Below are 106,071 nucleotides of genomic sequence, written 5' to 3'. Positions count from 1 at the left end.
TTGGTTCAGCTTGCAGAGTGATAAGGACAGTTGAAAACAGCTCTGCCGAGCTCTTGATGGGACTCTGCCTGCATCATGATGTTGGAGTTTGGCCTTGTAGTGTAAAGCAGTTTTAGAATATATTTCTACTCCCATTCCTGCCAAATCTGGTTCTGCAAGTTGGTGCTGTGGGAACCGTGATACCTTGTGTAAAGCAGTTAGCGCACTGGGAACAAAAAGGTTAACCTCTTCAAATTTTAGAATGACTCAAAAAATGACCAGCCTCCCTTCTAACATTTGAGGACCAAAGATCCCAAGAGAAATGCTGACACTGTGATGATTAGCAGGGAGTAAAAGGTCAACAACATGGTTTGCTTTGCGCTGAGGCCAACTTTTTTGTAGTTTCTGCGACCGGACTGAGGTCTCACAGGGACTGGCTGGCCTCATCTTTGTACATGGACCGTTGGATTTACTTCCTAACATTGCAAACTCAGTGTTATATTTTTATATACAAATCTATAACATAGAAATAATTGGTATCAGTAATGCTGGAATGTTACATACTACTAAGCTGGAAAAAAAGACAGGGAGCAGCAGAAAGCCTCCTTTTGCTGTAACTTTCATATTCTGTTGCTGCTATTCCGTCTATGTTGTACATGAAAGGTGGTTCACCCCCCAGCCGACATTCCTGGAAAGGTAATGCTATCCTCAGCTTCGTAGCTGAGTAAAACTCAGTTTCCTCCTCTGTACATGACTCAGAACCGGTGCTGACCAGGGCAGTGCATTCACCAGTGAAAAGGGATCAAAATAAAGCAGCTTCAGTTCAAGTTGAATCTTATCGTTTCAAGCAGGACAATGTGGAGGCAGAAAGCTGAAAAAGTGAGCCCTGCCATGTCCTCTCTCCCCTGAGAGGAGGGATGTCTGCCCTGGTCCAGACATCCCACGCTGCAGCAATGTCAGCATACTCTCAGTGTAAACAGGGAGTCAGGTCCACCGACACCGACCAGCCGGCGATTTTAGGCTTCTGCAACTTTGGCTCTAGCTGGAGAGGGGTGGAAACGCAGGCAGAGTCAGGCCCGATACATTTGCCCTGGCTGGAGGCAGAAAGCAGGCCTTCAGCATTTCGTTCAAGCTCCACAGTAAAATCCTTCAGCGCAGCCTATTCCGAATGCGTGACACGCGCTGCAGAAAAGAGACTGGGCATGTCTGCCGGGAGCCTTGAGGCGGACGCTCTCTCCCGTTTACCAAGGCACTGCATCATCATCTCCTCGGCTGAACCACGTTGTTGCCAGTATGTACAGATTCACTGAGATGCGTCAAAGCCCCCCCGGCAGAGACACTGAACTGCACAGCCCGCCGCCAAGAGAGTCCCTGTCTCTTCGGCGTATCGGGGGGGACAGGCAGCGTACACAGACGCACGCGCGTGCGCGTGCACAGCCCAAGGGAGGTAAGTCCAGCCCCCAACAGCGGGGCCATCCTTCTGCTGCTGGATTTTTCCAGCCGGAGCATCTTGCCGGCTCTGCTGTAATTTATGGAAATTGGTTTCTGACGTGGGGCTTTTTCTGTTACGACAGGGACCCACCGACTGGAGGAGGCAGAGCTGCAGTCAGGGCAGGAGAAGAGAGGGAGAGGAAGAAGTGGGGAACAGAGGGACACGGGGGGAGTGGGGAGGACAGAGGGAGAAAAAGGCACAGAGACACTTCAGAGATGGGTGAGTTATAACTAAGAGAGCCAGAAGAAAGGCAGAGAAAGGGAGCGAAGGAGAGCTGTGGGGAAGGGAAAGGAGCTCAGAGACTGAGTCAGCCTCGAGAGGGCAAACACCGGGAGAGGAGTGCAGGGAACACCCCAGCATACCAAGAAGGACCTGTTCTGTCTGAATCTTCACCATGAGCACAAGGAAGAGCTGCTCCCTGCCACTGGGGCAAGGAGACGGGGAGGAAAAGCAGAGTGAGGGTACTCCTGACCTGGAGCCACAGGAGCGTGAGGTGGAGCTGAGGAACAAAGCTATTCTGCAACAGAAGAGACGCCTTAAACAGGCCACCCAGTTTGTGCACAAGGACTCTGCTGACCTGCTGCCCCTGGACGGCTTGACAAGGCTTGGCACCTCCAAGGATCTGGTGAGTCCAGTGGGACCCTGTTTGGGTGGGGGTTCCTCCTAACAGCCTTCATCCCAGCTGGGAACTGCTGCCAGGCTTTGTGAAAGGTCCATGGGTTCAGCAAAGGTGAAACTCCCCTTCAGCATAATCCAGGAGCCGGTCAGGGTGAGGGGAGAGAATGAATTGCCCATTTTTTTTTGCATCCATCTTCCCATGCCTGCCCGTAGGGACCAAACTCCTCGCAGAGGCAGGCAGATATGGACTGGAAGGACTCCCCGGGATTCAACTTTCCACTCACCCGGTACATAAATATGTTCATCTGACATGTATGTTTCCATGTGGGATGTCTCTGCAAGCCCCCATGTATTCCTGCATGATCCGGCTCAAAAGCAGACTCCTTCCTGGACTCAGCAGGGAGAGAAGCACCATTCAAGGCACTCCGAGAGGCCTATGTTTGACCTTGTCACCTTTTTGCATTATTCTCTTTCCCCCTGCTCTTTAGATTCCCGGAGGGGCAAGCACAGGGCAGGACCGCTAGCCGGGCACGCAGGCAGCTGCAGCGGCCAGCACCCGTGGGTTACACCTCTGGGGAGGAGGCACACGGGAGCGAGGCCTGTGGGTGTCTCCTGGTGGAGACGTGGAGCAGGAGGCATGAGGGAGGGGATCTGTGCCAGAAGCCTGGGCAGTCTATGGTCTGGAGGGACTTCCCCAAGGCAGGGAGCAGTTTCCCACGGGATCTCTTTGCTGGCATAACTGCACGCATCTCCCCCTTGCTCTGGCAGTTTTGCTGTCTAACTTCTCTCCGCTGTGGAGTTTAACGACTCAAGGATGCGGAGGTCTAAACCATTTTCCCAAAAGAGGGCTTGGGTCTGGCCAGTGATCTGGACACAACTGCTTATTCCAGCTGTGCCTGTGGGTGTCATGAAAGATCTTGCCCCCCCCTGCAGCCTGTGCTTCCCTCTGTGTCCTCAGACCATTGCAGCAACACCACAGATGCTCGTGCCTGTGTATCTCCTCCGGTCGTTTCCCGGCTCCCACGGCAGGTCCCATGGCTGCCGGCAGCGAGGCACTGCTGCGCACAGGGGCGCAGGCGTGCGGGACGGGCAGGGTCCCAGGCACTGGGCTGGAATGGAAGCTATCCCCCTTGCTGAAACCTTTGGGTGCAGCGGCTCGGCCGCACGCAGACGAGGGGTCAGTGCCACGTTCCCATGCCGGTGCACCCTCCTGCTCCCGCCACCCTTCCCGCAGCCGCCTCGGCTGCTGCTGAGAGTCGCTGGCTCGGCAGGGTCAAGGGTGGCTCCTCAAAGTCACCCTGAGCTGTCGCCTCATGCTCTGCCAGCCCTTCACAGCCGCACACAGGGCTTTCAGCAGGGACTGGTCTAGAAGTGTCCCTCTGGCCCTGGACACGGTCGCTGTCTGAAGTACAAGCTGGGAGTCACTTAAGTGTTGTGTTAGCAAGGACCAGGGCCTCTCCTCCCCGTGGGGAAGGAGGTCCGGCCACACGAGAGCCGGGAGGGCCCCGTTCAGGTTCAGGCTGGCAGCACGGGCAGGCTGGCACCGGCCCTTCACGCCCTGCAGCATTGCAGCTGAGACATCGCCTCAGGAGGGCACAGCCAGACACAGCCCTGGGCTCTTCCTTGCACAGCTTTTGGCAGGGAACGGGGAGGAGCCACTTCCGAGTCTTTCAGTGCGGGTTTGCTGAGCCCAGCCGCGAAGGCCGAGTGAAACGTGCCTACCTGCTTCGCTTTGGCATTGACTCCTCTCACACCACACCCCAAAACGACAACCCCGGTGCCAGCCAGAGGCCTCTGTCAGCATCCCGCACAGTACCGGTGGGTCTCAGCCTCCAGAGGCTGGCACCCCGAAGCCCCAAATGCTTGCTCTAGCGAGACAGGCCGTGTCCGAATCGCTTGCCATGAGCAGCTCTCCTGGTCAAATTAACCATCCTAGGCAAGAGACTTCCTCTCATGCAGACAGCGTTTGGTCACTCAAAACCACCGCACAGTTTGTGTTTGGTCCATAACAGGATGGCTGAAACGCTTTTACCACAAAGTGAATAAAGCACAGCATCTTTTCCGCCACGGAAATTTTGCACTGGTGTTAGAAGGCACAAACTAGTGTGGCACCCGTGCAAATTTTGCACACAGTGCCATACCTGGGATCAACACGGTAGCTGCACTACCTCCGTTTCTGGTTTACCTTGGAGCAAGAGACGAACCAGACCTTAGATTTCCGAGGGCAATTCAGCAGTCTCTGCAACTTGATGGGCCACTGTGATATCGCTGTGATGTTTTGGGGGCTGCAAATTAGAGTCCAAAATACACTTTCAGACACTCCTCCAGCCCCATACAAATCTCCATCCATGTCTCCTAAATTGATCTGGCTCCCTCCTGGAGGACAGGAATGCAGGGCTGAAAACAAAGCAGCAGCAGGAAGCGCTGGAGAGGTTGATCTTGGAGAGACTGCAAAAGACCGCAGAGTCCTATAGCACTTACACTGGGAGGAGGGTTTAATTAATTCCCCAAAACATGTCCCCACTGACAGTGCCAGAGACTCCAGCTGTGGCAGCCCCGCATGTCCTAAAATTAGAGCAAGGCCCCATGTCGTTTAAAAAACCTACATGTTTCTTATCCAGTCAAAGTCAGGCTGTTCCTTTTTGCCACTCTTTTCTGTGTATTCTGGGTGTGCATTCATCTAACACAATGCATCCAGCAGTGTCTGTGATCTGATGCGCCCATCACATCTCCAACAATAAGTAATTATACATCTCAGTGGAGTCCTCACATTTCCAGCTTTATACCAGCTACAAGCATGACACTTTTTTTTTTTAAAATGAAAAAAAAAAAAAAAGTAGTTGCGTGAGCTAAAATATTCTGAAAGTACCGAGAAGGTCTGAAGATCTGGCTTCTCCCCTCCCAAAAACCAAGATCCCCAGCTCATACCACTTCACTAGTCATAGCAAGGCCTTGAGATTTCACACTGGAGAGCCTGAACCTGATGAGTTGCACTGGGAAGCCACTCTGACCCTTCTAAGAGTCCTGAGAGGGCCTCCCTTCCAGCTGCTGGCCACAGGTCCTCCCTCACCATCCCCTTCATCTCATTTCTTTCCAGCCCAAGAATCACACAGAATCACAGAATCACTAAGGTTGGAAAAGACCTGTAAGATCATCAAGTCCAACCATCAACTCAACACCACCGTGCCCACTAAACCACATCCCGCAGTGCCACATCCACACGTTCCTTGAACACCTCCAGGGATGGTGACTCCACCACCTCCCTGGGCAGCCTCTTCCAGTGTCTCACCACTCTCCCAGTAAAGACATTTTTCCTAATATCCAGCCTAAACCTCCCCTGGTGCAACTTGAGGCCATTTCCTCTTGTCCTATCACTTGGGAGAAGAGACCAACACCCACCTCCCCACAACCCCCTTTCAGGGAGCTGTAGAGAGCGATGAGGTCTCCCCTCAGCCTCCTCTTCTCCATACTGGAGAGACAACGGTCTCCACTTCTCCGTCTCACTGGCGAGACGGAAGACAGGGAGGGTGCGGGAGTCTGCTCTTGAATCAGATGCCTCCAGAGTCCCAAAGCTCAGCTATTGCCCATCAGTGCTTGGCCTCTTCCCAGCCCGAGCGACAATAAGGAGACAGAGGTGGCAGCTGCAAAGGGCCTGCTCTTTCTGTGGGAAAGGTTGCGGGGAGAGGGAAAGGTCCTTTGCATGCCAGATTGTGAGGGGAGACGGGAGGGAGGATGGGAATTTGGAGACCTGCTGTCGGTTCCCTGCCCTTTTCCCATGGCCCAGATGTTAGCTGGCAGCCGAACTGGCACTGTGCTCGGAGTATTTAGGGAGTGGAGCACAACAGCCAGCTGTGCTGTGGGGCTGCACAGCAGGCTGGGAAAAGACCAGGAACAGAGGGATATTTTTTCCTCACTTTTTCAACTACTGCAGTGTCTCTCATGCAGCACGTGAATGATCTGACTCTCGCCCCTTGAGTGACAGGGAGAGAGGCACGAGGGACTCGGCACCTTGCGAAGAGCAATGCTGAGTGCAACCAAAGAGCCAGTAACAGCTCTCCCGCTCCAATCATTGGGCAAAACTGACAAGTCAGTGTGCTTCGAGTCGCCATTTACACGCGTTCCCGGCCTCAGCCCTCTGACCAAGCTAGTCGGAAACACACCCACCCTGCAGGGTTAATACAGCCCAACTCATCGGCAGGTGTTCAAGGAACGTGTGGACGTGGCACTGTGGGACATGGTTTAGTGGGCATGGTGGGGTTGGGTTGGTGGCTGGACTTGGTGATCTTACAGGTCTTTTCCAACCTTAATGATTCTGTGATTCTGTGATTCTGTGGTCTAATTGAGATGTTTGGCCCGCACACTGATAAGATCCTACATCAAACTGCTGCACCATCTGGAAGTTGCTTTCATAATTTTTTTTTTTGAGAAAGATAAAAGCAACGGTTTATGCTGTAGCACATTAGCCCCTTTAGATTCATTGCCTTTCTTCACAGAGGCAGTTGTTACTGAGAACGCTATTGTCAGCTCTGAGCAGCTGCTCTCCTGGCGAAGGGCCACGGGGCCGAGTACCTGGAGAAAGGACAAAGCCGACAGGCCTGCTTCAACGATGCTGCCCGTTGTTGATTCAGTAGCTGTGCAGGGACTGGAGGCACTGGATCAACACCGGGCTAAAACCAGAGCATCAACCCAATGACAAAGAGAGCTTTCTTTCCAAAGCAACACTCTCCTCTGTGTGTATGCAATGTTGGGACAAGAAGGTTTTCACAATTTTTCTTCCCTTTTGGTGCACCTCCCCTTCTCCCACCCAGAAGAAAGGAGATAAGAATGAGATAGGAATACGCGACACATGAGATATGAATGAGATACATGAGATGATAGTTCCTTCAGCTGTTGATCTGGTTGATGGCACTCCGTTCTAGCTGTGAACAGCATAGGGCTTCACAGACGCTCCCCCAACTAGGAAGGGAGTCAAAATAGTATAACTTCTGATGGAGGGGAGCAGAGACAGACTCCAAAGAACAATAGGAGCTAGTTTTAGTTTCCTATGCAGGGAAAGCTTCCCGCTTCACTACAAATAATTGCTTGTGCACCTAAAATTTCTGGAGTCCTGCCTTCTTACCCACACGTACATCACGCGCATGCTGCTTTCCCATCCCCTCTCATGTTAGAAGGTGTGAGTGTGCCTGCTCGGATGTCAGCACACACGCACCAGGTAGTGTATTGCAGTACAAAACAGGCATGAGACTGCCGAGTGTATGTTTAGCTGAAGGAACAGGTATGTGTGGGGAGAGCATGCATCAGGCATGTTCTCCTCCAACAGTTGCATCCTGGAGACCTGCCTGTCACAGACAGCCCAACACTTTAACATCACCTTAGTGGCTATAGAAAAAATCTTGGGATTTAAAGAAAGTTTTTTGGGATAAGCCTGTCTTTCATCAGGATGATCAGTTGGGTCAAGCGTTTGCAATCTGCTTCCCTGGGCGAGCAAATGTCCTTGTCCTTAGCTCCATACTTAGCTGGGATTTCTCTTTCTTTGTGATGGAGACAGCAGCCACATAGCGTGGTCCAGCGGCGCCTCTTGGAAGGCAATCTGAACAAGCTGCGGGGAGAGACCAGGGTTCAGTCTGCATGGGTTCAATCTCCGCTGGCAAAAGACCAGGATGAAAAGATGGAAAAGGGAGAGGACAGGAGAAAAGAAACTTCACCCCTGCTAATACAGTGCCAGGTAAGGCAACAACGTGGTGGTGCTGATTTCACAGTAATGGCAAATGCTCAATAAGTTCCAGCTGCCCCACTCCCAAGGGCCACGCTGAGTTATTAATTGCAAAGCCAGCTGCAGCCAGAGAGAGCAGATTTCCCCCACGGCTTCTCCTAGAGTTTGGATTCAGTTCTTCCAACAGACAGAGGAAAGCCTTTTTGCCACGTGCATTCTAGTTGTCCATATTTGAAGATAAATTACCTTAATCACATCTCCTTCCTCTGGAGGCCAGCTTTCCCATGATATGAGGTGTTTCATAACTGCGTAGAGAATCAAGGAATGTCTCCTTATCACTTTAAGACAGGTGCCCCTCATTGATTTACACTTGCTGCATCCAGTCTGGTCTGATTCTCTCAGGTGTCAAAGGACCTCCTAAGAAAGTAGCTAACTGTGCTGTTGCATTTCTTGATGGAAGCAGTATTTTTAGCTCCCTTTTCTTCTTACAACCTCCTATACAGCAGAACACACTCCTCCCTGGCCCCTGTAGGTAAGAAAGCACATCCAAAAGCTGTGCCCCATGAAAGAGGTCTGCACGGTTAGAGCTGTTCAGTAATATGCAGATACGAGACTCACCAAGATATAGACCTGCTATACAAAATCCATTTTAAAGCTGTGTTTATTTCAGCTATCTGTCCTAAAGAATATCTCACATGTTAGAGTATAAAGTCTACACTTCCAGGAAAAACATATACACCTTTGAAAGCTCAGTTGGCACAATTATCATATGAACACAGCCTGGTAGCAAGTTTCTGAAATGTTCAGATCAGGTGTCTCAGGGCTACGCAAAGCCACTGTCTGGTTTGTTTTCCAGCCTTTTCTGCTGCAGTTAGGCATTGCTTACCCTGGATTTTAGGCTCTGATGCAACTAGGTTAATGTAACCATACTTGGGAAAACAGAGCAGTAGGCTGAATGGCTCTCAGTGTAATTTCTCCAAATAGGAGTCTTTTTTCGAGCACATGAAGGTGTTTCTTTTTTTTTAATCACCACTCTGTATTGTTCTGTAAGAGGAAACACAATGATAAAGGGGTTTTTTTTGGCCAGGCACATAGAAACAAGGACAGGCATAGGTATCACATCCCAGGCGCAGTAGCTAACTCGGCATCAGAGTCCACTACTCGTTCCCCTTTTGTGTTTCTAATGGACTGTACCCCAGCTGTCACACACATTACCTTTTCCTTCAGGGAGGAAGGTTAATGAACATCACAGTCAAGGAAATAGGTCTAATGCTGCATTTAACTCTCCCTGAACTCAGTACCTTCTGCACAGGCATTTCTCTCTTTTTCTGCCCTTCTTAAGAGCCAGTCACTCTTTGTCACGCTTAATCTTCTTACGTTGAAGGAGGGGAAGCTCTCCTCCCCTTCTTTTTAGTCTCGCTGCTTTTCACGTTCACATTTGTGAACTTCAGAAAGCCTCCCCTGTAAGTCACAGATCTACGACAAGAATTAGCACTGCCAGTTCATTTTAACCAGAGGGGTGAGCTGGTACCTTTTGGAGAACTGTTTGACTACGGGGTAGTTTTTATTAGAAATGGAACACAACCCCAGTGAAGTCTCTTCTCTCTCAGAGCAGCTCCCAAGAAAAGATCATCTACCAGCATGAAGTTTCCATTTACACTCAGGGGAGCGTGCTGAAAATTTCACAGTGGTAACAAATGCATCACCTGACTAGTAACTGAACTTGAGTAGGAAATAAAGCTGAATATATGTAGAGTTCCGTGACACAGGGAGATTCAGGCAGTAAGCGTTTTCCCTCCAACAGGTTATAGTTGCCCTGTGCTTAAGGCCTTTTTAAGTTTCAGAGATCAGAGACAGACCCAGTCTATAATAGTACTGCAGAGTCACTCGCACTCTGATTTACTTGGGTGGGCTGCTCACATGGTACTTCAGCAGAATTGCCCCTTTTTGTGGCAGTTTTTGCAAAGCACTTCAGAAAGCTTGCCATGATGGGCACCTGCGTCATAAAAGCACGCTGTTATTTTTTGTAGTGGGGCTTGTCTCTCATTGACTTGGAAATAGATGCTGAAAGATTCCACTCCTGTCCAAGGCTGCATTTCCTCTGTGCCAAAGCAACCTGGGATTAATCAGCCTTGGTTGGTTAAAGCAGCTTCTTGACTTTGGAACGGACATTATTTCAGAAAACAAAGCTCTTTATAAACGGTGATCCTTGCTGATTCCCCTCCCCTCTTTCTCTTTCTTGGAAATGCCCATAATTGACCTTTAGATAAAGACTAATGGTGGCTGGTAGCAACAGACTGAAAATTCTGAGGCAGAGATGAGAGTAATGTAATTGAAAGCCCTCTTAGGCCAAGAAGGCTTGCAGCGCTCATCAGCTGCCCGTGTACCCCTTACCTAATCTTCACTGTATTTGTGGTATGCTGGACCAAGGACTCTCCCCAGGCTCCTGCTGAGTTCTCTGGGCAAACAGTAATATAATTGGAAGGTGGACAGCTTTTCTGAGGCTGCTGGAGCTGATAGCTGTGCAGGGCTTTTTACCACTGAATGAGATTAAATGTTGTTTTCTACAGAATAACTACTGTCCTGTTATATCCCAGCAAGTTTCTAACTTGCAACTTTCCCAGCCTGCTCTGAAACAAAACTCTGAGAGTCTGCCTAGTGATACAGTTTAGTTTTATTATCACAACAATGCTAACAGCTCATGCATCTCAGGTCTGCCTGCTCCCAAAGTGATTCCTTAGCAATTGCTATCCATACTCCAGATCTTGCATTTCTGAAGAGCGGATACGGTGCCTTTTCTGTAGCTGGGCAATGACCAGTTGGCCTCTGCGAGCCACAGGGCTGGTTAACTCTTTCCCAGTAGAATCCATGTCTGTTAATGGGGAAGAGCTGGTTCAGCTGGACAGATGTGGTAGCATACCTGACCTGACACTCATGGCTAATACACCCGCTTAGGTAGTGAGGAGGCACAGGGAAGCCTCTTCTATGAAGCACAGTACAGAGGGTGAGGAGGGAGTTGCTTAGCACATATCTGCACTTTGTGCTTTATTTTGCCTCTTGCCTTGTGGCCTTGCTTATCTTGGCCACAACCCTTCCAGGCAGGGCTGATGTGTCAATGGGGACCAGACAGCGCAGACATTAAAAAGCTCTAAAAGCAGAAAGGGAGGCATTTTGTCATAGAATCATAGAATAGTTTGGGTTGGAAGGGATCTTAAAGATCACCTAGTTCCAATCCCCCTGCCATGAGCAGGGGTAAGGGACTGTCCTCTGGGTCCAGTCCATTTCCAGGCTGTTTTCTCTCTAGAAGCCTGGACTTTGTAATACCAGATTTTGCCACAAGCCGCTGTTGTCATGAGGTAAGGCAGGATCTCTCCAGCTGGCCTTGGGGACGTCTATGGGTAGGCACTACTCCTAGTCCTGAAAGTTTAAATTTGACACGCCAGGCAGCCTGGAGCTATGGCGGTGATGTTTTTTCTTGAACAAGCAGAAGTATTGCCAAAGTTAGGAGCTTCTAAACGGAGAGCTTCTCAGCTCTTCCCCTTCTGTGAGGCTCTAGCATGCTCCCCCACTTGCTTAAAGCAGATCTGTGCCAAGAGGCAGGAGACATGCAGGAACGAAGGGCAAAAGAATGGGTGTGCATTCTGGGAACAGGCAGCAGCCCAGCTGGGTCTCCTACCAGCTTTGTCATGTGTGATCTGTATTACCACGGGACGGCAGTTCAAGCTGCTCCACAGTAAAACGGGACTGCTCATTTGTGAAGGAGCTGGGGGAATGTTCCAGTATGAATGTGCAAAGAACTTCAGAGAGAGCCTCTGGGGGCTGGTTTCTCTGTGCTCTGACTCTGTTTCATGAATCTTCCAGCTGGTACCAGGTCGGTTAAGTATTGTGGTCTCCCAACCTGTGACTTTGTAGCTCTGTGGCAATTTCCATACCATGTGCTGAAGAGCAGCCTTGTTTTGAATGTAGATGCCAGTGTGGCTGAGCCTGGGAGAAGCACGTGGTGTAATGGGGAAGGCACAGTGCTGGCAGCTAGAAGTTTGTGAGATCTGTCTTTGCTTTGGCTTCCCTAAAGTATTCAGCATTATATGCCTCTCTTGGGTGTTGTAAGAAGTCACAAGTGTTTGCAGTCACGTGGGACTGTTAATTGACTGGACACAATTCTTTATGAATAAAACATGCTTTTTTACATTAAAGAAGAAAAATTATAATACCAAATCAGGAGCTGTTGAAAATACGTATCTGTGCATATTTTCTGTGTAGATACTGTGTGAGCACTGCTCTCCTTGTTCCTGGATGAGGCCACACATGGTGAATACTCATCCTTCTAAAACCACTGATGTTATTTAAATATACATCATATATACATATATGACTTTTACATGATTCTTGGTGAACTCTGTAAAACAGAATAGGTTGAGATCTCTAGCTCCAGTGGTCTTGCAGTTCTTGAGAATTTCTCAACCAAATGGCCATGCTAGAAATGTGGTGTATCAAAATGTTCAGAATGATGAAATGTTCTACACTCGTGTACTGCAGATGCAGTTTAGACCAGAGGAAGAGCTCCAAGACAACAGACTTGAAGTTTCCAGCATACGCTCTCTGAGGTTGCCTTGAGTGCAATTAGCACTCAAGCTACTATTGGTGTTGTGTCTGTTTGCAACATTCCAGTATTTCTCACAGGAGGTGTTTTCTTCTTTCTCTTTATAATAACTCACAAATAGCACATTTTTGAAAATGAAATCTTGGAAATACTGGATGTAGCTTTCTGTGATGTCTAACCCATGTAATAATCATAAACAGATGTAGTTAAGAAATCAGGAAATGGAGACATTTTCCTGACCCTACTGGTGCTGCACTGAGTCCCTGATGGTCCTGCCGATCTGCTTAAGGTGTTCAAAGCATTTAAGCCCATCAGGACCAAGCATAAGGGTAGAGGAGCTGTGGGAGGTCTGTTGCTGCTTCTGAGTGGCTTATGGCACCAAGTGCCATAGTGGATGGAAGAGAAGGAATCACAGGAAAAGTACGAATGATAGGAGGAGGAAAATGAGCCTCCCAGAAGGGAAACTTTGTGGTTGGGGTTTTTTTTGGGTGTTGGTGCAAGACAGAGCCTTGAAGAACTAGACCGTCAAGAATGGATATGGTTAGGCACTATAGGTAGGTGCAAGCCATATTTTGTAGATGGCAGTTACTCCATCTTTTCCAGTTCCTTTACTAAGTCCTGTTCCTCCTTTTTTTTCTGAACATAACTCTTACTGATGTCCTTGACAACCCTATTTTTTCAGACCTCTACCATATATGAGACCTGCTGTTACTTCAGCACCTCTGGCCTGCCATTAAGGACCTCTGTGCAGAGGGGACAGAAAACAGATGGCAACCACATCTCCTCTTCCCTTTCAAATGCAAAGGGGTGAAGAAATGAAGTGGGCGAGGCACTGGGGAATGTTCCAGTAAGATGATGCAGCGGTGACTTGGGTGCAGGACATCCAGTCTCTTCCTTTGCTAGTTGACACCAGCCATGAATATTGTAGTTGTAGTGTTCATGTCATATTTCCTTAAAGAGCTGTCTAGGAACATACTGTAAGCCCCACACAAAATAGACGCCTCTTGATTAAGTTGTTTCTTGGATTCACGAGTCACTTGGATGTGTCAGTTATCTGGGGAACTGCCTTAAATTCAAGCTTTTCTCAGGGATGCTTGTTCCGGGTGCTCCTCCTTCTCCCACAGACTTCTGCCTCTGGAAGCTGTTCAACTGAGAGCAGACGTCTAGCCCTGGAACATTGTTCCCTGTGACACCAGAAGAAATGGAGAGAGGGAACCTACAAAGGCTGTAGCACATGTTTATATTCCTTTAGAAGCTTTTGTCATATCAATTATTGCTCTGCTAATAAAGTCCATGTGGGTTTTCTGAACAAATTCACTAGTTATGTATCTTTTGACTGCAATACTGCTAAGTTGAAGCTGCTAATAACAGATAAGTGTCTGGGCAATCAAATACAAATAAAAAAAGAGAAATTCAAAGAGAAGCCTTTGGCAGAGGTTTGCAGAGCACTGGGGAGACCACCATTGTCTTGGATGAGTCTCCTGCCTTCTGACTACTGCCTAAAACACCACGTATTTGGCTGCATTGCTAAGGAAGGTCTAAGGGATTGTCACACTGTTGGAGGAGTGGGTATGCCAATTTTGAGCCCACAGTAATTATCTGTTGTTGTTTTTTCTAGTGCCAAGGTCAGGTATTGAAAGCGACTGTTAACACTGGGTGTCTACCAAATCTCATCTCCAAGAGCTGTTTAAACCAGCTGGGGTAAGTCTTTGCACAGTAGAGAAGGAGGGGTGGCTGAAAGAAAACCTATGACAAGAACGTAGGCACTCTTGATTCCCAGCGCCAGTGATAATTACTAGCAGCTTTGCATGTGAACATGGATGCTTAGGAGAAGATGCAGAGGGTGGGCTACAGGGCAAAGGCATCAGGAGCACTGGCAAAGTTGTGTGCAGACCCCAGACTAGGAGGCAGAGCTGTTTCATTCTGTCTGTGTGTACTGCAGGGCAAAGCTGCCCAGCTGATGGTTAGCCTCAGCGGTGAGGAACCCAAATGGACAGCACCTTATGGTTTTGCTTGTGGAATCTGCCTCCAGACATGCTGTATGAAAGAGATTCCTCCTCTTGTGGGCCTGTTCCCAATGAGACCAAGAAGTACTGCCGTCAGTGAGAAGTCCTTTTTTTCCTCCTCTTCCTCCACTTGAGGCAATAACACCTCTTGTGTCCCACAGGCTGGAAGAAGTGTCTGCCATGGACTGTGGAGACCTCTCTCTTCCCATCCCCAGCGTTGTTGGCCGAGTAGAACATATGGAGTTGCAATTTGGCCAGGAGAGAGTGCTGTGTTCAGCACTGGTTGTAGGTGAGAGTGCCAGCCCCTCCTCTCCCCCAGTTTTCCTGTGTCCCTCTTGCCCTGTCAAGGGCATTTAAAAGGATTTCTGGGAAAAGTGTAATGCGGTAGGAGGTTGGTGATGTGGTCACCTCCACTGCTGGCCAAGATCATTATGCGCTGTGAATACCTTCAATGTAACCAAAGGCAAAGGGCATAGGAAGAGTACAGAGAAGACAGAAGATGTTGAAAGTGGGGACAAATGAGATGATTTTTGGTCTTAACACAGGAAGTGGAAAATTCTCATTTCCTTCTAAAATGGACCTTTCGTAAAATTATCCAGATTGCTCGATTAGTCCTCTGGTGCCCTATGTTCTCCTATTGAATGGGCACTTGTGTCTTTGGCTGGATGGAAGTCATCAGAGAAACTGTCAGAGGGTACAGCTTACTCCCCAGAGTGTTTCTCTGTGTACTCATCTGCCTCGGCCGCAGGGAGCACCCTGGAAGAACCTGGTAGCCCCAGAGCGCTGAGTCTCCCTCAGTGTCCTGAGGCAGGACCCTTTGAAGGAAGGAGCCACAGGAGACGAGGTGAAGTCAACAGGCACTGGAGCACGCCCAGAAAAGAGCAGAGAGGCTGCATGTGCTGCATTTACATCAAGCTGTGCATATGCTGAAAAGAACTTAGTCATCTTTTCCCCCCCTGTTCTTTCTCCCTATTAGTCTTCCATCTTTACCCTCTTGCCTTTATCTGTCTCCTCACCTTTGATGATTGCTATTCATCTTCCAAGGCCTCCCTTGCTCCCTTTTTTCATGTCCATTCTTCTCACTTTCCTAGTCATCTAGAAAGAGCTTCCTCCTCTTCCATACTCTCCAGCTCACTCTTCTTCCCTGGTTTCCCCTCTACTTGTTCTTGCCCTTCATGGGGAGACTGTATTAGCACCAGCACAGGTGGATTTAGCCCAGTAGCACGTATCCATTTTGCTGGGATGTAGAAATGGCTGCCTGGAAGGAGCAGAATTGCTACATCTGTGCCTTACATCTCCCTATGCGCACATTGCTCTTGCTTATGTGGTTATAAATAAGTTATAAAATACAGCCACTGGTTACAGGGCAAGCAGGCATCCAGGAGACATGGGAAGTGCTAATGATGTTACTGGTGGCTGCTGAATCCTGCAGACTCCAGGACCTGGGAATTCCTCCTCTCTGCCATTGAAGTCCAGATGATGACTCTAAGACCCAGGAGGTTGCTCTCGCCCAGTCCCATGCGTGTTCTTAGTGACAGGTTCAGACAGTAGCAAGGCTGAACGTACATTCAAGAGAGGCACATAGAGAGAGGACACAGGCAAGGCCAGCCACACAGATTACCACACATAGAGCAGTGCCTTTACCAGCACTCACACAAACACCAGCACAGATAGCCCAGTCCTGCTCCTCTTCTCTGGCCGATCGGGATTGAAGTTCAGTAGCAGAAGCTCATACATCCTCAGTCTCTAGATTCACAAACACGCTTGTATTCACAGAGTCTTCAAATAACAGCACAGCTTCTAGGTCTGCCTTATACCCATGCCTGGACCCTGGGCCCTTTACCTAGCCACTGACCCAGACCTTGAGTCTTTCCAGATGCAGGTTTCCTCCTACTCACTGACTAGACCAGATTGAAGTTTGCTAGCAAATTATGTAACAAAACCACAAGCATATAGGATGAAATTCACTGGGGAGATATAAACACACCCAAGTCTTTCTAGTTAGTGGCATTTAGACCTCTTGCATGTATGCCCTGTCCTCTCCAGTTGCTGGCTTATAAACCTAAGGCCCCTGTGACCTCGGTCAGGGCTGGTACCCAGAGCTCTCTTGCATGCTGATCTCTCCAGTTGCTGGCACCTTGACCTACGAGCTCTGTGACCCGTAGTCCTTCTCCAGTTACTGGAACTTAGACCTTGCAGCACACATTGCAGTCCCTGCAGTTGCTGGCACCCAGGTGTATGAGCCCTATGGCCTGTGCTCCTTCCCCAGTTACTGGCACCCAGACTTCTCTTGCACACTGGTCTCTCTAGTTGCTGGCACCTGTGAGCTACGTCCCCTTCTCCAGTTGCTGACACAGATCTATGAGCCTGTGGTCCCTTCAGTTACTGGCACCTCTCTTGCATGCCAGTGCCTCCGGTTGCTGACATCTCAAGCCATTTGCCCTTTAACCCGTGGCATCTTCTACACTTGTTGACACTTAAGACTTGCAGCAGTCACATGTAGGATAGAGAGGTTACACAGAAAAAAATTACTTAATAAAATTATTTAATGAGAAGATCAGATAGATTGTAGCCACCAGGCACAGGGTTCAGTCAGGCAAGTGAACTGACCAACAGCCTGCTTGCATGTGACGGGCCCCCTTATCCTCCCTCCTCTCCATTTTTCCATGCTGGTTCTTCCCTGATCCACCCTGCTGCTTGCCTTCTCCTGCCTTTGGCCCTTCCCCTACACTGCCCATAGTAAGTTTTACATGATCCCACAAGCCCCTTCTTCTGAAATTTCATAGTAAGTTTCAAACAATCCCACAAACCCCCTCAAATATCTCATAATACTCATGATAATCATGGTTCCCTCCTCTTATCAGCTACAAAGTTCATTTGGACCCTCTTCAGGGACGTGCCTAAGTATGGCTCATCAGTCAATGGCAGAAGAGTGATGGTCTTTGTTATTATCACTGTTACCACCTGCTTGTTAACATTTGTGTGTTTAATTCATCACTTACCTTGTTATCTGTTATTTACTTTATACTGAATAGACCATAACCATATAACTTTATGAACCAGATGCTCTCATATTGCATATCCTCTTACAGGAGAGACACGCTTTCTTTAGAGGAGCAGTATATATACTCTTGAGCCTGATCAGTCTCTTCTCTATTCTCAGATGATGAAATGCTGGAGTTTTGCATTGGTCTCCAGACTCTGTTGTCTCTCAAGGTAAGGAACAGCTTCTTGCTTATTGCAGGGCTCCTCTCAGGTTCTCTGAGATTTGGTTGCTGCATCAGAAATACTTGCAGCTGGGTATTCCAGAGTGCCACTTACGATGCTTGCTGTACAGCTGCCTGACTGGCTGCAGTATGCTCTGAGTCACTGGTTCCTTTCCAGTCCTCCTTAAAGGTTTTAGGAAAGGAATCACCCAATAGGATACTATCACATCTCCCATTCTTTGTGTTCCTGACCATACAAGTTGCAAACAGGAAGAGGAAACGGAAGAGGAGACTAGAAAAGGCAAGGCACACCATGTCACGACTTCTACCTGTGTTGCCTTTTGAAGGCAGATGTGAACACGCTCTGCCCTTGCTTTGAGCCAAATGAAACTGTATGATCCCATTCAGCGCCCAACACTAGCTGGACATGGGTGGAAAGGGTCCTCTCCCGTTGTCAGCTCAGCTGGGGGTTAGTGCTCTGCTGAGCCTGGCTCCTGGGTGGCTCAGAATGTGGCTGCAGCAAGCTTGCTCCTGCCTATCGGAATATTTGTAGCCACATGTCAGACTCATAAAACAGGAAAAGCATTGGGCTGAACGGCTGAGCGATGTGAGGACATCACCTCAGAGGGAGTCACAGGGAGAAGGGAGGGGAATGGCCCTGGGAAGGGTTTCAAGAGGAATCTAGTGAAGGGAATAGGAGCAAGGAGGCAGCATGGGGGGACAGGGAGGGGAACTGTAAACTCTCTACAAACCCAAAGTGGGGTTGTCTGATGGTTTTACCGGTTTTCCCCAGTCACAGACACCATGAAATTTGCTATCTGAAATGTCCAGCAAGTAACTGGCTCTCTCCTTCTTTAGTGTTGCATTGACTTGGAGGAAGGAGTCCTGAGATTTAAAGCACTGAGTCAAGAGCTGCCTTTTCTACATGCCTCTGAAGAGCCTGGTCAGTGACTGGCTGCATTGCCCGTGTCTGGGGCTGAGGAGACTTGCTGCCGTGAGAGAGAGATGAGGGTGAGGCTCACATGCCCCTAACCTTGCTGAGTTCTAGGCTGAGGCATTCACTGGGGAGTGAGAAAAAGGCAAATGGGTGCTGGAAGCTGTTGTTGCTGGGAGTGCCTCATCTTGAGAGACATCCCTCCTTTCAGTGGACCCTCTTGCTTGTCCCCACGTGCCGAGTGGGCATTTTGTTCTTGTTTTTCTAGCTATCTGTCCCGAGTCACTCCAGTTTCTGCTTCTGTACTAAATTCTCTCTACCCTTTTAATGACTTATTTTTACAATACCCTCTGTTCATGAGACAAGAGAGTCTCTGTGAACAATCTCCAGTTGTTCTGAGGACAGGAGGACAGCACTTTTCTCCAAAAGCCTCCAAAGATTGCCATGAACTTTTCCCTTCTCTTTGCCTTGATGTGAGCGGACTCCACTCCCCTTTCTTTGTGGGAATGGCTCTGTGGCCAGTCCCCTCACCTGTGCTCTGGGAAGCTGGATTTTGTTACTTTTTGCTGGCTCAGAGCAGAACAGAAGCATTTTCTTGGAAAAACCTTGCAGCAAGAACACTTTCAGAGTTCTTAACTCTAAGAAACATTTGCAGAAATGCTGAGCGTAGATGCCTATAGCAGAGTGGACACTCACAGGGGCTTGGGCTTTGCCACGGCATCCTTGGCCACTAAGCTATGTTGTATGAATGGCAATGCTTATCATCTCTTGGTGTTATATGTAGTAACAGACTTGCACACCCTGTTCTTCTGACCAGGCCTCTCCTCTCTGCACTCCAGCTGCTAGAGCTACATTCCTATCACCTCTGCTGCATCATCAGAGATCCTGCCACTCAGTTTAAATGCTGCGATGAATTATAGCACCCAGAGTCTTCTGCTCTGTCAGCTCCTCTCTTTCAACTTGAAATCTAGTGATTGGACACAGATACATTACCAGCCTTGAGTCCTGGCGTCTCACAGCCCATCAACTTTGCTACTCCTGCATGAAACAAGAACTAGACTTCCTTGCAGTATCAGCTCAGGTCAGAGAACTGTGAACTCATCTGGGAAGACCAGGATGATTATTAAGTCACTTACTTAATTGTTGGGGGTTTTAATTTTTTAAATTTTTTAACAGAGCATAGCTGTATGATAAATACATAGTCTATTCTTTACTAGCTCTAGGAAAGATGCACCAGATCAGGGCTTGTTCCATGCCTCATGACTACTGATTCATTATCCAAACTCTGCACAATGTCCCTTTGACCACCCTTAGAATGTCATGACATCCCCATTTTGCCCGTCTTCCTGGATTAAACACTGCTGGCTCCCTTCCTTTTTTATCAAACCGCTCATTGTTTCTGTTGTGCTTCTCAAAGAACTTATGTATGCATTTTTGCCTTTTTTTCTGTTTGTTCTTTCCCAAATCAGATGCTGTATTCTGTAGTTTAACACATGCTAAGGACAGCAGAGTTACAGCCTGGCTGATACGATTTGTGATGCACTTACCAGTGTTAGTTGGTGTGACTGGCATCTGCTCCTCCTACAAGCCACATCAGGCTAGTGACTTTTATTGTTAGTCATCATATCTTGCAGCTTCTGATCTGTTCCTTTGCTTCTTTGCCATTCTTCTACTCGTGCATCTGATTATTTGTGGCTGCATGAACTGCTTTCCATGAATCTCCTGAATGCCACCAACAGTTCTCTCATTTATGTCAGGACCCATGTCTACTCCATGAGCCTGTCTTCCAAAGTACCAGTAATTCCTCCTGGATTTGTATCACCTGCATGCCTGATTGGGTTCTCAAACCCAGGGGTCCTTAATGACGGTTCAGACTTGTACTAAACCATCCTGTGTGTCAGGGAGGTGGTGGAGTCACCATCCCTGGAGGTGTTCAAGGAACGTGTGGACGTGGCACTGCGGGACATGGTTTAATGGGCATGGTGGTGTTGGGTTGATGGTTGGACTTGATGAACTTACAGGTCTTTTCCAACCTTAGTGATTCTGTGATTCAGCTGGAATCTACGTTGTACCTGGGTCAACTCTGCTGAAAAAATCTTGTGATCGATGAAACACCTGTTCCTATGTGCAGCAATCCACCTAGCTTCCAAATCTCGTTGCCCCCTAAAAATGGCATGTGGAACAATGGCAGATAATCTGCTAGAGCTGACAGATACCATCTCCATTACATCTCTTATTATTCATTAACTTTTATGATCAATTTTAAAAAAAACCCAAACCCTAAGTCCTAACCCTAAATATTAATTCTAACTCTAGCCCTAACCCAAACCCTAACCCCAAACCTGACCCTAAATCTAACCCCTAAAAGTAACCCTAACCCTAAATCCTAATCCTAAACTTAACCCCCCAAAAACGCCCTAACCTCTAAACCTAACCCTAACCCTTAATGCTATCCCTAACCCTAAACCCTAACCCTAAACCCTAACCCCCTAAATTTACCCCTCAACCCCCTAACTCAAACACCAAACTGTAAACCTAATCCTAAACATAACACTAACTATAAACCCTAAGCCCAAAACCTAACCCTAATCTCCAACCCTAACCTCTAACCCCTTACCCAAACCCTAAATCTGCCCCTAACCCTAAACTTTAACATGAAACCTAACCCCTAACCCTGACCTAGTCCTAACGCCTAGCCCCTAACCCTGAAAGTTAACCATCAACCAAACCACCTAAATCTAACCCCCTATCCCCCAAACTCTAACCTCGTAACCCTAACTGTAATCCCAAATCCTAAATCGAATGATACCTCTAGATCCTAACCCTAAACCCTAACCACCTAACCCTAATGCTAACCCTATCACTAACCCTAACCCCAAACCTAAAATAAACATCTAACCCTACCCCTAAGACAAACCTATAAAGCCTAAACCCAGCCCTAAATCCTAACACTACCCTGACCCTAACTCTACCCCCTAACCCAAACCATAACCCTTAAACCTAACCCTAACCCAAAGACCCGAATCCTAACCCACACCCCCAACCATAACCCTATCTCAAACCCTTAAACCTAACCTTATCCCTAACCCCTACCATATCCCTCACCTCTAACCCTTAACATAACCCCTAAGCCTAACTGCTAACCCCAACCCTAAGCTAAACCTAACCCTAAACCTTAACATAAAAAATAACCACAGAACCCACCCTAACACTAAACATTAGTGCTAATCCTAAGCCCTAACCCTGACCCTAACTCCCTAACCCTAACCCCGACCCTAACTCCCTGTCGTGGTTTAAGCCCAGCTGGCAGCTAAGCACCACACAGCCGCTCACTCCCCCCCAGGTGGGATTGGGGAGAGAATCAGAAGAGTGAAAGTGAGAAAACTCGTGGGCTGAGATAAAGACAGTTTAATAGGTAGAGCAAAAACCGCGTGGAGAAGCAAAGCAAAAGAAGGAATTCATTCACCACTTCCCGTCGGCAGGCAGGTGTTCAGCTATCTGCAGGGAAGCAGGGCTCTATCACGTGTAGCGGTTGCTCGGGAAGACAAACGCCATTACTCCAAATGTCCCCCCCTTCCTTCTTCCTCCCCCGGCTTTATATACTGAGCATGATGTCATATGGTATGGAATATCCCTTTGGTGAGTTGGGGTCAGCTGTCCCGGCTGTGTCCCCTCCCAACTTCCCGTGCACCCCCAGCCCACTCGCTGGTGGGGTGGTGTGAGAAGCAGAAAAGGCCTTGACTGTGTGTAAGCACTGCTCAGCAATAACTAAAACTTCCCTGTATTATCAACACTGTTTTCAGCACAAATCCAAAACACAGCCCCATACAAGCTAGTATGATGAAAATTAACTTTATCCTAGCCAAAACCAGCACACTCCCTAACACTCATCACCTAACTGTAACCCACTTATTCTAACCCCCTAAACCTAATTCCAAAACCTAACCCCAATCCTAAACCTAACGTTAACTGTAACTCCTGATACTAAACCCTAACCATATCCCCAACCCTAAACCTCACTAACCCCTAACCCTAAACAGTAACCCTAACCTTTACCCTATCCCTAACACTAACCCCTAACTCAAACCTTAACCCCTAATCCTAATCCCTAGCCCCTAAACCTAAACCCTAACCCTAAACTGCTAACTCTAACCCCCAGCCCCAAAACCTAACCCTAAAACTAATACCTAACATCTAATCCTGACCCTATCCCTAACTCTTACCATAACTCCTAACGCCCTAATCCTAACCGTAACCTCCAACTCCTTACCCTAATGGCGCTAACCCAACCCTAACCCCTAAACCTAACCCCTAACCCTTACCCTATCCCATACCCCTAACCGTATCTCTTACCCTAACACTAACCCTAACATTCCAGAGTATCTGATGGCTTTTGCCAGTGCCCACAAGGGGCCCTGCTTCCCTCCAGAGCACCCCAAAGCTTTAGCCAGGCTTTGCGGAAGCTGGGAAGGGACCCTGCTTCCCTCCAGAGCACCCCAAAGCTTTAGCCAGGCTTTGCGGAAGCCGAGAAGGGACCTTGCTTCCCTCCAGAGCGCCCCAAAACTTTAGCCAGGCTTTGCGGAAGCCGGGAAGGGACCTTGCTTCCCTCCAGAGCGCCCCAAAGCTTTAGCCAGGCTTTGCGGAAGCCGGGAAGGGACCCTGCTTCCCTCCAGAGCGCCCCAAAACTTTAGCCAGGCTTTGCGGAAGCCGGGAAGGGACCTTGCTTCCCTCCAGAGCGCCCCAAAGCTTTAGCCAGGCTTTGCGGAAGCCGGGAAGGGACCCTGCTTCCCTCCAGAGCAGCCCAGGGCTTTTGCCAGGCAGGTCTCTGCTGCCTTCCGGAGTGTCCGACAGCTTTTGCCAGGCTTTGCTGGTGCCCACAAGTGGCTGCCAAGGGAACATGAGGGCCACTTCTGTGTGGGAGCAGAATTGGGTGCACATTTTGGAGCTGGGCTCTGCTCTTCCACCTAATCCTCACCAAACGCAGAGCCCCAGTGTTGGTGGGGCTGCGAAGGGACTGCCAAGGGAAGGGGAGGGCCACCAACATTTTTCAGTCCTGGCCACTTCCGCGTGAGAGCCATGACTGGTGGGTGTCTGTTTTTGGAGCTGGGCTCTGGCTATGGTGAGGGTGTAGGTGAGTAGGAGTCTTCCCGAAATCAGACTGAAGCCAACAGGACTCTTTCCAATGATTTAAAGGGTGCTGGACGGGATCCTACAGAAAATTGGCATGACTTTGAGTTGACAATTCTATTTTGACTAGTGCCTGTCACTTACAGCCCCGCAAATACTTGCACAGTAGCTGCTCTTGGAATTCACCAGGTGCTGTTCTTACGTGTCAGTCTTGGGATAACTCTGCTTTTGCTCACCTTCAGAACATCCTCCAGCCCTTCTGAAGACTTTCTGTGGTTCACATGCCTCATTTCTCAAATCACCAATAGTTCAGGTTCCTCTGAGAATTAATGTGCTACAGTAGGTGAAAATCAGCAGTCCCATCTGCCCCTCTCTTCTCTGCATCATGAACCCTTCTTTGCATGCTCCTTACCTTCCCCCAAGCAAATCATTCATTATTCCACACTGGTAAGTGACAAATTTGCATCTTCCTAAAGGAATTCTTGCCTTCTTAGATAATCCTTTTAACACTTTCCTGTACTCTGCTTGCTAATACTCTCTCACATTGTGCCACTATCTTGCCAGCCTTTCCTCTTTGTTCTTAACAATCGCTTGTATAAATGTAGACTGTGACACTTGTCAGTCACAGAGAGGATGTTCCCAAGCAAGCGCTAAATTAGTGTGAGCGCTCTTCTTTTCAGCTGTGAAATCAGCTCCAGAGCAGAAGACATGCTTTTCACTTTCCTCCTGTCCATGTCAGCTGAACATGCAGGTCCACACAGTAAAGGTCCCTTCCACTCAACCATTAAGGAAGCTGTTGCCAACAGTTATCCCGGAACCTCCCCATCAAGCTTTCTTGCAGGCAGAGCTTACAGAAAAAAACCCATTTATATGACTAAATGAGAACTACAGGTCATAACACCATGGCTGACACCTCACTTCAACTCATTCCCTAAATCACAGTCAAATCCTACAGTGTCAGTACCTGGTTTCCTCATCATCAAACAGAACTCCTGGTGGGTTTCCACCTCCCAAAGTTCCTCGGCATTAAATGACACGTTGTTACTGACCTTAACGCATGTATTCTGAATTCTTGCCCAAACTCGTGTGTTCTCCAAAGACCAGTGTTTTTGTGTCATTACATGGGAATCCCAGCTTCCATTGTGAAAGACAGAAATCTTAGCTTTAAAAGATGCGATTACAAAACAGGACTTACAACATCTCAAAGAAGCAAACTTAACCCCATCTACAAAGACGGTAATTTTTAAAAGCCTTCCTACATTAGGGAGCCCAGTAAGTAATTTTTACGTGGGTTGGCAAGGCTGAAGACTGTCTCAATTGCTGTTTCTTTTGGAAAAGCCTGTTGTACAAACTTCCCTACTCCCAATTCCAGTCATCTCTATTGCTTTCGGGGGACAAGGGGAAGGAAGGAGCTATCTAAAGGTCCTTTTCACTGGAGATCAAAAAATGCTTTCATATGGAAAGTAGAAATTTGGTACAAACTGCCACCTCAGAGCAGGACATTGCCACATCCTGCATGTCCAACACTGGCTTCCTCACGCTGAGGCCCATCCCTTCAATACAGACAACGGAACGTTATTATTTTAGGGATAATCTTGAACCGCCTTGGTGGTCAGCTCCTACTAAGGCTACTTTCCAGCAGAGTCGACACGGCCGTTGTGAAACAGCCTGCAGGGAAGTGTCTGTCACAGCAAGTCTTTGGAACACAGAAGCAAGTGTGACATGGCAGATGTGAGACATATATGGCTGAACCTGCCCGGTGATGGGGAGATGGACTCCTGAGGCCCCTTCCAAGGCCTATCTGCAAGAGGTAAACTTATCCTGAGAACATGCACTTTACCAAAGCCATAATCAGGACCGTTTCAAGGAGCTTGGGGTCACTTGGTTTTGAACAGAACAGGAGCTCCAGCCATCCATATTCCCAGAGGCCTCTTCCTTCTTTCCCTACTAGCGGGTGAGTTATGGAACTGAAGACCACTGAGCCACCTACACATTTGCAGTCAGTCCTCCTTTCAAAAGACTCCACTGGCAAACGCCAGGATGTACCTGAAGAGTTACAGAAATAACTGCATTCAGCAAAGAGATCATAAAAATGGAGCAGGGAGAGCCAACGGGTTTATTATGACTCAGGAAAATAAAGCAACCCCTTCCCTTTATTTTCTTGCTAGTAAATTGAGTGTCACAACCAAAGCCATGAATCATTTATCTGCAAACGCCCCCAGCGTCTGACAATGCTGTTGGACTCCTCACTTGCTGTGTGCTGGCACTGGGACATACAAATGTGTCTTGAAAATCCTGCCCCATGGAAAAGCTTCCTAGCACCAGTGGGTATGCCGATCTGCTACTGAGTAGGATGCAGCAAACACCATTTTCTGCTGCATGGGAAGGAACAACTCTGTGGTTTGTGTTGGGTGGCAAGGACAAACAGGCAATGAGTTACAATGAAAGTATAACGTAGGCTCCATCTCTGGCTTGATGGAGTTACGTGGCTCCTTCTCTGTGTACTTCACAGAAAATAGTTGCCAGTGGAAGTGGCCTGAAGCATTGACTTCAGGAAGTACTGACTGCAGCCAGTCTACTAATTGGCACTTTGGAGTTCAGGGCATGAAAAAAGAAGGAAAGTCATCTTTGGCCAAGGAACAGTACAGAAGTTCCAATTAATTCTTCCACAGACAACTTTCATTTTCCTTTGTGCAGAAGGGGCACAGGAGCAAAATGCATCTGCAAGTTATTATGTGTTGTAAGCCATATAAAACTGTCAGGGGAAACCCTCAAACATTAGTATTTTTCCTCTCAAATGGTTTTAAGAGCTGAAGAGTTTTGGGGAATGAATGATCTGTAGTGTCTGTATTTTCTCACCTCTGCTTTCCACAATGCAGCATGCCTGGGCTCGCACAGCACACAGCAACGTTATCCTCAGGCCAACAACAGAAGAGGGCTTGGTTGCACCGGTTGCCTTGTCCAACATTTACATTGGTTTTGCTCCATTTTCTTTTAAAGATGGTTCTTAGGAAGATGTCACCTCTTCCCCATTAACCCTTTCCTGTTTCTTCTCAACAATTAACAGCCCAACAATGGAACAATTTGACCTTCCTTCCTCGGAAATCATTTGACCTGTACGGCAAAGTTTGTTTTGCATAAACCAGTTTCAGACATACAACCATTTGTATCCCCCCCGCGCTCGTGTTGCTAATAAAGGTTTATATTTGGCATGGACAGACAGCATTGAGTTATTCTCTGTTATAAGTGTAGACACTCGTTTTCCTGTCAGGCCTCAAGAAGGAATTACAATATAGCAGCACTGCAATAGCCTCTAACCCAGCTACCAGATCAGCTCAGCCTGGCCCAACTCTCGGGCAACTAAAACACTCCAGGGAATTGCTGCAGGAACCCCTGGGGTTCCAGCAGTGGATCAAGAGAGAGAGCACCTCTGTGGAGAACACCTGCCCCACCCAAGCCAAACAAGAGTGAGAGGGGCCATGGCAGGCACGAGTTGTGGTAGGACTCCATCTGTTTTTGTCAAAGCACACACAGCACAAGAGCCCATCACCTGTGCAGCAGTACACACGCCAGGTTGTGCGAGCCATGACTGAGAACTTAAGCATCACTATTTACGGTTGCTTGTAACCATGCTGTTTCGGTCTCCGGTGGGGGAGACAGAAGCCACAGAATTGGGGAGGGATGGGGAGCAGGACACAACCTTAAGTAGAAGAAGAACCGCAGCCTGTGTTCAGGATGGAAGAACATCGTATGCCAAGACACAGGCCTGTTCAGGGACATTGCTACAACGTCATTTCTGTTGTAAGCTTCTGGAAACTGCTCTGCAGAGTCCTGCTCCACTGTGGTCCCTCTTTGTGTCAGTTCCACTAATTTTGAAGTCCAAGATTAAAATCAGGTAGCAACAGGGTTAGGTGGAAAGTATTTCAGAACACAGTGAAACCAAACTGTTCACCCAAGCTGTGGGGACATCTGCTTCTCCTGGGCTCCAAGGGGAGGAGATAAGAGCAGCAACTGCTACTACTTCACCTGAAGGGAGAGAAGGGAGAATCCTTACTTGTTCTCATGACCGGAAAGAGCAGCTTTAGATTTTGAGAAACAGAAGCCTGGACGTAGCAAGAACCAATATACTATGATCTAGTTAATAGCCCCAACAAGACTCATCCTCATTAGGAAAGGACTACGAGACTGACGAGAGCCCAAGGGGTCACGCTGACTAATTTGCCAGAAGCAGCGATTGCCCACTGGAATGGGTGGCTGTACATCCCGGCATCATGAGAGCTGACAATTCTTTGAGGTTACAGTCCAGAGCTGACGAGCTTCAAGACAACGCCTTACTTTAGCCCATCAGTAGATGGTCCCTACCCTATCAGCTCTCCATAACTGACACACTCAAGCCCTGCTGCTCTGAACACCACTATTACTAAAGCACTACTATGATTTGAGAGCTCCTGTCTGAAGGGTCCAGTTGTACACAAGCACTTAGTATGACAGGGGAACACGTAAAAATGCTTCTCAGTGAGATCACTGAAATGGAGAGAAACTTCCACTGCAGTTACAGAGTCAGAAGACAGAGTGGTCCGAGAAGGAAGCTAGCTGGTACAGAGCAGGTCATACCATTTCACTGCTGCACGCTTTGACTTTCACAGCTATCAAACGCAGAGGACAGAAGCTGTCCTCTATAAAGCTTATATAAATCTACGGATGGAAATCGCGAAGAAAAGCTAGGGCTTATTATGTAAAGATCCTGCCCTTCTACCACATAGGGCTACTTCAACAAGAGTCCTTTTGACCCAAGGGCAAGACGCTCCTTTCCTCTATCCAAAGTTCTTTCTCCCATTTAGGGCTGCCCTCGGATGTTTTACAGAGTATAGAACAGCAGGTTTTCAACAGCCTGCAGGACCTTTAAATGTTACCATTTGCTAAAGAGAGATCACTGAGTTATATTTGCTCTGACTCATGCTGCCGTAAGGACAAAGGGACAGCTCCGCTCATTATGCATGCCCAATAAAGCATCACACAAGTGAGAGAAGATAATAGATGCAAAACAGCAGGTGAGCCTGCTGCTCCTCTCCTAAAAAGCTGAGCTAGGCAAGGGGCAAGCTGAGATGGGGAAAAGCAGAACACGAGCAGCATGTGGAAAGGTTCCTGCCTCTGTATTTGCATATGAGCAGCCTGGGTGAGCAATGGCCTCTTCCAGACTCCGCACACCAGCAAGTGAAACATCACCTCCAGTCTAGCTCTTTCAGTTGTACAGGACTCCAAATAGCATGGCACCCTCTGCAACAAGAGGGAAGTGTGGCATTTCCACTGCTTATTATGGAATGGCCCAGCTCTCACAGCACCACAGATCCATGGTTACAACAGATTCCTCTTACTGCCCAGTTCACAGCTGCTTTGCTATGTCACAGCCATCTCTGGGATCACCCTGCCCAAGAAGATGGAGACAAGCAATGCCTCTCGAGTACTGTTGGGGTTCGCTAGAGCTATTACCTCTCAACACCTCATTAGTGCAACTTATGGTTCTTCTCACGCACATCTCCAGCTCCTCAGAACAGGAGATGGTTTGTGAGAAACTGCTTGGTAGAAGAGCAGCAGCAGAGCAAAGGCAAACAATTCTTGGGTCTACTTTAAAAACACACCTAAATGGGAAAGAAGGCTCTTGCTTGCTCCCTAACTCAATTCTTCCATATGCAGCTCCCCCACTGTGGTCCTGCTAAGAACTCAGAAGTAATCACTAAAGCAGCTGTAAGAATAGGCCAAAACAGAAAATGAGCTCAGCTATTCTCTCCATCTGTGTCCTCGGTGCTCCTTCACAGTCACCCATGAAGTGCTTTAGCTAGCACAGAACATGGAAACTGGCAATGGAAGGCCAATGAGCAGGACCCTGGACTCTTGCTGTTCTGGTAGCTTCCTCAGCTAAAAGCAAATCCACCCACCACCTTCACTCAAGCCTACAGCCAAGCACATCCCTCCACAGAATCCAGCCTGTACACCCTTTGCTATCTGGAAGCTTTGACAAAGGCAGGAAAAGAACAGTCTCATCTTCATTAGATGCCCGATTCCAGTCGGAGAAGAGTTAATGCTGATATTAAAGATGTCAACCTCCACGGGACTTGTTATAAAGTATCCTGGATGACAGTGTAGTGGGCAGAGGAGTCTGTTCCAGCAGGGTCCTGACACTGTGAGGGGCTGCTCTGCTGCTGTTTCTCAGGAAAATACAGTGTTTTGTGAATCAGATCTTTGACAGCAGAAACGTCGCCTCTTTCTACAGAAAAGAAAGACAGTTATTAGGGATAATCAACAGGCAGCATGAAAGCCCCTCTTTTTCTCAAGTTCCCAGCACATCACCTGCCAGCAGCCCTTCCTCTCTCTTTTCCTGTACATCCTTCACCCTTTCTGCACTCACCCACACCCAGCTGCTGCAGGAGACTTCCAAACTCTGGGTCACAATCCAGGATTTTCAACAGGTTGGTGGACTCCATCCTCTCCAGCTGCACATCCCAGTAGATGTAGATCTTCTGATTGAAGCTGACATAAACCAGGCAGGGGCTGTTGCTTCCCCCTTTGCATGCATAGAGGCCTGCAGAAAAGCAAAAGTGTGGAGATCTGACTACTTCCAAAAGGACAGAGAAAGCAAATAGGTAACTTCTCATGACGAGGTACAAAGCTGTTAGCAGAAAGCAGCAAGCACCTGGGGTGAGGGGCACAGACATGGACTTGGGTATATAAAGTTTGAGACAATCCAAGAAAGCATCTCTAAACTGTTAATGCATGGAGCTTGGGGATTTGCAAGCTGCTTCTTGCAGGTCAGAGAGGAGACTGAGAAAAGCCAAAACTCAGGCTGGTTCCATGGGGCTCCTTATTTCCGCTTGAGAACAGCTTAGAAGTCTGCAAATTAAAACAACAGTGGGGAAGACAAGAGACCACTGTAGCACACCCAACAAGGACAGGAAAAAAACCAAAACCATCACAGACAAACCTCAGCATCACCTCCTCTCACCCCTACTTTTGCCAGATGCCACCAGAGGCAAGACTAGCTGGAGCTTCTGCAGTATACACACAGGGAAATAACTCCCCACTGCAGTCGGAGAAAGGATTCCAGGTCTCCCAAAGGGGAACAGTAGCTTTGAGGGAGAAATGCTGTGATGGGTGGCTTTGCAGTCAGGCTCCCCACCTGCACAGAACGCACTGACATTCTCATCTGCTTGAAATCTGGCAACAGTCCGATTGTGGTCGATGATGTACGTCTGACCATCCCATGCACAGGCAATCACCTCCTCATGCCCATTGCCCTGCAGGAACCAGAAGATCACATATTAGCACGGACATCAACTATTCCCAGAGGCAGTCAAGAATCTTCCCTGCTTGTTCACAGACAGAACACTAACGCCTGAACAAGATGTCACTTTTGGACATCTTATCCAGACATTTTGCGCTTGTCCAGTCTTTTTGCATTTGGAGACCATCTCTCTCTTCTCTACCGTAATCCTTATGTATCATAAAAGCTTGTAGACAATCAGGGTATTAGCCGTATGCAAAACCATTCAACTTTGCAATATGATAAAAGAGCAGCTGGGGGACGAAAAAGTTTGTAGCAGGATGCTGGGCTCACTAGGTCAAACAGGCAGACAGAGCTCAACCTCTTGCAGGTGGACAGACTGACATGAGTGCAGAATGCACCGGCACAGTCGGAGCACTCTGTGTGTCATCCCGAGATAATCTCAGCCTTCTTCAGCTGAGTCATACTCCCTCTGCCCTTCCTAAATTCATATACACAAAGCCATGTTGAGTTTTTGTCTTTATCCCTCCCAGCCCTATTCAGTGTCACTCACAGTAACATCCAGCTTTTCCAGAGCAAACAGCTGATGATCAACCTGCACAGACCAGAGTAGCTTGTCTGCTCCTTCCATGAGTTTCAATGTCCCTGAAAGGGAAAAAAAATAAAGATTGTCTTGAAAATACTAAAAGGGAGCAAGATGTTTGCTAACACTGGGCCCTGCACACTCCTTCAACACTTAGGGTCTGCAGGCAGAGGGTTGGGCCCATGGTACAGTCTGTGGTTGATAATAGATATCACAGTCTCAGTTCTGGGAAGGAGAGCAGTCCATTATCTTGTCATCAGTAACTGGAAACAGAGAGGAAACATGGCAGCAGCCCTGCTAATTGGATTGTGCTGTAAGACAAGAAAACCGCCCAAAACAGACTCCCGAAGTACAGTAAATCAACAGCTCTCACATGAGACAGCGAGCAAGCTAGAAGCTTCTCACCATGTCCCACAGATCGTGCGATCTCAGGACAGCATGTTGACAGGTATCGGCCGAGAGCGGGCTGGCTAACAGCATGGGCATGGCCTCTTGGCTGCTAAAACCATACTGGACACTTACCTCACATACCATTTTTCTATCATCCAGAGATACTGTGATAGTACTGGGCAGGGGGTGGTGGTGGGGTGGTGACCATGAAAGAGTGGAACATAAAAATGAACCCATCCTCACAGTGTCCTCCCACCTCAGTAAGGCTCATGAGTGAACCACAGCGAGGCAGGAAGCCTTGTCAGATGCAGAAGCTTCAGAATTCAGGCCCAAAGAATAATCAGAAATTCCCTAGCAGGACATCATTGTGGCAGGTGGACATCTGGCCCAAAGAGGGCAGGCTGCCTATCTGGGAAGGGATAAGCACAGCATCTTGTCTCCACACTGTTGGGTTTTGGACAGATACCCTGTGTTCAGCTCATTAGATTCAGTCCTACTGCAGCCTGTCCTACCACTTCTCAGTCAGAGGCACAGCAGAAGAACCTGGCTCCAGGCCTGTGGGGGGCCAGCTTCTCTTTACCAGTACTCAAGTTCTAGCATCCATTTCCTTTACTGCTTTTGGAAACAACCCAAGTCCCTTCAAGTACAAGGAGACATCTTTGCTGTGGTTTAGAGGTGCCTGTCTACATGAATGGCACTGCTGAACTGGCATCTCAAACAGTTCTTTGACCATTGGGTAAGCAGGCAACTTAGGAATCAGCAGATGAAAGTTCTAGTTTCACTCTCCATCTCAAGCTTTCAGCGTGCCTTTGGGCCAATGACCTAGCCTCTTCATTTTCCTGGCTGCTCGCTGCAGCGTGGCTTTAACACTTCTACCCCCATAGGCCATGGGACCATACAAGTAATTAATGTTTGTAAAATGCTTTCAAATTCACAGATGAATAGACTGTACCAGGGCAGAGAGAAAGGCAGATATTAGTGACAGAAAACACAACAGGTTTCCTGAAGAGAGCAAGCCTGTGCAATATCCAAAAGACCCAATTCAGTAAAGAACAGAAAGACAAGCTCAGCTTTAGTGTGTTTCGTCATATCCTCAGATACAGGCATGTTCTCCCACACCTGGTTTATGGGGGACTTGCTCACAATGACAACTCTTACCTTGGCTCACAGAATGACGGGGGTTGGAAGGGACCTCTGGAGATCATCTCGTCCAACCCCCCCACCAGAGCAGGGTCACCCAGAGCAGGTTGCACAGGAATGCGTCCAGGCAAGTTTTGAGTATCTCCAGAGAAGGAGACTCCACAACCTCTCTGGGCAGCCTGTTCCAGTGCTCTGCCACCCTCAAAGGAAAGAAGTTCCTCCTCATGTTTAGATGGAACTTCTATGACCAAGTCTGTGCCCATTACCTGTCATTGTGCACTACTGAAAAAGGACTGGCCCCATCCTCCTGGTACCCACCCCTTCAGTATTTATAAGCATTGATAAGATCCCCCCTCAGTCTTCTCTTCTCCAGACTAAAAAGACCCAAGTCCCTCAGCCTTTCCTCATAAAAAAGATGTTCCAGTCCCCTAATCACCTCTGTAGCCCTTTTCCAGCAGCTCCCTGTCCTTCTTGAACCAGGGAGCCCAGAACTGGACCCAGCACTCCAGACGTGGCCTTACCAGGGCAGAGTAGAGGGGGAGGATAACCTCCCTCGCCCTGCTAGCCACACTCTCCCTGATGCACCCCAGGATGCCATTGGCCTTCTTGGCCCCAAGGGCACATTGCTGGCTCATGGCCATCCTGTTGTCCCCCAGGAGTCCCAGGTCCCTTTCCACAGAGCTGCTCTCCAGCAGGTCAGCCCCTCACCTGGACTGATGCAGGGGGTTATTCCTCCCCAGGTGCAGTACCCTACACTCGCCTTTGTTGAATTTCATAAGGTTCCTCTCTGCCCAATTCTCCAGCCTGTCCAGGTCACGCTGAATGGCATCGCAGCCTTCCGGTGTGTCCACCACTCCTCCCAGTTTTGTGTCACCAGCAAACTTGCTGAGGGCACGCTCTATCCCTTCATCCAGGTCATTGATGAATATATTAAACAGGAATGGACCCAGGACTGACCCCTGGGGAACACCACTTGTTACAGACCTCCAACTAGACTCTCTGCCACTAATCACAACCCTCTGAGCTCCATCTATCAGCCAGTTTTCAATCCACCCTGCTGTCCGTTCATCTGACCCACTGCTTCTATCTTAGCTTTCATGTCTTCATATAAAATATGCCATCAGAAGGAGTCTTTGAGTCAAATTCTGTTGCCTGACCCAGTTTCTGAAGCCCAGTTCCCCCTTCTTTCGAAACCAAAAGCACCGAGCCCCTGGTTCCCTGCTTTGAATTAGTGGCAGGCCTTGGCTGCCCCACAGGCCTTTCTTCTGGGACAGTGGTAGGACTTACCATCCAGAGTACAGAGGGCAAAGAGACCTGAGCCACTATTCTCACTGGAGCAGCCTGTAAGTACAGAAGAGAATTACAGGAGTTGATGTCATTTTACGAGCATTGTACCCTCCCTCTCCTGGAAAAAAAAAAAAAAAGATCCAAAACAAGCTGATCCATCCTGACTCCTTTTTTGCCCAGCCTTGACACTTTGCTTAGCAGGTATCTGCAGATTCTTGCAACCAATCTTTCCTGGGCTACGCTTATACAGCTGTGAATTCCCTGCAAGCAGTATCCTCTCCAAAGCCTGTATGTCACAGTTGTGTGCAGGACAGCACTGACAAATGTGACTAGCTAAATCTGAAGAGGAGACTCCCCCAATCACCGGGCTGCTTCAGCCCTTCAGTACACTCTCTACCTAGCTACCAGCCAGAAAAGACATGCAAGGTCAGGTTTTGAAAGTGATTAACACACTTGGTGAATACAGCTGGAGCTGTATTCAAGTACAGCCGCATTTAATGCTTTCAGTGACAAGGTAGGAGAGACACTGGCTCCCTGAGGTCTGCAGGAACCCAGGAAACCTGGCAGTCACGGACAAGCCAGCAGCACTGAAAGCAAATGGCCAGTTTCCCCAGAATGACGTAATACTGCAAGGCTACCTCCACTGCCCATAAACAGCTCCAAGCTACAAGACGCTGCACACTCCCAAGACACAGACTACCCTATTTCCGCAGCTCAGCTTCAAGCAGTCAGCTGTTTGAGTGCTCTATTGCCCCTAGCTGACATTCATCCAGGCAGGCTCTGACCCAAAAGATCTGCTGTGTCCCCCCCTTACAAACTGGTCAGCATGGCACTCTTCAGCTGTTCCACTGCTGATGGCCCAGCATCAGTGGGCTTTTCACAACCTTCTCTTCATCCCTTATTCCGTGTGCCTTCATTTTCACAGACACCTCTCATTAGATGCAAGGCTTTGTATGCAGTGAAATAATTGATTTCATGCTCTGTTGACCATGTTGTTCATAGCAGCATCCGAGATGCCCAGAAACATGACAAGCTTCAGAACTGGGGAGGAAGGGTACTCTGGGGAAGGGGAAAAGGAGGTGTTTCAGTGGATTGCTCTTCTCCCCCAGCTCTACTTACATTGGACAGCCTAAATCGTTCTCAGAAAGCACTGCAGGGGGTAATACTTGAACAGAGCAAATGCAGCTGGATTGCAGCCAGCTGCAGACAAGAGAAACTGATCTGCATCGGGAATTTCCTGCCTTCTTATACCCCCCACATGCTCCAAGGGGGAGTGAAAGTTGCTTATCCTCCATAGGTATCAAAACAGGGTTCAGCAGGTGCACCAGGCACAGGTCAGAGCACAAAGCAGTTACACAAGGGAAGCAGTGGCAGTGTGCAAGAAAAGTCTGGACACAACAGCAGCGTGTCAGGGCTGAGAGGAGCCAGCAGCTGTGGCGAGTTTAGATACAACAGCTGAACAGAATACACTGGAAGAAAACAGACGACAGTGATATAAATGAAATATGGAAGCAGCTCTGGAGGGGTTGGGACCGCATAGGTGAAGGAAGAGCAGGATATAGCTGCCAGGTACCGGGAATCACATGGTGAAAAGCACAAAAGAATAAAGATGAGGCTGTGGGAAGAAGAGATGCATCTAGGGAATAAGAAGAGGGCATAAGCTGCAGCCATGCAAAAGCGAAGATCAAGGACATCTGTAGGAGCAAGCCATGGCAGCCATTCAGGATGACTAAATACAGGCCAGCGGAGGCTGCAGAGAAACTGTTGTGCTAGGTGAAGAGTAAGAGCTACCTAGGGAAGGACAAAGGCTATAAAAAGCTGAAAGGCAAATATCCAGCTGTCTTTCTTTGGGAGCCGGCTAACAGAAGCCAAGTTCCGCCTGTTCTTGCAGCTGCCTCCCACTGTTATTTTTCAACCACGGGAAATCTGATTTCATGCTGGACTGACATGTTGAAAAACTATCAGGGGCAACTGTTGGGCCAGAGACCCCAAGCTCCTAATCTCTCACCTCGGCCAATGCTACCAATAAGATGAGTGGAAACATTCTTGTTGTGAATTCGTCCAGATGTTTGGTGTAGAATAACATCTCGAATAGGGGCCTCGCTAGGGAAAAGAGAGACAGACATCAGGGAAAGGTTAGGGAACCATGCCTGGGACTGTGCCAGAATAATTTCAAAAGCAGTGTACTCCAAACCTCTACAAATCCAGAGACTGATAGAGTTTGTGCATAGGTTAGCCCTTTAACGATAAAGGCCACGCCACCCCAGGTATGAAAGGAACTTGCTAATGTTTAAAAACAAAAACAGAATGATTTGATACATCAGAAAACTGTAAAAGAGCTCAAAAAAAAAAGAGAGAAAAAGAAAAAAAGTCAGTAAAACATGTATTCCAATCAAGGGAAAAAAGACAATTATCATTATTGTCACGTAAGCCTGGCTGCTTTTCACTCAGGAAGTGTCTGCCTGGGGTTAAACAGGTTAGTCAGAGATCATGCCTGGGCCTGGCTTCGGCTAGGAGGGCACCATTCCACTAAGGTCTCCAAGGCATCAAGGAGACTTGCCTAGCTCCCCTCCTGCCACAGTTTTCTGGGTCTGCCTTAAAGTCTCACAGAACACCACAGAAGCACCCGAATTCCCCACAAGGGTCCCTCCAGCGCCAAGGACAACAACCTCACTGCTCATCCCAATCGCTCTGGTTGTGATCTACAGCACTGGCTGCCAGGGGTCTCATTAAGAAAATCTCCAATTACATCACCTGGAAGAAACGAGTAAATGAACCCAAAGTGTCATCCTGGGCTTCAGTCTAACTGGGCTTGGCTCAGACTTTCAGTTGCTACCCTTCCTGCCATTAGATACATCACCACATTGCCTGCTACTTTCTCCGGAGATCTAGGTCCCTCATTTCCCTGCCTTAGCCCCCAGTACAGCCCCCCTCAGTGAGCTGGTTTTGCCACTCTCCTTGCCCAACCCAAGAGGAAGCAGTAGTATTCATCTTTGTGACAGAGGCATGAAGAGTGTTCATGGAAGCTTGGCTGCAGGTGGGCTTAAGTCATGAACTCTCAGCAGCACAGCGGGTCACTGAAGCAAGGACAAATGGCAGCACCCCCCCAGAAAGGCGGTGTGGTGGTGCCCTCTTGTGATGGGCATCTATAGAGGAATCTCCTCATCTACCCCATGCAGCAGTGCTCCTCACCTGCTTGGGGCAGAGTTGTCTCTTCCCTCTGCCGTGGCCTGCTGCTCAGAGTCCCAGGTGCACAGCAGGATGGCGTAACCGCAGCCTGGCTGAGACACCATCATCTCTGGTGAGCCGTCAGGGCCTGGGTTCACAGAGAGGCTGTCCACCTATACTGGCAGAGGAAAAACATGGATAGAGTCAAACTGAGAACTTTAAACACCTCAGAAGGGTTCACTGTGCTCCTCGCACCTGAACTTGAATATGGCAGATCTTGTGATAGAGCTGAGCAGGAGCTGAACAAATTCAGCTAGAAGCAAAGTATGCAAGTTACAGTAAAAGGTTATGTTTCCCTAACAAAAGCCACTTAAGAACACCCTATATCTTCCACTAATGCTCTCTAGTTGGGTAAGAGAGCACCCAACTGTTTCCGAGACCAACCCACCAGCTGCTCCACACGTATAGGACAACCACTGGGCAAACCTCCTTTCAAGCCATCAACACAACAATTGCTTTGTTCATAGGACTGAGATTTTGTGCTTCTTCCCTTGGGAGAGCCACCTCTTGAAGACTGTATGACAAGTTCTGCTCTGAACATCCTGTTTCCTTACCTGACCTTCTAGCAGCCATTTCTTCAACAGGAGCAGCTGCCCAGAGACATGGTCTGAATTCTCCGACAAGTCTTCCCAGCGGAAGGCACGTACCACCCTGTCAGTGTAGCCCACCACCAACTCACACTTCCCATCTCCATCTGCAAGGAAAACAAGGAGATAGATGGGCTCTCTCAGGCTTTCACAGCCCCAAGACCCTCAACATTCAGAAACCACTGTGCTGGTTTCCATCAGGTAGCCACCCTGAAGATCCCAATCCTGTAATGAGAACTTGCACTTCAGGAAAATTCCTGAATTTCTTGCTTCTCTCCTCCATGACTTGACTGTGGCTTCTTAGAACCCCTGCTCCAGCAAGACAGTAACTTCCTTCTGTGAGTCCCACACACTTTCTCTCTCTCTTCCCCACCACCTCACACCCACAAACTCCCTCACCCTGCACTCCCACACCAGCTTCCCGACTCACCAATGTCGCTGATCAGCATGACCTTGGTGTTGGCAGGAATGTGCTGCTTGAACACTGGCTTCTGCTCTTCTGTTGCTGCCAACTCATGGTGGCCTGAAGCATCTGGGTGTTTTGAAGTTGGAGAAGTCAGGTCAAAAAGATGAAACCAGCCTTCTGCACTCACTGCTACCACGAGATTCTAAGAGGGAAGAGAAAAACCTTTTGATTTTTCCTCTTTTAGAAACTGCAGAAGCTGTCCCACAGGAGGGTGAGGGAAGATATGAGGGCGGATCCATCAAGATTAATGACTGCTACAGAGGGAACAGGAGAAGGTTTTTGTCCTGCATACAAACTACTCAAGGTACTGCAGGGTCCAAACTTCTTGTTCATCCTCGTCAGAGTAGGATATCAAGCTCATGTGTGCACGCAATCCCCAAACAACGTGTGGCTTTCTCAATGCTCACTTCCGATCTGCTCCCCACTGGAGCACAGATAGCTACAGTATTTTAGGCAGCGTGCCTAAACTAGGACTTTTGGACTCAGTGGTCCTGGTTTAACCCCCAGAAATAGCAATCCAGCAAAAGGAGTCATATTAGACCCAGTGGAATTTGCTTGGGAGTCTAGACTATTCTGTGGCTCAGTCTTGTTTAGATGACCTCAAACACACAGAGCCAAGCGGCAGAAGGGCCACAGCCCACAGCAGGGACCAGCACAGAGCAGGGCAAAAGCCACTGAGGAAAAGGAGCAACCCTCAAACCACCGAAGCCTTGTAGTGCTCACACAGGGGCACGTGCAAATCAATAGTGCTTTCTGAAGACAGGATGCGTTTCCTTGCTCACTAAAACCTGCATAGGGCTCACAGACAGATACAGGTTATATGTAAACAGAAGAACAGTTTTAAAACAGCAGTGCTAAAACTCTGTGAGCAAGGGCAGATCCTGGAGTGAAAGCACCTGCAGCCTGTCATATCGTGAGTGTGGAGGAGGACATGGCCCTAATCTCCTAAGTACCTCGCAAATGCCCTACAGACACAGCTGGGAAGAGTTCGTCAGCTCTCACCTTTCCTTTATTGCATACATCTCCCACGCCAACGCATGTGAGCTGCAAGAGAAAAGACGACCACACATAAGAGAAGGCAACCCAAAACAGCACTTTGGGATAAGCCTCTGCCCTACCCCCTCCTCCTTCATAAACAGTCTCTTGAACTCTAAACAGCCTTTTCAAGGACAAAGAGCACAGAGTCAGGGACACACATCTGCCACACAACTGCCCAGGGGCAAAATCCACAGTGCACAGGAGCAGGGTCAAGGTGGGACAGAAGCCCAGTTCCTGTGTTTGCTCAGCACTTTGCTCATGGCTTCTCGCTCACGGGGCCAGCTGTGGGCAAAAGCAGGGTCTTGCATAACTACCCGAAAGACATCAGAACCAGTTCTGGCTACTGTTCCACTCCGGCCTACGCATTCCTAGGCAGTGGTCAAGGACAGCTGGCTGCACATACATCGAAAGGCCCAACCATTTAAAAATTTTGTCAAGAACTGACCATGCCTTGGCAAGATCGCACAGCCCAGGGTTTGCTGTCATCATTCTTGTAAACATAGAGTTTCCCATTGGTGTCTCCCACCACGAGCTCATTCAGCTGTATAAGAGAATTGGGTTAGTAAGAAGAAATTCACAATGACAGTAATGGTATTCCCACACAGCAAAAATTACAGAATTCATATCCAAAAATCACTCCATGGGAAGAGGCAGCAAAGCAAAAGAGTTGAAGACACAGCCTTGAATCAACAGAGAAGGTCTGGGAAAAAAATAAAAGCCCTAATTTTACTCTCGCAGATCAAAAAGCTGGAGAGTGGCTCCTTAGAGCAACATCCCATTATCCACTGCTTCTCTAGCCATCGTTCCAGAGCTGTCACTGACTGTTTTAATATCCTCCCCTACTAATCATCATCACCCCATCTTCCATCCTTCAATCTAGACTGAGTCACCCGAGGAAGATGATGGCAATGAGGAAAATTTGATCATCCAGAAAGGGGCTGCAAGAACACTTACAACAGAGTTACACTGAATGTTCAATCTCACAGATGAAGGGGTAAGAGTCTTCAAGGATGGTCATTGTTTTTTTGAAGAGGACTGCTAAAAATCACCAGCCACCCCGGCTGACAAGCCTACACCTGCTATCCCATCTTCTGCATCACGCCTCCGTGTATTTAAATTGTGTACGTTCCATAACTCCCTGCACACATTACCCCACATAACACAACTGATGGGAAAATTTGTTTTATCATCCACTCCATTGCTAGCCATGACACTTTTCAGGATAGCAGGATAGGGCTGTAATAAAATTTGACTGTTGAGGAGGAGGGACAGTTTACACATATCTGGTTAAGCTAACCTCTTCCTAGTTACAGACAAATCAGACCCATCAGAAACAACCATCTGTGGGGCTGACAGCCGCATTCCCGATGCACATCTATCTGTCATACGGGTCCAGAGACGCTCAAACTCAGCTCTACCCTGTCTGTGATCCACTGCGCCCCCGGAAAGCGTTTCCCCACACCTTTACATCCCCACCACCGCGACAGGAGAGCATCTCTCTTTGGGAGCAGAAGTTAACCTCCCTACTAGGTACCCATCACCCAGGGCCCAGGCCCAGCGGGTCCAACGGCGATGGAAGGGCTGAGCAGCCGCAGCCCGGAATCACCGGAGCGCTCAGTTTGTGAGGGACCCCTGGAGCCACCTGCCCCAACCCCTGTGCCTCCGACATCGCTCCAGCGCCCCTCAAGCTCCGAGTCCCCCCAAGGGGGGAACCCCACCACCACCTCCTCCTCCAGGCACCCGCGCCGGTGCCGCACCACCCTCCCGGGGCTCCCCCTCCCGCCCCGTTTTAGCTTCCTTTGCTACAACCGGCGACCGCTGCCCATCTCGAAGAGCGGCCGGGCGGTGGCTGAGGGCCGACCGAGCCCGGCTCCCTCACCCCCGGGCACGGCGGCGGCCCGCTGCTGGGTCCGCTCCAGCTCGCCGCTCAAGCCGGGCCCGGTACCCCTCCCGCCGCCACAGGCCCGCCCGAGCCCCGCGGCGGCGCTAGGCCTGCCCCGGCGCCGCCACCGCCCCGCGAGGGCGGAGCCCGCCCCGCCCCGCCGGCACCGCCCGCCCGCCCGCCCGCGCAGGCCCACAGCGGCCACCCCCGCCTCCGGACCGCGTCGTTGTCGGCATCCCCCAGGCAGATGGCGTGCGGGAAGAGGCTGCCGCCGAAGTCGAGCGCCACGCACTGCACGTAGCTGACGGACCGCATCCCGCCGCCGCCGCCGCCCGCGGGGGCGGAGCTCCCGCCACCGGCCGCCGGGCCGGCCGCCAGCCTGGGGCGACGGCGGCTGCGCAGGTACAAACGCAGCCGGGACGCGCAGGCGCGGGGCGGGCGCGTAAGAGCGTGGGAGAGGGACGGGATCACGTGAGGGCGGGGGCTCCCGGCAGGGGCGGCCGCGGGGGCGGGGCCGCGCTCCCGCAGAGCCCCGCCCCCCCCCAGCGTGACCGTTCCTCGGGCGCGGGACGCCCCGCCCCGCCCCGCCCCCGGTCTCCAGCGGCGGACGCGGCCGTTCAGCGCAGAAGCGCCCCGGAGCGCGGGGCGAAGGGAAGGGCGAGTCCCGCCTCACGCTGCGGGTTCGGCAACGCGCCTTTCGCCTTCCCGCTCTGGGCAGCCGGGCCTGCGGCCGCTCTGCCGCCCGCCCGCCGCGCCTCCCTCGGGCGGAGCGAGCGCCCTTACCCGGCCCCGGCCGCCGAGCGGGAGCCGGCCAGGCCGCAGGCTCCGCCGCAGCCCCGCGCCCATGGCCGGCAGCCTGGCTGCCGCGCTGCACCGCCCGGCTTGTCCCGACTGCGAAGGTGCTTCCCTCCCTCAGGAAAAACGTCTTCACGGAGAGCGGTGGAGCACTGGAAGAGGCTGCCCAGGGAGGTGGTGGAGTCACCATCCCTGGAGGTGTTCAAGGAACGTGTGGACGTGGCACTGTGGGACATGGTTTAGTGGGCATGGTGGGGTTGGGTTGGTGGTTGGACTTGATGATCTTACAGGTCTTTTCCAACCTTAGTGATTCCGTGATTCCATCACCTTCTGCCAAGCAGCTGTGCAATTCCCGTCAGGCCCGAGGGCTCCGTCACACACCCACCACACCAAGCAGCTCCCTCCGGCTTGCAGCAGGCTGGGCAAAGGTGGGTCGTTTCCACTCTCACCGATGAGAGTGAACCAGACACTTGTTACTCCAAAGATACGGTGCTATTACAGGAACACCGCAGAGGATAAGGGAATGGATAAACTGAGAGAGACAGATGTATGTGGTTTACAAAGTCAGTATTGTAATTGTTTATTTTAAGCATTTCTCTATAAGGACATAACAAACAGTTCATATTTGAAGTTTACATGCACGACCTCACTTATGAACACCAGTATGCCATCTTCTGCTGGCAACTAGACCCATTTTTAAAGATGGCACGGAACCTCCTTTCAGCTGCCTGAATAGGGCATGTTTAGTGTCCTTAGTAGATTTACATTCTTAAACATTTCAGTTTGTTATGTAGCAACAATAAGGGCAAAGTGGTACTTTCAAGATTGCCCATGCTTAACATACCCACCATTGACTCCAGGAATTTTTTTAGATGCTCTACAGAAATAATCTCACTTTTTGCTTTCAAAAACATGTTGGAGAACTGTCATCCCTTGGGAGATCTTTGAAATTCAAACTGTTGTTCAAGAGTTAGAAATTATCATCAGGACTTGACCCTACACTTATATTCACAGCAACAACAGTTTCAGCCACAGGGGCTTTTATTTCCAGTAATAATTCCCAACAAATCAAGGTATTTCCTTGCTGTAGAGGAACTCTTGCTTGACATTCCTGCTCCCCTTACTGTTCTTCCGTGTCAAGAAATCCCCTCTTGTAACTTGAGTTGACGGACATTCTTCACACCTTCTTGTAAGCTGTCTGCAACGTTCCCCGTAGAGGCAGTCGTGCTTTGGTACAAGGTGGAAGTTTTCACATACACAGGGCTGATAGTATCGACAGAGTCAGAAGTCATGAAAAGCACCTGCGTGACCTGGCAACGCTCAGATTTTACTAATCAAACCAAATCAGCATTGCCTTTAATGTCATGACCTACCAAGCACTTTACCCTGCCTCTTCTCCTATCCCTCCCGCACCCCACTGAAGCTCGGGGCATTGCTGTGCTGTGTGGAGAGAGCAGGGCCCTTCACAGCTCCCTAAGCTGGCTCCTGCCCAGCAGCAGGTAAACTTCTCATCTGGGGACAGGACCAGACATCAAGTGGGCCTTACCCCTTTGGCGAGGGTTCAGTTCCACAGCTGCCAGGCCCAAGCTGGCAATCCTGCAGGGACAGGTACCGGCAACCTCCCAGCCCCTAAGAACCCCATGAGTAAGTGCTTCTACAGTACTTCTGTCTCAGCAAAGCAGACCAGGAATTCAAACGAGTATTTCAGATGTCATTCATGTTACAACAGGGATACTCTCTGCAATAGACACACAATTCCAGCCCATCCCCATGCCATGGAAAGACAAGACACCTTTCTTGCTGCAAAAAAATCAATTTTTCCATCTGAAAGGAACAGATTATCTACCTCCCTCCTGCAGAACAGGCAAAAAAAGCGTCCCTGCTGCTAGAGGGTCTCGGAACAGGACAGTGGAGATGCTGAGTTTAACACTACATAACAGGATAAACAGAGAAGGTGAGTTCGAGTCCTGTGTTCCACACCTGCAGACAAAAAACCCCACGCCAACAAAAAGCCCCCACAACACCCAGAAGCACACCTGCCCCCAAACAAGACACACAACATACTGCAGAAAGAAGCAAAATATCAAGTAATAGCTTTCTTGAGAGATGGGGATAAGCAGACATTAGAATCACTCAGAAGTTTGTACTTCATTAGGAATTAGAAGTATTTGTAATGCATTAAACCATTATCACTTATTTTCTCTTCAAAGCCAGTCACTTTCGGGTATAAATAAACCGTTTTTTTCTGGTCCAGTTTTACAATGTGGAGGGTGAAGAGGAAGGTAGCAATATGAACAGAAAATAAGCTCTGCACATAGGTTAGAGACTTGCTTTTTGTACCATTTGCAGCAACGTATTTTTTCCTTTTGCAAATAGATGGGTAAATACTGTACCGATTATTGTGGGAATTTTCTGTGGCGATGAACAAACAAAATAGAAAAATAATCAGATACTGTGGCTGCTGTACAGCTCTGTGGATGAGAAAACGCTGAATGACTGAAGGGCAGTAAATTCTCTTCATTCTCTGCAAATGCCAATAAAAACCCACGAAAAGGTCTGTTTTCTTGAGTTTAATTGGAGCTTTATTACTTAAGCTGTGACTTCACAGTCTTCACCTTCAGCAGTTTGCAAAGAGGAGGCATACAAGAAAGGTTACAACACTTAATGGAAGGGACTCCTTACCGAACAGCGGGGAAGGGGACAATGCCAAGGCAGAAGAACTGCGAGCGCCAATTTGTTCTCAAGCCTCAGGTGAGGACTCCTGGAAGAGGCTGATTACTTGAGAGAAATCAAGGAAATAAATTTAGGAAGCAGAACCTGGGACTACAGTGAGCTGGAACCAGAAAGAGACAAACACCAATGGCAAAATGCAAATAAACCAAGCAGAGTAAATCCAGACAGAACCCAAACAGTAACAGAGGCTGAATGAATAAATAAAGTCCCTAGGATGAAACCAGATTTATGCCACCACTCAGCTTCTTCAACAGACATATAAAGCTGTAACTGACTGTGGCATGGTGGCTTCAGCCTCTGCTCCCCTGAAGCCACTGTCCAACCAGGTAGAAAAATAAAGGTCTAATTCACTGGAAATTCTTTCATTTACAAAACTAATGGAATAGGGTTTGTTTTTATGCTTCTGTGTCAACTTCTGCTTTATCTTCAACTCCATTCTGCTCATCTTTCATTTCTTCATCTTCAGTGTGGCTGGTTTGAAGAGTAGCAGCTGACTAAATAGAGAAACAAAGAAAATATATGCCTTTGTTATACAAAATTGCTAGCATTTGCAAACAATACCACAAACATTATTTGACTCTTATAACCAGGATACCTGGTCTCCCTGCAAGACTGAATTAAGATATTAGGACCTTAGCCAAGAGAAACCAAAAAATTTCTTTGCATTTTTTCTGCATCTAAGAAACCAGAAACAGCTTTAGAGGAGGCTGAAAAATAATACTGGTGTTAGATGGTTACGATTCATAATGTGGCATGCAGACGCTTGCCATGTAACACTGTAAGAAAGTATTCTCCCACAAACTGAAATTCATTTAGGAAGCTTCTGCACAGAACTACTTTCGTCCTGCTTCAATCTCAGTGTGATTCAATTTCAGCAATTCCCATACCCTGCCCCAACTTGTATGAGGCACACTTGCACTCAAGATAGGAAGAAATATCTTTGTCGGACAGCTAGTTTCACAAAGAGTGACTTCAACTTGACAACAGTCACTTGGATGTCCTCTGTAAGAGCTTAGCTGGAATAAAATCTAATCTGACAAGGTGGCTGCTTTGAAAGCCCTCTCTTTGCTATATCTTCCAGTCCACACAAAAAGGTGTGGAAGGCGGGGCACCATGTGGTAAGGGTCAGAGATCGGTTTTTGCAACAGGATATAATCAGCACATCCTGACCTTCCAGTAATTTTCAAACACAGTAAAGGGAGGTAAGAAATGTCTTGTCCTGCTCATCTCAAAAGACAGTGCAATGAAATTGCTATTCCACCTGTCAGCCTTGCACCCTGAACCATCTATTTTATTATGAGGTTAGATGAGACCCAGACAAGACCAAGCAAGAACATATGCAGGCACTGTTGGGGGAAGGGAATAGGAGGGGAAAAAGGGGCAGAATCCTTAAACTAAAATGTTACATCAACTTAGCTGCAACAAGAAACCACAACCAAAGAACATCCAGGCATCAAAGGTCAACCTTTCACGCTTAGAAGTGTTCTGTGGAGCACAAGAGAGCGAAGTCTCCTCTCCACAGAAAAATCTGTTAGCTAGCTTAAGATAAGGTGATAAACATCCTGACCTTTAAAAATTCACACTTTACATATGTGAACTATTCAAATTCAGGAAAAGAACTACTGATGCAAGAGTGGCTGTCAAACTTCAACAGACTGTAACATACGCAGATGTCAGGAATTTCAGAACTACAGCCCAAGCTGCCTTCTTAGCAATCAGAAGACATTTGGTAAACAAACCCTCTCTCCGGAACTTCTCCCACCACCACTAACAGAGAAACTGCTGGAGCTAGAGTAAAGCAACATGATAAATGAATTAACAGGAAAACATGTTGTTTTCTTGCAAGAAAAATCCCCAAGACTGACCTGGGGAATAAGGGTCTTTTGTTTATAGTTCCATGTTCCATCAATCTCTTTTCATATAAAACCACATCCATTTGAAGTAGGCCATACGGCTCCAAGAAAAAACAACGTAAACACATGCACATTCCCAAGACCATCTAACTGTTGAGAAGAATGAACCAGGCCAACAGCATCCTGGCCTGTATCAGAAATGGTGTGGCCAGCAGGAGTAGGGAGGTGATCGTGCCCCTGTACTCGGCACTGGTGAGGCCGCACCTCGAATGCTGTGTTCAGTTTTGGGCCCCTCACTCCAAGAAGGACATTGAGGTGCTGGAGTGTGTCCAGAGAAGGGTGACGAAGCTGGTGAGGGGTCTGGAGCACAAGTCTGATGAGGAGCGGCTGAGGGAGCTGGGGTTGTTCAGTCTGGAGAAGAGGAGGCTGAGGGGAGACCTCATCGCTCTCTACAATTACCTGAAAGGGGGTTGTGGTGAGGTGGGTGTTGGTCTCTTCTCCCAAGTGACAAGTGATAGAACGAGACGAAATGGCCTAAAGTTGCGCCAGGGGAGGTTTAGACTGGATATTAGGAAAAATTTCTTCACTGAAAGGCTTGTCAGACACTGGAACGGGCTGCCCAGGGAGGTGGTGGAGTCACCATCCCTGAAGGTATTAAAAAGACATGTGGATGTGGCACTTAGGGACATGGTTTAGTCTGGGCTTGGCCAGGTTAGGTTTATGGTCAGACTCAATGATCTTAAGGGTCTTGTCCCACCTAAATGATCTTTATGACTCTGTAAGCTGATTCTATCCAAAGTAGATGGGAAAATTGGAACTAAATGCCATATGTCTTTGCAGTATCCCAAACAGTCTGCAACGCAAAGACTGTGAGTCTGCCTTTTGCCAAGAATCCAACTCTACCAACTGTCTTAGGGGCTGAGGTGTACATTTTGAAAAGCACGGAGGCAGCCCTTTCACACTTTTAGTGGGTATAGCTTGTTTCAGCAATCCACTCTTCCTCTCTGAAGGGCGGATCTTGCTGTGTCCCACACTCTGTGGAGGAAGCCAGATTCCCAGCAGCTGTGCTAGCTGAAAGGAACCTGCACAGCAGAGCCTGACCATTGGCAATTAAAACCTGCCATTTCAAAAGTGAAGATGTCCCACAGTGAAATAATTCTAGTTTAGTTGCTGTATCGTTATCTTCCCGAGATTTTTCATTAAAGCCTACCAAAAATTAAGGCACTGCATGGCTATATATGACAATGTCTAAAAGGACAGAATACTTTCTCTTCCAGGCTCCAGTAAGCAAGGTGGGCATGGTGGTGTTGGGTTGATGGTTGGACTTGATGATCTTACAGGTCTTTTCCAACCTTAATGATTCTGTGACCATTGAATCAGGCTGCTTTAGCCAGATACATAATGACATGGACAATGACACTTTCCTTGCAGAATCAGAGGGGAATGTCTGCATTTATGTGTTTGTTTACACTCCGCCATGAACCAAATCCACAGAAGTGCTGCTACTCTTTGAAGAGGAAATAATAATAAAAAAACCAAACCACCAAAAAAGCCACAAACAGAACAGCCTGCCCACCCAACCATGCAGTTAGTTGTGATTACCCTACACTTACTATATGACTACTTTAGCAGAGTAAGAGATGAAGAATGGAATATATCTCCCATTGTCTCTGGGAAATAAATTGATTTCAGATATATCTCATTTGGAAAGACTGGGAGACGGGGAGAAAGAGAGAGGTTTGTGAAGCGTTTCATGTAGGAAATTGTCAGCCGATGGTCTGAGATGGCTGAATTGTCAGGATACGCTCATCTGAGGAGAGTGGGCCCCTGGACAGACTCACTGACACAGTAAACCACAGTATATTGGCATACCAATATCTGACAATTTTTTAGATTCTCCATGCATATTCTGGAAAGGTGGACACCAATATCTGGGAAAATAACCTCACAAGACGCAAGCTTTTGCACTCCCCAATGTCACTAAGAAAATTTGAGTCTGATGTAAAACCCAAATTTGTCTTGGAAGTTACAAATTTACCTAGTGCTTCTGGACCATCAGATTTAAGGAAAAGAAACAGAACATTTTCTTAGGGTGTGTGATTCTCACCAGTAACTTTGAATGTTTCTTGCTAGCTGATACAACCTCATTATAACCTGTATTCAGATATTGCCATTGTTAACTGAACTAGTATTTACTAAAATTCTAGTGAAAGCTTAGTAGGAAAACCATCCATACAGTAGAATAATGAATCTTCTGACAGTCTGAATTCTGACACTTCATGAAACTGAGAGCATCAACCACATCTTAATGTCTCCATAAGAAGCAAAATGGTGCTCAGCACCATCTGTAGAACAGACATAAGGTCTCAGTAGACGGGCCACCCACACACCAGAACAGACTGTTCTTTAGAAGATCAGTTCAAGGAGAATAGGCACTTTTTTCAGTTCTTGAACGTTATCACATTAGCATCTCATCACTTCAATTGCTTCCTGATTAACACTGGTCTGTTGCAAAATCAGTTGAAATAAGTAAAAACATTCTGTGCAATGCTTGGTACTGCTAGTTGTCTTGTGCAAACAAGATGACCTAATCATTTTGACTGTTGCCTATTTCCATTTCACCCCTCCCATCCCCCCCAGAGGAAACTACTTGAGTGTTCTCCCACTATATTTATTTGTACTAAGAAGTAAGCTGAATACCTCAAACACTATTTCTTGCCTAACACGTGACACCACCCCTTGTAGTCTTCTGGAGTAGTGCTTACTTACCTTTAAGTCTTTGTCTGCAAGCCTTTGGAACATGTTGGCATACATCTTTTTCTCTTTCTCATGCTGCTCCCGTATCTTTTGCTGACAAGTTACCAGTTGCACTTTGGCAGCTTTGTTACTTGGATAAAGTTGTATCACTTTCTGGAAATCTCCCCGGGCCAATTCAAAGTCATTGACAGCCAAGTGCGCTTCTCCACGCCGGAAGAGGCCTTTTTCATTGTTGCTATCCAATTCCAGTGCCTGCATTAAGAAAACCACAAAACAAAACCACATTCAAGAATAATTTTTCTTCTTTATTTTTTTTTTTTTTAAATAATACATAGTCAGAACACCAGAGGCTGCTAGAAACTGTAGCTTCTGCTGTAGATTTATAAGTCTTGTCAGGGCTTACTAATAAGGTGAGTTGAATACAGTAGAAGTAAGTATAAAGAGGACTGAATATAGGAGGCTATTTGACAGAGAACCAGCAAGTCTAAGATTTAGTCCTGGCTCCACCCCAGCTCTTTGAAGGACCTTTGCCAGCATGACTACCTTCACCACATTTCTGGGTTTCTAACTTCTAAATACTTGAATATTCACAATGTAGCAGCAAGTTAGTAAAAGATATTCAAAGGACAATAATTATGAAAGTAACCTGTTCTGCAAGCCGCTAAGAAAGGCCAAACACCACATGGCCTGTTATCCCTCACATTGTTAAAGCAAGAGATAAACTGTCAGATTGCTTGTGCAGCTTAAGAATAAATAAACCCTTACTACCTTGTTGCAGTTCTCCAAAGCCTGGGAGTATTCCTTCAGCTTGAGATGGCACATAGCTAGATTAAGGTGGGCAGCAAGCCTCAAACTTTTGGCTTTTGTATCCTCCTCATCGGAGAGTCCTGATTCATGCTCCAGCCACGACACGATCTTCTTGTACTGTAATGCTGCCCGTTTGTATTTCCCCTCCTGTAAACAAGGCAGTTCAATTATCACACAGCTCATCACAGTAACTTTTATCTCCCTCTTGCCCCTTCTGCTTACCTTGAGCAATAGATCTGGAAAAAATAATTCAGAGTAATCAGAAAGTAACTTCTATCATCAAAAATATACTACTTCTAAAAGCTATTCCTGCACAGGATCAGAAAATCTTTAGGAATACCTACTGGTTCCCCTACTAAAGCTAGGGGTATAGGCCAGCATTGATACTTGACTCTCAGCTCCCACCTTATATTCAGTTTTTGATACAAAAAAAGGAAGATGGGGCATTTTCAAAACAGCACAACTATTGCTGTCATGAAGATAATGGGAAAGTCTGTCTTTAGCTTGTCAAATCGTTTGAAACAGCTTCTCCACACATGTCTACCCAAATGAATGCTATTCATTCACAGCACTATCCCACAGTAGGAACTGAAATACTTTAACCTTGCTACTATTCAATATATGCTCCAAAGTTATCTGTAGGTAGAGCAAACAGCTCCGAGAGGGAGAACTAACTCCCTGCAGAGTTAGTTCTTTGGATATTCCAACTCTGAGGCTTTCCTGGTTTTTAAGACACCTTCCCCTCCAGTTTTCCCTGTAAAACGTCACAGAGAAATACCATGAACGCCACTCTGAAATGACAAAAGCTGTAATCATCATTATCAGCTCATGCCATGGACTAAAATGCTATTATTACTTAGAGAGTGTAATTTACCTTGAAGTACTGAGTGCCTCTCTCCTTCACAATGCAGCTTTGTTCCAGCTTCTCATCTGTGTTCATTTCCCAAGACTCCTTAGCCTACCCAAACAGAACAGTTCAAGTCAACGATACAACTTCTGGGGAAACCAAGTGGCTATGCTGCTTCCCACTAACAGTATGGTAGAGATAGGTTTGGCAAAGCAGAGTTTTGCACTGCTACTGGCAACTGGGCTACAGAGCAGGAGAGACACTGATGGCAACAGACAAGGATACAGTAAGAACAAGTACAATTTCAGCCAAGAGCTCCCAGCATGTCATCATCTCTGACAACAGTGGCTTTCCTACTTTAGATCAACATTCAAGAATCCCATTGTCCTTGTTTACGCTACACTCACACTTCTTCCCCCACCTCCCTGTCTCTTTGGGACTTCATCTCTCATTCCTACCTTTTCAAAGCTTTTGAGTTTCACTTCATACTGCAGCTCTGCATCTGGAGGGATCTGAAATTTCTCCTTCCCAGCACTTCCAAAACCATAGCTGTAAGATTGGGGCAGGGGGGCAGGAAAAGAAACAAACAAACAAAGAGTTCCAAAACTATCCAGCCAGCCATATTCACTACATAGGAAGCTGCAGGCAAAAACACCACGCAAATCTGGGATGCCTATGCCTATACAGCATTATTACAAGACATAAAGGCTTGAAGAATTTTGGGTACTACTCTAAAATTAGCAAGCACAAGGCAGAAGAAAGCTGGAGAAACCTGGGGTTAATTTTGTTAATCTCTAGGTTACCAGCTTCTATTATTTTTTTTCAGCTTATGTGAAGGAAGAGCAAGTTATCTCTCCATCAAGGAAAAAAAAATACTTTCAAGTTACACACATCTTGCTTTATATTCATGGTCTGAGACTGGAAGTTTCCTTCAGAGCACCTGTATTTTAGTACTATTCTCCAAAAAGCAAAGACAACAATAAATACAGAGATTAAGTGAACAGCTGTACACTTCACATACTGCCAATCAGCTGATGAACAGTAAATGCCTATAAAGGTTCTGTGCTGCAACTCCAGTAAGAAGCTGCATATTAACAGGAAAACCCTCAAGATCAGATTGCTTTGCTTTTCTTCTCCCATCAGGTTCAGTTCCAGTTTAAAAAAAACTTAAAATAAAAACTGAAATTAATTGTTTGATGGAAACAATCAGTGCAAACTCCACTTGTTTCAGATGTGTTCTCACCGTAAAGAGAACATTCCGCTTATATCCAGGACTGTTTAAGGATATAATATTGGGCAGTCATACGTGTCAGTTAGCTTTTCTTAGTCTCAGAGAGTTCTCATAATGGTCCAAGGTTTGGATATAACTCTGCCTTTTATCTCACAGGAATCTTGAAGGTCGTCTTCCAAAAGGCTTTCAGAATACCAGCGACCATTTTCTAATGACAAAGGATTTCTGATGCTTTTTAACCACACCACCTAAGGACTAGCTATCTGGTCACAGTGGGCTGCTCAGAAGGCTCATCAACTCTTTCTCTATTCTGAGGCTGTTCTTTAGGTATCTTTACTGTGCACCAGTGCATATAAGTCATGTTTCGTTAAGAGGGACCACAAAAATGTAAGTTAAAGAAAGGAACACTATTTCTTTTAATATTCACTGACATCAACACTATAGAGACTTTTAAAGTTCTTTTGGAGTGCTACTACTTCATAACCTAGTGGCAAAGCAATCTTAGCTTCATACTTCTCATACATCAAACTTTTGGGGCTGATCAGGTTTTTACTACAGCACTGAAAAAAGCTGAAAGGCATTATAACAAAACACTTCATTCTTGCCAGATGGTTAGTACAAACCCTTCAAGTATCAAAGATCAGAAACCGCATACTTGGGTTTGAGATAGAACACAGATTCCTCCGATTTCTCCATCTTTTGAATTGCTTTCTCCAGACCATGAGGAAGATCATAATTGTCACCTTCTCCGATCTCAAACCGCAATTCCCGCCTGTCAAAAACACGATCTCCGTATCTGCCTTCAAACTGGACTGGTAACAAAAAACAGAACAACCCACAGAAAAATCAGAAGATATCCATGTAGCGTAAGGGGCAGGTAGCACAGGTAACATAGGGAGTGCCAAAGCCTCCTCCTAAACAGTCTTTTCTCTTTTATGTGTGGTGGCTACTGGCAGCAAATAGAATTTCTGTTGCTAAACTTAGTAAAACCTTTTTTTTTGTGGTCATCTATATAGCTGTTGGGTTTTTTTTTCCCACTCCAACAAGTGCCAGAACTACTTCCCCTCTTGTTCCTCAGCAAATGGAAATACCTTATTAGGTTCATCTACCTTTTGTGATCAGATAAGCACTTTATCAGATTCAGTGTCTCTGGACAACACAGTTGCTGCTGGAAAATTTAAACCTCACTAGAAATAAGAGAATGAAAGCTTACTCTAGGTTGTTAAGTTACTAAGAGAAGCCATGTATTTTTCTCTCTCAGGGCAAGGAGTTGTAGAGTGGGAAAAAGGTTCTGCCCTCCCACATGCTAAACCCATTTACTATTTGTGTAACATACTTACTCTCTACAAGCGCACCCTCATTGGGCTTGGAGTAGCCTTCCCCTTTTTTACGGATTCTTCGGATGATACCACCATCTTCATCATCAGTGAGGTCCTCCCCCTTGAACTCAAAAAGTTCTATCTGTGGAGGGAAGAAAGGCCTTGCATTTATTCTCGTCACGTCAATTCAGTGACTCACAGAATTTGTTCTCCAGAAATCTTTGACGCTACAGCTGTTCAGTAAGCCACTATCTTAGTTAATATCCTGTAAGATACTAAGATAGCCAAGGCCATAAAGATGCTGTATTCAGTAGATGCTACATAGAAACCTACTGAAGAGTTTCAGATTATATTCAGGCCTTTACAGCTTTTTTCTCCAGCAATCTTGGTCTGCCAATACTATAGATTAGATCCTTTAATTGAAAGGACTGTGAAGCTGGCTTCTGAATAAAGCTTACATGAGCCACAATGCTTAGGGACTACTGCAAAAAAAGATTCTATTGGCTTCTTTAATAGTATTTTTGCTAATGTTTGCAGGCAGAAGTATGGATGGTAGGTTTTGGGCTTGAGGTTTTCTTTGGTTTTTTTTTTTTTGTTTTGTTTTGTTTTTTTCTTTTAATATGAGGGAAAATACCTTTTGAACACATTAAGCCAGGAAGAATTTGCTCTCAGCTGCCTCTTTGCAGTGCTACCACACTGATCAGGAGCTGTCACACCCCCTCACTCTACAGTCAAGTAGAATTGCCAGGAGTATCACTGCATCCGAGGGCTGGGGAGGTTTGTAAGTAATGCAAGGACAAAAGGAGCAGGAAAATTAAATATAAAGATGCAATCTTTATCCTTAAGTCCTGATTATACTCTTAATTCCATCTATGGTCAAATTCAGATCAACTTTAAAGTGCTTGGAATGGAGCCCAAACTGATTCTAAATGCTTGCCCTGCAATACTAAAACAAATTTAAGAAGATCTTTTCAGACTTCAGCTATACCCCACCTGTTTCTTCATCCTCCTACTCTTATGACACAGGACAATAGTTTCAAAACAGAGTGTCATTATCCCTTCCATGCCTGAACAGAGTTAGTGTTCTCTTTTTACTTGTTACATTTCCCCCCTAGTCTTGCCTTATCATTGTGTGTTGTAGGATCATTTCAGAAAAAAATTATTTCCAGAAGAATATAAAAAACCAAAACCATGATCTGGCCCACCTTTAATCTAAAGTTGTTGCTGCAACGAATTGTTTAGAATTTTTAAGAGCTGGGGTTAATGTAGGAGATAACTATCCAGCTTGAATCTTCACATGCCCTCCCAAGTCTCTAACGCAAATTGTAGTTTGAAGTGGGAGTACCGCCACAAGATGGAAAAATAGTCTAGTCACAAAAGAATTGTGTTGTTGCTGCTATGAAATTAAGAAAAAAAATATTTTGCTATTCTGTGTTTGAGTAAAACAACAGTAGAAAGAGCACAAAAGAGCAAGCCATTATAATCAGCACTATTTAGACTAAGTACCTCATTTTAAAAAAAAAAAAAAGAGTTCAGGGCTAATGCTGTGGAGGATCATGACACAGGGACTTAAGATACCTGGACTGCAAAGGGAATTGAATATTCACCAGCACAAAAAGTACTTCCACTTTGTATTTTGATGGACACCTAATAACAAATAACATTCTGATCTTTCTCTTCAGTCTGTCTGAAACAAGCTAAGTCACTCCAGGACATCCCACTGATGACCATACAGGTGTGTGTGTCCCCCTTTTTATTTTTACCACCTGAACAACAGTATTCTATGGAAGAATCTATCTATTTACATTGCTCAGCAAAAGCAAGCATGAGGAGGAAGAAAAAAAAAAAAAACAAAAATCCAAACCATAAGACATACATTATTTCAGGTCATAACCAAATGCTGATGTGGCGATGACACAGCTATAGAATCTATTAATGTAAGTTTTAGAGGGTCCTTTTTAAGGTAACTCATACAAAATTTTGGTATGGTGATGGCACTTGCAAAGGAACCATGCTGACATTGTTTTAAATAATAAAAAGGAAACATAGGAGCAAGACTAAGGAAAGTAGAAACTTAAGAGATTTTAAGTGCCTGAGTGTCATAGTAGTCAGAACTCACTCCTACCTAACAAAACTTAGGACAACTTTCTGGATTTAAGTCCCACCCCAGCCCTCCAATTCAGGACACACCTGGCACTGCTCTTTTGTTCTAGCCAGCAATCTGTGGGCTATTTTGTTCGGAAAGCACAAAACCACCACAGGCAGCTTCAGTGCTTTTCTTTCTTTCTCCCTTTTCTCCTCTAAAATTACTGCTCAGGCAAGCATTAGGGGGTATGAAGGGTCATGAATGAAACACTACTTTCATCTAAACAGCACCTAGAAGGTGGAAAGGTCAGACTGGCATCATTAAGAAAAAACTAGTGTGAAGTGAAGCATCTGGATGACTCTATGAGATAGACTCAGTAGTACTCTGATGAAACAAATCCCATCTTGCAGTTACTGCTTTTATGTATCAAAAAAGTTAGGTATTATCTCTTGTTGCAAGAAAACGATGTAGCGCCCTGTGTACTAGTGCTAAGCCCTTAAGAATGCTTTATTATGCTGCCAAGGTAGAAGGTCTTGAGCTTTGAGACACTGTGCATGGGCAGTAAAAAGCAGAGAAGTTGAGCATCTTTGATAACTGCCACACTGAAGTTCTGCTCGTTTTTCCTTTCCCTCCACCAAAATTAAGTGAGCAGAAAAAGGTGGAGGGGTAGGGGGGAACTAAAAAAACACACCAGTAGAATTTGCATTTAAATCATCAGGTCAGAACACAGTAAATATGTGTTGGCATTTTTATCTCCCCCTTCAATCCTGCCCTGTATTACACTTAGTATCACTTGCGTTTGTACAAAGCACACAGCATTCCAGCATGTCTACTTTGATCCAATATAAATAAGCCATAAGTAACTTCAGATTTATATATAAAAAACATGCTGTTTAAGAACAGCTTTACAAGAGACTATTTTTCAACAGTCAATTGCAGAAATAATGGCATTAATTTTGATGTACTCAAAATGCGTAAGTTCTCATCCCTTAGTAGCCTGGGATACCACCTGCTGGCAGTATTTTTTGAGTCCTTCCACACAAAATAGATCTTTAATGCTATAAATACACACTATCCAAATGTAATACAAATACAATATCCAACTATGTTTAATTCACCCTTCTTAACAGATGCTGTTTCCCTTAAAATCTAAAATAGGCTTTCAGTCCCTACTCCATGAGCTGCTTTTACCCTTCTCAGGTATTAGATAAAACATTCAATCTTAGAGCAATCATCAGAGCTTAAAAACTTTCCTTATGCCCCCAACATAGGAGTCCATTCCACTGATTACGTATTTTAGAATGAAGTAATTTTAAAAATTGCACTTAAGAGTCCATCTGCCTTCTCTCAGCTGCAATTAATTTTGAAGTGTTTCTTAGAAAATTGAACTGTTTCAACAATAAGAAAAATATATCCTCCCAAAACACTTTTTTGGAGTGTTTGTCAGAGCATGATCCAGGAACAGCTTTAATATCATCCTCTATAGAGAAATCAAACACAAGTCTTGACATTCTGAGCAACCACTCTCACTACTGAAATAATACACAAGAGACAGCTGCCATTTCCACCCCCTTTTGGAAAGGAGGCGGGCGGGGGGGGAAGATGCCTTACAGACCACTAGGAAACAAATTCTGTCCTCAGCTGGGGATGTTAAGAAACAGTCATGCTAATTGGCTCCATGCTCACCAAGACATGCAGTTCACCTCTGAGGAGACCAAGTGCCCATGTGACTTTTAAAACTTGGTGTTACCTAGACACCAAACTCAAGACTGCTGAATCCGTCACAGGGACCAAGTGTGTACAAATGACTTTCTAGGACTGTAAGATTGACCAATGTAGCCTGGATCCACAGACAGACTTCGGTAATCAACAAGCAACCTGAATCCAAACTGTTCTTATGGTGCTTTAAGGCTTATTAAAATTCTCAGCTCTACAGAAAACAGAGTTCATAGCTGCAGAGCTGTTCAAATACACAGTTTATGTGGGGTAATTATCTCTTTTCTCCCCCAAATAGCTCATAAAAGATTGTGTTAACGTTGCCAAGAAAACATGGAAGAGTATGAAAAATATATTACCGAGGACATTAATTGCTCTTTCTGTTGTTGAAAACTTCATAATGTTTAATTTAAGTATCACTACTTTGAGTCTTACAAAGTGAAAAGAGGATTAAAGACTTAATTTTTTCAACTACTTCAGAGTCCGCCACTGAGACAGTCCTCCCTCCCCTGCCCCGCTCCCCCAACCTGCACTCTCCTACAGTGAATCATTCCATAACTGTAAAATTAAAACTATGAATGCTGGAAAACATTCCAATATTTTAAAAACTCCAAAATAAGGGAACCTGAGCCACTGCAGGTCAGTAGCAGCCAGACTAGAACTCTATGCTTTGCCCAAACTACCCTATTTGACCATATTTTTCCTCTTTAGAAAACCTAACATTCCTGTTTTGAAAGAATAGTACATCACACATTTTTGTTTGTTTGTTTTTCAAGCATACAGCTTTAGTGACGTCTCTCACTTACCTCAAAAATCAGCGTAGCGTTGGGAGGTATCTTTGGGGGGCTCCCAGCTGAGCCATAGGCGTATTCTGGCTTACACGTAATCCGACAGATTTCACCAACCTTCATAGTCGCCACAGCAATGTCCCATGCTTTGATTACCTCACCTATGCAAGTCAAATTTCAATCACATGATCGCTAAGCATATGTGAAAGGCATGGTCAGCTGTGAAACTGAGCATCACCACTCTTAGTATACAAAAGCTAAGACAGAGCAGAAATACTGGAAAACTTGTGCTCCCTCTGATTTATGCCTGTCAGTTTTAACCCTAATCAAATTATTATGTTAGCTGGGGACCCAAATTTGGCTAAATTTCTTCATTCTGGGTGTAGCGATTCTTTTCCTCCCCTTACTTCCTTGCCTATAGAGAATACAAGTCATCTGAACACAAACGCAGGCTGAAGCGCTTGGCACAATCTCAAGTGCGAGGAAACAACAATAAACTCTTCAAAGAGGAAGGTCTTAGGGCGAGAGATTGCCTGCTCGTATTTTGAAAACAATCCAAAACAACAGCCTTTTCTCTCTGTACTTTATCAGTTGGCAAAGAGCAGCACGAGTGGTAACTAGAAGTTACATGCACTTGTAACAGAAAGGGGGAGGAAAGCAGGAGAAGTAGTATTCTTTCTAAAGCCAAAAGTGAACAGAAGCTGGAACCTCAAGTAACAAAATCCTATCTCTTACTCAAGCTCTCCTACTTGCTGCTCCTTTCAAGTCAATCAAGCAGCCTTTCCATTAATCCTGTATTAATAGGTACGCTTCGTATCATCTCGAATTTTATATCCTCTCAAATTTCTGTACACTGCAGAATTTATCTCCCAAATAAAAAAAAGCAGCAGGTAAGGAACTGCCAGGGAAAAACTCAGATTGAGTAGTAAGATTTCCTGGAACAACGATGTTTGGATTTTTGCATTCAAAAAATGAAGGCTTTTGATAATGAAGAAATGCACTGCTTCAAGATTCGTATCTGGGTTAATTTGGGAACTTAGGGAAAAAGGGATTACGTTTCATCATGCTGCAGCTGACAGCTGCCCCCGTGCACCCTGTCCCAGTATCCGGTCACAATTAAATGCTCCTGAATTTGAGCCTTCTGCCAAAAAACAATCACGAAATGCACATTCTGGCTATTTAACTACCCTTTATCACTATGCTTCAGGGCAAATTTGCTCCCCTGGAGTGCTTTTTCTGAGGCCCTTGAATCCTTCAGTAGGCCTCATCAAGGGGCTACACAGTTTTCTCATCAGAAAAATCTCAAAGCCGTTCTGACTGGGCCGTTCTAGGAAAATAAACCTCAAGCTCTGGAAACAAGTTTAAATAGCAACTTTAACACACATGCAAGGAAATCCCATCTCAATTATTACCAAAATTGATCAATTCCAAAACGCAAGATATTACCTTTCCCCAAGTCAAAGGAAAATTTGTCTCTCCTGTCCAGACTGGAGTCAAATTTTGTGCCATCAAGAAGCCATCCCGTGTAATGGACGGTCACTTTATCACCTATCATCGGAGACTCTGTCCCACTGCCTTCTCTCTTGACAACCTGAGAAAAACAGTAAGCAACACGAAGATGATGACAACCAAGTCTGCCTATTGGACATCAATTCCATTTATAGACGCATGCGTTACAATCTTCAGTAGAAAAAGGATTTGCAGGTTTACTTCAGTTATCTGGAAATGGAGTGGCTATTCTGCCTACAGATTAGCAGCACTGCAAATGCAGGAACCTCAAGATGGCTCTGCTGTGATATGAGAACTTAATTGGCAACAGTTGGCACCAGCTTGCAGATCTCTGCATCTATAGTTAGCCGTGTCACTTACCTTTCCTCAACAAGATTTTAAATGTTCTTGAAACCTAGTCAGGTAAAGCACTAGGCAGGGTTTGTTTTTTTTTTTTTTTTTTTTACTTTATTCAACTACTTTCCTTACCGCCATTCCATCATTACCCTTGAGTTCGGTGTTCTAGGCAAAGCATTTAAACAAGAAAACGAGCTGGTTCTTTCCACACAAAGTCTATTCTAACACATAATCTGAGATTACTCGAGTTAAACCAGACAGTTTAACAAAGGTTAACAGAATCTCACCCCAACGTGGGTTAGTTCTAGCAGCCAACACAGTCACACTGAGGAACTATTATATTGTATTAATTTTGTCTCCCCACAACTCTGACACGGATTGCCAGCATCCTGATTTCACATACAGCTGCAAGGATTTGATTTTCTTCTCAAGAGGTTCCCCAGCCTAGCTAGCAAGACCAGTATCAACTAAGTCTGCACTATACAAAAAGCAGGATCAGCCACTCTCTCTGGTGTTCATTTGAAATGTGCATAAAAATAGGGAATACTGCTGGCATGTCTCACAGGGCAAGGATAGGAAGCCTTGCCCGTAGCAGGATTCTGGAAGTTCAAATTTGAGTTTTCTCCAGTACTGATTGAAAGCACCTAGCCCGGAGCCGCAGCTCTGCATTACTTTAGCTAGACAAAGGGGAACCGATGGAGGACCCGATTTGCTTGCATCTATAGAGACCCGGAAAACATATGGTTCATACAAGATAAACATTTGCTCAAGGGCAGTTATACAGAAGCGTGGCTTGGTGTCTCTCCTTTAAGGAAAAGCTATAAAAATGTCATGCTTCTATACCAATCATGTTTTTCACTGAAGGAAGCAGACCCTTGGGAGTCTCCTTCCCAAATCTCAACTTCTTGCAACCAACCACTGCCAATCTCCTACTTTGCCTCCCACCATCCCAGCAACTGACCGTACGACTGAAATGCCAGTACCCTCCACCCAGAGCCAAGGCAACGTGGACAGCTTCTGTCACGCTCTTAACAAGCTGAAAGCACCTCACTGGATGCATAAAAGAAAAAAAAACCACCACCAGAAAAAAATACTACTGGGGAGAGAATGCTCAGTGTGACAAGGGATCCCTGACCTCACACAGCACACCACCCCCTTACCCTGCACCACCTCAGTGCTACAACGGTTATCAGCATTACAGAACTAATCTATTGATTTCTCCCCCAGCAAAGGCAAAAATTCAAGCTATGACTCTCACAGAGGTGAGGGAACAGAGATGTATGAAAAGAACGTGAATCTGGCAACCAACCTAAACTACATCATGCATATATATACGCATGTACATAAAAAAGTGATTCCAAACTAGTAATTTTAAAGCAGCCAATCTGAAGTCACTTCGAAATAACAACTGCATTTAACGGCAATTTACTGAGCTTTTCCAAATGCCATATTCTCGTAGTGTCATACCAAGTTATCCAACAGGAAAGTAATGAATATCTCATTTTCAGTATTTATACAGTATTATTCTCTTGCATTTATTTCAAGAGAATCAAGTTTCACTTTTTTCGTATACTCAATACGGCAACCCTCTTTTCCATAGGGTTTACATTTCCATTTCAGATGGAGAAACCTGATTTTTCTGTTCATATTGTGATTGCAAATATTTCTATTCCTAAACTTAAACACCTAGACTAAAAATAGCGCAAGCACATTCAGCAATACCAGGTAAAAACCTCTGGGTACTATTCTGATACAAAGCTAATGAACAAACAATAAAAAGAAAAACCTCTCCTGGAATCAGTGCAATGATACCAGTACAAAATTGGTGTAACTAGTTCAGAGTTAGACCCTTGATTTCAATGGGTGTATTCTGCACTCCAGCAAGTACTAGAAAAACGGTTGAACTTCACGACCGCCGCAGTCTTTTGCCTTATCAGTTCACAATCTCACCTTTTTTTGAAGTTTTTGCAACCTCGGTTCTTTTGCCAGCATTTTCTCCTCCCCTCCTTTTAAAAAAAATAAAAAATCACCTGCTGCTTCTCCACCATCAGAAGGGGGGGGACTGCGCCAAGCGGGCAGACGCTCGCTGCCTCTTACCACGCTCGGGGATCTGAGACGCGGGAGAGCCGCAGGCACCCTCCTGGGCAGCCGTGCAGATGAGAACTCTAACCTGGTACCGTGCTACTTGCAAAAAAATACAATACAAACTCTCACCAGAGCGTGTTAGCAGGAGACATAGGAAAGCAGCGTACAGAAGCCAAGCACCCGCCTTCAGCATGGGCCCTGACTGAAGTGGAGGCAAACCCAGAAGGCTCTAAAGGTTAGAACCAGAATTTTGTCTTTTGCTTTTCTTCTTCCGAACACCGTAGCTCTGAAATTTCACTGCGATTAAAAAAACGCTTCTCGTGATCGTTAAAGATTTTGAGAGAGACGGAAGAAGTTTCTAGAGATATGGAAATAGGAAATATCTGACAGAGGAAGTTAGTGCAACTCCCCCTCACGGTATAAATGCCGCTACCCTTATCGAGTGCCCTCCCGCCGGAGCCGAAACGGGGGGCGGCCCCGCCACCGCTACCCCCCCCCCCCCCCCCCGGCTGCCTCTGCATCAGGCCCGCGCCCGCAACGCACCATCTCAGGGCTGCGAGGCTGCTGGCGGCAAGATGGAGCGCCCCGTTCCCGGGGTCTCACGGGCGGCAGCTCCGCTCTGCACCGGCACCAAGCGCACGTGCCCGGCCAGGCACCATCTTTAACCCTCAGCCCCGAGCACGTTCGCCCCCCCCCCCCCCACCCCCCACCCCGAAACAAGCGGTGCGGGCAGAGCCGCACCCTGCGAGGCGGGCGGAGAGCCCACCCCAGGCCCGGGGAAAGCCCTAAAGCAACGAGAAGCGCCTCTCCCCTCCGCAGCCCACCCCCGGGACCCCGGAGGTTCCCAGCCGGCGGCCCGGGCGCCGGTGCGGCCCGGCCCGGCCGGGGGGTCGCGGTGGGAGCGGGGAGGTGCCGGCGGCCCCGCGCCACCGCCGCGTGGGAGCCCCCGCGGGCGGGCAGCGCGTGCGCGGCCGAGGCGGCCTCCCGCCCTCCCCGCGCGCCGCCGCTCCCGTTCAGTCGCTAGGGCGGCGCGAGCCGGCGGGCAGCACGGCAACGGCTTTGTCCCCTTCCCCTCAGGGGCCGCGAACGGGCCCCGGCGCGGACAGGGCGCCCGGGGAGCGCCCGCTCGTACGCCAGGAGGGACCGGGCTCCCCCCCCCCGACCCCGCTTCCCGCCGGGGCGCGGACCCCTCCCCACCGGCCTCCCAGTCAGCGCGGGGGGACGGGGCGCGGGAGCGGCCGCCCGCAGCCTCCAGGTACCTTGAGGACGCCCTCATCCCGCTTGGGGGTGATGTCCGCCCCCTCCAAGGGAGCCCCGTCCGCTTTCATCTCCTCCGCCGTCATCCCGCTCGCCGCTGCCACCGCTGCGCAGGGAAGGGCCGCCTCGGGGTGTCGGGGCTGGGGTCGGCACCCGCCTCCCGCCGGGCTGGGGCTGGCGCCTCGCTGCGCCTCCGGCTCCGAGCAGCGCGGGCGGGGGCGGGCACCGCGCGCCTGCTTCCCTCCTGCCTTCGCCGCAGCGCCGGCCCCCGGTCGGCGGGGAGGAGGAAGGGGAGGGGAGAGGGAGGGACCGAGAAGTTTCTAGAGAGGGAGCCGGGCTGCCGCAAAGCGCTCGGCCGTGCCAGGGGCCGGGGTGGGAGTGCGCGTTGCCCCCGGGGGCGGAGAGGCCATCGCCGGCGGGGCGGGGGTGAGGGCAGCCGCGCGGCGGCGCTACACGACCGGGGCGGGGGGGGGGGGGGGGCGAGGAGGAGGAAGAGTTGAGCCATGAGAGGAGGGAGGGCGCGCTGCTACAGCGGGGCGGGTGCGCCCACCTCTCGCAGGTGATGGGGGGGGTCCGGCCCGGCAGCGAGGAGGACCCGCTGCGCCCTGCCCTGCCCTGCCTGCCCGGGACCACCCCTCCTGCCACCTCAGCATTAGCAGTCCTTCGCGGATGCGCGGGCCTGTGTTCTTCTCACCCACCAGGCGCTTGTGCAGCGTTACGGGAAAGGCGGTAGAAACAGGGAAGCAGCGCGCCGGCAGCGAGCTCGGGCGTCCCTTGGCTTGCCGGGCTGGGGATGCTGTGAGAAAACGAGCTTGGGCAGGGTGCTACCCTAGACCAGGAGAGGTGAAGACACGCTTAGGGCACAGTGTGAGCCCTGTGACTTGCCCGTCTGTATCCATCGGGGTGAGTAGCACTGTTCTGTGCCTCGACCTGCTGCTGGAATGTTTGGGGATGCATCAGGAAAAAGAGGTGCCCCCTCTAAATACGGTTAGTTCGAGATTAGCAGACCAGGTTCTGGGCTCCCTCGGCATCTGTACAAACTTCAGGGGCTGTATGCTACTTTTGGCCAAATCATTTGCAACTTCCAGTGATGTAAAATCAGGCCAGACCCTTCTCCATCATTTCGGGCGTAACTAACTGAAGCAAAAGTGTTAAACGCGTGCAACCTTCCCCTGCAAGCTATTAACACCGGCTCCCCGCGCCGGGCACCCCCTTCCTCCGCTGCCTTCCCGGCCCTTCTTGAACTTTCCTTCCTCCCCCCCCCCCCCCGCCATCCTGCCGCTTTCCCGACGGGCTCTGGGCGCTGGGGCGGGCGGGCTGCCGCACACCGGCCCCGCCCGCCCGCCCGCCTCTCTGCCGCAGTCGCTCCTCAGCGCTGTCGGCTGCAGAAAAGAGCCGGGGCTGTGTAACCGGGGCCGGATCGCGCCCCCCCCCCCCCCCCCCCCCCCGGCCCGAGCGGCTGAGGGAAGGACAGACGCTTCTGCTCTTGTACCTTCAGCGTGATGTGTGAGCCTTCGGTAACAAAACCGGCCGCTGAAGGTAAAAGGAGAGAGGCTCACAGGCTGCTGTGCAGTGCTTCCAGAGTTGCTTTTCCGAACCGCGTTGCCGTCTCAGGGCACGGCCCCGTGCGATGCAGACCTCGGAGTTCACAGACTCACAGAATGATGGGGGTTGGAAGGGACCTCTGGAGACCATCTCGTCCAACCCCCCCGCCAGAGCAGGGTCACCCAGAGCAGGTTGCACAGGAATGTGTCCAGGCAAGTTTTGAGTATCTCCAGAGAAGGAGACTCCATAACCTCCCTGGGCAGCCTGTTCCAGTGCTCTGCCACCCTCAAAGGAAAGAAGTTCCTCCTCATGTTTAGATAGAACTTCCTATGACCAAGCTTGTGCCCGTTACCTCTTGTCCTGTCACTGGGCACCACCGAAAAAAGACTGACCCCACCCTCCTGACACCCACCCCTTCAGTATTTACAAGCATTGATAAGATCCCCCCTTGGTCGTCTCTTCTCCAGACTAAAAAGACCCAAGTCCCTCAGCCTTTCCTCATAAGAAAGATGTTCCAGTCCCCTAACCATCTTCATAGCCCTTTGTAGTTAGAAGGGATCCCCGGAAAGGCTGTGGAAGTTTTGGCAGCAGTATGTGAGATCGCTCTGTTGAGTACGTGTGCTGCATCGGTCCTGACTCTGCACGCAACCTGGAGTTGTTCTGTGCCGGTGTAAAGCTGCATCTGTGCACAATGACTCCAGCAGCCTTAGGATGGCTGTGCCGATGCCAAAGGAAAGTAGTAGCAAAAATGCCTAAATAAAGAACCTGTAGTTACTTCAGCAGGTGGGCGTAAACTGTGAAACCTACAGGTTTCCTCTGAAAAAAAGCATGCTTTTCAGCCCCAAGCAAACATAGGCTTTAGTGGACTTTCCAACTGACTAAGTAGGGGGAAGGTGGAGAGAGAAAGAAACAATTGTGGTTTCTGGGTGCATTTGGTCTAGAAGCTTCTAGCTGCTGTCAATTTGCAGGTTAACGTGGATGAGTTATTTGGTTGGAGATTAAATCTGTAGGAGGTACAAAGTTGATTCTGTGCATAGACCCTAGACCCTGATACACTGAGGAACACAGAAGCATCTAAGCTGGTTCTGGTCCAGCAGGTCTTGTTAGGGGAGGCACAGCAAAACCACAGGAGGTACTTCTTCATCTGTGCTGTGACTAATGAGCCTGATGGTACTGAATTTACATTCTCCAGTCCACACTAACACACAAGTTCTCTGCACTCCCAATTCATCGGGTCTGACCTCTTCTTTCACCTAGATTTTCTAATAATAAACCAACTATATGTTGGTTTAAAATAAGTTTTTGCTCGTCATCTGCCTTATGTTGGGCTATGAAGTTTCTGTTTGGGACTAGTACTTTTTCAGCTGAATGTGGTATACTTCATAATCCAGCGTTTAAAAATTGCAGTATGTAGAAATGGTGGCAAATTAGATACAACTACCAAACATGCTAGAACCAAATTTAAACTGCCAGACATGCTAGAACCAAGTTTAAGAAGGTGATAAATAGTAAAAAAGAAAGGACTTCTTTTAGTGGGGATCTCTTACAGGTGTTATATATCTCATATATTTTCAGCCATTCCCCTGTTTTCAGCACAGCAGTGCAAACTCTTATATAAATAATTTAGACCCTGTACTACAGGCTATGTCCCTTAGCAATTTTTCAAAGACTGCTTAAATACTGTTTAAAGGCCTCCCTTAAGGCGCAACAGACAATAGCGGGCTGTATGTGGAAGACTTTATGGAAAAGAGAGCAGAGATAGCAGAAAAAAGGTAGAGAGTGTGATATCAATGCCATAATGGGTTTTGCTAGGGTGTGTATGGGTGGAAGGCAGGTCAGAATGGTCTCCTCTGTCTTTTAAGCCTCATTTTAAGCCTGTTTTAAGGCATGTTTATAGCACCACAGCATTGGAAAGGAGCCTTAATGTCATGTCGGGCCTGTTTTCAGAAGATACACGGTAGAGACAATTTTGAAACTAAAGGCAGTAACTAAGCAAGGTGGGGCAAATACAAAGGAAAGATTTCAGAACTTGGTGGGTACGCTTAGGAGAGGTAAAAATGAAAATTTTGGGAATAGCTTTCAGGCAGAGTGGAAGACAAGTGAGGTGATTGCCTAAAATAGCAGAGAATAGCCTGGGCAGTAAAATGTCCTGAAAAACAACTAATTGCAGCAAGAGTCTGGAAGGGCCTCCCAGGACATGAAGCCCATCTAAAGCTCATCTGCAACGTGCTGGATTTATGAATAGGTTTATATAAAGACTTGATAGTGATAACAAGGTTTGGACATAAAAGATGGTGTAGGGCCACACAGCTCAGCTGTAGCTTCATTGACAGGTTCTGCACAGGCAAGGGCAGGACTCGGGGTGGCCTAGCCCATCAAGAAGGAAGGACCTTTGGGGTGCTGTCAAAGAGTCAACTTCCCAGATATGTTATGGCTTGAGTCACTGCGCTGTGTAGGTTGACCAAAGCCCCACTGTGGCAGGCTGTGGCCTGGAAGTTCACTTCCCCAGCTGTGTGGATCAAGCTGGCACCGCAGACTCACACGAGATGAGGAATGCAGGTCTGTACAAGCCCGAAGATGACAATACTAGATAACAGCAAACAAAAAATAACCAAAAAAGGGAACGACTCTGAATATTCATTTGCAATTGGAACACAAAATGAACCCGCGCTAGTCATGAGCAGTGGGTTCACACTTGAGTGGCTTGAAAGGGCCAAGCACAGGACATAAGAAAGGAATAAAGACAGAAGCCACACGCTCTGTGTCGAGTCGGACTTACCGCCAGCTGGCAGGCAGACCAACAGCCCAGCCATCGGCAGAGACGCCCCTGATGCCAGCTGCCAGGGAAGACACAATTCGACCCAGCGCCACTCGAGTGTGGTAAGGACATTCCTGGGGAGACTAATACCGGAGGGATAGCTCACAGCACATGGGCGAAAGTGGTAATTTGTGCACCCATGTTATTTGAAATAAGGTCTTAAAACATCGATTGATTGTAAATATCTAGCTGCAGTAACGAAGAAGTGAGTAAAGTTGTTACTTTTTTTTACATGGCATACATTTCTTCTGAGTAATTGCTTGGTTAGTCTCAGAATCTGAAAGAAAGCCTGGATGCTCCTCTGTTGGTGTGTCATGCTGATACTGAGTTGGAAAAGAATATGATTTAAGAGATCAGGGATAGCTTGTAATATTTCTGCTTGTTGCATTATAAAATGTAACGGTGCACGATAAGGAAGCAATGTTCTGTTTATGTGAATTGCACTTTTTTTTTTTGTTGCAATAAGCTGTGCTACCCTTGAAGTCCACAGCAGGGCTCAAACCTTCATCGGTCTAAGCCCGCACCGTTTGTTTCTGTGACATGTCTGTGATAGGCCATTAAGGACGTCAGCCGCTACCCACCGCCTGTGTTACACCCGGTCCGTTCTTCATTCACAGCTTCAGTGAGCTGTCCCAGTGTCCCTGCTCTCCCTTGCTCCCTGGCAGTATATAGCAAAACAAGTCCTGTGCTGTCCTTTTAGTTTAGAAGAGATAAAGTTGTTTTTCCTTATCCTTTACCACATCACTGCAGACTATAGTAGATTGGCATGGCCCCCATGCAAAGAGCATTAGACCTCTTCATTCCTTTTCAGCTGAAAACAGTGGTCTTACACTCATCCCCTGCTTTAAAACCTAGCAACATTTAAAGGGAAATTACCTGACCTGTTATATAGCAGGTGCGCAAATGAGACTCAACCCCTCCAGCGCAGGATTGGAAAAGCGCTCTGTATCTGCAGTTCCTGGAGGCTTCTGAACTGCTCTGCCCCTTCTTCACCAACAGATGTCAACACTTTTCTAAAACTACAGGCATTTAGGCAAGTTCTCTTTTTTTTTAAAAACAATTTTCTAGTAAGGTTATGATTTCTTCTCCTGTGCTTCTGCACATTACTTTCTATTATTTGGTAATTTCATTTATGTGGTATGTGCTGTCCTTTTCAGATCACAGACGTAGATTTTTAAAAAGACTAAACAGCACTTTTTTATACAGACATCTCTTCTGATTCAGTGTATCCCTGTCTTTACTGATTATAGCCCCTCAGCCTGCTTTCAGTTCATAAGAAGTTAGTAAAATTCATTTTAATTAAGATGCTAATTTCCTTTCCAAATGCAAAATTATTTTTAAATAGCCAAACAGATGTCATCAGCTGCTTTCATTTTGTTCTCTCCTCACCTTACCTTTAAAAGTAATTAAGATTGCTGGGCAGATGTATGTTTAGACATTCGGGTTTTCTATTTCTTTGCATCCTGTTAGCCAGTGAGCGTACCCTAATGTGTGCATGTTAACACTACCAGAAAGGTTGGGCAATTCCTGTTTTTTTCCTTAAAACACAGCAGCATTTTACTAGGTTTGGAAATTGTAGTTTTGTAATCTACTGCTGTAAAGTGCCATGTGAAAATAACACCAATAACAGTAATTACAGATGCCAATTGCCTGATTGATTCTGCTGCACTTTTACTAAAAAATATTTTTTTTTTTTAGTTTTTATTGGGTTTCAATGTTTTCTAATAACTCTTACTACTGTAATTGTAAAAAAAATAAATACAGTAACTTCCTTTAGTAATTGCTTTCTTGACCTAATTTTAGAGTTGCCATTAATTGACAACTTAATTTACTTCTTCTTTGGCTCTATTTCTCTTTGATGTGTTTAGCTTTGTTTCTTTGACTTTTGTTGTGTAACATTAGAAAGGCTTTTTTTGACGTATTTTTTTCTAACTTTGTCTTTCCCATGCAAGCTTTCTTGCTTGGCTGCCTCCCACTTCTCCATCCCACTTTTCTGGCTGCACCAGGGGAAGTTCAGATTGGACATTAGGAAAAGGTTCTTCACCGAGAGGGAGGTGGCTCACTGGAACTGGGTCCCCAGGGAAGTGGTGACGGCACCAAGCACGTCAAGAGTTCACAGAGCATCTGGACGATGCTTAGTCCTACGGTTTAGTTTTAGGTAGTCCTGCGAGGAGCAGGGAGTTGGACTCGATGATCCTTATGGGTCCCTTCAACTTGAGATATTCTGTGATTCTATGATCTCCACTAGGCGCCTTCTCTTACCATAGTTTCGAGCAGCTCTTTAAGAAAGGTTGCTGTCCAAGTTTAAGTGTTGTATTCTCTTTTGCGTGCAATCCATTGCACCTGAATTTATTGCTTCATCTCACCAGCCTTCTTGCACATTGCTTCATCTTTACATTTCATGGCTTACTGCTTTAGACTACCCCACTGGTGGCTTCATGGTGTGTATGATTTCACAGGTGTTGAAAAGGGTGGAGAAGCATGCAGAATTTACTCGAGATGCTCAGTCCTGAGAGTTGTTGTCTCCGACTTCAGGTTAACACAAATTTGAGCCCATTCTCAAGTGGTCCTGCCTCACAGGTGCCCTGGATGCTGTACGTGAGCACACACTGGCTGAGACCAAATTCCTGATGCTCTGGCAGGGCAGAGCCTGAGCATGTTACTGCTCTACCATCAGCCCAGGCTCTCGCTTGTATGCTTAAGCCATCTCTAGAGCCCACTTTTGCAGTGTAGACACTGCCTTTCTTTATAAGAATATACCATAGAACTTCAAAGTACACTTACAGTTTTTATGTATGATAAATTTGCATTTGTGCTACAGAGCACACAAGTCATAGAATCACAGAATCATAGAATGGTTTGGGTTGGAACGGACTTTCAATGATCATCTAGTCCAACCCTCCTGCCCTGCTGGGACATCTTTCGCTAGGTCAGGTTACTCAAAGCCCCATCCAACCTGACTTTGAACACTTCCACTGATGGGGCATCCACAGCTTCTCTGGGTAAGCCATTCCAGTGTCTCACCACCGTCGTCATAAAAAATTTCTTCCTTATATCCAATCTAAATCTACCCTCTTTCAGTTTAAAACCTTGTTGATGGTGAACAGACATAATGAATATAAGTACTGTTGTCTCTTCAGCAAATGCGAAATGTCAGCATTCCTCTTCTTGCTCAATTTGTTGATAAACATCTTAAGAAGCAAGAGCCCTGTGATTCTTTACTGCCTACAGACTTTGCAGCATCCTTGGTGCTTAGTTACGGTGCAGACAGCTAAACTGTAAATCCGAAACAGAGGAAAGACTGGAAACCCCAGGAGTTCCCCCTGTTTAGGAAGAGCAGCCAAATCCCTAGGAATTGTGTCTCGCTCACTCACTTAGGCTGCCTGTGATCCACCCCCGTGGCTTTCCTGTGCCTTTTGCCCTGTTCTCTGAGATACTGCACAATCCTATACTTTTTACTCATGGAGATCCTCACAGGCTTTACAGGGACCTTTGTGTGTCGAGTCTGAGCACTTGACACACAAAGTCTGTTCCCTTATTCACCCTCAGGGCCCCCCCAGGTCATCCGTCTTCCAGAGATACTCTTCCTGAGTGGACCAAGGGGTATTCCTTCCTTTGTGCCACATCTCTTTTGTCTGGGTGTGGTGGCTGCTGGACAGCAGATGATGGAATCTTAAGTCTGCCTTTAAGGAAGCCCCAATACCTTTCCATCGCGTTTTTGTGCCTTTTCCAGAGACAGAAGAAAGGCTAGGAGAGAATTAGTCATCTGGCAGGATTTATAAATGTGTGCTCCAATACCTACTCTCAACATTCTCAGCTCTGCGGATAGTGGGATCTGTCTGGAGGTGAGAGGTGGAAAGGGCAGGAGGGAAGACAAGGAATCGAGAGTCTTTGACTCATTTGGGACACTGTCATGGAGAATTTGCACTTCTGTGTTAGTAAGGGAGGCAGCTAGGAGCCAAGATCTTCCCCTTCCCTCTGTGTGTGCCCAGTTGTTTCCTCCTGATTGACACGACAGACATATAGCTCGGTCTTCTGCAGCTTCCTGCAATTCTTGTTAGATATGGGTGTTCTCTGTCCCTGCTGTGTCTTCTTCCCTTCTCTCTCTAGAGAGAGGAGTTCACCTGCAGTTGTGTCTGCTCCGGGTCTAATGAGTACACTTCCTTTCCTCTCTCCACACTGAAATGGTTAATGCAATGGAAATGGAGAAATTGTGATTACATAGAAATCGGGAATTCTGTTATATGGTGGTAATTGCATTCAGTTAAGAGAGAGTTAAAATCCTTCCCAAGACAGCCACACCTTTTTCTGGATAAGTGCTAGGGAGCACCCATCCTTTTATGAGTCTAGGGTGTTAGCTTTCAGGTCCTGTGATAAGAAGGGTGAGGGCAAAGGAGTGAGGGTTAGTTTTTACTGAATTTACTTCAAACCTAGTCCTGTAGGCTAGTCCTCAGGTAGAATACGAGTTGCTGAAACTGTCCACCGCATTTTCCCCTCCCCAACACCATGATCAGTGTGTCAATGTAGGTACATTAGTATCAAATTCACAGAAGCCACCAGAAAAAAACTTGTTTCCCAAGCTGTGTTACTACTTTGTTGCATGATTCCTGGTAAAGCAACCTAAACCACTTAGACCTCGTATTTGCCTTTAAATGTAGGGCTCCAAGTCAGCCTTGTGAACCCTGAATGACAGGAACTGGGTGGGACTGGGTCATACGCTCTACCTGAAAACCTTCCTGCTTGCACAGTACAGCAGCCCCAGCTCAGCAGAAGATTATTTTGCTGAAGAGCTAAGCCAGACTTTCAAACTGAGGGACCCTAAATAGAGCACGTGTCACCCATAGACCTCAAAGGGCTTGGCAATCGAGGTCAGTACCACTCTCCTTACTTCATGGATGGGAAAACAGGTGAAACAAAGCTACGGAAGAGGGAAATGGTTTCCCTGAGATCATGTGGCAGTTTCGTTCAGGGAACTAGGGCATGAATCTCCTGTGCCCAGACCTGCTCTCCTAGGTACGGTGTGACTTACTTGAACTAACAGTTATTCCGGGGGGAGGTGATTGTCTCCATGATTTCTGCTGACTCTCCTCCCTCTCACAGCACCTCCTAGTACTAAGCAGGGGCTTATCGTGCCTAAATGGAGGTAGAAAAGTACAACTTTGGAATACAATCTTGCAGCAACTGTGTGTAGCTCTGTACGTATCAATTAGGAAATAAAACGTGAACTGCATATTTGAATTATGCCGTGTGTTGTGTTGGTAAGGTCTTTTCATTTTCTGGCTATTTCCATGTAAACCACCTCTACCAGGCAAGTTCCTAGTAGACTTCCTGGAGCCTCTGGCACTCTGCCTCTCCAAATAAATTGTTAATGGGAAAGTTAATACCTTTATTTCCCTGTTCTCCTCCATGATGCAGAATTTGTTGAAACAGTAATTTTCTTTTCCTCCATCATCTTGATATACTTGTCACTTCTGTTTAAATGGTAAATAGTGTGATAACAAAGCCAAACAAGCAAAAAAACCCCTCAAATCCCTGAAAATGTTGTGTCCACAAAACTGCTTCCAGTAAATGATTCCAGTTTGTCTGGCGTTCCTATTAGACAACAATTACTCCACAGGGTTGCTAGAGCTGTTCTTTATTGCTGAGCCATGCTGTAATGAATGTTGGTCTTCTCTCCACCAGGCAGGAGTGACCTGAAGATGAAACCCTCTGCCACCTATGAGCTGTTAGTGGACGGTGTTGGGCCATGGGACTTCACTAGTGGTTTTGTTCCTTGTGAGCTGCTACTTGTTGGAGAGGATGCCTACCCTGTGCTTGTGAGCTCTAAGAAGCAGGTTCTGATCGCCGTTTCACAGTATGGGAAGGGCCGGATGGTGGTTGTTTCCCATGAAGGAATCTTGAAGGACTCCAAGTTTTCCCAGTTCCTTGGAAACGCCGTGGAGTGGCTGAAGCCTTCCCCTGAGGCCCTGGTTGGGGTCCACCCTCATTTGGATTCCCTCTCCCAGCTGCTGCTCAGGGCTGGCACCAAAGTGCAGGCTGGGGCAGAGCTCAGCCCCTCCCTGGGGGTGTACTGTATGGACGCCTACGACAGCACGCAGGCAAAAGACCTGGTTGGCTTCGTAAAGCGGGGTGGAGGGCTGCTCATTGGAGGCCAAGCCTGGCACTGGGCTAGTTGTCACGGCAAGGAGAAGGTGCTGTTTGAATTCCCTGGGAACCAGGTGACCAGCGTGGCTGGCGTGTACTTCACAGGAAACGCTGTGGAGAAAGGCATCTTCAAAGTTGCCAAGAAAATTCCCAAGATCCCATTAATTGTCCCGTGAGTAATTGAATTGCTCTCTATTTAAACAACTGATCAGGTTATGCAGGTGACGTGTTTATAGAAGATTCTTGAGGTGAGAGATGAGGACGATGGCGAGTGCTGGTTCTTTAATGGCCAGGATGGGATGCAGCGGCTGTCTTCCAGTTTAAGGGGGACCTTCCCACTGTTTGCAATTGGGAAGAACAGCATCTCTGACTGTTTCCAGGGCAGCTGGGCCAGGCCTGGGGAATTCATTCAAGGGGAAGGAAATGAGGGGAGCCATCTTTTAGAGCGGTCTGCCTGACCAAGCGTGCCTGAGTGCATCTCACAGCACAACGGGGACAGGAGGAGGAACTCCTCTCCCCACATGCGTGTACGTTCAGGGCAACTTTCCCACAGTTCAAAACCAGGCTGGAGGTGGAGCACCAGGCCAGCCCTCTGGGCCAGGTCTGGCTGGCAGCTGCTCAACCTGTTTAGCCTGTTGCTTGCAGAAACTCACCTTCTCTGAGTGAAACCCTGGATGCCACCTCCCTTCTCAGCTTCTAACACAGACTGTGGGCTGGAAATCTCCATGCTCCCAGTTTGTTTGGGATTCCAGCTGGGCCCCTTTGGTCCTGGAGCAGCAGGTATAAAACTCAGGGCTGTTGTGATTCGTATCGCACAGCTGACCAGGCAGCAGAGTCCTGGGCATTGCTCTGCTGTCTTCCTTCACGTCCCCTTGCCAGCGGGTGTGCCAGGCTGTGCCTCCCGCCACTTTCTGCTGAGTTCCGCAAGGCACAGCGGGTTCTCCGAGGAGCATGAGTGCTGCTGCGCTTCCTCAGTGTGGCAGCTTCATTTCACTGCAGTGGAAGCTGCAACGATTACAATAAAATTCCCTGCAAGTCTTTCCTTCACAGCCTTTTCCTTGTGGATATGCAATACTAAATTTCTAATATTTTCAAACAAATAATCAGATCTGATACTTTCTGGATGCTCAATTTATTTCCCAATAAAGGTAGTAGAAAGCTCTGCTGTTGAATTCAGCGAAGTGCTTAGGACACAGCTAACAAATGAAGTTACTTAATTAAAATTTGCTGATTGATTCTTGTTCCCACCTGCAGTGCATGGGCACGTTCCCACTGCCTCATGCACAGCGTGTGGAAGAGGGAGAGGGGTGGAGAATTCAGGAGAGAAAAATTGCATAGCAATTAACGAGACATTACATGGTAATTAAGGGTCAATTACACCTTGTTTAGGGTGCTTTTGTGGTAGTTTTGACTGGATCCAGAGTCACAGAGAAATTTAGATACCTAATTTCTGTGCAACATAACAGCACTGTGCATCTGGGCCCTCCTGCTGCTCTTTGCTTAACCCACAGAGAATCAGACTGCCATCTAAGGCAGGTGCTGTGCCATTTGCCTGGGCACGTACTCTGTGTGACAAAGGGTCTCAGTAAAGTAATAACCCAGGAAAGCTGCAGATTTAGTTCCTGTCCTATGGGCGTGCAGAAGGGCAGTGTCATTTATTCTTACTGAGTTGGCTACAATGGCCACGTAACAACAGATTCTTTCCATGTGTTGGGGGAAAGCTGTTTGGCAGAACCAGGAGAAAGTGTAAACAAAGCAAATGAGAGTAATTCAACATGTCTTTCTCCACAGTGATGTATAGGAGTTATATGGAAATAGCAGAGATAAGAGGGCCTTGCACAGTATAATCTCTTTGTATTGTGGACACCAGCTAGTGGTAATGTGAGGACTATGTGTTAGGGCTCTGATTCAACTTCTAGTCACTCATTATTTGTATAGCTGTGCCTGCCTGTCCATCTAGCCCATCAGGCCTAGCCTTTCTTCAGTTCTCAACAGTAGCAGAGGTTGGGAGAAGACACAGAGAAATCTTTTGGGCTTGCCTAGTTGATAATGACTAGAGTGGGGTAAATGGAGAAAGTTTCTGTTACAGGAAATGTGCCTATTCCCACATCATTTGCAGTATAAACCTGCAGTTTAAAAAATATGAGAAGTCTTCTGACTTTTGAGTTTCTGCAATGTATTTAGATTTTCAAGCTGCTTTTCAAAGCCAGAGGTCTAGAAACTTCATTTTGACCTCTTCTTTCTCTCCTTTTTTTAAATGAGTGCTGAGATTCTTACAGATTTGCTTGGCTGCAAAAACTGAGGCTTTAAAAGGAGAAAAATGAGGTATGGATGGATTTTTTTTTTTTAAATGAAAGAGCTGGCAACATGATGTACTAGGATGAGGGAGGAAGAAGAGTCAGGGATGGACGAGGTGGCCTTTTGTGCGAAGAATTCTAGGACGGGGGCTAACCTGGACCTCTCTTGGTTTTGCAGGCACCAGGCCAACCTTGGCCTTGATGCTGAGTTTCTCCTGCGTGGTGTGTCGGAGCTGGATTTGGTAACAGGGGGCATACCCTCCATCTTGCTGGTGCACGGTGTACTCTCCTTCCCGCTCTGCCTGGACAGCTCGCACCGCTGCCTCTTAGCTGCGGCACGCTATGGACGAGGCCGTGTTGTGGTGGCAAGCCACGAGAGCCAGCTGTTCTCCCCAAAGCTGGCCGGATTCCTGCTCAATGCTGTCCACTGGCTGGATGCTGGGAGAAAGGGGCTGGTGGGTGTGGATGCCAGCCTGAAGAAACTGTGTAGCCTCCTCCCTCAGGAAGAGGTGAAGTCCCAGGTGTCACAGCTGACAGATGAGATGAGCGTGTACTGCTGCTCTTCTTACAGCGACAGAGAGGCGGAGAGGGTTCACGCTTTCGTGGCAGAGGGAGGTGGTCTGCTGGTTGGAGGCCAGGCCTGGTACTGGGCTTCCCAGAACCGCGGCAAAGCTGCTGTGGCAAAATATCCTGGCAACAAAATCCTCAACCGCTTTGGGCTGACCATCCTGGGGCAGAGCGTCCAGGCAGCTAAGCACCCGGCTGTGGGGTCTGGGGAGCACTACCACTTCCGCAAGGCGCTCGCTCTTTTCAACAGGCATGTAGAGAAGCATGAGGAACTCAAGGCCCCCTTGAAGGACTGGCTGCAAAGGCTAGCACAAGACTGCGCTGCCTTTCTGCACATCCCAGCCCATGACTGCCCTGCGTATGCCTCGCTCCACTGCATCCTGACCAAAGTGCTTCAGAGAACGGGGATCCCACACGTCAGCAGGCACTGCCCTGTCAAGAACAACTCCAAAGAGGCTGTCCTTCTCTGCATGGCGACCGAGCTGTCCCTCACCATGACGGACAGTGCAGCCCTAGTGCAGAAACCTGCTTCTGGGGTCTGTGCCCTCCCCATCACTGTCGAAATTGATGGCACAAACCCAGGTGAGGAGTGTGTCTCCCTTCCTCTTGAGGCATCCTCTTGCTGGGATTGGTGGGGCGCCTGTCCTCGGTGTACATGTGTCTGTGTATGTCTGGACATGGGCACAGATGTGCCATTTCCCTGTGGGCTTGTGAGGAGGCTGACCTCTGTGAAGTGGCAGACAGGCTCCTTTTGTGGCCAGCCCTGATTTCAACGCTCTGACACACCCCATGGAAGTCCTGCTTCCTCGCTGTTGGTGCACAGGCACTTGGGAGAGAAGAACCACCTAACAGAGGCATCTCAGGGTACTTGCACAGCACAATGGCTTTAGCGAGAAAGCTTTCTTGAGAAACCCTGGGCTCTACACTGCAGGTTGTTGTTGCCATAGTGCTGGTTCAGCCGTCTGTGGGACCATCCTCCAAAGAGTTAGGAGTTAGGAACAAAATGTTTATTTTTTATCTAGATAATTTCAGCCTGAGTTATAGCACAGTCTCACAACTTGTTGTGTCAGCACAGTTGATGGAGTGAAGGTTTGGTTTTGGGGGCGAAAACAAGAGGCTGGAAGCGTGGTGGGAACTTCTTAGGCTGACACCACCACTGAAGCCAAGGTGTTTGGCAATAACACCCTGAATGATTTGTCTAATCATTCAGGCCTTGTATCTATACAACCTTGCTGAGATTCCTGCTCACAGCTGATATGTTTAAACTCGAGGTTAAATTCCACTAGTAAGGTATTATCCCCTGGGCAGATTAATCTTGATTTTTTTTTATTGGAATATGATTGAGAGGAGTTGTTTCCAAACTGTTCTAATGAGGTGAAGGAGACTGTTCCGGAGTCGTGATGTCTGGGTGCAGAGGACACGTGGAGAGAAAAGTTGCGGAATAACTGCTCACTGGTTTTAACACTAATGAGTCAGGACAAAAGGGGAAAATTGTTAGGGCTGGCTGAACTGAACGCATTGGATCGAACACAGTATTTTGTTTGACCAGAAATATTCAGAATTTGTGTCATTTCACATAAACAAAAAAGAAAGAAATGCTAGCAATCCCTGAACACCATTTCAAAATTGCCTTTGGTGCAAATTCAGCAAAACTGAGATGAATTGGTGAAACATTGTGATATGGTCTAATTTGCATTTTTCCTTGGATTAGGTTTTGCTTGACAAAACTGCTCCTGCTTTCTTGGAGAACAGGAAAGGTTGTAAGTTGGGTGCTTTATGATGGTTCAGCTCTTTTTAGGACTTTTGCTGTTTGTGTTGAAATACGCTTGAGTAAACTTTATGTCAGAACTAGGGAGTGGATTTTGCCTGATCAGTACAGTAGAGATGGATCAGTTTTGCACTGTGTATCTATCTCAAGTGTTTACAGAGGTCTAGGCAGAGGAGACCTGCATTTCCATGGGAAGACTGTCTAGAAACATGCTGAATTGTAGTAGTATGGTGGGGTACCCATCTTACAGTTACACCTAGCATAGGGCAGTTCTTTTTAGGCTTTCTCGTAACTTCAGTCAGCTACAAGTGGTAATTCGTGTGGGCCCCAGCTTGTGCTCGACCAGCCAGTAAGGAACAATGCGATGACACTGTCAGTGTGTTGTTTAGGAAATGTTTTATGACCATTGCAACTTAAACCGTGTTTAATACCACCACGGTGTCCACCTCTTATGAGGGCTTTAGGGTAAGAGGATCTGAGTGAAGGAGGTGTTGGGGTTTTGGCTTCTTTTTTTTCTTCTTCTTATTTTTAAAAGATACTGGTAAACACATTTAAGCTTGGCATTTCCAGAAGTTCAAATTTGGGTGGGCTTGCTTGCTAATGGTGTGATGATCTTGTTCACACTGCTACCCTATCGCTTTAAAACTATATTTCTGACAGGTTGGGTAAAATGTGAGACAGTTCTGCGAGTGTAGAGCAAGGGAAAAGAAAAGGATGGAAGATTCTTTTATTGCAGCTTAAAATCTCCAGAATCTGTAACGTCGGGCTGAAGAAATGCTTGACTGTTCTGTGTTCTATTACCTTTTAGGTAAGACAGCCTGGAGGAGTACGGGACTCTACCTTCCTGAAGGACACACAGCAGTTATAACATTCCCTTGCCTGGTGGTCGGTGCTGGCCTGAAGGTAAGCTGTCTCTAGGCTGGCTTCTGTTTGCAGCGATGTATTTGTCAGGTGAGCACTCAAAAATAGGACGGAGAAGGGTTTTTCCCTTACTGGTTTTGCTGCCTTTTCAGTCCTTTCCTACTGCTGCCACCCTGTGGCGCTTTCAATGCATTGTCATAATTTTTCACCCTGTTTCCCACTCTCTTCTGTTGCATTCCTCTCATTTCTGTGTGCTGGCGGGATAATTGAGTATGGCTGCTGCCTGAAGGCAGCTGTATTTGTTTTGTTATCGTGCAAAGAGGTGATTTTCAGGCCCAAGAGAAGTATTTGGGCCCTCTAAGCACCAAACTTAGTTCTGTCTCTCAAGATCTCTCATAAGGTACTTTCACACTGCTGTCACTATTGCTCATGTAGATGTATCCAGATCAGATATCAGCTGGTTACTTGGGATCCTGTTCTCTGCGAAGTACGAAGCAGATAAATGCTTACTGCTTGGATATGTTTTTCAGTGAGCTCCCTGCAGCTGAAATGCAAAGTTAAGTTGGGTGTTTCTGTCTGATCCTGCAGCCACATGCTGTCTGTCTTACTGTATGAGGACCAAGGAAGAGGGACAATACAAGAGGCCAGCAGTGATCACATCTCTCCACCACATATATGTTACAGGATGTGACTTTGATGCTGGTGAAGGGTGAAGGAATGATCAATGCGAGTACAGTGCAGTGAAAGAAGTCACTGCAGTACCCTAAACTGGTGGTGAAGGATGTAGTTGAGCCAGTTGTAATGGGAGTATAGCTGTAAAACTGTCTGAGACAGGCACAGCAGTGAACTTCACCAGCTTTTTTCACTTATTTTGCTGCTTCTGGTCACCACAGGCTGAAAGCTTGAACGAGGCTGGATTCAGAAGGCTGCTTACGCGTGCGTGCCCTGCAGGGACCGTGCTGCAGCTCAGGGTGTTGCAGTCGGTCTGCCAGGTCACATTTGGAGCCCTTTGACCAGCTATTCCTGCCCTTCTCTTTGCCAGGTGCAGATTGGGTGTCACACGGATGACCTCTCTCACGCCGCAGAGCTGAAACGGGCCCCAGTGGTAATACGCACCTGTGATATTGCCTGCCAAAACCAGTCTATTTCCTGCCTCTGGGGTGGCTTCATTTACATCGTAGTACCAGCAAGGAGTGTCCTGGGGAAAGTTCCCATCACGGTAGAAGGGGCTGTCAGAGCTCCTTTCTTCAAGCTTGGTAGGTTTGTTTACCTTGGTGCCTTTCTCCTTAGTGCTGCTCACAGATGCTGCTATCCCTGTAACTGAAGTGAAAGATGGTCCCGTGCTTAGGAATGACTTAGGAATGCCTGGGTTCAGGAATACGCAGATTTAGTTTCCTTGCTTTGTCGTCCTTTAGGATTCTGGGTAAGTCACTTAGTCACTCTGTGCCTCCTACGTGGCAGGAGGTAGGTGAGGGAGCTGTCACAAAATGGGCAGGGTTTGTCCAAACCGACATTTCTTGGAGGCTGGAGTTGTCATTTCCGATGGAAGTGGGAGGGAGACAGGCTGACCGCTGCCACGGGAAAGCTTATCTTGCGCTCTGCCTGCTTTATTGTGCCCTCACATGGCCATCTCCAGTCCCTACACTAAATCTCTCTGCTGAATTTCCCATGTTTCCATCAGTTTCTCTTTCTGTATGCCATTTCTTCTTGCTCTTCTGTCAAACTAAACAAAACCAGGCTTGTTATATGAAACAGGAAATCTCTGCTGGAGAAGAAGAAATGAGACATCAAGAGGCTCTGGAGAAACCTGATGCTTCTTGTTCTCAGATGGAACACAGGGATCTGTTCTTGCTATTCTACTACTCTGGTCCTCTTCTGCCTGTCTCCCATCCATAAAAGAGCCTGTGGAGACTTCCCAAGCACAGGATGAGGATCAACTAGTTAAAAGTTGATCACCCCTAGTCACGCAAGTACCGCATACTGTTTTCACGACTGTGGTCTTTCTCCAGCTTGACCTCTGGAAGCGTGCTCAAAAGTCAGAGCTGTGCTTAACTGATCGTCTGTGTTGTCGATATAGGGGAGACCTGTGAAAGCCAGTGGAAGGACTGTATCCGGCACTACCCTGCTCCCTGGGCAGAACTGGCTGTTGATAATCTCATCCTGACGGTGCCGTCTGACAGCATCCGCGATATGGAGAACCCACAGCCGCTGCTGACCCTGTGGAATGAGATCATGGTGGCAATAAGCAAATTGGCAGCCATACCAACAAAATTCCCAAGGCCAGAGAGGATCGTAACGGATGTCCAGATCTCATGTGGTAGGTACATTGCCATATGGCCTTCTCAAGGGCTAAGAGACAAGTGGCCTTTAGCAGCAATGTCTGTTCCTTCAAGGTTATTTTGCTAAAACCCGACTGGGAACATATCACAGAATCACAGAATCACTAAGGTTGGAAAAGACCTGTAAGATCATCAAGTCCATCCATCAACCCAACACCACCACACCCACTAAACCATGTCCCACAGTGCCACGTCTACACGTTCCTTGAACACCTCCAGGGATGGTGACTCCACCACCTCCCCGGGCAGCCTGTTCCAACGCTTCACCACTCTCTCCGTAAAGAAATTTTTCCTAATATCCAATCTAAACCTCCCCTGGCACAACTTGAGGCCATTTCCTCTCGTTCTGTCACTTGTCACCTGGGAGAAGAGACCAACACCCACCTCTCCACAACCCCCTTTCTCAGGTAGCTGTAGAGAGTGATAAGGTCTCCCCTCAGCCTCTTCTTCTCCAGACTGAACAACCCTAGCTCCCTCAGCCGCTCCTCATCAGACTTGTGCTCCAGACCCCTCACCAGCTTCGTCGCCCTTCTCTGGACATGCTCCAGCACCTCAATGTCCTTCTTGGAGTGAGGGGCCCAAAACTGAACACAGCATTCGAGGTGCGGCCTCACCAGCGCCGAGTACAGGGGCACGATCACCTCCCTACTCCTGCTGGCCACACTGTTTCTGATACAGGCCAGGATGCCATTGGTGTTCTTGGCCACCTGGGCACACTGCTGGCTCATATTCAGCCGCTGTCAACCAGCACACCCAGGTCCTTTTCCGCCCAGCAGCTTTCCAGCCGCTCGTCCCCAAGCCTGTAGCATTGCATGGGGTTGTTGTGACCCAAGTGCAGGACCCGGCTCTTGGCCTTATTGAACCTCATACAATTGTCCTGGGCCCATCGATCCAGCCTGTCCGGATCCCTCTGCAGAGCCTTCCTACCCTCAAGCAGATCAACACTCCCTCCCAACTTGGTGTCATCTGCAAACTTGCTGAGGGTGCACTCAGTTCACTCATCCAGATCGTCGATAAAGCTATGTAAGATGCTAAATGACTGACCCCGACATAATTGTGAGCAACTCCATCACAATGGTAACATAGTAGGGCAGGGCTTAAAAAAATGTATTGACCCTTTCAGATTCCTCCCTGCTCTCAAAACTGTTCTGCTGCCTGGGTGTGTTAAGAAGCAGAGCTGCTGACTGCAGGGGCTTTGACTCATGTAGTTACTCATTCTCCCTCCTGAATGCACTGCAGAGTCCGTACAGCTGGGAGACGGTGACCTGATTTCTATTTTTTCCCTGCCTCAGCCACAGGACTATTCTCACGCATTCAGTGACAATTGTTAAACCTGTGTGTGCCTACCTGCTGGAGATGGGCGCCACAAAGCTTAGTGTGGGCAAAGCTTAGCCTGAAAAGATGTGTGCCTGAGATGATGGCAGTGGAGGAGTAGAACCGGTATCACTGTCAAAGCCCGTGAGTTTGTAGTTTTGCAGTTGATGCTTCCCCTATCCCAGCTTTTCCAGTTGAGAACTGAGTGCATTTGATCTCGAGTCAAATTATATGGTAAATGTGGAACTTTCTGCAACACAAGTTTTGTTCAGTTGTTTTTCAAAATAGACTGGTTAAATTCATCATCCCACAATGAGGCAAGGGCTTGGCATGAACCCTGATGTCCTAACCCTTTGCTAAGCCACATGGAAAGAATTTGTTGCACATCTTAGGAGTGTTAAGTTCTGCTATCCTGAGCAAATGCCAGTTAAAAAGATCATAGCCTGCAGACATAACATTCCCTTCTGTTTTGGGTGGACTAAATGGTTTTAGTCACACTTCTGGACCTGAACTTTCTGGGTGCCAGTGGCTGCTAAATGCATGCATCCCTCTTATTAAAAAAGAGGGAGCTCAAGATCTTAAATAGTTGCTGCAGGAAGGGGGTTGCCATTCATGTTCTCCAATTTGGGTAGACGACAAGCTTAGCGTTCAGTCAAAGCCAGCTGTGTAGGCTCCCTATGTAGTGAGCGTAAAGGGCTGCTTATCCCCTGCTACAATAGGTGTTTTGAGTTCGGGGAGGTGATTCTTGTATGAAGCTTTGGGAATCTTCAAGAAGAAGGACAAATTAGGGATGAAGACACCAAGGAGACATAAGTAAAATCCCTTGCAGTGCAAGATTCTTGCTAGCATGATGCTGGGAGGTTGTTTATAGAATAGCTATCCTGTGAGGTTAAGAACAGGCTTAAGCATGACAGGCTTTGCATCCCTTAAGCATGACAAACTGTGAATTCCATGTGTCTCATCCACACTGCTGACCACTGGAGTGCAGACCTGCACTATCCACACTCTACATCAGAAGACTCAAGCTCTGCCAGGGTGCTGAACCACATTATTGCATGGTTGGGTTGGCAACAACTGCGCTCAGTTTGTGAGAGTTCAGGTATATTCTGAGCAATGGTCAGACTTTTTCCCTCCTCCTAAAATCTCAACTTCAGTCCAACTGTGAGTGTATGCTTATGTGCAAAAAGGGAAAGCAGGCGAAACTGTGCTTAACTGATAGTTCAGTACTACCTTTACACTGTTTATTTGACTATTTGTTAGGGTGAAACTTGTAGTATTTCTTTATCTCACAAAGGGAAAAATTTGTCATTCATGGCAATACAGTGTGGTTTGTGAGATGGAGGAAAGGCACTAGAGAAATGAAAAAAAATACAGTCATTTATGTCTAAGAGGCACTGGGGTGAGCACTTACGACGTGTGTTGTTACCTGTCTTCCCTGCAGGCTGGATGCATGCTGGCTACCCCATCATGGGCCACCTAGATTCGGTGAAGGAGATGCTAGACATAAAGCACATGCAAACTACTGGTCTTTGGGGTCCTGTTCATGAGCTGGGACACAATCAACAGCAGCAAGCATGGGAGTTTCCCCCTCATACCACAGAGGCCACCTGCAACCTCTGGTCTGTCTATGTTCATGAGAAGGTGCTTGGGATTCCCAGGCATCAGGCCCATCAGGCGCTTAGGTCACAGTGTCGGGAGGAAAGGATAAGAGAGTATCTGAAGAAAGGCGCTCAACTAAAGGACTGGGAGGTGTGGACTGCTCTGGAGACATACCTGCAGGTAACTGGGAAAAGCGGGTGTATTCTTAGTGCAGTCAGTGAAGCCTGTGTCAGAAGGATGTCTGCATCTTGGTGACTGTAGCTGTCATGCCTTGTAAGTATTTGCTTACAATCTGGGTTCATCTTGGGTCCAGAAAGCACCTGAGAAGTATACAGACAGAACATCTAATGCTGATGTCTCCTGAAAACCTTCCTTTGCCAGACTTGGGCTTAGCCGCTCAGGGAGAGAGCTTAGTGCAATATACTAATCTTTCTCCCTAGGAGAGAAACAGGGGCTGCTTCTTGTTATACAGCATGGGAAAAGGATGATCAAACTTGGGCACAGCTCGTTAATCTGCGGCAGATTTCCTGTGGGACATTGGGCTAGCTGGCAGAAAAAAACTCGGCATTGTAAAGTGTCTAGAAGAGCCAGCCTTGTGGCAGTGTCCTGGTGAGTTACATGGCTAGGCTTCTCTTTACAAAACAGAGCCAAGAGACGGGTGTTCGTATCAGCCGACGCACTGAGGGAGCCAGCATAGTCCATCAAGTGGCAAGGGGATGGATTCAGCTTATCCTCCTGCACATGTAACTGGATCCCTCCCTGTGGTCGAGACTCTAAATCATGAACCCTGTCCTAGATTAAAGTGCATTCGCTTGGGAAGCATGTGAGAGAGAATTTTTTCCCTTCCCTTTTCCCTTAATCCTCATAGCAACTAGTAGTCTAATGGAGAGAGCACTTAACCTGATTTTAACTGGGGACTGTAAGGCGAATGTCCATTATGATGGCTTAAGCTACTGACTGTTGTGAGATGGAGCTCTCACATCTTATATGAAAAAGAAAATATTTATTGAAGGAGTATTGATCCTGATTTTTCCACATCCCAGAGAAGTGCCTGTATCATCAAGCTGAAGAGTCAACCTCTGTTTTTTCTGGTGCAATGAATATTGAAATAGTTATACAGAGTGGAACAGTTTCAAAGGGGAGATTTTCCCACACTACGTTACCAGTTTGGCCACTGCCCCACTGCCTCACCCACACGCTATAGGCTGGGATCTCCCTTCTGTCTGGCTACTGACAGGACTGCTGGGATAAATATGACGTGAAAGAACAATTACAATTCTGTCTATATACAGTCCCTATTACAGCCATAATGTTTGGGTTTTTTCTATGGAATGGTCTCCATATTTGGCTGCCATTTAGACGCTTTTCACATTCCTTCAGTCCAGGAAGTCTTCAGCCTTCTTCAGGCCTGTTTAGGTCCAACTCCTGTCTGGTTCTTACACTTAGACGGCAACACGGTGTCCTCTGGTCTTGCCGTTGCCTGATGGAGCCTACCATCTCTCAGAGTTCAGCCTGAGTACCCATTTACCTCTCCAGAGTAAAAAGCCTGTAACACAGATCTGGCAAAAAAGAGTGTAAAACAATTAGAAAAACAGTTAATTGGCCCAAGAGATTTACAGATTTAAATGGAACAGCAAAACTCCTGTCTGTACTGTTCTGTCTCCACCTCCTCACTGCTTGCTTTGGATTAAAGTCAGAGACCTCAAAGGTTCTGTCTAGTCTAGGAAAAAGAAGCACTTGCAGCATGCTCCAGGGAGCTGGTCCCCCCCAGTTGTCCAGGATGTGCCACAGTTCACCCCCACAAGTCCCTGTGTTTTCTTCCCATAGAAAACTGGCAGCGGGAACAGGCAGTTTTCACTGTGGACATGTTGTGACAAGGAGCTGGGAAGTGTCTGGGATGGATATTTGAACTCAGGGTCCAGGAGATGCTCCTGCATTCTGCAGTTCAGACATAACCTAACATGGTGGGGAGCCTCCTCCAGTATAAGTCGGCTTACTGCTTTTGACCTGGTGGAAGACCAGACCCCTTCATCTCCCACCTTCCAGTCAGCCGCCTCATGGCTCTCCAACCTTCTCACAAAAGATACTGCCTAGTTCATAGCTAGTCTCAGCACCAAGTTTACGTAAAAATAGGGGATTATCAGAGGTAGATAACCGGCCTGTTAGTTCTGCCTAATGTGGAAGTGCTGTTTCCTGCTTAGCTGTTCCAGCATGATGGAGGATTTGTGGAGTGCAATTTAGTGTTAATCTATTTAGTATCAGAGAGTGACATGTAGGTCATGGCTTGGTAGGGAACTGTGGACATTGAGTAGACATTCTGCATCCTGTCATGCTGTTTTTCCAAGTCAGCTCTTCATATTAACCTCATCTTAAGCAATAGCATAGCTTTCCCCTCCCTCTTTACTTTAAACTCTTCACTCATGCAACAGCAGTTTTTCTACCTGAATCCCTTTTTTTCTTACTCCTAGCCAAAGCATGCTCTGCACACAATCTGTCCTTCGTGTTTTCTGATTACTCCTTGATCTCCTGTGCTCTTTCTTCCCAGGTTCTCTGTCAGTGTCCTCTTTGATGCTTTTTCTTCTGCCCCAATCAGCAGCTTGTATAGTTGGCTGCTGACATTTCTGGCTGCTCCCAATGCATCTTTCATCTCCGTTTGTCTTGGCAGGCCGTTATAATGGGAAGGTTGGATGCCTTCGTCTAACTTTACATTCATTCTAAAAGACACTGCAGAAGCTTATGGCATTTTCTGCTGCTTCTAACACAGAAATAATGCCAGTGAAATGAGAAGTTCATTGTTTTTACACTGTATTCTTCTCTATCAGTTGCAGGAAGGGTTTGGTTGGGACCCTTTCACCCACCTCTTCTCCGACTACCAGAAAATGTCCACCATCCCAAAAGACAATGCTTCTAAGATGAACTTGTGGGCACAGAAGTTTTCTCAGCAGGTGAATAAGAACCTGGCTCCTTTTTTTACAGCCTGGGGATGGCCTATCAAGAAAGAGCTGTCTGCGGAACTGTCCTCTTTACCCAGCTGGGAACAGGACCCAATGAGATCCTATACTCTATGAAGGAAAAATATCTAAACCTGGGTTCTCAACCAGCTACGGCCTATCTTTTTCTCCTTGTGTGCTGCATGATAGCTCCCTGGGCGCTTAGCTTTCCACTGAATTATTTAGCTTCCTGCTGTCAGTGGAGGTCAACCCCAACAGAAATTCAGCAGAAAGTTGCGTGCAGCTCAGCAACTATCTAAGCCATCTTCTGAAGGGTTAAATAATGAATGAGCTTTGTTCTGGGTTCTTCACCTCAGGAGGAATGTAATTCCAAGTAGATTTAGTTCCTGCAGAACCTTTCTCTGATGAAATGGAAGTTTTCAGGGTGGAGCTGTCACTGGAGTGGTCTCAAGGACAATACCAATAGAATATGGATCTGTAAAGCAAATAGTAGCCTCCACAATGTTGTATTCTTCAGTTATAATCTCAGTAACATAAGATTTTCACTATGGTTTTGATTACCCTAAAATCCCTAATCTTTAATTGCTCTAAGTATGCAGAACTTCCATACCATATCATGAAAGCGACCTAGTAATGCTTATGTACAGCTTATATAATACATCGCTGATACTGAAATGCTGTAGAGCTCTTCCTACGTTGTATGACTGTGTGACCCAATGTCCAGCTTTCTGTGAATAAATCAATTATAAGTTGTAGCTGTCATTCTTAGCATAGCCTGACAGCAAGATACATGCCATGCAAGATGGGAGAGTGGAAACAAAGAAGAGGTGCCTTGATTGTAGTCAGTAATGGTTTAACTCGTGGACTCATCAAAGGTTAAAATAATAGGCACTGACATGACAGCGTGAGGGAGCAGAGAGGAGGAAGACAGCAGTTCATCAAGACAGAGGACAATCCTTTTCCAAGGAGCAACAGAAGTTAATCTGTCTCCCACCTCATTCATAATTGCTTGGCTAGCACACCACACTGGTGACTACACAGGGCTGGCGAGCATGGTAATGCTTAGCCTGATAGCGTACCAGTCCCACCCCATTCCTTGTGTATTAGCAATAAATAAAACAATCGTTCTGGACTTGCAGGTTGTGTGTGTAGTCCTACTTTCATGTCTCCAGGCCCAGTAAAAAAAGCCTAAATAGAAGTGACCCAAAGATTTGTTACAGCAGCTTTTTATTTTTGTTCTGGCTCAGATATGGTTCTGATTTCCCTGTGATTCATTGGCCTAATGATTTGCTTTGTCTTTCAAATTTTCTTTCCATTCTTATTCACTACTACTATGAGTTGTTCTTCCAATAAAATAAATGCAGAGGCTATTCATAGCTTAGACAGTGTTTCAGTACTGGTTTGGTCCTGGTTTGTCAATTCAGAAGAAAATTTACATGGTATAAAGACCCTACCTACAGAAGCATATTTCAGCCCTAATGAGTTTAGGAATAAAAGTTGAGTTCATGTACATTAAAAAGTCGCCCAAAATATTATCAGATCTGTTACCTAAGTATGGCAGGATCTATTCCTTTTTCATGAATGGCACACCAAAAGCGACCATGAAATATTTAAGAGAAAAAAAGACAAAAGAAAAAGGTGGTGGGTTGGATTCTGAGCTTGGATGGATTAGTCCAACCATAGGGATTCCAGTGGAGAAGCTACAATTTCTTTACACCAGCTCTAAATGCAGCCTGAAATATTCAGGCGTACATACTAAAGAAACTCAAAATCAGACTAACTCAAATTAATGTCACCCTCAGGATGATGTCTGTTCTCCTCCATAGAATAATAAAAAAAAGCAATGTAGCATAAATCAGAGAAAAAACTGGCATGTTGCAGGCCTGAATTCCACGATTGCTTATCCACTAGTGATGGTGCACGCTGGAATAGCCTGTCAAAGCAGAAAGGCCAAACTGAAATTGTGGCAATAAGACAAGAAAATGTTATCACAGAGACAGACTGCAAAACAACACATGAAACATTTAATAATGTCTGTGGAAATGTAGTTCAAGCAGCAGTCACAGAGCAATTCAGCATGCAGTCTGGGAAAATCCTGGGAGACACCTGGGACTGACCTGAGCAGGAGCTAAAGTGGGAAAAAAAGTGAAATAGATTAGGAGGCCACATTGACCTTAGCAAAAATAAAAACAGAAACAGAGTATTTTTATGGTCTAATAAACTAAGAATGAATGGGTTCACTGGTGAGGTTTTCAAATTATGTATGGACTTACTGGCTTCATTTTTACAGTCAGCTTGCTCTTAGTGGAAAGTTGCCTGCTATTGCTATATAATCCTGCTAGTAGGGAGCTGGAAGCCCAACAAAGATCTGACGAAGACTTTCATTATCAGGCTAATGGTGATTTCACCAGAAGGTGAAGTGTCAGATTTGCCAAGACACTTGGAGAAATACACAGAAGCACAATACCTCCGCAAGAGCAAACGTGAAACAAAATGCTGATGAGACTGTCAATTTTATTAACTACTTCTGTATAAGCTTTCTGGCTAGCAGCAAATTATTTTGAAACACATTGGTAATAAAGAACTCAGTGGCATTGAATGAGCTGCTGATTTAATAACAGCTTCTGCTCATTTTGATTTCTCAAAATTTAGTTAGACAACTAGACAAATTTGAGCTATTTGTATTGATTATTTTAGCCTTTGATTTTCCGGCAGCAGCTGTAGGAAGTAAGCCACAAATCAAGCATAGCTAAAATGGGATTCATCTGCCCTGGTTTAGTCCTCCAAAAGTCAGCCATCTCGGTCTGAGCTGCTCACCCGAGGCTCCCTCCATGGCCCATGCAGAGAGGCAGGCACCTGCAGCGGCAGTTCATCCCCTAAGGCAGCGCAGAGGATTTGTCCTTTGCAGGTCCCTGCTTCTCTCTAAGGTAGGTTAGATGAATCATCACTGTAGCATGAAAGAAAGTGAACTGTGTGGTATGGCAGTGACATACATGATTTTTTTTGACCGCTTTCCTCAGGTGTTCGGTGCTATGTGCCTTGGGGACTTGAAGAATCATCCCACCCAATCGTGCGTAGTATAACCATGCCAGTAATAGGAAAGCTGAAGGTACCTGAGATTGGGGAATAATGGCTGGAGAGGATGAATGACTGAAAGCGACGCTTGAAAACGTGCAATATTAGTTGGTTACTGTCACAGCTGAGCAGAAGTTGGATTTCCATTGCAGAACAGTGGAGTGCTAGGGGTCCAGGGTGTTCTGTGGGAGTAGAAAGAGTGGGATCAAAAATGAGTACTAGATAGCCTAAGGCTACACAAGAAAGAAAAGAAGCTTGTCACAGATGAAGAGATTTTGCACAGTCAGATGGAACTGTGGAGAGTGCAAGCTATGTGAGTGAACTGAAGTTTGAATGGGACATGGTATTCCCTAAATAAAACTCTTCTGGAATACAGGAATGACTTTTTTCCTTGAGGAAATACAGTGTGGAAGTACGCTTCTGTTAATATTGTAGAAGAGAGTAAGAAACTTAGAAACCTCTGTCAATGGAGACGTCTATTTTTAGCTGTGCTTTGAGATGACCGAGAACTCTCACACAGAGGAGAGGTTCAAGGATGTGTCAAATAGCAGCAGCTTCAGAGGGGGGGACATGGTTGTCGTTGGGCTGTGGAAGGCTACATGGGTAAGCCAGGCACCTCCCAGACCTCTGTGGCCTGGTTTTACCTGTTCCTGCTCTGAGAACAGCAAGGCTCAGCAGCATCTGCAGTTTGACCAGAACAAACAGAGGAAAGGAAAAAATCTTAGGTGGGTGATCTCAGGGAGGAATTAACAGATCTGGTTTGACACGATTCGTATTATCTTTGGTTTGACAGTTCATGCAGGGCCTCAGTCGTACACAGAAAGTAAAAAAAAGGTTATCTTGACCTTAAAAAAAGAAAGGTAATAGATATTTCAGTGTTCACTGAAGCTACCCGACTGAATAGTCAAGAAAGCAAAAGCATTTACTGACTCAAAGAGGTTCAGGCTAGGAGTTGACAGCCATTTACTATAATTACTCTTTTTAGGCCATCAGAGTCCTGCGAGGGTGAGAGCCTTGTTGTGTCTAGCGACAGGACAAGAGGAAACGGCCTCAAGTTGCGCCAGGGGAGGTTCAGGCTGGATATTAGGAAAAATGTCTTTACTGAGAGAGTGGTGAAGCACTGGCACAGGCTGCCCAGGGAGGTGGTGGAGTCACCATCCCTGGAGGTGTTCAACGAAGGTGTGGACATGGCACTGCGGGACATGGTTCAGTGGGCATGGTGGGGTTGGGTTGGTGGTTGGACTTGATGATCTTATAGGTCTTTTCCAACCTTAGTGATTCTGTGACTCTGTGTCAGGCACTGCGCGAACACGCAGAAACAAATGGTGCCTTTCCCCACAGGCTACAGTCTAGTTAAGCAAATAAAAGAGGTTTAAAAGACAAAATTATTTAGCCACAGCTAAACCAGGATGAAAATCACTGTCTTCTGCCAGTCAGCCCTAGACCCTGTCCCTTGAACGAGCTGCAGTTTACCAACTGCCCTTTGTTGTGTGCCCCAGAGTTGTGTGCTGAGGAGAGTGAGGAGGCCAGGGCGGCTCCCGGGCACTGCCGGGCTTTGGCTTCTCGGCGTGAGGGAGTGGCAAGGGACAGCCGCTCCTACGAGAAGGTGAGCTTGGAGCCAAGGGTGACGGCAGCACAGGCAGCGCCCTCGTGCACCGGGCACAGCCCCACCGGGTCCGAACGCCGCAGGCAGAGCAAGGTGCTGGTAAGAGAGTCCTTCCACGCTCCCAGGCAAAGCATGTGGTGAGGCAGGTCCAGGGTCCACCCAGGGAGTCCAGTCAGGAGCAAAAGGAGAGAGGGTCAGAGGCAGGGCAGGAGACATATGTATGTGTATGCCTGTGGGGCCCATCCTGGAGAAAAGCTACCTAAACAAATTCCTGAGAGCCATCCAGGAGGCAGAGCCAGAGACAGGCACACCAACATCATCTGAAGGGCCAGGGCTGAGCCGAAATGGAGCCCCCAGGCCCACGGGCAGGGAGAGTGGGTGGAGGCCCCAGTGAGGTCGGCCATTAGGGCCGTTAAGGCCTTTTGGTGCACTCAGGACCCTGACGTTCAGCTGAAACCGCCATACGTGGTAGCTATTTTGACAACGTGTTCTCAGCTCCCAGGGAAATGGGTTTAGTCACTTCACTGAGGTTATAGGAAGCAAATTTTAAAAGGCTGGAGTTGCCATTCACTCCAGCCTGGGGTAGATGTGAAGTAGCACCCTATTCCTTCTCCCCATGGGCCATATCTCTGGGTCTCTGCCCTGTCCCCTTGCTGACGCAGAAAGGCACCCGGCGTATCGCTATGTCAGCTCATGTAAGAAGGTGGCACATGGTGCGGGATCAGATTTTAAAAAATCCTGTTAACACAGATTTACCCTGCTGTATTTTTTTCCCTGTCTGGACAGGTGGAGGTACGTGGAGCCATCTACAGCAGTGTAGCCCCAGAGGAGATACACTGGTCGCAAATGGACCCAGTTATCTATCCTAATGGTCAGGTAGATGGGTGGGGAGACAATGAGACTGTGCTGCTTATGCCAGAAGACGTCTCCCTAAACACACAGCCTTGCAAAAGCATGGGTCTCTCCAATTCTTCAGCACTTCATACATAATGTTCTGGAAGGGGTTTGATCTTCTCTGTTGCCCAGTAAACGCATTGTTGCTATTGCTAGAGGCAAGACACAGGTCTTGTACTAATTTAACAGCTCAGGACTCACCAGTAACTCTTTTGAGTGGCCAGAGGTATCTTTTAGCTATAACTTCAGAAATTTGTAAGTGTCAGGAAGGAGTCGGGAGGGCCATCTCCTATAGCTTAACACTGATTCTGCATATTTATCAGATATAGTAGAGGTCTAACATTACTAAGTAGTCATCATGTAACTGACCCGTGGGCCAGTAAGAAACAGGTTGTTTAAGAAGTATAAAAATAACTCCAAGAGGACCTAAGATTGGGGAGGAAGAACTCCCCTCTCCTTTCCTCCATTAAATTTCTCCCAGCAAAGAACTCAGGATATTGATGGCTCACTGCAAACCGTCTCTTCCAAGAAAAGACTAGCACGACTGAACATCAAGACCCAACACTGGAGAAATGGTTAGATACCGGAGAGCCTATGTATATCATCGTTAGGATTTAGCAACAGTTGAATAATTTGTATTATATATGCTAGTACAATTTTAACTGGATTAATATTTTTGCTGTATTGTAATTACCCTTTCAAGGCACTAATGAAACTAACAAGAAATTCTTTACTCTGTATATAAGGTATGTTCCTTTAAGTCTATACAACTTTCACTGAATGCAACACACTCTGACAGCAGGTGTAGGATAGTGTGAGAGCCACTGATTCCACCTCTGCCAGTGGGATGAACACTAAGCCCTACACTCTTATAGATAACTGAAGGCCTTTGCCTCCCTGAGACGCAAGACTTCCTCTTAAAATTGAGCTGTGGAAACATAATAGCTTGTGGCTAGACCTAGTAATCTGAAGTCTACGTATTATCTAATTAAAAAATTATTCGGATTGTTCTTGTACAACTCCAGGCAGGTTAGTGTTGTAAAGCATAGTGATTCAAACACCCATAGGCAGAAGAATATAGAAAGGCTTAGCTGGAATTATGTCTTCAATGTACATTTCCTAACATGGCTGTTGGGGTTATGGTGTGACTAGCAGCTGTGCAAAATTTCCTCACTCCTGTCATGTTTTCCTGGCTCACCTTACTGCTGGGCTATATATTGTGCATCACTCGTGGATACAGGTTCCTGCTGGGACTGTAGAACAGCATAGCTGGTATGTATCTCAATAGCTTGTATCTGGTAAACATTTCAAACTTAGCTTCTAATCTAAAAAGTGCTTCCCTGTCTTTGTCTTTCAGTACTCTTTACTAAGAGGTCTATCAGATGGATTCCACAGCAGCCTATGCCTCTCTGGTGGAAGATGTTAATTCATTTGAGTTCACAACAAACTATCATCCATGTGAGCTGTTGCTCATCAGAGATGAAGCCTTCCCGGCACTGGTGAACACCAGTGGGCAAGTGCTAATTGCAGCATCTTGTTATGGGAAGGGCCGGATGGTGGTTGTTTCCCATGAAGGAATCTTGAAGGACTCCAAGTTTTCCCGGTTCCTTGGAAACGCCGTGGAGTGGCTGAAGCCTTCCCCTGAGGCCCTGGTTGGGGTCCACCCTCATTTGGATTCCCTCTCCCAGCTGCTGCTCAGGGCTGGCACCAAAGTGCAGGCTGGGGCAGAGCTCAGCCCCTCCCTGGGGGTGTACTGTATGGACGCCTACGACAGCACGCAGGCAAAAGACCTGGTTGGCTTCGTAAAGCGGGGTGGAGGGCTGCTCGTTGGAGGCCAAGCCTGGCACTGGGCTAGTTGTCACGGCAAGGAGAAGGTGCTGTTTGAATTCCCTGGGAACCAGGTGACCAGCGTGGCTGGCGTGTACTTCACAAGCAGTGAGGGAGAGACTGGCACTTTCTCGATGTCCAAAGAAATGCCGAGGATTCCTTTGATCACCCAGTAAGTATTTAAATAGCCCCATTCGCTACAACTCTTTGAGCTCTGCCCTTCAGCCAGTTCTTCATGCGGTGCACCATGTACCTGCTCATCTCACAGCTGGACGGCTTGTCCAGAAGGATGCTGTGAGGGACAGGATCAAAAACCTTCCTAAAACCCAGAAAAACGACATTAACCGCCTTCCCTTCACCCACTAGGCGGGTGACATTAGACTATCAGAGTTACGGCACTTTCTTTTCTTGTCATAAGTCCCTGAAAGTGATGATAATTCTTCAGGGAATTTCTCACAAATAAGGTGGAAATTTGAAGATCTATAATTGGACCTTATACTGCTACATAAGGAATAAAATACTACAGCTTCATCTCTGTCTCAGAGCTATGTTCAGACAAGGATAATAGACCATGTCATGATAACAAGACTCAGCTCTGGCCATGCTCAGGAGGCAGCTCGGCTGAGGTAACAAGCCATTGTCTTCACAGTAATTTTTCAAGTGTGCTGCGCTGCCAATACATTTGGAACATGCTGATGGAAATCTGAATCACGGAATAGTTGAAGTTGGAAGGGACCTCTGGAGGTGAGTTGCTCCAATGTCTGCTCAAAGCAGGGCCACCTAGAGCAGGTTCCTCAAGGCTTTGTCTTGTCAAGTATTGAATATCTCCAAGGACAGAGACTCCACAACCTGTCTTGGCTTGGCACCTGTTCAGTGTTTAACCACCATTATGGTGGAAAAAATGATTCTTATATTCTAGGATGGAGAGGTAGGCAGGCAACAGAGGCTAAAGTTTAGACTGAAGCCTGGGGTAAAGAGACAAGCAAGAGAGTGTATGACTGTGCAACTTTGCAAAGTACTATCACAGTTTTAACATTTTACTACCTGGTTTCCATTTGTTCTATGCCTTCTTAAATTGGCTACCTTTTTTCACCTGAATGCTGATTTAGGGGAAACTGACCTCTCTGCCTGGCGGTCAGCCATCCATCAGTCCCCAGCCCCCTGGGCTGAGCTGGCCACAGAGAACATCATCCCGGCAGTACCAGCTGCAGATGTACGCCACGCGGACAACCCAGAGAGTCTGCTTTCCATCTGGAACATGATGATGAATGCAATAGCCAGACTGGCAGCCATCCCAGCAACTTTTCCAAGGCTGGAGAGGATGGTGGCAGATGTCCAGATATCTCATGGCAAGTATCAGAACTAGAACATTTTGTCTTTATCTGTGATGGGTATTTGTAAGGGAAATACACAAGGCAGTAATATTATCACAAGATCATGCAAATCCTCAAAACAGCAGATTAATCCCACCAAGTTCAAGGAGACTGCTCGAGAGAGTAAGAATCCTCTGTGACTGTCAAGAGCTGGTACACAAAAGTAACACATTCTGCTGCTAAATCTGAGCCTATCCCAGGGTAAAACATGGTGGAGGGAGACAGGCTGGCCACAAAATGATGTGTATACTCTGTCATGTAACTCTTAGTACTGTGGGAGTGAGTTTATTCTAATTGCAACAGAAAGAAGGGAGACTAATCTAGCTGGTTTAGGCAGGAAAACTCAGATCTTGAAACTTAAGGCATGTAACAGACACACAGGCAGCCTACTACGTAGTAAGACTCTTATGTTAGCAGGCGTAGAATCACTGACATCCGTGGGGAAGTGAGGGTAGTGGTAGGGGGAAGAGTTTGTTGTAAGCAGCATTTTGCTATCTGTCATTTAAGAAGCGTGCTGCTCGAAGACAACTCACTAGGCCAGCGGAACCAAACAGGCTGGAGCCGGCTGAAGTGTTATTATGGGTGATAAGGAGGGTCCTAAAGGTAAGTTTGCCAAATCTCACCATTATTTGCAATTAATCTTTGTTCAAGTATTGCACTTTTCTCAATAGGATTGGCAGGTGCTTTCAGCTCTGCTCGATTGCAACACTAAAGGTGTTTTCTACCACTTGAATTGATAAATTCATCGGCTGCTCAGGCCACCGCTCTGTCAATAATCCACAGCTGTAGCAGCTTAACTCACCTGGTGTAGCTGCTGTCAGTCAAGCAGGACTAATTCGAGAGAGGCTGGCTCGAGTGTAAACAACTTGCACTTCAGTTATTAATAACCAGTTAATTATAATCACCAGTGAAATATAATCAAAATAAATAGGTGCTATGTTTCCACGCTGCATGTGCTCCTGCAGGCATATCCTCACTTAAGAAGGATTTTATCAGCATAATCAATCAGTACATCTGGCCACATGTGGCTCTGAATCAAACAATGAAGTTGTAATCTCTCAGTGACTCTGCAACAATTGTGTTTAGATTACCTGTCAGTTGCTAATTTTTGTAACTGCTAACCCCTCAAGCTCAACAGGGAACATGGGAGTATTATGTTTTTCTCATTCATTCTAACCATTAGTTACAGCCTTATTTGAAAATTCAGACTCGGGACACAAAGGTAACATAATAGTCATGAATAGTTTTGTACAGGTGTAAAGGATGAGCAAGCAGTTCATTTGATAGGGCATGTCAGAGAGCAGAGTCCATCCCTTTCCCTGCTTTGTTTTAGCTGTGTTGACTTCGTAAGCAAACGGTGGCATGTGTATGACCCAGGCCAATCAGTAGATTTGTGCTAACACAAGCGGGTGTTCCACAGTAATTTTTACTAATGCACGGAAAGAACTGATTTCCAAATGCCGGAGTTTAAAATCCTTAGCTGTCTACAGATGCAGGTGAACTTTAAGCGTCTAGCTGTCCCTTCCCTTGAGCTGCAGAGAAACAGGAGCGTTAAAAAACACCATGACCTTGAATGCATGCGGACTTGATTCACAGCTTCTGTGAATCAGATCTTTCAAATGAGTTTGCACCAACTGAGAAGCTGCCCCGAGAAAGACTTGTTTAGGTAGCTGCCATTCTCCGTGTGAAGCTGCACTCAGAAACTAAGACTTCTGGATTATTGATTTATGTGGCTCCTTCTCTTCGTGTATTCCAGCTACGGCCACCAGAGACCACACTGGTAGAACCCAACATATAAAAGTCTTCCAGCTTCTATCACGCCTGCTGAAGTAAGTGGAGAGTAGCACCGTTTCAGAGATGTGAACGGCTCTGTATCCTCCCTGCGCTATTGTGGAGCTGTAAGAAACCAGTGAAGGATCCATTGAGCCTATTGACTTGGCACTGAAGGAAAAAGAACTAAAGACAGTAAATTCCTATGAAAAGCTACTGAAATGTGATTTTTAAAGCTGGTTATGGTAGTCAGCAATACTGAGAAACTCATGGGAGATGTTAAGGAGTATGTTAAGTCTGTTTGTCTTTTGTGAAAAAAGATTTTTACAAACAGCATGAGAAACAGCAAAACTGGAGCTGAAGTGATGACAATTATAGTGAAGTTGTAACTGTGGCCATCAGCAGCAAGTTCTATCCAAAGCTGGAGCGAACTATGCAGTATTTTTCAATAGTAAAGAGCTGCTTTACTAAAAATGCTGTCAAGAATGGGTCTTCACAAAAAAAAATAAAAAATAAAATCCCAGTTCATGTTTTGCACTTTAAGAAAAAGAATCCATTTTTCTACTTTATTTGTGTCTGCTGTTTAATATGAGGTTTTTTTCCCCTGTGTATTTCCTCCAGAGCCAGAACTTAGATTACAGAGTTTCTAGGGAGAGCTGGGGAGGGTGCCAGGGTCATTTTCATCAACAGAAGCCATACAGTTGTTTGGCTGTACAAGGATACAAACTTTCCTGGCAATAGCATCTTCCTCACCAGGTCTGAAAATAAGAAAACACCAGTGTCAACAGAAAAATGTTCTACAGACAGAATTAGACTTCCCTACCTCCTCTCCACTCCTGTAGCTGGGAGTACGGTCATCTGCAATGTCTGTAGCTCTGGCAAAAGTCATTTGGCCTTTTTTACTCTTTGCATTGGATAGTGCCGAGGAGTGGAAATGGAGCAGAAGAGCATACAATATGAGCGTTAAACTTTTGCCTGTGGTTCATAGAATCATAGAACCATTTAGGTTGGAAAAGACCTTTAAGATCATCAAGTCCAGCCGTTAACCTAACGGTTGACACATTTGATACTCCAGCACAGGGGCTAGAAACACATTGTGAGGAGCATCCACTCATGATAAACAACTCAAAGAATGAGTTAACATAAAGATAATTAATTGTATTTTCCTCACTGTGGTATTCCATCCCATGAGCTTTCCCAGACAGATTGACAAGATTGATCATGTCTTACCTTCTCTGCAGGTTGGGTGCACGCTGGCTAGCCAGTCATGCATCATTTTGATCTGCTCGAGGGTAAGAAGGCTCTGCAGAGGGATCTGGACAGGCTGGATCGATGGGCCCAGGACAATTGTATGAGTTTCAACAAGGACAAGTGCCGGGTCCTGCACTTGGGTCACAACAACCCCATGCAACGCTGCAGGCTTGGGGATGAGTGGCTGGAAAGCTGCCCCGCAGAAAAGGAGTTGGGGGTGTTGGTTGACAGCCAGCTGAAGATGAGCCAGCAGTGTGCCCAGGTGGCCAAGAAGGCCAACAGCATCCTGGCCTGTATCAGAAATGGTGTGGCCAGCAGGAGCAGGGAGGTGATCGTGCCCCTGTACTCGGCACTGGTGAGGCCGCACCTCGAATGCTGTGTTCAGTTTTGGGCCCCTCACTCCAAGAAGGACATTGAGGTGCTGGAGCGTGTCCAGAGAAGGGCGACGGAGCTGGTGAGGGGTCTGGAGCACAAGTCTGATGAGGAGCGGCTGAGGGAGCTGGGGTTGTTCAGTCTGGAGAAGAGGAGGCTGAGGGGAGACCTCATCGCTCTCTCCAACTACCTGAAAGGGGGTGGTGGTGAGGTGGGTGTTGGTCTCTTCTCCCAAGTGGCAAGTGATAGGACAAGAGAAAACGTCCTCAAGTTGCACCAGGGGAGGTTTAGGCTGGATATTAGGAAAAATGTCTTTACTGGGAGAGTGGTGAGACACTGGAAGAGGCTGTCCGGGAGGTGGTGGAGTCACCATCCCTGGAGGTGTTCAAGGAACGTGTGGATGTGGCACTGCGGGACATGGTTTAGTGAGCATGGTGGTGTTGAGTTGATGGTTGGACTTGATGATCTTACAGGTCTTTTCCAACCTTAATGATTCTGTGATTCTGTGGAGTCAGTGACAGAGATGGTAGATGTGCAGTCCCTCCAAGCCAGTGGCCTTTGGGGTCACGTTCATGAGCTGAGCCACAATCAGCAGCAATCTGAATGGGAGTTTCCCCCTTACACCACTGAAGCCACCCGCAATCTCTGCTCAGTTTATATGAATGAGACTGCGTTGGGCATCCCAGGAGATAAGGCCCACGATGCACTTGCACTAGAACTTAGAAAGAAGAGGATTTAAGATTACATTGAAAATGGAGCACAGCTGAAGGACTGGGAAGTATTTACTGCCCTGGAGACATACCTGCAGGTAATCTGCAGGCAAATTAAGCTTGCAGCAGATTTACAAAGTGATCATTTTAATCCAGGGGTCCTTTTTTCCTTTTCCTCACTGTCTGCAACCACTTGATCTCATGGGTCATAGCTGAGCAGATTCTTCAGCAAAAGAGCTGGGAAGTAAGGGATACAAGGATCAATCATTTCTTTTCACTGTGCCCATATAAACATATGTCAAACCTGTGAATAAACCAAAGTCAGTGAAGTGACCTGCACTAATAATACTACAAATCATTTACAGGTACATCCAATAGCAAATGTTATCCAGAAAGATCCCCCAAATCCTTCAACCATTCTGAACTTGAAAATCTTTATTCTGTATTTGAAGTCAAATGTTCAAATGCTACCATTTTTTCTCTTGGCAAAGTCCTACAGCTATTCTCTTTTGAAGTTTTGGGGATTCTAAGCTGAGAAAGAGCTGAAGACTTTATGATTTGATTCTCAGGAATTAAAACCTAACAGTGCATGATTATCTCCTCAACCTCGACGTATGAAAAATTTCCACAAAGCTAGTTTTAAATATTCCAGAAAATTGAACTTGCTCCCTTTTCTACAGTAGAGAATATTCTTCCAAATTGGGTACTTTTAACACTGATATTTAATGTTTTTGTAGAACCTTGTTTTGCCTCTGGTATTTTGTGGTGTCTTTAATAAAAGCTTTTTTTTGTTCCTATCTGTTTGTACACAATATGATAACATACTGTTAACACATTTGGGATTCAGCGATTATATCCAAGGTGTTAGAAATGTTTCCTTCATAATGTACCAGCAGAGCATGAAGAATTGTACTAGGCGTAAATTTCATTTAGCATTTTCATCATGATCTCATGCTGAGTCACCTTGCTGATATCACAAATACATGGGCATTGTTGGTACAGAGTGTATGAATATTATCTGAAAATAATCAGATGTCACTGAAGACTGTAGTGTGGGAAATAGGATGAAATTTTAAAGTGCAGAACTATTTTGAACTCTTCATCAAGAGTTTCTTCTCTAAGCTAAAAGCTTATCGATGGGAAATGGCAAGAGAGGAAAAAAATCTGGGCATATTTGTGGGTCACTGAGTAGCTTATGATACACTGAAACTGGAATAAATGCAGAAGATAATGGGGAGGGGGAATGAGGAACCAGCCTTAAGATAGGTTTTGTTAAACATAGTTTGCTTAAGCCTTGAAAAATTAAAGCCTGGGACAGATTCTATGATTATTCTTTGTGAATGCATTGGAGGGCTAAGCTCCAGAAATGAGGAAGAAACCTACTTCAGATGTCTCCAACAGCAGTAACTGCATGGAACCCCTGCCAGAAGATATATTCAGGGATCTGCCTGCACTCTCAGATGCTGGCCTAGAGCTAGGGAAGATCTTTAGGTTTCCCCAACTTGGCATTACCAACATAATAGACATCTGCTCTGTACCTGTATCCCTGGCATCTCCCCTGGGAAGGAGTCTGAGTGCTACAGTGTTTTATTTTAAAATAGTAACACACACTCATGCGTTCAGGCATGGGTGGGTACTCATTACTGCTCCTTTACATTAAAAGGGGGAAGGAAGGTAAGGAATTGTGCCTTCCAGTCTGGGAAGAAGATTCTTGATGACTCAGAGAATCTGTCTGACAGTCTAGGACAGGCTCCTGAGAGAGCTGTTTCTATCTCAGGAATGCATAGGTGATCATGGCCATGAGCCCACAGTCGTATCTCATCTTTCAGATCCTCTAGGTGTGGAGTATCTTAAGAACCAATTGCTTCTTTTATGAAAGGCAGGGCAGGGTCTGGAGCATAGTGCTTTGTGTGGTTGTGGTAGCCAAGGCTGACTGAGAAGACATGCTGCAGTATTCTGCCTCTCCTGGGGTCTCCTAATAGCTGCAGACATCTTTCCAGGGTATACTGCACTGCTGTAGTGCCTCTGAGTGGTGGTGAGGATACGACTAATTGGGTTGGAGTTTGCCAGCTTAGGCCTGAAACTGCCCACCAACTACAAACGGCTATAGAAGATCTCACTTTTGTGAGGAACTCATCAGTGAGCCTAACCTGAAATGAATCAGCCAGTTTATCATGGGTTATTATTTTCTCAGTGAACCCTAGTTTCTACAAAGTAGTGGATAAACAGGAAAGATGTGACGACAGCAAGAGGTGAGAAAGAGCAGTGGTGCTATTTAAGGCTGAGGGCATCTCACTTCAACCTCCCTGCTCGTGCTCTACAAACACTGGTGCCATGAAAGGTCTCATGCCTTCTTGGATCCAACCTGATACAGCACATGCATGTGCACACCCACCCCATTACTGCTAGTGGACCCTCACTCTCAGCAACTCATATCCTATGTCCACACACTGCTTGTTGTCCCAAAAACTTGGGTTCGTTACCCAGTGTGCATTACCCAACTTACACACAGAGTCGTGCTATTTTCCTTATTATGTAAGTGCGCAGATACGAGTGCGTGGTACAAATCAGCATGCCATTGGTACAAGCTAACTGTTATTTAGACACACAATTTAATTAGTTTATACACAGTAATTCTCTCTCAAAACATGATAGGTTTATGTTTTTCTATCTAGTATGCAAACAGGTATTTTGCCTACTAGATATGCAAAATGCTAGTTATCTAGTATAGATACTAGATACTATATAGATACCAGGGATCTGGTAGGCTCAATAGGTTTTTTTTATAATTTCATTTCCTTAATCATTTGAGTTAGTGGGTTTCTTGAATGGGTGGTCTTTGAGTGGGTGGTCGTGGTCTCCCCCTGCCAGAATTAGCTTTACCCTAGTTCTTCATTTTGTTTTGACAGCCTTAATAGCTTTTTCATGGACTCTTAACCCTGTAGATCATTATTTATCCACAGTCATTGTTTTAAGACAGCAAACTAATTTATCATACAAAGGCATTCAGTTTCTGTTATTCTGTAATGACAACAAGCTCTCCAGTGGGACTCTGCCTTCCACTGGACTTTGACTGGCTCCACATCTTCAGTGCTTTCCGATGGTTCTCCTCCTTCCTGAGTTCTATCTTCTCTCTTGCCTCTAAATCCCAGAGACCCCACCTCCCAGGAGCTCCTCTCCTCCTTGCCATGAGGAGCCGCCAGTCACTCTCTGCAGATGTCCAATGGTAACTCCTTCCCTACCAAGGCTGGATGGAGGAGTTCTTTCCTGCTAGGCAGGTAGAGGAGTACCACCACTTTTCTCCACATGCAGGTAGGGAAATCCTAGGTGAGGTTTCCCCTTCAGAGAGTTTTCCTTTTGGAAATGAAACTTAGTTCCAAGTTGTTGTCTCCAGACACAATAAGACTGCTGAGCAAAGCTGGAATCTAGTTTCACAACCACCCAAGAAATGGGACAATGTCTGCCCCTCTTTCCTGCTAGGGGACTGAAGATAGAAGACAACCGCTCCCTCCAAGGTCAAGGGACAGAAAAGCTAGACACAGTAGTTGGCAAGTAGCTTGACACTGAGCAACTCAGCTCAGTGGTGTCTGAAGACATTTTACTACATTACTGAGAATAAGCAGATTATATTTTTGAACGAGTGGATGAGTGGCAGGAAAATTCCAGTCCTGTAATATGTCAGCCAGACGCGGAACAGTAGGTGGATTCAATGCTTGCTCCAAGATTTGCATGTCACAGATGAAAACATCTCCTGGTTTGTTCATTGTAGTCCTAAACTTCGCATGCTCCACCTGTACTTGGGAATCTCTTTTTGTTACTGTCCACAAAATGCTGAAACAGAAGGCACAGATGTGTGGTGCTGGGGTAATAAAAACCAAGCGACTCACCCGGTAGGAACTGCTGGCAGAACATTGTTATTTATTGTGCAAATTTTGAAGGAGGCTTTAGAGGTGGGAGTTGGAGATGCTTTGGGAAGTGAAACATCATAAAGAATTCCCAGAAAGTGACAGTAACAAAGTGCACCTAGATGATTAAACAAAAAAATTATAAGAGAGAGGACAAACTCTTCGCCTTCATCCCCTCCCCACAATCAAAAGTAACCTGCTCAGAAAAGAAATAGCTTTCTATTTCTTTCTATTTTCCTTTTCAGGCCTTCCTGGTGGGAAGATGGGGGGGAGAGATGATACTGCTGCACAGCTAGCACTCACCATTGGCTCCCGTATTCATGAAAAAAGTGCATGTGGCCCAGAAATCACTGGGTTGCACGAGTGATTACTGGAGCTCCAGATGTGAAGAATGGGGCTGTTCCTTTATGAACCATTCCTTTTCCAGGAAGCAAACCAGCAGATGCAAGGTTACGACTGCAGATGGTAAAACTAGCTGAATGTGCACGAGCAGTGCATGACAGGGCTGATGCAGAGTTCCTCTGTCCAATCTCTTTCTTCCTCTTTCCATGAGAATGCTGCTGCATGAAGTTCGGGGCTTTCAGTGCTTGTTTTATGATAACCATCACCTGAGAACTGGCTCAGAAGGTGAAGTGATTGTGTGTGTCCCTACTCTAGATGGTGCTTGTTCTTTTTTTTCTCTAAGCTTCTGCCACCACAATGCATCGGAAGTCATTGAACTTCCTTCCGTACTGAGGGATGTGTAATTTTCTCTGCAATACGAGAGCTGTGTACCAGCAACACCCTGTGTTCCTGGGACTCTGTGGAGAGAAAAGCAACCGTTCATCAGAGACGATGACCCCTGGAGGGATGCCCAGTCAAGGGACTGCAGGTGATGGGGGGATTGCCTCTACTGTCGTGTCTAGTCAGGGTGGGAACAGGAGGGATGAGGCTCTGGGATCTGGTGGTGGGAGTTTGGGCAGGTGTCCACTCTCTTGAGCTTCTAAGCAACGCTAAGGCAAGCAGTGTCCAAGTCCCACATCCCACCTAGTTGGAACCAGCGCTGGCGGTTATCATGAGTGCAAGGGACCCTCCCTCTGCAACCAATGATGTGGGCTGTGACTAGCATGGGAAAGAAGAGAATGAGAGAGGGGAGAGAAGGGAACAGGGGCGTGAAGGGTTGGACAAGTGCTCAGGGGCAAGGGGGAAGGAGAGGAGCTCCAGCAAAGCAGAGACGCTATGGCTTGCTGCCCCCTTCAGTGCCCACATATTACAAAAGGGTCTGTGGGACTCCACACCTTTCTCTCCGGATGCTGTTGCAGGAGGCCAGCTGTCTGGTGAGGGCTGCTGAGTTTCCTGGTCAATCCTGTCCTTGTCTCTGCGTGGTGTGTGACTCCTGCTCTTGCCTTTTGTTTTTCAGCCCCAGCAGAGA

At 46.9% G+C, this 106,071-nt stretch overlaps 5 protein-coding genes across 6 annotated transcripts; 3 read left to right on the top strand and 2 right to left on the bottom strand.

Annotated features, from left to right (window-relative positions):
- Positions 1-1,865: 1,865 nt before the first annotated feature.
- On the top strand, positions 1,866-18,589 carry NRIP2 (nuclear receptor interacting protein 2). The gene is made up of 6 exons (XM_009810304.2): positions 1,866-2,096; positions 7,638-7,814; positions 14,021-14,103; positions 14,570-14,697; positions 17,572-17,624; positions 18,473-18,589. Exons 1-6 carry the CDS (start codon positions 1,866-1,868, stop codon positions 18,563-18,565), a joined length of 765 nt encoding a protein of 254 aa, XP_009808606.1. The 3' UTR covers positions 18,566-18,589.
- Positions 18,590-29,167: 10,578 nt separating this feature from the next.
- On the bottom strand, positions 29,168-41,870 carry ITFG2 (integrin alpha FG-GAP repeat containing 2). The gene is made up of 12 exons (XM_059816655.1): positions 41,775-41,870; positions 40,119-40,214; positions 39,638-39,679; positions 38,600-38,777; positions 38,137-38,276; positions 37,547-37,695; positions 36,363-36,457; positions 34,355-34,408; positions 31,508-31,599; positions 30,850-30,967; positions 30,082-30,255; positions 29,168-29,940 (listed from the first exon to the last, which is right to left on the bottom strand). The coding sequence occupies exons 1-12, from the start codon at positions 41,868-41,870 to the stop codon at positions 29,792-29,794; spliced, it is 1,383 nt and encodes a 460-aa protein (XP_059672638.1). The 3' UTR covers positions 29,168-29,791.
- A 1,014-nt stretch (positions 41,871-42,884) lies between these two features.
- On the bottom strand, positions 42,885-63,813 carry FKBP4 (FKBP prolyl isomerase 4). Of its 2 annotated transcripts, none has more exons than XM_059816139.1 (10): positions 63,677-63,813; positions 59,934-60,078; positions 58,506-58,648; positions 53,919-54,039; positions 53,234-53,390; positions 51,806-51,896; positions 51,375-51,458; positions 50,462-50,647; positions 49,706-49,945; positions 42,885-45,577 (listed from the first exon to the last, which is right to left on the bottom strand). In XM_059816139.1, exons 1-10 carry the CDS (start codon positions 63,758-63,760, stop codon positions 45,479-45,481), a joined length of 1,350 nt encoding a protein of 449 aa, XP_059672122.1. In that variant the 5' UTR covers positions 63,761-63,813; the 3' UTR covers positions 42,885-45,478. The 2 variants fall into 2 exon arrangements, with proteins under 2 accessions (XP_059672122.1, XP_059672123.1); XM_059816140.1 differs by lacking the exon at positions 63,677-63,813 and adding an exon at positions 62,961-62,992 and having other exon boundaries at positions 42,886-45,577.
- Positions 63,814-73,697: 9,884 nt separating this feature from the next.
- On the top strand, positions 73,698-88,059 carry TCAF2 (TRPM8 channel associated factor 2). The gene is made up of 7 exons (XM_059817046.1): positions 73,698-74,353; positions 76,657-77,627; positions 79,622-79,716; positions 80,717-80,930; positions 81,752-81,991; positions 84,769-85,106; positions 87,749-88,059. Exons 1-7 carry the CDS (start codon positions 73,698-73,700, stop codon positions 87,992-87,994), a joined length of 2,760 nt encoding a protein of 919 aa, XP_059673029.1. The 3' UTR covers positions 87,995-88,059.
- Positions 88,060-94,834: 6,775 nt separating this feature from the next.
- Positions 94,835-95,577, top strand: LOC132316919 (TRPM8 channel-associated factor 2-like). Its single transcript, XM_059816734.1, has 2 exons — positions 94,835-95,451; positions 95,505-95,577. Exons 1-2 carry the CDS (start codon positions 94,835-94,837, stop codon positions 95,575-95,577), a joined length of 690 nt encoding a protein of 229 aa, XP_059672717.1.
- Positions 95,578-106,071: the final 10,494 nt, after the last annotated feature.

This window comes from Gavia stellata, chromosome 4 (assembly GCF_030936135.1).
Source record: "Gavia stellata isolate bGavSte3 chromosome 4, bGavSte3.hap2, whole genome shotgun sequence".
In the NCBI taxonomy this organism is placed as follows: Eukaryota; Metazoa; Chordata; class Aves; order Gaviiformes; family Gaviidae; genus Gavia; species Gavia stellata.
This window is presented reverse-complemented; position numbering and strand designations above follow the sequence as displayed.

What these genes read in the sequence shown, in the direction of transcription:
- NRIP2 (XM_009810304.2), top strand. Translation starts at nt 1,866, where the DNA reads ATGAGCACAAGGAAGAGCTGCTCCCTGCCACTGGGGCAAGGAGACGGG. An exon ending in CCCTGCTAATACAGTGCCAG is followed by an intron (nt 7,815 to 14,020) that starts GTAAGGCAACAA and finishes TGTTTTTTCTAG; the next exon opens with TGCCAAGGTCAGGTATTGAA. An exon ending in GTGTTCAGCACTGGTTGTAG is followed by an intron (nt 14,698 to 17,571) that starts GTGAGAGTGCCA and finishes CTCTATTCTCAG; the next exon opens with ATGATGAAATGCTGGAGTTT.
- ITFG2 (XM_059816655.1), bottom strand. Translation starts at nt 41,870, where the DNA reads ATGCGGTCCGTCAGCTACGTGCAGTGCGTGGCGCTCGACTTCGGCGGC. An exon ending in GGGATGCCGACAACGACGCG is followed by an intron (nt 40,215 to 41,774) that starts GTCCGGAGGCGG and finishes TCTCTTATACAG; the next exon opens with CTGAATGAGCTCGTGGTGGG. An exon ending in CCTGCAGCAGCTGGGTGTGG is followed by an intron (nt 29,941 to 30,081) that starts GTGAGTGCAGAA and finishes TCTTTTCTGTAG; the next exon opens with AAAGAGGCGACGTTTCTGCT.
- FKBP4 (XM_059816139.1), bottom strand. Translation starts at nt 63,760, where the DNA reads ATGACGGCGGAGGAGATGAAAGCGGACGGGGCTCCCTTGGAGGGGGCG. An exon ending in TTCCTTTGACTTGGGGAAAG is followed by an intron (nt 58,649 to 59,933) that starts GTAATATCTTGC and finishes TGACTTGCATAG; the next exon opens with GTGAGGTAATCAAAGCATGG. An exon ending in AACTCAAAAGCTTTGAAAAG is followed by an intron (nt 51,459 to 51,805) that starts GTAGGAATGAGA and finishes CTGTTTGGGTAG; the next exon opens with GCTAAGGAGTCTTGGGAAAT.
- TCAF2 (XM_059817046.1), top strand. Translation starts at nt 73,698, where the DNA reads ATGTTGGTCTTCTCTCCACCAGGCAGGAGTGACCTGAAGATGAAACCC. An exon ending in AAGATCCCATTAATTGTCCC is followed by an intron (nt 74,354 to 76,656) that starts GTGAGTAATTGA and finishes TTGGTTTTGCAG; the next exon opens with GCACCAGGCCAACCTTGGCC. An exon ending in GGATGTCCAGATCTCATGTG is followed by an intron (nt 81,992 to 84,768) that starts GTAGGTACATTG and finishes TCTTCCCTGCAG; the next exon opens with GCTGGATGCATGCTGGCTAC.
- LOC132316919 (XM_059816734.1), top strand. Translation starts at nt 94,835, where the DNA reads ATGGATTCCACAGCAGCCTATGCCTCTCTGGTGGAAGATGTTAATTCA. An exon ending in AGGATTCCTTTGATCACCCA is followed by an intron (nt 95,452 to 95,504) that starts GTAAGTATTTAA and finishes TCTGCCCTTCAG; the next exon opens with CCAGTTCTTCATGCGGTGCA.